General features: G+C 41.9%; 1 protein-coding gene across 4 annotated transcripts; it reads right to left on the reverse strand.

Annotated features, from left to right (window-relative positions):
• Window positions 1-259: 259 nt before the first annotated feature.
• On the reverse strand, window positions 260-113,231 carry neto1l (neuropilin (NRP) and tolloid (TLL)-like 1, like). 4 transcript variants are annotated; one of them, XM_049564791.1, is made up of 12 exons: window positions 112,344-113,230; window positions 110,589-110,645; window positions 110,343-110,477; window positions 109,699-109,947; window positions 40,221-40,262; window positions 39,834-39,961; window positions 28,134-28,216; window positions 25,819-25,964; window positions 10,016-10,129; window positions 3,677-4,304; window positions 2,725-2,799; window positions 1,717-1,787 (listed from the first exon to the last, which is right to left on the reverse strand). In XM_049564791.1, the coding sequence occupies exons 1-11, from the start codon at window positions 112,369-112,371 to the stop codon at window positions 2,739-2,741; spliced, it is 1,671 nt and encodes a 556-aa protein (XP_049420748.1). In that variant the 5' UTR covers window positions 112,372-113,230; the 3' UTR covers window positions 1,717-1,787; window positions 2,725-2,738. The 4 variants fall into 4 exon arrangements, with proteins under 4 accessions (XP_049420746.1, XP_049420747.1, XP_049420748.1 ...); XM_049564789.1 differs by lacking the exon at window positions 2,725-2,799 and having other exon boundaries at window positions 260-1,787; XM_049564790.1 differs by having other exon boundaries at window positions 1,680-2,799.
• Between the last annotated feature and the right edge of the window lie 30,948 nt (window positions 113,232-144,179).

Consider the following 144,179-nt stretch of genomic DNA (forward strand, 5'->3'; position numbering starts at 1 on the left):
CTGCTAAGCTTTGTCCATATCTATAAGTTTTCCGAAAACGCACTCAAATATGGATGAAATGAACGCAGAGTATGGACAGAAGGCTCCGTCTGCGTCCATTTATGTATCTAAATTTGCAATGAGTCATTAGCCATTATATCCACATTAGCGATGATTCATCAGAAATCCCATTGTGTAAATAGGCTATTGTTAAAAGCATCGATACTCAACCCAAAAATATCGTCGCAATATTGATATTGTGATATTTGATTTTCTCCATATCGCCCAGCCCTATGAGAGTCTGTGTGAATTGTTTATGTCACTGTGCTCACAGCTGATCTACTATTCTCACTCTCCTCATCCTGCAGGTTGTTTGTCTACAAGAGCAGCCTGCCAACAGTGAGTGTTATCAGAACATGAGGCTGATCCGTCCCTTCTGCAGTACGCATGGGGTTAATCTCATCAGGACAAACACAAAAAGTCAATCAACTTGTCTGTCAGATACCTGTGATTATTTGAACCGTCTAGGACTGGTTTTATTGTCCTGCTCGGTGAAACAAATCCCTTTGGTTTGGATCTGGTCTTCCTCTAAAGCAAATCAGCCACAACAAACAAACCAACATCTAAAAATGCATGAGTGTGAGACATGTGTGCTGACAGTCGGAGGACACACTGACGGGACAGAGGCAGTGCCGACCAAAAGGCAATAAAACAAAGAAAAAAAGGTGAAGCTTTATTGTTATTTATTTTACAAAGCATCAGTAAAATCAGCCCTGAAAGATAATTTGAGTAACTGTAAAAACTGTCATCCTTTCAATTTGCCCTGGTATAAAAGTCTGTTTTAATACAAAGACATTAAGCCCCTACAGTAGAAGAGAGTTAGAAGACAAACAGACTTGAAGTAAATATGTTTGCTAAAAAACAAAACAATCGTTGTTGAAAACAAAAGCCTGTCAAAAAGTTAGTCAGCATATTTAAAAGGGAGTTTGTGTTAAAATGAAAATGGTAACACTCATTTGCACAGTTCTCTTCACCTAATGACTCGGCTAAGCAGCAGCATGCAATGCTAATTCTGAAGATGCTTTTTTGCACTACTTTTAATTTCTGATGACTTATGTATTAGTAGATGGGGGCTTTTCATATTTTAATGTTAGTATGTTAATGTTTTGATGGGTACAAAAGAAGCATGCACAAGCCATACCACTCTGCCTCGAATTGTTATCCAAATTAAATTGCTTCTGGTTATTCCAACAGTATTCAGTTTAGTTAGGTTAGTAATTAATTCCAATTTTCACAAATAAAATAAACCTTTCTAGATTAGACAAACTGCAAGCATCTATAATTTGCTACAAAAAAAATCATATGTATGCGACTCAGTTGAAAAATGCATGCTTAAAAATTAACTTAAAGATGTTCGATCACATTAATTTTGTTATCAGCGAGGAATCTATGACAATGACAGATATGTTTCTGACTAACATCCCAAATTTAAAGTTTAATAATGAATAATCAGTAATCACGATCATTCTACAGGTCCATTTCTTTCCAGCGAGACAAAAAAAAATCTGGATTGACTACAGTACGTACAGAGCTGACGCCGTTCACAGCGTCGCAGCGTTGAGTATGTTTGTCTAGTCCCTTGTGTTCGTCTCTGCACATGAATACATATTCAGTATCCTTTCGTCAAAGTGTCCCTTCATCATCATCATCATCATCAGCATCATGCTGGTGTAAATCTCCGCTCCGCTTTGTCATATGTCAGTGACGCCCGTTCGTACTGATCCAGGATTGCACTATTCTCAAGAAGTCTACATGATGGAGACAATGCAACATAATGTAGAACATAAGCAGACACACACACACAACAGGACAGCACATTTTTTTCACACTAAGAGACAAAACAACGGGTAGCACTTTATGTGACTGCTCCATTATATGCGCACATAAAGCTGCAAGCGTCTAACGCTGTATCAAATGTAACTTTTTCAATAACGAAGTTGCTCTCGTCAGTTATTAACATCTCAGATTTATTCGTCTAAATTCTCAGAGTGCTTATGGCAACCTCATGGAAGCACAGTCTTGGAGCATACACATGAATTGTTACACACAGGCATAAATACTATGCTTCACATTTAACCAAACACAAAATCAAATACTACAAGTGACGTAAATCATGCAAAACTCCAGAGGAATTCTGTATAAGTGTGTCATCAGTAAAGATTTGTAAATGACAGAGATATTTAAATGATCTTCGTGTGCTTTTTTTAAGTGTGTGCAAAAGAAATCCCACCGATTTAATTTAATGAAAACACATGGGATTGTGTCGGCTTTCAAATTTGTGCTTTTATGTTGATTTGTGTCTTTACATGATTGATCTGCTGTGGGCCTACTGGGAGAAAAAGTGCAGAGGTTAGACATATTACTTGATAACAGCTTCAACTAAAGATGATTGAAAAAGTCCATGCTAATGAATATCCACCGAGTGATACAATATGTCCTCGGGAGGACATACAGTAAACTTGGGCATCACAAACACTTCAAACAAACTCACTAAGAGAGCAAGATGGCTGCAAGCAAGAAAACCATCTTGGTGAAAATGAACAAATTAAAAAAAAAAACCAAAATATAAACCCGCGCAAAAATCACAGAAAAGAAAAAAAAATACATAAAAGTATATACTGACGGGGCAAATGATGACTACACAACAACATGTAAAGATTTGGATTGTTGGATAAGGGTGCTTACCTTGAGATTGTCTCTTAGACCCTAGTTGTGTTGTACTCTGATTCATGTTTGCTCAAAGAGCCAATGAGGCAGAACCTGAAATGTCACGGCTCTTTCATTTAATATCAAACTGCTTTTGCATAGAGGTCAGAATGCATAATGTGCTACATAACAGCAATGAAACTTCATTAGTGCGTTGCTAGTCTCTGGGAGCCTCGCATGCAGACTTGTAGAAAATAAACAGTCAAGAAAGAGCACATAGAAAGTGCATGCAGGAACGTATTCTTTCCAAAAAATGTACTCTGATACCTTCACATTGTGTTTTTGTAAACATATACAGTTACTTTTCAAGCAGTCAAGGTGCAAGTACACAGTAAAATACTCTTTTTCTTTTTTAGAAAAATCTTCATGCCAAAATGTTCTATAGAGAATATAAGTCATATATTTTTAGTATCACAGTTAGAAATAGAAATGCATATTTTGTAGTAATCATGTCAATGAAGTTAGTCGACTCTATGAGGCACCGGTTCAAGCCCTTGTGTTAACAGTCAAAACTGGACTGATCACAGAATTAATATCGTCTAAAATGAGGTCTGTGTTAGCTTAAAGAGCTCCAATTAACCTTAAAGTACAGTAGAGTTAATAGTTTACGCTATAAATCACCATTTGGGGGTGAACTAGCAGGGGGCGCTTGACATGTTCAAGGATGAGCATGCAAGAGGGGGCAAATTTGTCTACAATAATTTAGCCCTTTGTGAAAATAAGTGATAGAAAGGGGAGAAAGAACAAGGGTCAATGCAAAAAAACGAAGCTTATTATAACCTTAAAAAAATAATGAGAGGAAGAGGAAGAACAAAGTAAGAGGGAAACAAAAATAAATGTAGGCCTAAGTATCCCACACACATTTCAAACATCCCCATAGTTAACTCTACGGTTGCTGTTCTTTCCTCATCAGAAATCTATGGATACTGACCGCTGTACTGCCTTTTCGTGGCGTGAAAGCCGGTGGCTGGTGGTGGGAACTTCTTCCAGGTCGTCGTCCAGGTCGCATCCATTGTCCGCTGCCTCTTGCGAGTAGCTGTGCTTCATGACCAAGATGCTCCTGCGGTTTCCGGTGGACGGTAACAAGGGCCGCACTGCCATGGGCGGCTGCGGAAGGTCTGTGAGCAGAGCGGCAGCCGCTGTGTCTCGGGCGCTCAAGTTCCCGCGGCTTCCTCGTCCGCTGAGCGACAGCTGGGATATGTGGGCGGAGCCGGGGTTGGAGGAGGAGCCACAGTGGTGATCGTGGACGCAGCGTGAGGAGGCACGGCGTAGGGCGTGGTAGTTCTCAAAGTCTTCCGCCAGGTCGACTAAGTCTGCTGAGGCCGCCGCGGCTGTGGTGGCGCTCCGTAAAGTACACAGCTCGTAGTGAGGCGGCTCAAAGACCTCTTGGAACATGGTGGGGTCAAAGTCCTCACGCCGCAGGATGTACTTTTTACGTGGCTGCTTGATCTGGACGATGACGGAGACGATGAGGAGGATGAGGACGATGCAACAGGTGACACCGATTATGGTCCCGTTTGTGTTGTTCAGGTTGTCCAGGATGTTGGCTTTCCTCTTCTCTGTACAGCAGTGGAGAGACAGCACAACAGAAAGAGAACTTTAATGAGCATACGAACCATTTGTCCCCGCAACACATTCTCATTCCCAGCTCATCAAATACCGATGCTTGATTAGTGGTCCTACACGTCAGACCATGACAGTCTAGGTACCCTTCTAGCATCAGTTTTGGAAGCTCAGGGACAGTTTACACCCATCACCAGGCCCCCAGCATGTTTGCCAGGCTTTGAAGCCAATTTCTGTCATGGCCAAACCATAGAATTACTCCCTGGAATAACTTCCAGGTCCATCACGTGATGCCATGTGGCACAAAAAGACATTTTCCCATTGACTTACATTGTGAAAGAGACATCTGTAAATCAGTGGATACATACTACTGAGTGTCACAACTCTGCAAAAAGACTTGTTTCACTATCAGGATTTGATCTGTTCAGTCTGACAACATTTTGAATCTCTAAAAGAGCCACATGATTAAATCATTTGATCCCCATTCAAATTAGCAGAGGGCTAAATTGGAAGTTAGCCCCTCAGTTGGCTAAAGTGAGCTGCTTGGCTCATGAAAGTCTTTACCGCACTCTGTGGTCCCTTTGACAAGGACGATCCAGGTAATGTTATACCTGAGAACTTTTTTGGCTTCATGCCACTGAGCAATTCTCATAGGAATGATGAGGGCACCCCCTCCACCCAAAATAAACTTCCAATTTAGGTTAACTTCTTTATAGGCTGACTTTGTTTAAAGAATATATGATTTTAACAAAATCCCTTGGTTAGGTTTAGAAAAAAAGATCATAGTTTGGGTTAACCCTTTGGGGTCAAGGGTGCAACTGGACGTTTTTGACTACTTTTGATTGTACCTTTAAATTTCACATTAAAAACTGTTTACCTGGCTTGCTTGGTGTCATTTTTTAGCACAACCTCACCTGTGTGACTTTACAGTTATGTTTTCATTTTGACATACTGTATTCACACATTGGACCTAAAATCACACAAAAAACACCACCAATAGGAAAGGGGGTGTCGTGTTTTTTTTCTGCTTGCCAGCATTTCTGTTAGAATAGCTCATGTTTACCATTTCTTCCTGCACCAAACGTGACGACAATATTCAGGAAAAAGCATGACGTAAATTGCTTACCATAAGTCTGGTTTTACATGGCCTGTCAACACAATTTTAAACTGGTATATAGTCTGAAGTTCGCACTTTTGACGCAAGTTGAAACGGAGACTCACCGAGGCTACACTACATCATCTTAAATCAGTCATGTGATTTGGATGCACTGGCACATACGTGGACTCCAGAGGGTTAAGATAAGTAAGTTTGTTACTAACATATGTTACACACATGTGTTGACTTTTGTTTTCATGCAGGACATGAACAGTGGTCTCCTGGGTCAAAGTCCTTCTTTAAGATGAGTCAGCTTGAAACGTTAAAAAGTCAGTCGCAGACAGGGGTTTTTTTTATCGTGGATTGTATAAAATAAGGGACGTAGCTATCGTGACATCACCCATTGGTTTACGAACTACCCTTTTGTTTGGCATTTTGGCTGTCATCATCTTGGTTTTTTGGAGTCAGGAGTGGCCATGTATGGATGAGAGGTTCTGGCTGTGGAGGAGCGAGGATCTGACTCATAGATTGTAACAACTCCTCGCAGAAAGCCTGTTGCTTAAAGGGATAGTGCACCCAAAAATGAAAATTCAGCCATTATCTACTCACCCATATGCCGAGGGAGGCTCAGGTGAATTTTTAGAGTCCTCACAACACTTCCGGTAATCCAAGGGGCCTAATGCAGGCTGATGGCGCCCCAGATTCAGACTTCCGATCAGCTTTTTATGTTGGGGCTTCAGGACACTTGGTCACTACGGACGAGCAGTATGGAGATATTTTGTGGTTTCAATTTTTGGACGTTTGAATCTGGAGCGCCGTCAGCCTGCATTAGGTGGAGTTGTGTTGTAACCCCCTCCCCCCTGAGATCTCTGCAAGTGATGTGAGGACTCTAAAACTTCACCTGAGCCTCCCTCAGCATATGGGTGAGTAGATGATGGCTGAATTTTCATTTTTGGGTGCACTATCCCTTTAAAGCGGCCCCACCCTTGACTTTAAGCCTTGATAAATTGTTAAAAGGTGAGTTATATAAACGTACAGTTGTCATGAACGTTAAAATTAACTAGAGACCAAAACTGTTTTTTGTACCAGACTTTAAACTTGTTCATTCCTGCCGTAAAGTTGGGCATTTTAACACGGGGCTCTACAGGGACTGACTGGATCCAGCCTCAAGAAACAGTTTTGGCACTTCAGTGTCAGAGGTTGTAACTTGTTTTTACCTAACTTATAAAGCTATTGTTAGCATACTTAGCCCGCTAGCTACAGATAATAAAATCTGCCAGTGACAGACAAAATCTAAAGTCACCAGAAAAAAATAAAAAAAAGTCTTCCAGGGGCCGTTGATTTAAAAATATTACTGAGAATTTCGAGAGGTTATCCGCCATTATTATCACTGTCAACTGCATATGCCATGTGAGAGATGGACAGGCAGAGCAACAGTAACTAAGGGCGGTGAGGCTTAGCAAATGGCCATTAAGATTCCCTTAGCAACAGCTCAGAGATGGAGATACCATAGCTCACATGTAAAGAAATCTCTAACAAACAGACCTTATCATGTACAAGACTGAGGCCTTGACTTTCATGAGCTATGAATAAAAAGTACAAAAGATCACACGGTGTCATAGCTATAGTCTATTTATCACGAGCGAAAACAAAGAGACGCACTGACTAACAATGTGTCGGGAGGCAATGGGTGGGGAGATCTGTGACATTTAAATGCTGGATGAACATGTAGCACAGCACACCGAGTTTCAATGACAGTTAATGGTTACATTCAGAAGTGTAAAGGAGAAAGGAATAAAACTTGACATTTTACCACTAATGAGGACAAATGTGGACACTGCAGCGGCCCTGTGCGTTACTAGAGCGCAGAGAAGGCGGGAAGACAGAGTTAACAGGCTGAGAAACATGGCCTCTTCTTGCTGAGTGCTGCACAATTTCAAACTCTGTAGGGTGGAAAGGTATCTTAGTCTGCATGAGGAATAGGCTGTGCAGAGTTTAATTAATTGATGCAATTTGTCATTTGCTCTGCTTAAGAGAGACTTACAGTGCTGTCCATGTAGAATACACAGGCATCTCTGTGTGAAGCTTTTCTATCTTATCTAAATGTAACATGTGCGGCTGGAAGTTTCCTGAAGAGAAAGTGTACAGGTGGAGAGAGTTATGTGTGTACAGTATGTGTTTGAAGGAAAAACAAACTAGAAGACATCTTAACTGCAAGCCAAGCACAACAGCCTAATGAACATCAAAAACACATTGTATTTATTGACGTGGGAGTTTCAGTCCTAGAGGGCTCGGCTCAGGGGAGCTACAGTATAGATCTCATCTTATGTGCTCGGAATACAGTGATGGGCGATGAAAGGTCGAGGAAGAGAAGACTAATTAATTGGCAATATAATGCAGAGAAAAACTGGCTCATCCCCAGAGTCCCCTTCACACATCTCAGCTAATTATTGGAATGGCATCACACACTGTACGGAGAGGCCGCAATAAGAAAATCTCAGTTAGAGGTGTAGATAAATTATGGAGCTGTCAGTAGTGAGACACTGGGGATCAATGTATAGATCGAGTGGCTTTAAAATTCAGAGTGCAGTCAGGGATCAAACTACAGAGGAAATGAAGAAATTGATGGAAAACACAGGACCTGGCTTGAGGCATGGAAACAGGGAAAAATAAGGGCACCTTCTAAGAATGAAAACAAGACCTGGACAAAGACCAGGATCAGTTGAGGATGAATTCTGGCCTTTTAAATCTGGTATTGTAAACGTATATCAATATTATATAAATATCGTGATATGAGACTAGATACCGTTTTAGATTATGGATATCCTAATATCATAAGTGTCACCTTTTTCTGGTTTTAAAGGCTGCGTTACAGTAAAGTGATGTAATTCTCTTAACTTACCAGACTGTTCTAGCTGTTCTATTATTTGCCTTTACCTGCTTAGTCATTATATCCACATTATTGATGGTCATATATTTGAAAAGAATCTCACTGTGTAAATATAATGTGAAATATATAGTCGAGCCCTGTCATAATATCGATATTGAGGTATTTGGGCAAAAAAATACTGTGATGTTTAGATTTTCTCCCTGTATCGCCCAGCCCTAAATACAATATTATTATTAATCTGTAAAAACACATCAACAGGTGGCGCCCACTAGCTTACCTGATGAAGCAGGTGCCCCATGTACAAATGCTGTGTGCTTGCCACAGCGATTGTGGGTTCAATGCCAACCCTGGGCCCTTTGCTGTATGCAACCCCCCTAAGCCGTAAGCTGTCCTATACACTTACACTTACAAAATGTCTTTTTATAAACTTGACACGATTTCAAGTCACTTGCGGTCCATTCAGAATGGATCCGCGACCCACTTTTGGACCATGACCCACCAGTTGGGAACCACTGTTTCTAATATTCGTGCCCCCTGTTACAGAGGTATTTCACTGCTGGAACGATGGACACAAAGACTTTTGAAATTGGTGCTACATGACCACAGAAAACTGAGAACGTAATGCAAGCTTGTCCGATTTGACACAGTAAGCAATATGACCGCCGGCTGGTGGCAAACAATCATACATTACAGCAAAACAGGGAGCTACAATATTTTTTTTAGAACATTTTAGGTTGGAAATCAGCAACGCAGTAACAGAATCTTGGTTCATATTTTATCCAATTCCTGTTCATAAGTTCTCAAATAACATCCAAACATTGCACTAAAGTTTGTTTCTGAAGACATTTTATGAGAGAAATAGGCAATACAGTTACAGAATCTTATTTTTTATATGATCAGCACTGCCTGCCAGTTTGATCGGCGTATGGAGGTGGCTGTCTCCCTCAATCCATTTCTATACTCTGTGTGTCCCTGGTGGCAGGTGTACAAAAATGAGGAAGTACAGTATGTAGTTTGAGCAACAGCCCCAGAGCCAGCAAAAAATCGACTGGACATGCAAAACTTTGAGCTGGGAGATGAGCAGGGAGATCTGCGGGCAAGATGGAAGTACAGTGGGTCATCCACTAATCGGAAGATCAATGATTGGATCCCCAGCTACTCCAGTCCACATCTTGAAGTATCCTTGAGCAAGATACTGAACCCCAAATTGCTCCCGATGGCTTTTCCATCAGTGTGTGAGTGTGTGTGAATGGTTACTGAGTAGCAGGTGGCATCTTGTATGGTAGCCTCGGCCACCAGTGTGTGACTGTGTGAATGTGACATGTAGTGTAAAAGCACTTTGAGTGGTCGGAAGGCTAGAAAGCTTTATACAAGCGCAGTCCATTTACCATTTACACATATTCCCAACATTTATATGGTACAAAGACGGTTAAAAATCAGCAAATTGTCCCTTTAATGCCACGACTACTGGTGTTACAGAGGCAACACTAATAAAACCTCTATTAGCAGACCTCGTAGTGACAGGAAATACTAGAAGTGCCACTGTGCCATATCTATTGCTATCTATTACTACTAATAGCAGTAGCAGCAGTGACAAGTAGTAGGAGTGTATCAGGCTCATAATGAAAGTGCAGTTAAACTCAAACCCACTCTGTTTTCCTGAAACACTCAAACGAAGTCTCTACTAGTGTCACTTAACGTGCTAAAAAGCAACGTCTCACCTTTGCATTGGTTCTCGTCCCAGGGGTAGACACAGTTCTGCATGCCATTACACACCAGCGAGTTGTTTATGCACATGTTACTGTGACAGAAGAAGGCATCTGCATCGCATGGAGCTAGAAAGAGAGAGAGCACATTCACACAGGAGTTATTAAAGTCATCTGTCGCACTGTCTTCACTTCACTAAAGTCCTTATCTCGTGCTTACTCATTTGCAGTCTAATCAGAAACCATAGAAACAGTGAGTTCCCGCTCATTAACAATAGTAAATGTGTAGGACACTTTAGAGGTGCTGAAGCACAAATCAGTATTTGAAGTAGAGCTGAAGAAATGTTCCAGTGCGCCAGATTTTGAGGAAATAAATTTTGGATGGGCATTACTCAAATCAGACCTGTCCCCCCCCCTGCACCCATCTGTTCTTCATGAATTTTCATCCTCATCCTCCTCTTCAAACATTTGCAGAGACAACTTGTGGATATGAATGCATTTCTTGGAATGTGTGCGTGTGGTGTCCAGAAAGATGGCCGTGACATTTTACAATCGTCCGCACACATACCAAACCTCAAACAAAACCTTCCTACGTATGCAAGACGTTGTTTATTCCTCCTCCGTGCACAGCCACTGTCAATGCAAATTTAAACCAGGCCATAAACATGAGCACATGATCCATCACGGCACCTGCACCTACCAGTGCGGCCCAAGACGCAACACTGCCTTCACGCCACAGGAAGAAGAGCCACCCATCAGCAAGACATGATCATAAAGTCGGTGAGATAATGTTACAGGCCCCATTGTATATAAATATGGAACGGTGTGTCGTAATTTAAAGCCAAGGTGCCCTTGCTCTCAACAACCAATTATACTAATGCACAGGACAGCTGATTGGCCAATTCATTGCTTCTCACATTGCAGTTACAATGAGGAGGAGTGCCACGACAAGCTAACCACAGGCTATTAGTTTGTCCTATTTCATCTACAGTGTATAGGGGTAGAGACTTTACTATAGGCTTTATATAGGCTTTATAACAGCATACATCTCTCAGATATCACTAGTTGTATCATACAAGGCCACTGCAGACAATAGCAACAGTATGGTAGCTTGGATATAGAGGAATTTTGCATCAATGTGATGTGATAGCAAAATACACATTTTCCCATCTGGTTAAAGAGTTTCCAGAATTTTATTTGATTGATTGTGTGTTTTACAGTGTATAAAAAGTAAAATAACGTGTGAAATGTAGTGGGGTAGAACTATAAAGTAGCGTAAACTGGAAATACAAAAAGTAAACTAAAGGGATAGTTTGCCCTAAAATCAAAAACACATATTTTCCCTCTTGCCTGTAGAGCCATTTATCAGTGTGTGAGTTGCCAAGTTTTGGAGATATCGGCCGTAGAGATGTCTGCCTTCTCTCAAATATAATTGAAATAGATGGCACTAGGCTTGTGGTGCCATCTATTTTTTTTGCAGTGCCAAAAAATAAAATATAAAAAAACTGAAAAACTCAACAACAATGTCTCTCTCCAGAAATCATGACCCAGTTACCCAAGATCATCCACAGACCTTGTTGTGAGCAGTTTCATGTTGGAACTATTTTCTTTCTACTGAACTACACCCACTAACCGTATCATTGTGCAGAAGGACGCTTGCATCTACACAATGACAAGTAGTGTGACCAGCCTCCCTTGCTTCGGAATGGGAGTCTGGGGACATTCGTCTTTCATTTTGTAATAGAAATGGGCGGGGTTATCCAGACCACGTGACGGCGTTGCCATAGGTACGGCACGCTGTAAATCCTTAATTTCTCCAATCTTGTGGACGTTGCAGCTCTGCAATATAGCTGAATCAAATGAAATCATATCCATTTTAATCTCTTCTTGCAATGCACTGAACAGCAATTCCAGTGTAGGCGGGTGTAAGGCAAAGCTAATCAGCCGTTGGTCGAGGAAGTATGAAAGTACACGGATTTGGATCCAATCACATCACTGCCGCTGGGAGCCAGCGCTAGTTCTATTACAACTTTCCTTTGGAAATGTCCACAGATGACGTCTGCATCTGTGTATGAGACTAAATGACAATAGGCATGACAGAACGAGATGTAAACAGCAACAACTTCAACAACTACTACAGAAACCACCCAGCTCCCAGGCCGTCCATCTCCAGGAGCCAACTGCAGCACACCAACTGGATCAGGGCACCATCACACACATGAGCAACATTAACACCTGTGAATACACAGGTGTTAATGTTGCTCATGTGTGTGATGGTGCAACATTAACACCTGTGAATACACACCTCCCGATCACTGTGAGCAAAAGGGCGAGTAAAACATCCATTTCCAATGGCAACGCAATATCGCATCGCGTGGACTTAAACTTTGTTGAACTCCAATAACAACAATAACTTCTTTGAACAACAACCAATAACAAATAAGCATGACGACTAATTTTTCATGTGTCTAACCAGTGGTTATTTTATGATACTGAAAAAATCAAATCATTCTCCTCCCAACTTGTCAAATTCTGATGCTGTGTCTGCGGACCGACATGTCAAAATATGGTGCACTAGGTACCATCCTGAATCAGTTTAGGACGTTCAGGGACGACGTGTCAATTTACGCTTGTTACATGCTGCACTGCTTCTTTTTAAAATATACTTTAGCTCTCAAATGATATGTACAGTTTTTGCTGATTAAACGCGTACAGTCTTTTGAAAAATAAACTTAAATCAAACTTCGTTTTAGGTGTACTTCTTTTGCGGTTTAAGCAACTGTCTCTCCTCTTGTCTGTTTGCCAGTGTAGCGTCATTAATACGTTTAAGTAAGCAGAGCAGCATCAAAACACAAACGAACACAAAATACTCTCTTAATTTGGGGAAAGTACGCTCAGTATATTTTCATGTTTTTATCACAAATATACACGTCAATATTTGTTACAGATGTTTCACCAGCCGATGTGGATATGACATGTTTCAACTGTGTGACAGCAATGATGTCAATAACAGCGCAGAGAAAAGTCTGAAAGTGTTTTTTCATGTTGCAGATGGGCTTACTGTGTTGTAAGCAGGGAGGAGTGAATAGGTGAATGATTTCAGACACAGCATATGACATCACAAGGCTGAGACTTCCTTCAGGCGGACATCTCTACAGCCAATATCTCCAACACTGCAACTCACACCAAAACAACTAGGCTAATAAATAGTCCCACAGATAAGAGGAAAAACATGTGTTGATTTTAGGGTTAACTGTCCCTTTAAGCGCAATACTTGAGTAAATGTACCTAGTTACATACCACATTAAAGAATCCCCATTGCAAGCATCCATTCATACGCACACTATCCGTTATGCACATGGTCTTGTGGAAAGGTATGTGAAGGGTGAAAGTATTTTTAGACCTCTTTAAATTTCTGGACACTCCAAAAGTTACTTATTTGCCACTGATGTGTGAAAATAATGAATGACTCTATTTAGGTGCGCCCTCTTTCTCCCTCCTTCTCTCTGTGCGTCTCTCATTCCCTCTCTTTATCTCAGTCTCTCTCCTCTCTCACACAACATTGGCACTGGGTACTAAAGCAGCTTGCCAGTGGTATGGCAGAGCTGGGGACTATTTGACAGCGTTACCACTGTGATATATGGCTGTTTTCATCCCAGCACTCATCCCAAGTGAATAATAACACACCAAATTAGAGTGACTTATCTCTATCTCTCTCTGTATCCCGTCCTGCCTGCGCCTTTGCCAGCGTTTCCTGAGTCATACTGGCTCTGTGTGTGTGTGTTCTGATTCTCCTCTTCCCATTTTCCCCCTTTCCCTCTTTCTCATCCTTTTTCTTTTATACGCTGTATGCCAAAGATGTAACAGGTTCTTTTTATACTAACAACCAGCAGAGGGAGCCCACTCCTTCTGTTTTTTTGGCTCCTCCACAGGGTGAGACCAGACGATACAAAGAGTGAGATCCACACTAATCTCCTGCGAAATTAATTTGAAGACATTCTGTAATAAAAGTGGCCTTTTGCCCACACAGAAACATCCCCAAGTCACTGCTGGAAGCATAAATTAACTCCTAAATGAGTGGCTGATGAAAATAGTCTGGGTGTCTCTGCAGAGGAGGGCACAGAGTGCGAGGAAGGCTTCTACAGCGGAGAGCAAGAAGCAACACCTGGTTATCATAAAGTTTTCTAATCAAATAACCATCATAGAGATGTGTTTTGTTTCATAAGTGTGTGGTTAGGCTATGTCTAGGAGATGAGGATGGTGTGTCTTCATTTTGTCTCATGTTGTAATGATCTTTTTCCAGCGCTCACACCTGCAATGATATAATCTCTAATCTGGACCATTACCATCAGTTACTGGTTATGCACTAATCATTTTTGGTTTTAAACTATAATTTCACTTCTGACAATACATTTCTAACTTCCTGACAACTTTTTCTGAATTAATTCCCATGAATATGCTTAATAATAAATAATTTGGGAGTCAGTCAGTCATCTCCAGTCTTGCCTGCAGCAAGGTTCCCAACTCATCCAGCCACAGGGTCCAGATTCCTCCTCAGTCATTAGTTCAGGGTCCACATTTTATTTATTCAGTGCCATACTTGTGTTTGGCCATGTTGTCAAGTTAGTTTGCTGGCTCTGTAAGTAGCTGTCTGTTAGTCACTCACTCCACAGCAGGAAACCGCACTTCAAAGTAAAATCTTTGTACCAAAAATTCACCGTACTTAAAAATAAAGTGTGTTTTTTACAGAGTTGACACGTTTGCGAGTCACTTGCGGTCAGTGTTCATTTTGACAGCTATATTAGATTTAGTCTTCAGCGGGATTTATACTTGTGTGATGGTGTGTCTGTGTCACTCTGCAGTTACACCTCCAAAACACAAATCGGCGACGGGGTTTCTGTGAAGGGCTGTAAAGTTTAGTTGATTCAAAACACACATTAAACACACAAACATGGCCTTAGTAGAGACAATTTCAAACACAAGCACACAAATCAGCTTCACTATAACTCGCAGCATTCACAGACAAACACTTGTCTTTATCTGGACACATTTTCTCCACAAATACAACATGCTAACGTTATTAGCACAAGCCTATGGCATTTTACTTACTAGCCTAGCTAGCAGACTTTTCATATACTTTTCGTAACAACAGCAACATTTAACAAGGTAAAGTTACAAAATTCAGCTCCTTTACAACTCACAACATTCACCGACAAAACAACTGTCTTATACTAAACACGTTTTCCAAACAAATACAACATGCTAACGTTATTAGCACAAGCCTATGACATTTTACACTGTATACATTAGCCTAGCAACGAGCAGAGATTTCCTCTGCTCATTTGAAGCCAGGATAAATCACACACTAAATTTAAAATGCTATTTTTGCGGAGGCTTTTTTGTCTTCATAATTCATTGTTTATTATCTGTGAAATCAAAGTAAATACAAGCTTCGTTTCCACTGACACTGAGCTTACCAAATTAGACAGGAGGTGTGCGTCGCCGTGTCGTGTAGTTACATTACTGGGAAGGTGCACATCAGGCTATGACATAGCTACGGTGTTGATTCAACGCAGAAGTAAAAATTCCACCTTAGTCTCGAAACGAAAATGCTTATTAGTTTTAGTCACATTTTAGTCATTTTTATCCTACATTAGTTTTTGTCTACTTTTAGTCAACGAAAATTCATGACTTATAGTCACTATGTTTTCTATATGTTTATTAATCTTTAAACTAACCCAGTGAGGCTAATTCATGTGTCAGAAATTAGAATCAAGGTGATAGGTTGTATAAAAACTCCAGTGTGAGTGTTTTTGCTGACTAGCAAAACATCCTGGTACAGACTATTGACTGGAGTTTATCAGCCTGTAGCCTGTAATTTGGAGATAACTGTAAGCACGGCCGTTCTTGGCTTTCAATGCCCGATAGTCCACCACTAACATTTTCGTCACGTCTCGTCAACGAAAAAGACGCACAGATTTCATCTTAGTTTTTGTTATCAAGTTCTATGTTTAGCTTGTTATCATCTGGTTTACAATACGGAAAAAAGGTTGTTGAGGAAAGATTTTCGGGTCCATGTCATTGGTTCAACAGCCCATTGGTTCGACATCCCATTAGTCTGACTGTCCGCGGTGCTGAACGGCTCGCGGCGGGCGTATGGTGCGCCGCGACAGGCTTGAGGCGGAGCAGGCTCATGGTTTATGTGTTTGTCACTTTCTTTTTTATTTTAACCCACACCATGATCTTTTCCTGACCCTAACCAAGTGGTTTTTGTGCCTAAACCTAACCAGACCTTAACCACAGGGCATCATGATGATTTCAGAACGGACTTCGGAACAATGAGTTTAATATGGTCGGAACAATGGGATGTCGAACCAATGGGCTGTCGGACCAATGGGCAGTTCCCAGATTTTTGTCATAGTTTTTGTCAACGTAATTAACACTACTTGTGGTCCATTCAGACTGGACCCGCGACCCACCAGTTGAGATCCACTGACATAGACAGACTACATTTACCTGGCACTGGCCTCCCTTCACTAGTTACCAGTGAAATACTGTCAAACAGATTTTTAAATCATCTTATTTGTTTTTAAATCAGGGCATCGACTGGCACCACCTCACATCATCAATCTCCTCCATCGCTAGTTTGCTACTTTTCCTCCCCCATTTATTCATCTCAGTGGCCAGAATCAAATATTGGCATTGTACGTTTCTGCAAACCATGGATACGTTACATTTGTACGTTTCATATGCATCACATCACCGTTTCTAAAGTGATGCAGTTCTGATTACATGTATATGATCTGACCTTGTCATCTGAATTTGAAGGGGATGGTGGATGGCGTGACATCTAGGCAAAACAGCTGCAGAACACTGTTTGAGACCAACAAACAACAACATTGATTGTTCTTTATTGAGACATCGTTGTATATCCAACAACAATTCTGCCACCAAAGCCAGGTATCTTTAGCCAAAACATGAACGTATTAAACATGATCCTTTCCTAACACAACTAAATTTTTTTGTGCCCAAACATAACCACAAGTTAACCAGAGCTTTGTTGAAACGCAACGAGACATAAGTTTCATCAAATCTGTTTCTTGCAATTGGTTTGATTTATGAGAGCCACCTTTTTGCAGAGGTCCCTTAATTATTACTATAACTGTAAAAGTGTTGGTCCCTCTGTTTTTGACCTACTTATTTTCATCTGAATTATTTAACTGTATTTTACATTTCCTGCTCAGTACTTTGGTCAGCATTTGTAAAATCTAATAAATTGACTTGACTAATACTACTTAATCAAAATCCTAGTAGCCCTCGTGAGAAATTTAATATACAGACATTGCAATAGATTATACTGTACGTAGTGGAAGTACACTGGGAAAAAACAGTGGGCTTTGTAAGATGATTAAGTGGATTACATTTACTACTTCTGTTATGTAACTAAATCCCAGTGCATGAAATTTCTCAAAACCCAGGATATTGCACAATCCATCCATCCATCCTTCCTTCCTTCCAGTCTTACTGCACGTTGCTGTACACTGCTACAATCTAATAGCCCCACACAACTCTTTTTAATCCCAAAGTAACACAGATAAAAAGCTAGCTCTAAGACCTAGCAAAGATCCATATGTTAACAGACAGTAGCATACCGTGTTGTTCTCAAACGCTTTCATGCATTCAGCAAAGAAGCTTTGCAAGAAACGAGAATTGATGTGTGTAGTGAAGCCAGAGCAAATTTCCATCTGCAACCCCAGAGACGGGTATCTGTTGATGAGGCGTAACAATGATGACAGCTGAGATGTCACACGAGCACATTTATCACCTAAGACATAATTGCTTCTTGGTAAAAGATAGGCTTCACTTTCTTATACCTCACATTGGTAATCTTACACTGTAGTTCTGCAAAGCAGGTGTGTGTGTGTGTATTTGTGTGTGAGCCTGAAAACAGAGCGAGATCAGTGGTATCAGCAGGTGTGAACCCCAGCACAGACGATAAAGGTGGATGTTTGCGTTTGGGAACATCGCTCTCCCCATCGGAGCATCTCGCCGGGAGTCAGCAGCTGTGAGTAGTTCTCTAAAAGCTGCTGGTCCCATTGGGAACCAGCAGCTGTGAACAAACATATAAAGTCTTGGGATCTGCTGTGCCAAGGGAACACTTATTGTTAAACTGCCCTATAAGCTGTAAATCCTGATAGTGCACCTGTAACAGAGTACACACACTGACTCAAAGTAGTTACACACTGCCTTCCTTTCACCTGAGGAGCTGAATTAATTAACTTTTTACTGTATTTCAGTAACACACTGTGCACAAGGCACTTCACCTTACATTGTCCCTGCTGTCAGCTGTGTTTTCCTGCTCTCCATCTTTTACAATGTGTATGTTTGTATTCACCGAAACAGCACCAGCCTTCTGTTCATCTCATGCACACACCACTCTCCAGCTGGCCGGTCACCACACTGAAACCTTGCTTTGAACAATATCTGCATTACATACTCTTGGATGATCACAAAACAGTGTCTTTTTCAAGGTTTCCAAATTTGTTCTGGTACAAGTGAACAAAGGGTATCTCCACTTAGACTTCAAATAAATGTCCACTGACAAAGTCCAGTGCTTGGTGTTAAATGGACCTGATAATATGTACTGTAAAATTACATAGAATTTTTTTGGGGTTTTTTTGGTTATGACAAGAGAAACTTTGATGGAAACATACAACAAACACTGCCTACTACTCACTACAGACGCCCAAAACTGGTTCATTGTACAGATAATGGTGGCTGTCAGGTATAAAGGTTGTTTGAAGTCAAATTTTCCTTTAAAAGTTTAATCCTCATCATCTTGTTCACTTAAAACTACATTTGGTAACTTTTACAAAAATAAGTGTGCTCCGCTCTCCGAGTGCCCTTCTACCTTCTAATGTGATGCCTCTTTAAACATGCACTTCTTTTATATTATGAAATCAACATTTTTTTTAAATCATAAATACTAGTCCATACCCATTGAGTGCACAGTTGCCCACGTACAGTTTCACATGGTGTGTGTTTGGGATACAGGTCATAGGAAATTGCAGATTAAATGTCAACTGAACCCATTAAGAACAGCAATGTATTCAGACACAGTTTTTGTGAATTTGATAGTACAATTGCTTTATTGAAAGTACAGTAGTACTAGTAGTAGTAGTAAGTTTGCAATTTCAATCGGTTGCTATAGCGCCCCCTTTGGCCAATTGATGTAATATTGCTTCATTTGCATCCTCCCATGACCCTCTACCACTGTGCCAAATTTCACATGGATTGACCAAGTCAGTGAGGAGAAAAACGTGGAACAGACACACAGACAGCGTTTTCGTCATTATATAGTAAGTGTTTCATGCATATAAGTAAAAGAGTGCAAACAATTCAACAGTCAAAGCCATGAACATGAGATTTACGTCATTACATCTTGAACACAGTCTTACTCTGTCATGATGACGATGCATATTGAAATAAGCTGCCTTACTGGACTCTTACTAATGTACTATGGTGTGTTTTGCTTTAAGAAAATACTTATAACAAGTTGCTCTGCACTAGCAGTAAGTTCCGGCAGCAACACTACACTGCATTACTTGTTGTACTGCTTGTGTTTCCCACTTCTCTGGTACACCTGTTCATTCACTGTGTTGACGGAGTTGGTGCAGTGCTGCTGAGCTGTGGTGGATGCTGCTCTAAAAGCTGAGGTCTGGCTGGGGATCGCCTGAGTGACTTAGGCAGAAGCGTTGCCCCGGCAACAGGACATCCTGGCACTGCTTGGTGAAAAGGCCTTACAAAAGGGGACACTGACTTCACAACACAAACAACTCCACTGTTATTGCTGTCGCCTGTTCTGTGGGAGCTAGTCACTATCTTAGCACCACAATGAACGCAAACAAACAATGCAGGCATGTCGTGGATATGTAACGGAGGACGGCTGATTGTCCTTCAGGGTCTGATGCTTCTTTAAGTGTGTGGGTTAGTTTGTGACATTCAATAAATCCATTTACCACGCAGCATGACGGAAAAGTGAATTCAATTTTAAATAAACACTGACTTTTACGCACATGCCTTTATCCATGATACCTTAGTTCTTCTTTTAAAAAGGCATAATCCCAATATAACACACTGTGGCATTAATAGAGCTATCTGGAAGGAAGCATCTGGCATGGCATTTGCCTTTGCCATTTTAAAGTAAAAGTGAAGAGCAAAGCACCAAATTTCAGCAAACTGCAAACAAACTGCACACAAGCCTGGTTCTACAGGGGTACAAAAGCATGCATTACACCCTCAGTTGAAATTTAAATAATAAATGCCAAGTGCGAGGCTGTAAGTTGGGCGCACAGACCATGTGGGCGTCTCCATGTGAACCTTCTAATTTGGTTCATGTATGTGCAGGAGCGCAACACGCAAAAGGCCCGAAGGTGAATATAGATCAGCAGGTGTGGTGATTATCTATCTCAGTCGGTCACATCACTGGTCTCAGAGCTCTGTAACAGCTGTGCCAATCACAGCTAATTGTGACAACGACAACTCAGCAACTGAAAGCTTTACCTCCGGAAATGTCTGGATGGTTCAGAGCGTCACAACATGAACACGCATCAGCACAAACCTGTACCCAAAACCAGATGGAGTTTGATTTTCCATCAGGTAGTTACTATAAAAACCACAGAAATAAAAAAATAAAGATTGATTTAGTGAAATCATTTGTATGATATTACAGGACCAAAGCTATTTTAGTAATACTAGTAATTAGTTTATGAGTCAGGAGGTTGGCTGTGCCAATTTGGAGGGACCATGTGATTTTTTAAAGGTCTCTGTCATTAGTGATGGAAAATGCATAATAGCATTGCAACAATTGGAGCTTGTTATGTGCTATTACTCCTTTTCATCCCTCCATTTTTCCATTTTACACATATAACCAGTATAAAAGAGGGTAACCTTCACACAATGCCCTAAGTTCATGTGTCATTGTAAAAATCTAGACTTTAATCTATCTACCAGTAGGGTAAATTCTAAATGCCTCTGTAAATGTCTTTATAACTGATGTCACGTTGATCTGATGTGCCTCTGGATACTTGAATCATAAAGGGCACAAAAAGAGCTTTAAAATAATATCTTATATAAATAACAACATTTCTTATCAGAATTAACTTATCTTACCTCGTACATGGTCACATAGTTTAGTAATGTTACACGGCAGAGTTTGCACTGCGATGTGTTTTAAGGATATAGACCCTTTCACTGTTAGTAAAAACTGTTTTTTGGTGGGCGGGGCTTAAATGGAGGCAAAACAGTTCTTCACAGACATTAGCCAGCGCTAGCTAGCAAGTTCTGTTGGCTTGTTTTAGACAATGGAGGAAGATGATGGGAGTGGTGCATTCGGAAATACTCACTCTGAGTGCACTTTGGCATCATATTGACCAGTTGTAAATTCGTAATGCTGTTGGAATGAACCATTCAGTTATACAGAGCACAGCAGTCTTGGAGCATAGTAAATGTGTGATTAACTTCACCTTCGTTAATTCATGTAAAAACATTACGTTCCGTTTCTTCAACCAGCAGGGCTCTCATTTTAATGTAGCGCGTAAGACTGAATTTATGAACGCACCATATCAGGTCACTCACTATCCGGGAGTGACACCACGAGTGTTACTTGAACAAGTAAACACTGACCAACGGGACCAGACTGGCCGACCCATATGCTCTCACTCAGTGGATGGATGATGTCACAGGAAGTTTTGTGGTTGATTACTGTGCCAATCTTACAAAGGAGGACGACACTTGAACGGTTTCCTCCAGTTTGTTTTGCTATCGAAGCTAACGTTAGCTAATGTGCTAAAAAGTTAGCGTTATGGAGAAATCCAATATTCCTCTTAATACCTTCTCAATTTCTAACTATGTGGACATGATAGCCCTTAAGACACATAACGTTATTCCTCCCTGCACCAGAAATACTTTTTCCCTAACCTGATATGAAGTGTGCGCTGCACATGTGAGCATTTTTGATAATCGCCTCCGTCCAGTCCTTTCGTCTTATCACATTTAACCATAGTCTTAAGCCCAATTCCAGTCCGGCCCCTAAAGACTCAAGCCCTGAACCCTCACTGACTTAACTGACGTCAGCTGTAAGTGATTGATTGTGAGAGTCTGAAAGGGCTCCGGATGCTACAAATAGGAATGGGACAGCACTTATCCCCCCTCTACAAAATGTTGTTAACATTGGCGGCTCTGGGCGTGATCGTTTATCAGTTATTGTCAGCATATATTTCACACACAAAGAATATATATCTATATATATCTATCTATCTATACATATATATATATATGTATAGATAGATAGATAGATAGATAGATATACAGTACAGGCCAAAAGTTTGGACACACCTTCTCATTCAATGCGTTTTCTTTATTTTCATGACTATTTACATTGTAGATTCTCACTGAAGGCATCAAAACTATGAATGAACACATGTGGAGTTATGTACTTAACAAAAAAAGGTGAAATAACTGAAAACATGTTTTATATTCTAGTTTCTTCAAAATAGCCACCCTTTGCTCTGATTACTGCTTTGCACACTCTTGGCATTCTCTCCATGAGCTTCAAGAGGTAGTCACCTGAAATGGTTTTCCAACAGTCTTGAAGGAGTTCCCAGAGGTGTTTAGCACTTGTTGGCCCCTTTGCCTTCACTCTGCGGTCCAGCTCACCCCAAACCATCTCGATTGGGTTCAGGTCCGGTGACTGTGGAGGCCAGGTCATCTGCCGCAGCACTCCATCACTCTCCTTCTTGGTCAAATAGCCCTTACACAGCCTGGAGGTGTGTTTGGGGTCATTGTCCTGTTGAAAAATAAATGATCGTCCAACTAAACGCAAACCGGATGGGATGGCATGTCGCTGCAGGATGCTGTGGTAGCCATGCTGGTTCAGTGTGCCTTCAATTTTGAATAAATCCCCAACAGTGTCACCAGCAAAACACCCCCACACCATCACACCTCCTCCTCCATGCTTCACAGTGGGAACCAGGCATGTGGAATCCATCCGTTCACCTTTTCTGCGTCTCACAAAGACACGGAGGTTGGAACCAAAGATCTCAAATTTGGACTCATCAGACCAAAGCACAGATTTCCACTGGTCTAATGTCCATTCCTTGTGTTTCTTGGCCCAAACAAATCTCTTCTGCTTGTTGCCTCTCCTTAGCAGTGGTTTCCTAGCAGCTATTTGACCATGAAGGCCTGATTTGCGCAGTCTCCTCTTAACAGTTGTTCTAGAGATGGGTCTGCTGCTAGAACTCTGTGTGGCATTCATCTGGTCTCTGATCTGAGCTGCTGTTAACTTGCCATTTCTGAGGCTGGTGACTCGGATGAACTAGGGCTGTCTGCTGTGTATTAACCTGACTTCTGCACAACACAACTGATGGTCCCAACCCCATTGATAAAGCAAGAAATTCCACTAATTAACCCTGATAAGGCACACCTGTGAAGTGGAAACCATTTCAGGTGACTACCTCTTGAAGCTCATGGAGAGAATGCCAAGAGTGTGCAAAGCAGTAATCAGAGCAAAGGGTGGCTATTTTGAAGAAACTAGAATATAAAACATGTTTTCAGTTATTTCACCTTTTTTTGTTAAGTACATAACTCCACATGTGTTCATTCATAGTTTTGATGCCTTCAGTGAGAATCTACAATGTAAATAGTCATGAAAATAAAAAAAACGTATTGAATGAGAAGGTGTGTCCAAACTTTTGGCCTGTACTGTATATATATATTCTTTGTGTATGGAATATAACCACTGGTATTCCTCTGACTTCATGTGTGTTTATGTACCATCTTAAATCCTTGTTAATGTAATGTTTCAATGTTTATCCATCTGTTTTTTCGCTTTCCTTCCATAACGTTACCATTTGCATATCTGCAGACCATGTTTTCGGGGTTTTTTTTATAACACTGCCGGTGTTCCGAGGGCAACCCCTGTATTTGACGTCACAATGCTATGAACTGTGGGTAATTTCCTTACCGTAGGTCCGCATCGATGCTGACCTACGGTAAGGGGGCATAAAGGGCTCACTCACTGACTCACTGACTTGAAGATTTGACAATGGGACAGCCCTCACACACTCACGCACTTCACACGAACGCACCTCTAAGTCAGTGAGTCTGTAAGGGATCGGATTGGAATTGGGCCTTAGTTTTTGTTGATGGGCAGTGGCGGCTGGTATGTGATGAAATTTAAGTTTTGAGCCATTATTCCTTCTATTCTGGCTCCCAATAACACAAGACGATATTTTAAGACTCCTATGTAGCCTACAGCCCTGTGGTGGAGAGTCGTGTTTGGCCTCCTGCTAACAAACTGACGTCATTGTGATGTTGACCCTGTATGCTCTCCTTCATACAAAAAGCAGAATATGGAGTTTTAACTGACCAGTCATGTGTGTGTAGAGGTCTGTGTGGTTAGACTGCAGCCGCCTGGTGTCATTACAGGCGCTTTGATGAGGGCAAACACAGTGAAAGGCCGTGCGAAACGGCACTGCGCTCAGGTGTGGCATTTCTCAGAGGCTGTGGATTTATGAACATATCAGTCCTGTTGTCTTCAGACACTGCAGGAACTTCATGAACTAAGGGAGCTTTTCATACAGTATGAAGCAGCTGTAGACAACTGGTCCTGTAAGAATCACCCACATTCATTTATAGATTAATGCAGATTGATTCACTGACTTCCCTGCTCCTACCACATTAAATATTATTTTCTGTGCCAATTTTGGTTGCAGAGAGTTAATTGAAATAAATTATTTATATTTTATATTCTACACTATTATTCAGCGCTGTTGCCGGCCTACACTAATTTCAGATGCACCCTAAGTCATTTTGTTCTGGAACAGGGCCTGACTGCAAACTCAGTGAATTAATTGAACACTTTTTTTTTGTATTTAAATCATTTTATATTATACGGTTTTTGGGCAGCCCTTTATTGTGTTCAATTTTTTTCTTATCTGGTTTGCTGCAAGACATTCCTCTTCAAGTACCAAGAACGCAGATGCAATATTCAGCTGTGCAGTGTGTGCGTGTGTGTATGTGTGTGTGTGTGTGTGTGTAGAGGGGGGCATTAAAAGGCGCTGAATGACACTGACATACTGTATACTCACAAGCCTTGGACCCTTTTCATTCACCTCACTAGTACAAAGAATGTCCTCTGCAACCCCTGTCAGACTGCAGGCTCCATCAAGCAGGAGCCAGTGAATGAGAAAGAGGAAGACGGTGTGTTTGTGTACTCTGTGTGTGTGTGTGTGTGTGTCTGAGTGTGTGTGTGAATATGAATCTCTCCCGGAGAAAGAAAATGGGTAGAACATACTGTTGCTCACCCAGATATTCCTTTGTCTCAGCCTCTCACTCTCTCCATTCTTCTATCTATCCATTGAGAGCAGAATTGGTAGTGCTGCAGCACCGAGCTAAAATCCACCAATACTGTCATATTCACAATAACCCACAGGCAATATTCCATATAATGGAAATCACAGTCCTTGGTTTCCTGCTTGCTGCTGTTTAAATGCTCATAAAACTAAATGGAAACCTCTGACAGCACGTTTTCTATTAACGGCATCTGATATAACTCGCCATAAACGTGGTCACTGTGCCTCCATCTTCCTTTAATGCCTCCCACTAAAGTCCAGGCCTGCTTTATTTTGACATCAGCGTCACTGTCATGGAGTTGCAGTCTGATTAATAAAACTAATCGCTCTCCCTCAGTGGGTTGGTCATACTGCAGTAAAACCTCTTTATGATGAACGGCACGTGGGCGAGTGAAGATATCTTACGCTCTTGGTAGGTTGTGAAGAGGATGCGGAAGCGGCTCCTGCGGCTGGCCTCGTCCGCCCACATGCGGATGACACCCAGCGTGGAAACCAGCATGATGTCGTTGGCCACCGTGGAGCAGAACTTGCTCTTCAGGTCTTCCACCGAACTGAGATGAGACAGGATGAGATAAGATATCCAGAGTTTATTATCAAGTGACATTCGCTGCAAATCTCAGTGTGAATCTCAATCACCCATAATGCACTTTTTTTTAAAGGCCCATTATCACATGATCACAATTTTTTATTCAGCTTATCTTAAGATTACTCATTTTATTTTTTGGGGGGAGCTCATATTTGTCATTAATGATTCAATGATATCCTTATCTCACAATATCAAATACGGTTTTCTTTGATCGTGATTTTAATAACTCATTATCTGGAGATAAAAATAAGTTATGGTTTTGCAACTGGTCCATTAAATTGTCTTCTGGCTCTCCTACTACAGAAACAGTTTGATACTCTGGAAAATACTTGCTTTCTTGCAGAGAGTTTGATGAAAAGATCAATAGCTTATTCATAACTGTCTGTTCAGTGTGAAGCCACTGCCAGCAGACGGTTGGCTTTGCTTAGCATTTACACCAGCGATAGAAGGAAAGTTCTCTCTTTGAAGGTAACTAAATCCACCTCACATCTTTAATAAAGCTCCCTAATTTAACACGTTATAGTTTGATTAATTGCACAAAAACAATAAGTCGTGGTTTTACAGGGGGTTGGCCAGGTGCAGCGACTTCCTGGAGGCTCCACTGATTGAGGCAGAGGTAGACAGACTGATTAGAGGTAATGATAAACACTCCTCTCAGCAGTGTTTTGGTAGTTGGGTGGGCACCAGAGAGCTTTTGTCATTTTGGTTAACTTGCTAATCTTCCTCAGAGAGCAGTTAAAGTGTTACGAAATGGGGTCCAGAAAAGTGGGCTTTGCTATGTAGTTATGTTGTTGTGGCCTTATGTAATATTTAAAAATAATAGTAGTAACAGCATTAGTAAAAATACTTAAAGATAAACATAGATTATTTTTCTTCCCCCATTTGTGGCGCCCCCTATGGAGGATGGTGCCCTTAGCATCTGCCTTAACTGCCTATAACACAGGCCAGCACTGGGTACTGATGTTAGATGTGTTGGGACGTAAGCTATACCATCTATGGGTGTACGTTGCATTTAATGTTTATAGATGCTGGGCTGCGATTCCCTGAGCAGAGGAAGAAAAGTTGTCAAATCTTGTCATTTCTGCTAAGTATGTGAGGAACTTGTTTGATTTGAGACAACACTACCCTGTCAAAATTTCCACACCACGCAAGTAAGTACATAGTGTACGCAGTGTACTACATGTGAGTGTACTAACGGATGTAACTAATTTGAGACACAAGCCCCTTTTACACTGCCAGATTTTCAGCAAATGTTGGGCCGTTTTGCCGGCAAGCTGTGAGCGTTTAGACACAAAGAGCCGGATTGGCGAGTTGATCCGAAGTGCCCAATTTTCCACCATGTAGGAGTAGACATATTGGCAGAACCTTTTTGGTTTATAAAGAACGAGGCGCCCTTCCGCCTGTTGAAGACTTGTGGGAGGAGCTGTTGATGACGCCACATGTGTGACCCACTGGCGGTGGATAAACAGGAAACAGCTGATAGCAGGAATTAGCAAGCAGCTAGTAGCAAGAGGGAAACGCAAACCTGACAGACACTGTAAAGATGAGCAACTGGGGAGACAAGGAATTGCGCGCCCTCCTTGTCCACACCAACGACGAGGCCATTAATCGGCAGATGACGGGGACGGTGAAGGACGGGCCAACTTATGAGAGAATCGCCGAAGGACTGACCAGCTCGGAGTACGTCACTGTTTATGTCACACGCTGAGCTACATGTTTTGTCACTTGCTCACGCCAAACATTGCCCTGAAAAAGGCGCATTGTGTTTGCTGCACTCCCCAATTTTGTTTTTATACTGCCAATGCGGAAAAAAGACTGATTGGGCTTTCCTGCAAATTTGCACAATTCCTATTTAAAAAGGGCTACAGCTTGGTGTTTTGTCCTCAGTGTGTTACCCAGTAAGTCATGTGAGGCTAACCTGACATGGATAGAGCAAATGAAGTGTAGCTTTTTGAAGCTTTTAATTCCCTGTCATGAGATAATTAAATATTAAAGCCTTCCCACACAAAAAAGCACATTTATAAGCTGTCATATCAAGGAGATGATTTAGTCATGATTACAAGCTAAAGAACCACTATGAGGCCCCTTTGAGCCTCTGTATAACTGATGAAAATGAGAGGTTAAAATATCCCACCTGCCGCCATCATACACCGCCACAAAGTTGCGCTTGCATTCGTTGGAATTGGCCATCTCATAGTCGAGAAAACGCAGGTAGATCTGTCCAATGCAGGGAGGCAGAGAGGAGGGGGAATACAAAGAGAAAAATCAGACATCAACTGAGGAAATTTAAAGATGTGGACATGACAGAAAGAAAAAGGTGAACAGAAGAGATTTCAGCTCCTTCCTATTATGGCCCGTGCATCTTACTCATTATCCCAGTGCCTGATATAGCAGCTCTGTAATGAAATAAGACTGACAGACTGCAGCTTGTACAAAGTCATTACATTCGCATATCAAATGAGGACTCAGAGACGGACAGAGTCTATTAGCTTTAGACTCATTATCCATATCTGTTGAGATAAAGCATTACACAAAACCTACAACCTTGTTACACTTTACAGAGACCTTGGAGATTTTGCCACAAGCTTTGAATGCTCAAGAGACAAAACGTCATCCACTTTGAGCTCATTTTACACAAAGACCTTTTCTTTCAAATTCACTCCAAGCACATAGACTAGATAACAAAGACTTTCATACCATGACAGATATATGGACTATTTTATTACCCTAACAATCCCCTGTTGAATGAAATATCCACCTTGCTATCCACCTTGACTCTTCGCAGCAGCTCTTCTACGTGAGACTAACACTTCCTTACTGCCTTCGCATCATTGTCTGTCACTCATTCATCAGGCTGCGATTGCCCAATCACAGCTATGGTTCCAGTCGGCTGGGCACAGCACTCACCATCATTACGGTTAATGAGTGGACCGCTCCCGAATTGTGACAGGGAAATGTGATGCTTCAAATGCCCAAAGACGAAAGCTGCACATGGAGCAGGATAATGGACCTTGCAATGTCAACTCGGCTTCAACAACACGACGAGTGAAATGGATCGGAGGGGAAAAACAAGCCGACCAACTCCTCTCCAAGACTTCATGTCGTCAATAATCTTCTATCTCATAAAGATTTGTCATATTCAGCCACTCTGTGGGCTTTGTTGCAAGAATAATGGCAGTTTCTATCTTCAATGCTGTGATACTGGAATGAAATACTGCTTAATGTCACTTCCAGCAGTGTGTACAGTATGTATATGTGCTGCACATGGGGATTTTGTGTCTTTGCTAACACTAATGTGTATGGACTTGTATTGATATTAATGTCTTGATCCCTGCAGTAAGGGCTGAAAGATGGACGAGGCTCTGGAGACAATTTTTTAGCAGACGTCAAAGGGGAATGCTTTTGAAGTCTATCCAGCACTGCATGAATTTCCAGCACAGTGCCTTTTAAATGGAATTAAAATGTTGAGATGGTGGACATAAAATTTGGTTTCTCAACAGGGTGGATGAACTCACAGACATAACGACTGAGTCAGTGATCTGAGAGGAGCGTCACTTGACATTCTAGGAAGTACAACTCAATAGCCAGAAAAATGTTGGCACTGTATGCTTTGGCAAACTGCACATACATTACATTTGTGTGCATTACAATTGCCACTGAGAAAGCAGCAATATCTCAAACAAACAAACAAACAGTTTTCATGGTACTAACCCAACAGGAAACATAGCGATGTCTTGGTGAAAAACAACTGCTTTTTGTTGCACTACCCCTGGTGGGAAAATGGCAACTGGTCACTAAAAAACACCCACATGTGGTGGCTAAATAGCTGCTGGAAAAACAGCAATGACTCGCTAAAACTGTCATTTGTTGGTCTCAAGCAGCGGTTTGCAGCTTAGCAGGCATCATGCCTTTCAAATGTGCGGGCGTCTCGCCTCAGTGTCACACCATTAACTATCCCCTCTACCTTCCAATGACAAAGTCAGCACATATACAACATCACTTTTCTTCCGGAGGCTTGAGGAAGTTAGATATAAAGTTGTTGCTACTTTTCAGAAATATGAGTGACTTGAAGAAAACTGTCAGCAATCACCTACACTAAGAACAAGTGCAGAACAAAGTGGTTGTTATGGATGGATGATGTTTAAAAATTACTTCATAACGCTACTTTATTAATACTGGTACTTAGGGTGCTTTCACATCTGCCCCGTTTGGTTCGGTTCAGTCGAACTCAAGTTCATTTGCCCCCTAAGTGTGATTTGTTTGGGCAGGTGTGAACACAGCAATGGCACTTGGGTGTGTACCAAAACAACCGGACCAGGACCTTCTTGAAGAGGTGGTCTCGGTCCGATTACAAACGAACTCTGGTGCGGTTTGTTTGTGGTGAGAACGTGTTCCAAACAACTGCAGTCACATGACACATTGTTTGGGTTAAACATGAGCATGTTACAGTCCTGGAGGATTATTAATGTGCACCTCCTCCTGTACTGCCTTAATATGCACATTCAGCACATCCAATGCATCAAAACATTGTTTTCTAGTTGGAGCCGCGCCTCGTTTTCAAACTGTATGGTTTGACTAAAATGAACAATGACAGCAATATAGTCCACGATGAGCAGCGCTAAAATCAACCTGCGTAGTTGTCCCTCCATTGTGACATTAGAAAGTGTCACATTCATCTTGCAAGTGTACTCTTCTTCAACGTTTTGTTTACTTCCTGGATTTTTCCCGCATGGAAATTCTGACCAATCAAGAGCAGCTTTCTCACACAAGGCATTTTATCTGCTCCACTTGTAAATGCTGCCGTGAGAACACGAACCAACTCTTGGCAATTATACAAAGTTGTAACAAAATTAGACCTTGATTTGGATCAAAGTAAGACAACTCTAGGTCTGAAAGCAGCCTGAGTTACCTCAGGATGAGACCATTTTTGGTGCCCATGGAGGAAGCTATAATCCATTCAACACAAAACAAATATTGTATATTATCTATATCTTTCAATAACTTTCTGAGCTATAACAAACAAAATATAGATAAAATGGTGGAACGATGGGAGAAGGCTCTGCAAACTGTTTATGAAAAGGCAATCTGGGAAGAATGTATCCGAGCCTCCCACTCCCTTTTTCTGTTCCTACACCGACAACACCAAACACCTGAAATTTTAAATTAAATTGACCCCAGCAGGTCTCCTCTTTGTACCAAATGTAAAGTGGCAGATGGAACTTATTTACAATATTTTTGGGACTGTTCTGAAATCGCAAAGAATCTGCAATTAGCAAAGGGGTTGAGAACAATTCTGAAATGTAGTATTTGTAAAGATCCTGGACAATTTTTATTGGTACTTCCGTCCAAAGCAGGAGTTATGAGTAACTTGCATGTCAACAATAGTGCATTGGGTACAGAGTGTCCAACCTCTGGCCTGTTACAAAAATGTTGAATAAAATGGCTTCATTCCTCATGGCATGTTGCCAGAGAAGACTGATTTTAAGTGTTATTGTAAAGGTTATAACCAAGGTTAAGGTTCCAGAGGCCAGTAATGAGAAAATACAAATGATGTTAATTAGGTCACTTGTCCTGGTCGTTCTATCGTCAGCCAGTAGCAGCCAAATTAGACACAAAGTTTTCCACCCACAGCACAAAGAATGCAGTTACTGCAGCGGTCCGTAACCAATAAAAGCTAATTTAATCAGGGGAGACTAATTACAAATATAAAACATTGTCGATCAAGTGTACATTCGACTTTCTGAATGGACTTCATCCGGTGGTAATGGCTGTTTAAAGCGATGAACCCAAGGTTGTTAAAAAGCATAATCCCCCATCTTGACCATCATACAATAACTAGTTCTGGATGGAGTCATGAGAATACTGCTGCTGATGGTGGAGAAGTTGGTACCTGGATTTTTGATTGAATCCAGTGATGGATTGCTGTAACACAGCGGTTCTCAAATGATGTGCCACAGCAAACTGGTGACGTGATGCCGTTTATATCTAGATATGAAGCGGATCCTCTCCCACAGCCATGTTGTTCTACAGTAGCTCAGAAGGGACAAACCAAACACAAGCTCTAGATAGGGCCATTCACATTTTCATGTTGACCATCGAAGTTCTCCTACACGCTTGGCACATGGGAGAATTTTACAACACATTGTCACTCCGACCTCATCACATACGTTTGGTAATGGACTTTCCACCTCCACATAAAACGTGCAAGGTACCCTGGGTGCGTTGCTTGTTGACATTCTGGGACACCATGTCAAGTTCTGCCTGTTACATACATTGTCTTCTTTCAAAATACACTTCGGTTTTCACGGGAAATTTAACGTTTACATACAGTCTCTTTCAAAATAAATGCACTATGTCAGTACAACACCGTGAATTGGAATTTTCTGTGTTTTTTGGGGGTTTAGGCAACAAAGAAATGTGGTTAGGTTTAGGAAAAAAGAACAGGGTTTGGCGTTAGAATCTTACGGGACGCAAACACTGCTGTCTTGGGTGAAAGTTGATGTTTGCTGGACCCATCTACCAGCCCCACTCGGACTTTCAGTGCCGTAACTTTCGTCCTTGCCCTGCTGTGTTTCCTCCTGACGCCGCCTGGCACTATTCAGCTATAATGGCAACCAGCCGCGTATCATGGCGACATTGAAGGACGCCTTTTTTCACTGGCAAGTCACTGGCAAAGCGCCGGATTTCGACAACTTCAGAGTGAGACCAGGCTCGAATTTTCAGTTCTACAACCTCATCATTGGATGCCACTAAATCCAACACACTGGACCTTTAAATCTGCAGGAATCAATAATCATAGATAGGCCTATAGTTTTTGTGCAGTTGTCATTTGTTCAGTATTTTGGTTTGGGACTAAATACAAAAAAGCATAACAAAACACAACCCCAAAAATCTAATGACATTCCCATCAGCCTCAGCTTTACCTGGTGTTCAGAGCTAACTAGCGAAAGTTATCCAGCCAACAAGATAAACCAAGATAGAAAGCATGGTAAACATCATACATGCTTAACATCAGCATGTTGTCATTGTTATTTTGAGCATCTCACAACATTAACATTAGCATTTAACTCCCTGCTGTTTCTTAGTACAGCGTTACAGAGCGGCTCACGTGGCTCTTGACACTTGGTCCTGTTATTATCTGTGACATATTTCAGAGCTGCACTAATGCACCAGCACATTAGGTTACTTGCTACGTGAGGTGAGGCCAAACATGATCTATCTGACTAAACTCAAGGTCTTTTCACAGCTTATAAGAGCTCCGCATTAACGTCAGTGAGGAGCTGCAGTTGTTGGTGACTCCTTGTGCAGCTTCACAAGAAATAATGGGTAATAACTGTTCTCAAAAAAAAAAAAAGATGAGAATAATTAGGACTCTCTTCTTGTTGTATCCCTCACGTTACAGCTAATGGGTTTTGTCCTTCACGGGTGTATTTTCCGAGATGATTTTAGTAAAATAGGTGCAGTGGTGCAATCAGAGCAGTGTGACAGAGATGGTAATCCTTGATGTATAGATGCAAAGTAAATCTAGAATCTAGAGAAACAGCACAGCTCACTGAATCTATTTACTTGGCCCTTTATCTAGAAGATAAGCACCACAGATGTACTACTGTATCTAAAAATCCCACTACAGTGCTGTTTTCCTGCTGCCAGTGTAAACTGTAAAACCTGAAACACTAGCGCAGGACAGACAGAAATGCAGCTTCTGGACACAGCTCCTGTTTTAAGTGCTGATATAGTTGCAGGCTAAACTTGAAAGAACCAAGAAACAAAAGCATTTTCAATTATTGTTACTTGGCAGAGGGGGGCAAACACAGTGATAAAAGAAAAAAGGCCCTACCTCCATACTGCCACATACACCCTTTTTATGCTGTAAATGATGACAGCCAAATGGTCTTGGATCAGAATGTATGGTTTTTATGACATGAAATGGTGGAAACGGTTCCACAGACTGCACTCGTTCACATTTACTTCATGTGCATCCTGCTGAGTTTAAGCGGGGGGAAAATAATAACTGCCATCCTTCATGCCTGTGATATCATAGCTCAACCTTTGCATTCACTAAAGCGATGTCTGATGGATGCCTAGCTTTGACTGGAAATGCCATCAAGAGGGCATCATTATGTGAGGGAGACATGCACAAAACAAACAGGCTACATAAATAAAAGCTGTTCGCTCTCATTGCTGCACTCTTCTAACTGACCGATGATGAAGAAAAATCAGCCTGCAGATGGCATCACAAAGCCAAATGACGGCAATGGATCAGATAGATACAATCACCAATTTGTAAGGCGAGAGATTGGCTCCAGCAGGAAAATAGGCTGCCTCTTCATTGATTCTGCAGCGCCCAATAATGACGCAGAATCCATCACTGACTGGGGGGAAGAATATGTTCTCACTGTTGCTAAAAGGTGCCCGTAACGGTGTACGTGCTGTTCATTACAGTCAGAATGAATGTCCATATTTTGGCCATTATCTTCATGAAAAGATGCGGGGAGGTGTCAGACGGTGCAGGCAGGTGTGGTGGAGAAAAATCCAGACAGTGTAAAACAGACAAGACACAAATGATGTCTGTGGGAAATGCAGTAAGTGTTACGAGTCAAAACGAGGCGAGTGAAAATATTCCTCGACAACTAACAGCTGTCAGCTGAATTCAGACGGATGTCCAAACAGAAACGCCAAGAAGACGAAATGATACTAGAATAACACAATGTTTTGACGAGAGCTGTAATTCAGTTAAAATGTGTATGTAAAGCTTAGATTACAAGCACGCCTACTACATGTCGTTGTTTTTTACCTTACTTTGGATACCAGTAAAAGCTATTAATTTGTTTTTGTTTGTTTGTTGTGAAATCCATTTATAGGAAAACATTAAAATGACACGTGTTGGTGTAAAGCAATCACATTATGGCATTAAAACTGGTGCAGTGCTGTCACTTCTGGCAACAACACATGGTCATTATTGCTTACTTGCAGGTACATCTTTCAGCCGGTCTCCCCTTTCCTTACCTTTCACGCCATCCCTCTCTCTGCCATCTGCTATCTCACCCCTAAACTTCCTCACCATACATTTAGATATTTGATAAAAATGCATTATTAAGTATATCTTTCCCTTATCCCCTCCTTTCCAATTTTTCCTCCTCCTCTGTCCCCCCTCTTCTCCCTTCTCTCTGGAGCGCTCCGGTGCAGTCTAATTAGAGCCTCCGGTATAGGATGTCATTATCTCTCTGCTGTTTCTGGCACACTGGGTACAGTGCAGTACTGTATCAGCATAAGGAAATGAAAGCACGCAGCACATGCACGGTGATGCGGTGGGTGGCATCCTCTGCACCTCCTTAGCTGCAGTAACATGCGAGCATGTGTGTTTGGAAAGACAGGACAGTAAGTTTTATGTGTGATATATAACTGAGTGTGAACAGTGGTGGTGGAGGTGGGAGCATCAGGACTGTGTGTGGGCCTGAAGATAGATTTGTGCAAAAAAATTTATTTGCTGCCTTGTCCATCAGTGCCAATGACTGTCAGCTTTTGGCCCATGACTTGCCTTGTGAGACACCACTGCAGGGCGAAATATGACACTGATTCAGACCAAGGAAAATACATCATACTGCCAGGCTCAATCGCTCTGTCGCTCTTTCATGATCATGCCCAGCTTTAGCTTCACACACACACACACACACACACACACACACATACAGGGGTGCATGTATGCCACACACGCAAAATTGACTTATGGTTCTCTTTTAGTGCTGTAGCCGCGAGGCTGACTTACGCGCTCCACTTAGAGGGACTGAGGAATCAATGCTGCTTTTTGCATCGACCGTAACATTTAACCGAGGCCAGGGTCCCTCCTAATACCAAAGTTGCATTTATTGTATGGCTCCACATGAGTGCTGATGATGGAGAGAATGTGGATGACGCAGTCTTATAGTTCTTGCGGCCTTGTGGCTGAAAGTATCTGAATCCGAAGGACACATCAGAAGAGAATCAAGGGCGTTAGCTGGAAATGTGCGACCCGAAGAATATGTCAGATAAGAGCTAAGCAACTGCTGTGGCCATGAATCACAATCACACCAATATTATCAGCGGGGCATATCACAAGTCAGTGTGTGTGTGTGTGTGTGTGTGTGTGTGTGTGTGTGTACAGTACAAGAGCCTGCGGCACAGTATGAAAAACCTGCATGAAAAAGTACCATTACCCAAATCAGAGTTTCCATCAGGGGTGGAACAAAGTTTAATAGCTTCCCTAATGTGGACTGTATGACTTTAAAAAGATCTCTCCACGGTGGCCTAGGATAACATCTTGTAACATTAACAAGTGCTGAATTAGTGAAACAAATAGTGACACGGTTGAGCTGACATTGCAGCTGGCTTATCTCACCCCTGGGAGAATGCACACACTCTGAGAACTGAACTCCACTAATAAAATCCTATATACAAAGGCACAGTCCCATTTCATATTCGTACCCCTACCCCTCGTTTTCAAGTGCTACTTTGGCTCTCAGAAAGAGGAGCAAGGGGCAGTCTAGTGGTTGAAATCTTCCCCTATGAAAAGGGGCAACCCTTCAAGACCCTGGCAAATCATCGGTATGCTGGCATTTACGGAAACAGTTGCTGCTAGACCTTGCGAATATGCCGTCTTCTGCTGTGGTGATTTCTCCTGCATTGGCTACAGGCAGCCTTTTTACAGTTGTGAATTGTTCACAACTTAAGTTTCACTCTATCGATGAATCAGACAAGTCTAAAATAAAAAAGGACACTGCTTCATTACCAGGCCACTGGTGAGCCCTGTAGACTAATGTCAGCAACATGCGCCTCTAACCTGCCTATCTGCACTGATATTAGAGGTGCAATAATGAATGCAGCAACTTGACTGATAAACTTAAGTTAAATTTGGGGTGTTGTATGTCATAAACAGGGGGTGTGGGGGTGGGGACACGGGTGGGTACAAGATGGAAACATGCCAAAATATGGGAAGGTCATGCACAAATCATCATTAACACTGTAATGCAGGCTAGCTAGCTACTGAGATATCGAAACGATAATACACTGAAACCACATTAAACTAAGATATTATGATGGTAATCACTTTTTAAAAGATTTATTAACCATTGGAAGCATGGTGGTGCAGTGGTTAGCATTGTTGCCTCACAGCAAGAGGGTTCCAGGTGCAAACTTGGGGTGGGGGGGCCCCTCTGTGTGGACTTTGCATGTTCTCCCCTTGTCAGCGTGGGTTTTCTCCAGGTACTCCAGCTTCCTCCCACAGTCCAAAGACATGCAGGTTAATTGGTGACTCTAAATTGCCCATAGGTGTAAATGTGAGTGCGAATGGTTGTCTGTCTCTATGTGTCAACCCTGTGATAGTCTGGTGACCTGTCCAGGGTGTACCCTGCCTCTCGCCCAGTTTCACCTTGGATAGGTTCCAGCCCCCACACGATCCCTAACAGGATAAGTGGTTACGGAAAATGAATGAATGAATGATAACCAAAAAAATACATTTGCTGGTGTCTGTTGTTAGCCAAGCGGACATCTCATTGATGCTTTCTCATGACACTTGGTTTGGAGTCTCTGAAAAACCTTTGTTTAAAGAGCCATGTGGCCCTTCACTTGGCCCTACCCCGCTACCATGTCAGTGAAGATTCTCAGTAATCCAGGTCATGCTAATCATAAATGCTATAGCATGGACAACTGGACTTGTTTGTGTTTCTTGAAGACGTTTCACCTCTCATCCAATAAGCTTCTTCAGTTCTAAAGGACTGGTTTGGAGTCGCAGGCTTGAAAGTCTGTGTGGGTGTGAACCCTTACAGATTTGTTGAGGTCACATGGTAGCTCTGAGTTTCAGAGTCGTCAAGGTCACATGTGAGTCGTTGACCCATCCGGCCATCTTGTGTGTCGTTAGGGTTAGATGGGTCCAGGTGAGAATGGGTGCTAAGTCGTCTTGGAAAGGAGGAAAGGATCCCAAGACTGCATTGTAAGTGGGTGATAAATGGTGTCGTAGGCCACCTCCTCTGTTTAAGGATGGTCGTTCCAGTTTGACCTAGATGGCTTTCTTTTACACCTCTTTCAAACCATCTGTCTTCTCTGGCCAAGATGCGAACACGGCTGTCCTTGAAAGAATGTCCCTTCTCCTTTAGATGTAAATGGACAGCTGAGTCTTTGCCTGATGAGCTGGTTCTCCTATGCTGTGCCATGCGCAAGAAACAATGCGACAAAACAACGGCTCCCCAAGTGCATGGCACTTCCCAGATGACCTAACACCCATTCTCACCTGGACCCATCTAACCCGAACAACACATGTGATGGCCAGGTGGGTCAACAACTCACATGTGACCTCAATGACTCTGAAAGGGGTCACACCCACACAGTGGTAAAAGCCTGCGACTCCAGCCCTGCACCAGTTGTTTTAAAACTAAAGAAGCTTCTTGGATGAGAGGTGAAACGTCTTCAAGAAATGTGAGCAAGTCCAGTCGCCTACGATATAGCACTTAAGATTACCCCTCTGTCCCAACAAGGATCAAGACACCCTACCTCTCGATGTGAACTTGCAAAACGAAGGGATAAAGGATTACTGGTATGGGCAAGGGGTGTATTGGGATTGGACCTAAGTCACTGTTTCATGTGTATTGATTTTATTTCTTGCAATAACCTTTTTTATGGTTCAAGGAGGTTTTTCTATACATTTTGATATTTTGTGCCGACATATGCTAAAATGTCAGAAAAAAATGTTAAGCACGTTTAAGCCATTATAACATAAATTGCAGATCTATTTTACATCACAATTTATAGTGTAATAAATGTGACCAAACCCTTTAAATCCTCAAAATGCAGGCTTCATAATACCCTCTGTCCTTGACTGAATTGTTCTAACCATAAAAGTCAATGTAAAAATGTGGCCTTATTCCATTAAATCAAACCCTGCAAATTCACCCAGAAGAGGGCCAACACTATTTCAGGAGCAGGTTTACTGCAGTCATGGACTAGACTGTGCTTGCGTATATGATCAGACCATATAGACTCACAGGAGAAGTTATAGCGTTTATAAAGTTTGGCCTTTTGCTGCACTGCTGCACCGCCCTCGGGAAAGTTTTAATCCTGTAGCATTAATGCAGCACTGGTACCTCTGGTAGATAAGGAAGCATGTCTAGTGTGTGTTAGGGGATGTTAAAGGTGTGGATGTTTGTCAGTATTTGTCTATGCATGCAGGGTGGCGACTGGCAGAGAAAACAAATAGAGGCTGTAGCAGGCCTCAGGGTCAAACTGCATGGCAACACTATTTCATCAGCAGTAACGCTGCCTCCCTCTCTGTCTGTCCAGTCTGCCCTCACTCATCTCCCTCCCTCTTTCTTCTTCCATCCCTCTATTCCTCTTGGCAACAGCTTGCTGATTAAAAAAATGGGCCTGACCCCAAGTAAACCCTTCTGCCTATCTGTCTGACCCTAGCTGAGGAACAAGTCCCCCGCAGCCACGAACACTCACATTGGGATACTGCTGACAGCTGCAGACAAACCCACATGCAATATCAAAGCTTCCTGATGAAACCCCCTGATCTTACTGCGTGTGTGAAGGAACGCTGAATGGAAACAGCAAATTAATAGGAAAATATACTCAATATCTCAACACAGTCTTGAAGCTGAAGCTTTAAATTTAGCACAGAATGAAGACAAACAATCTTCCGACATCTATTTTTCTTGATTTGCTGTCTGACGTAACTGCGCTCTGCTGTCATCAACCCAGCTGATGGAAACACAATTTCATTTCCACTTTATTCTGTATGACATTTCAAAATTTGGCAGTAAATCTAATTCACAGTTGGATGGGAGCGTAGCTTAGCGTCACTAACCTTGGAGCGCGGCGGAGCATGGATGTACCATTTACAGTCGACGGCCTCTGCGGCGCCAGCCTTCCCGTCTCTGGTGATCTGATGGGACTCAACGATACCTTCTGGACCAACCATGTCATACTGACAGGCTGAAACACACACATATGCATAAACACACACAAACACACGTATATACAGGCATGCGGTTCAAGCAAACACTTGGACTCACGAATACCAGACAGGTAGACAAACATACATACTTTACATAATGTATATGACTGGAGGAAGCAGAGTATAAATAAGCTTTACTGAGATAAAAAGAGTGGGCATGAAAACAAGTGAGACAAAGACAGAAAGAGATAAAGGAAGAAACAGAGGCAGAAAGATAGAGAGAGGGAGTATACCTACAGGGCAGAGGTGGGGGGACTCCCAAGTCTGCAAAGTCCGGATCTGAGGAGAGAGCAGAAGAGGGGTGGAGGCATTCATTTTTAATACATGATTACAAAATCAGGATCTTCACAGAGGCAAAAACAACCAGGTGTAACAATGTACTGAGGAACTTCCTGTAGTGAAAACTACAAATTGCTGCCCTCATTCCTAAATTATTTTGGCACCCTTAGGTGCTTTGCTATTCTCTCTTTTTTGCAGTTGCTTAGAAGAAAAACTGTTGGCATATTGGCTGCTCGCCATGTCATCTTTCAAACCCACAACAGCAATCTTGTGGTCAAAGGTCATGAGCTCCAGAGTGTGAAATTTTTTTGTTGAAACCTCCAATAATGCATGATCATTGCACTTTTTTGAACAGTGCCATGCCATTATTTTGATGGCTGATAATTTGAAAGGCCCAATACTTCGAAAAATGTCCCACTGGACCGACATGACATTTGGCCCACAGCACATTATCCCAAAAACAAAAATGCACTGCTCAGAAGTGCTATTTTTCTATGACATTCTCCAAAACATAAGCACATAGCTAATAATTATGCAGAATGTCATCATTGGACCCTCCTACTATACTGAATGCATGACCCCTCTACTTTGCCTCTGATTGGCTTACCCAGATATAATTACCCTACCTCTAACCAATCTTACTCCTCATGCCTAAACCTAACCAATCCAATCAATGAAGGCAACGAGTACTAGCCAATCCGAGAGTCTGTTGACATCCTTCTGCATAATTATTAGCTGTGTGCTTTGGCGTGGAGAGTAGGGTTTGGTACCGAAGTTGGTACTATTGGGTTAAATCCACCAGTGCCAAATTCTGTTACCTCAGAGCGCATCTGGGTGAGAACATTGAGTTAAGCTAAGACGTGGAAGAGCTGCAAAAGTGCCCTAAAGCCAGGAAGCCAGTTACGGAGCTCTGAGACTGGCAATGGAGCTCCATGGAGCCGCTGGATTCAACTTTGGACCGGAGACAAAGCACCCTGTAAACGGCCCCCAGAGCTCTGCTGCTCTGTTTACTTTCAAGCAAGCCAAAACTATTGCTGTACCAGCGATCTGCCATGATAGTTTTGATGTCTGGTTAATTCTGTTTTTTATTTTTTACATTATTTTAGTAAAAGCCTAGCATCGCTGCTAGACGGGCAGACACACACGCAGGCAGACAGACAGAGACATAAGGTTAGCTCCATGTGTGATGAGAAAAGAGCACAGGAACAGGACTGCTTTACAATCTACTGTGTCACCCCTGCAGCTTGTTCAAAAATGAAACTTTTGTTTAATACAGAGAAAGTAAAGTACTGAAAAAAAAGGTACTGTTGGGTACTGTTACCTAATTACTGGTGCGAAATTCCAGGTACTCAAACCCTTACCCTACCCAGTATTGGTTCAAATGTGAACGGTAATCAAACCCACTGGAGAGTGCCATTGGGCAAATAGACCCTTTGAGCAATGCACATCTGCTTTCCAAACTGTTGGATGTATAGGCTTCTGGCCTAGTGGTACATTTTTCAGACTACTGGGTCTTCGAAATTACCAACTATTGGAACAATGGGCAGTTGGATGTTTGAACACATCTTTGCACTACACATTTCCCGAAACCCTTCTCTTCTCAAAACTCCTATTGATCACCCAAACCATAGCACAGAGGTCACATTTTAAAGAATAACCTCAGCACAATGACAATGCTAACACACTGATGTAAAACAGGTATAATGTTTACTGTGTTCACATGCTGTCAACACAGCTAATTAGCAATATACACAACATGCAGCTGAGGCTGATGGGAATGTCATTGTATGTGGGCATAAACCAAAGTATTGGACAAGTTCAGATTTTACCCTGATGATGGAACGAGATGAAAAGTCAGGGGATCACTACAGTTATTAAAGGTGGTCACGAGGGAGGCACTGATGTCTGTAAATTTATTGGCAATCCCTCTGGTAGTTGTTGAGATATTTCAGTTTGAACTAAAGTGGTGATGCTGGCATGAATGGCTACAATTTTACCACCATGTGACATGTTGCATGTGTAGTCAGTGCATTTAATAAAGTAATTAAACCCTAAATTAAGGAATATACATGCAAACATCCACTCCAGCCACATGTTTAGTCTGTGGAAGTACAGCTCATTCAATAAAAATATATTTTTTTGACAGAAAAACATAAAATGACATCTCTAATTTGCTCTTAGGCTAACTGAATGAAGAGAATAATCTCACCACAGTATCCCCACTCAACTGAAATTATGTAAAACACCCTCATTAGAGCTATATTAGTCAAAATCTGGAATCAACCAAATTTACTGGCAATTAAGTCTTTGCAAGCAAATTTAGAGGATCGCGGTCAAACTCTTGTGCATTAGATGTTCTCGTGGGGTTTCATTCAACATGCTAATCACTAGAATATGCAGCTGTATTTTACAGCAACTGAGTAATTTGGTTTAATTAGGTTTAGTATAATAAGAACTGATACATTTTCTAAGACAAAGTAGCTGTGCAAAGCATTGGTATGTTGTTTACTTGGGGGTACAACAGCCATCTCAGGTAAAGACTTATGACAATAACGTCACTGTCACAACAGCAATGACTTACAGTACCAGTAAGTCTCAATAAGCACACACTCGGGATACTATTTTTTGGACTGGCATACTGAATATGAGTAAAACTCCTCTGAGCTCGCCAAATAAGTGTACGTCTTATCTTTGTTCCCTTTTGCAGTGTCAGAACAAAACAGAACTGAAGCTTAACAGAGATAAATGGAAAAGCAAAAGCATTTGAAATATCTATAAGAAAGGTTTCAGAAATTTTAGCAGACCGTTGGGGACTACGGATCTAATCCTTAACCAAACTTGAACACACTAAGAATATAACAGAAACTTTAACAAAGCGGAGGCCATAGCCTACATTTTGTCAGCTAAATACGATAAGGGAAGTGTCTGGTGAAGTTTTGAAAGTCAGCTTGAACCCCTTTTTTTTCTGTATAATGTTGCATTAAATTACATCAACAGGCCCGGCCTCGCTGAGGTGTGTTACCTTGCCTTGCCAGTGAAACATCACAGTCTTGTCTCTTATCCCCATAGATTCAATATCGCTCCTCAGATGACTTCACACAAGACAGAAATCGACTCCTGAACAATCTCTACTGTTCTTTTCACGTCATCATTTCTGTGTGTGCACTGTGCAGGGACTTTGGTGTGTTTTATTCTCCAAGCTCTGGCACTATTTCAGATATATCAGCGTCTAAAGCATAAATGACTTTGAAGTAAAGGTGAATTGTAATTTTACAAAGACAAAAGAATTGATTTTATTGTTATGAGCCTTTGTGTCACTTATTTAAAACTTCTTAATAGATCTGTCTGAGTTCTCGATGTGAGCAAAGTATGATGAAAGCTATTAAAGAGGACCTATTGTGCTCATTCTCAGATTTATACTTGTATTTAAGGTTTCTACTAGAACATGTTAATAAGCTTATAGTTAAAACTACTTTACTATCCTCGTACTGTCTGTGCTTTAACACCTGTGTTCACCCTCTGTCTGAGACGCTTCCCTTTAGCGGCTGTCTCTTTAGGCCCCCCTCCTGAAAAAGTCCTGTCAGCTGTGACTGGTCCACGTTTCTGGGTCTTCCATATCTCGGAGTCTCTGCACCGCCATTACAGTCAAGTAATGACTGTAGCTGAGAATAAAGTGGTTTAGCCAGGGATGACATTAATTTTTAGGCCAATATGGAAGTTATCATTACTCTGTGTCCTTCAACAAAAAAACAATCAGATTATTCCCTTGGATTTTAGGTTATTGCTGAAAATAAGCTCTGTGCCAAACAAATGTTTATGATACTTACGCATTTTGTTCAGCGAGATAATCTTCAAAATTGAACACCACTTTCATGATTACTGAAACCTAAATGCAATCACCACAAGTTAAACATTAGGCTGTAAACGAACTACAGTTGCATGACCAAGCGTCACCACCATAACAAGACTGGGAAGCTATGTTCGTCGTGGCTCGGCATGATGACGTTCTGTGGCTTCATCTAGCCACCCGCTAGCAAACGCCTTTTTGAAGACACACAGAAGCCTCAGAGTTCATGAGTGTGGTATTTACTGACATACCGTATGTCGTAGAATAAAACGTGAAAGTCCCTTAAGAGTTTGAGCTCCACATACCTTACTTCAGGCATCTAACAAGAAACCAACTCAACAAACCACTGACTTTGAGACGAGGGAACCACGAGCGCTAAAATGTTAACTCACACCACGTTTGAGGACTGATTACTGCATAGCGGCACCTTTTAACGTGCACAATCACCATTTAAAGCTTTTAAACACAACCTGACATGTTCCAGCAGAAATATGATCCAGAATTAGGGAGAAAACATCAATAACCAAGATTACATGTTTCCCTGACGTTAGCATGTAGCTAAATTAACGTTAGCTGTGTGCAGCTGGGAATGACAATAGCTAATGGAGAATAGCAGCAATTTTTACCATAAAAAACTTGCCGATAACAGCTTCTAAACAAAGCCAAACATGTTCCAGCAGGAATATGACCTGAAATCGGGGGGAAATTAACAACATCAGCAACCAAGTTCACATGTTTCCTTGATGTTAGCATGTAGCCACATGTATGTTGTGTACTTACAGCTGGGAAATGACCATAACAAAGAATAGCAGCACTTTCTCCCGTAAAAAAAATATGTGCAATAAAAGCGTACAAACATAACCAGACATGTTCCAGCAGGAATATGACCTAAAATCAGGGAGAAATTCACAACATCAGCAACCAAGTTTACATGTTTCCCTGACACATAGCTACATGTAGTATGTCAGCTGCATACTTGCAGATGGGGAGTGACCATACCAAAGAATAGCAGTAGCCTACTTTCTCCCTTTAAAGAAATCACCAATGAAAGGTTCTAAACACAACTAGAAATGTTCCAGCAGGGAGAAATGATCAACATCAGTAACCAAGATTACATGCTTCCCTGACGTTAGCATATAGCTCAATGAACGTTAGCTGTGTACTTGCAGCTGGAGAATGACAGTGATGGAGAAAAGCAGCACTTTACCGTGAAAAACTTGCTAATAATAGCATTTAAACACAGCCAAACATCTTCCGGCAGGAATATGACCTGAAATCCAGGAGAAATTAACAACACTGGCAACTGAGTTTACATGTTGCCCTGATGTTATGTAGCTTTATTTGGGCTATGCCTTGTAAGCACTTCCAGTAGTGTGACAAGAAATCTGCCACATTATAATGTAATACTGTAGCCAGAGTAAGAAAAAATGTTAGTGTTCAGAGACCTGAGAGATTATTCTATGTACATTTACTTCAATATTTGAAACTTTGACTTCTTTAAATCTGACCTTCCTTCAATATAATACTACAAGACCAGCGTTGCCAGGTAGGAAATATAGGATCGTACCAGAGACTCAAAATTATCATATTTTGAGGGAAATTATCGTACATCCGTCATAACCAAAATAACAATCCTACTGATGCGCTATAGGCAATTATACAACAGTTAGTTTTGACCAAGTAATTTGATTGGACGAGAGGCATTCCATCCGTGAGTGCTGATATAGCCTAGAGTATAACATCACTGGGACATGTAACAGTAACATCACTCCGCTCACAGGTGTTATAAATATAAATACAACCGTTAATTAACCAGCTGTCACACTCGCTACATTGACACAAACTGACACTATAGCGTTACACCAAGAAGATGGATATTTTCCCCAAAATTACATTTGAATTAAATTATGAGTGGTCGTCAGGAGAAGACGAGGAAAAGGAAAGCCAGGACTCTTCTGTGCAGACCTCCAGGTGTGTTTGTGTAACATCAGCCGACCTCGACAAACTGGAGAGGAGCAAAAATTAAGCAAACACAGTCAGGAATTATCAATGATCATCTGATGAGGTACTGATGAGGATGAGGGAGAGTGGAAGCTGAATCCGGCCATGCCAACATCCAGGTTTGCCAATGTTTCATCAGCCGAACTGGACGGAGTTACAAAGTAGCTTGAGTTCCTGGCGTGTGTGCTGCGTTGCCTGGCAACGGATTGGGGGAAATGTTTGTTTTCGCGGAGCTACATAACATACAGTACTTAAATAATTTATTTCATCACCTTTTGTTAACATTTCCTTACTCAGCATTGCTGTTTAACCTGTTGTTGAACTGTTGTATAAAAGCAATATCACATGAGAGTGAATGATGTTGTAATGTATCGTCACGGCTGTAATTGTCTTCGGCACGAGGCCAAATCACAGCCATGACGATATACATTACAACATCACTCCCTCTCGTGTGATATTGCTTAAATATAGTCACTCTAGTGTTTACTTTATCTTCCATTTTCCTTGCTTCTGTTTTTCCTCTTCTTCTGTTTTGAATCTCATTCTCGCTCGACTTCCTGATGGGTCCTAGCGCCTCGTGGGGCGGGTACAGCTGATCATTCAGCCAATTGTGTTCATTGTTCAGAGACAAACGTCACCCGTATCACATACTAAGCAAAGTGCGACTGGCTGGAAACATGTCACATGGGAACAGATGCCTTCAGGGCTCACAAAAAAACGGCATACTGATTACAACCACACATTCATGAAATGGTCAAATTATCTACATTTGGCCTTTTTTGGGATTATTGATCGTACATCGTACAGAGGGCCAAATTATCGTACAAATACGATAATTATCATACACCTGGCAACGCTGTACAAGACGCAAAAAGAAAACTGTATAGGTCCCCTTCAATGTGGTAACAGGATAATTGTCTTTAGACCAATTCCTGAGCTAATATCCCACCATAATGTCACGGCATGTCACCTTGTCGCTATGCTATGACATGGAGCATTGTCTTTGAAATGAAAGAAACCCCCCTCCTCAACATTCAATACATCCCTGCTGATACCACTTTATTCCAGCCTGGTGACAGAGCAGTTGTGCTTTCAAAGATATGCCGTTAGCTGTGAGCTCTGGGCTGCATTCATTTGAGGACAGAGCCTGCGGAAATAGGAAACACAAAAAAGGCTTCACATTAAATCTGATTGTTCCTTGCCAAATCGAGACATGGCTACCACTGACTGAGCTCAGTGTGGAAAATGAGGTCTGATTGCACAGCGTGAACACCTTGCCTAAATGTCACAGTCTTTTTTGTCTGTATGTATGCCCTAATTTTTCTGTCTAGACATGAGTCAGAGCTTCAGTGTGTGTACGCTGGCCATAAGGAGCAAGTCCTGTATACCTGGCAGTGCTGAGAGATCACCAGATGAAAAATAAAAAAATAAAATAAAAAAAAGTCAGTGAAATGGTGGGTGAGAGAGGATGAGCATTCAGCGTGTTTGATGATGACACTTGCTGCATAAAACCTATAATCAAAGGAGAGAGATTCTTGGCCCGATTTCAGCCGTGCTCCAGAGGGGATTCAGAGGAGGTGAAACTCCCCTTATGGTGGAAAGACGGAGAGCCCGATGAATACCTGTGACAAATCTAGCATGGCTGCAGAAAACCCTCTCTCCTTGGCACTTTCAAACCGGGACAAAGTAAAACATTCACGTGCACACAAAAGCAGTCATGAGAGGTGCGCAGAATCTACTCAAAAGCTTCTCCTGAGGCTTTCACCACAATTCCCTCATGATTAATTGTTGCTTTCAACTAAGGCTCGAATGATAAAATTATAAAAAGCTGAATGGGGAATACCGTATAATTTAAAAATACACGTGGCTCCTCTGGCCTTGGATAGTTAACTTGTAGTGAACAACTTTTTATTTGTCTCCGGGGAAGGCAATTTTTTGCTTGTACAGTTCAAACATGTTCACCCACATAGCCACGCTCCATCTGGAGAGGTGGTGAGCTGTGCAGATGAAGTGATTTTGTCTTCTTTCAAGAGCAAAACACAGACATCTACTGTGATTTCTTGTCTATTAGTTCACATAGAAGTGGATCAAAGCTATCCAGCCTCTTCCCTCATTCAGACAAATGAACAGAGAGGATCTCACACACTAATTATAGCTGCTGCGCAGCGATGGGTCGGATCCGGGCATTTTTAGGCAATTCTGAGCAACAAGCAGAAGAATTGGAAGACACTTAGGAATTTAGCAACACAATCTGCCTTTCGCATCAGCTGAGGCTTGAACTCACAACCTCTGAGACTAAAAATTAATTTCTATCTCACTGAGCTAATTAGTCAGTGACAAGTCATGTGTAGCTTCACAAATTGACTAAACCAGACGTGCAAGTTTAGCAGCCATCCATGCATGGAAAAGCAGATTTCAAACCTCTGTAAAAAAAAATTCAGTTATCGAAACAAAAATCTGAAAATACACATATTGCATCTAGACAGCATGGAGATGTTGGTAATTTATTTTAACAATGACTGATTTGCTTCATAAGTGAAAAACTGATGTTTAACTAGTTGAGCTATGTGCAAAGTGAGAAGCCTCAGATGGTTTCACACTGAAGTATTGACACTGGATCTTTGTGCAAAGTTTGGTTTATTTTCAAGCATGAGAAGGCAGATTTTCTAGCAGAAAAAAGTGATCAGTCATGCTCAGGCAATTTTAAGCAATAAGCTGGAGCACAAGAAGATGTTTACATTACAATGTGGATTCTGCACTAGTTAAGGCTCGAATCCGCAACCTCTGGAACCTAAGACGGTCATCTACTGCTCTGAGCTAATTGGCAAGTAGCAACTTGTGTAGGAAAGCAGCCATCCGTGCATGGAAAGGCAGATTTGAAACCACTGTAAAAAAAAAAAATCAGTTATTAGGACAAAAATCTGAAAATACACATATTGCATCTAGACAGTTTTTGAAAAAAACAGTGATGAACTTCATAATTCTTAATAGGTTTAAGTATACAAAAGTTTCTTCAGTATTGGGGCTACAGTTTGATGAACGTTGTGAAGTTGTAGCACGTATGGTTGATTTGTTATGAATTTTCAAACTTTTGAAGTTTAGACACTTGCTGTAGCGCCACCATCAGGACTATTGGCTTGAGTTTACAGCTGAGGATATCTGGCATGAGACTGGACCTTTGTGCAAAGTTTGGTGAGTTTTCACCAATGGGAAGTATGATTTCCTCGGAAGAATAAGAATAAGAAGAAGAAGAAGAAGAAAGAAGAAGAAGAATATGACTCATGAGTGTAACTGTATGCACACAGACTGTGCATTTGAGTGAGACAGCACATAAGCCACTGTTAGGGCTGCTTATCAATTAATTTTTGGATTATGTTCTCCACTAGTGATTAATATTTTGGTCTAGAAATTGTCAAAAAATTGTGAAAAATGCTAAATCATAATTTCTCAAAGCCCAAGTTGGCATATTTAGTTTGATGGCTTTGTCCAACCAACAGTCCAAAACCTTAGAATCTTTAATTTATCACAATAAAACATCAAAAAACAACAAATATTCACATCACTCTATAACCTTAAAAAATGTGACTTTCTAGCTTCAAAAATGACTTGACTTATGATTACATGACTATTGAAAGAGTTGCAAATTAAATTTCTGTTGCCGGACCAATCATTTTAACTGTAAACCTTTTCAAGCCCAAATCTAATGTCTTTTCAACTGAGAGTTAAATGAAGAGACTGATTCCACTCTATATACAGCCTATGCTCTTGCCTCATATTTACCATACAGATATTAAAGATGGACAACACATCTCCATTTACTCCCATTGTTAGAAATTAAGGCAAAATATCCTGAATGCAGGCGCTGCCATCTTGCACTGGTGGCATCATTTGGAGCCAGAGTCTGCACAGTAGTGATCTCCATGGTCAATTACTCCTGTGCAACCAATGACAAGCGGCGCCATTGATCAGGAGCACACCAACTGGCACACACAGCTGTCAATTTTGACACCAGACCCCCTTATTACAGCATCAAATAACTAATTAAAACGAAACTTTTCAGAGAAATGAACACTTGAACTTACACCAGGGTGATAAGAACTACCTAAAATGACAGAAATCATCTTTGGGGAAAATTTATTTGACATGTACTTTGATCTTTTAGTTTGGCCCATGTCTCATCTGCTAACATGGAGGGGGCCGAGTTTATGACGTGCTGCAGCCAGCCACCATGAGGCAATCAAGATGTCATGTTGTCCATAGTCTGTGGGCTAGAGCATGGAGATGATTAGCTTTGCATTAAGAGTGGAAAGGAAGGAAAAGAACTCAGCAGCTTTAAGCTCATTAACTGAACTGTTGTGTCTTGTTTGTTTAATATGTCTGGCCAATAAACACAGCCAACATTTGCATGTGGAGCTCATGTGGGAAGTAAATAGGGTGAAAAAGGGGCCCTATATGGGACTGTCCATGGGTGGTTTTACCCAAATGGGCCCCAGATAGGATGTCCATTTTGGACCCATACCCACTTTGTACACAGGTAGCCCTTGGGTAAACTTGGGCTTGGGCAAACCCTCCCATGTGAGCGATTGTAAAGGACCAATATGGACCACATGAACGATCCAATATAGGGCCAATTTTTCAGACCATTTACTACCCACATGGGTCCCACAATCAAATGTTGGTGGGGAAATAGTCCGCCGTAAAACAACTTGTCATTTTATACTTCCTGAACAGATTAAGCAAACAAGATACCATGTGTTATTTTCTGAGCTTTAGAGTTGCTGGTAGATGGCTCTTACCTTTGGGCAGATCCAGGCTACCTGTTTCCAGTCTTAATGCTAAGCTAAGCTAAAGTTCGTCTGTCTGTCGCTTCATATTGAAGATACAGATATGAGAGTGGTATCAACCATCTCGTCTAACTCCCAGCAAGAAAGGGAACTGTTTTCCTAAACATGTTGAACTATTCCTGTCAGCATGTTAATTCATACCTTATACACAAGTCACCTTCCTCTGTCTATCCATGTTGCCCTCCACGGGATGCTTACTGTAGGTGTGTGTAGCGAGCAGGTAGCGGGGCAGGGAAGCAGACAGGAACGCGGGATGAGAAAATCAAAGTGGAAGACAGTTAATGAAACAGTGACCTTCAGGTCATCTCTGCTGGTTGTGCCAGAGATTTATTATTGGGCTTTGGCATCACTTAACCCACCACGATCGCAAGGCCAAGTAACCTCCGAGGAATAGATGCGTGATGTATGCACACACACACACACACACACACACACACACAAACACTTTTGATAAAGGCTTTTCTTAACATGGCAACAAAGGTACTGGTAAGAGGCTGCTGTGCCTATAAATGCCTCTCGTGCGACCCTTGACCTTTATAAGACTCCAGCTCCTGAATTTCAATCAGGTGAGTTCCATCCCCTCCACCATCAATCACCTCCTCTCCTTCGCTGCCGTCCTTGATTAATCGATCCAATCAATTACATTGATTGATAAAATGATTGATGAACTATAAAGTACGTGTGCTCTTTCCACAGCATGTGATTTCACCTTGTTGGTTTGTACGCCGGTTGCCTCACCTCCGTCACGCTGTGAAATATTTGATTACAGGGTAAACATGAAACTTCAAAAGCATCTCTGTATGTTACTATGATGAATAATAAATATCAAGGTAGCACACCAAAGTGAGCACGGAGAGAAATTTCACCAGAGTATGTGCTGACATGAGCTGCCATTGTATTCACACTGCAGCCTCTCTATAGCTGCTCACTCTCTCCACTGCATTGTAGAAGCGGCTTTGCCTGACTGAGCTGAATTCAGAGCACATCCACACACGGCCACACCCTCTCCTCTCTTCATGGAGCTCGACGAAGAGTGTAATCTTCTGGGGCTTACTGTATTTACCCTTTGCAACACTGAAAATGCTCACTTTAAAGCCGCGGGACACAGACTTTAAGTTGCCCTACAGCGCTGTTCACGCACACATCGAGCCCCTCAAAGAGCAAAACGCCGTCATCATCCGACAACACAGAACAATGTTCACACCAATGTACAGCAGGTGTACGCCTGCGAATGAAAGCCATAGAGATGCACAGGCAGAGTGGAATTTACAGAAGTTATGTGCAAATGCCTCTGGAAACAAACACCAGCAGCTTGCAAATGCCAGCTTAAATTTGCTCATCACATTGCTCCAAAAACATGTTTATAGTGCTCGCAGTGCGGCAACGGTAATTCAGTTTGGCAGCCAGACACAAAAATAATCATTAGGAATTTGTTCTAGTAAAAAATTCTGAAACAAATGATGAGTAGGCCCTGATTAGCTCTGTTTGGCTGTGTAGTGGGAAATGTCCTTTATTGAGACAGTGCGCACACACACACAGAGATGAAACAGAGCATTGCAGAACTGTCAGGAGATGTAAATTTCTAGTAACTGTACAGTCCCTGAAGTACTGTATTGCTCTTCATAATACAGGCACAACACTATGTTTTATTAATGAGACACACTACGTCTCATTTGGAACTGAGCATTAGGCTCCGCCACCTCCCTTCAGTATTAGCTGCCGAGCCCAATGTATGTTAAACAGCATATGAATGAGGCTCATGGTTATCAGTGTGTGGCAATATTCCAGGAACCAAAGGACACAAACATGCAGAGCACACACACACACACACACACACAAGCAGCCCACACACAAAAACTCAATTTCCCAGTGGCCTCATTTCCTCTCAGCTGCTCGGCGGTGACATTTAAATAAGCATCTGATTAATAATCTCTGCTAAAGTGGTTGATCAAGCTAATGAATGGCTGCCATTAATCACACCAGGCACAGCTGTGGATGGAGTTGGGGACACAGACAGAGGAAGAGGTAGAGAGATGGGAAAGTAAAAAGGAAGCATTCTCCACAGTTTGATTACCTGCAGCCCTTTCAATCACAGCTAAAACACAATTTTGGCAGAGGTGATTGTCTCTGTCATATTTTCACAGCTCCCTGTATCGAGCGCGCGTCTGCGGTTTTCAATCTACCACGTCGAAAAGCTTTTCGATTTCCAAAACAAACATACATGACTATTCAAAAACGCGGCCTGAGCAAACAAAAGGCTGTTGTGAAAAGCTCTTTGCGATCAAACGGCGCTGTAAAGATTAGCTATATAGCTTATACCCACTCGACGGGGCTTTGTTGACCCCGCGGATGACAGCCCAACTACACAGAACTGTAGCTGTGAAACGAGGAGGCCACAGGATCTGCCGGGGACTGATAGGATTCACCACACCCTGGGTGTCATGGCTAGTGAGCTGGGTCCATGCCCCGAACAGCGATTAGCAGAGATGTGTACCCCCAACGCCACGCCACAAGCAACACCAGCTACACACCAGCGATCCCGCTAAGAACTGCCTTGAACTAGTCTGCAGAGGAAAACAGAGAAAGAGAAGGAGTGTGTCTCGTGCTTAAAATTGCAATATTTCTGTTGTTTATCCCAGGAAGCTTAACTTACATCACCTCACACACACACAGGGAGTAACACAGCCTGCCCTTGACTCGTATTTATCACCATAATACACTGAATGCAAAATACGGTGTGGGACACAGAGCGGGGGGCTTGCAGCTGGAAAATCTCAGTGGAAACAAAGCTGCTGAGTAATTTCAACCTCTATCTCACCCATCAATGGTTCAAGTGCCCTTGAGCAAGGCACTTAACCCCAATACTGTATGTCCCAGTAGAGGTGTTCAGTATCCAGAAATAACAGTTTAAAAAAAAAAAGGGCTCATCTGTCGGAGCTTGGAGGACGGACTGTCACAGCATTTCAGATAGATTACAAGAACGGTCCGATCTCTGCCCTTGTGTGTGAACTAATGATTCATGTGATACATTATTGATTTCCATAAGGGAAGCAGCTATAGCGCCGATCTTGAAGCAGATAGGTATACAGTGTCTCGCTCAAGGACAACTCAGCCGGGCAAACATGTGACATTCAGGGTCATCTGGTCCATCTCTAACCTCTAAAGCATTGGTTCGCAACCTTTTATAGTTTGATGTACCCCCGTGGCCTTGTTAATAACCCCCTCATCAACACTACATGTATTTATCATGTGAGAGTGGACACAGTAACATCATTTATATATAAATAACTGAACTGTTCACTCATGTTTGCATTTGTACGACCACTCAGAGCAGGCTGTTCTCATGACATATCCCACATAATCATGAGCCATCAATCTGTGCATTAGCTATGTATTTTGGCAGACCACAATCACGTGGCCAATGTGCTGACGCAACACATTCCCACACCGACCTCGCCACATATTGACGTTTGGTCATGGACTTTCCACGTCCACATACGATGTGAAAGGTACCCTGGGTGTGTTGGTTGTTGACCTTTTGGGACGTCGTGTCAAGTTCTGTCTGTTACAAACATTGTCTTCTTTCAAAGTACGCTTCCGTTTTTTATACAGGAAATTTACCGTTTATATACAGTCTCTTTCAAAATAAACGCACTGCATCAGTAAACGTGACATTTTTTGTTGAGACAGCAAAAGCACGTGGTTAGATTTAGGAAAAAAGAACAGGGTCTGGCTTTGTAATCTTACGGGATGCAAACACCGCTCTCCCGGGTGAAAGTCTTTGTTTGTTGGACCCATCCACCACCTCTCCTGCACCACTTGGAGTTTGCCGTGTTAACTTTTGTTCATGTCCCGCCGTGTTTCCCCCTAACGCTGTGGAGCACCGTTAAAATATATGCCGACATTAAAGAACGGCCTTTTTCATCAGTGTCTGATGCCGCAAGTCACTGCTGTAGCACCAGATTTCGACAACTTTGGATTGAGACCAGGTTGGCTATTGGGAGGAAAGAAGGAAGCAGTCCCAAGTCCAGCTTGGAGGCAGGTTGGGGTGGTCAATGGGTGTCAAAGCACAGGACTTTCCCCTGGAGGTTGGTGTTTGGAACAATGTAAATTTTGACATAACTTTGAGTCGTTTCATGTTAAGTCAGCACCATTCTTTTCTTTCCCTGAACCGAACCACAGTAACTTTAATTGCCTAAACCTAACCTCCATAACTTTATGTTGATTACGCAGGTTTATGTTGAGGATATAACATCGTCCATGGAGCGCTAATTTGTAGGGTATCATATGAACTGTTGTATGAGGATGCATCTCTTGGAGTGACAGAAGCAAGATATCATTTCTTGAACTTCTTAACTTCTTTACAATTGATCTGTTGCCTTTGGAGTGTATACATGAGTGTGTGTGGTCTTGAGAATTGTGGCTAAAGCTTTTTTCATACGTTATAAATCTTGCAACTGATTGGTTGTTTTATTCACATGCGGTAAGGCCATTAGAAGCAATTGGAGAGGGCAGAAGAATACAGTTTTGTCACAGGTCATCTGTCTCATGTACTTCTTTGTGGCTGTTAGGTCAGTAATATGACAAGATGCTACTTTTAAAAAAGTTACCAACTACAGCTTTAATATTAGATGTAAGAACAGAGTTGTTGCCATTTAGAGTTTGGTCCGAAAATACCGACATTCGTCTTGTAACAGCCTAACACAATTTGCGCTCCTTAAGTTAATGAGTGTCGTCTGAATTTCTCACCTGTGAGAATCAAAGTAAAATAGCCTTCACAGATGAATCAGTGTGATCATAATTGTAATGGGCAGGCAAACTTGGGCGATAACACTGGAGTCAATCACGGGTGTTTTTTTCCCTCCTGGTCAGCACTCTCTTTTCTCTCCCCCTCTGTATGTGCGTCAGGTGTTGCTATGGTTACACACAAGCCGGAGACAGAGCTGAAAGGTTTTAGAAACATATCATCTGTCAAAACAAGTTCTGTTTTTCACAGAAGTTCATGATCTCATAGTAAAAATATACATCATTTGTTGAACTGTCAGATTATTGAGACATTGGCAAAACGCGGAAAAATGGCAAATCATTTTACACCTCTCAAATAAATGTACTTTGATGTCACTGTCATACAGTATATATTAATACATATGAAATAAATGACCGTATAAAAGTGTAGTTCATTAAATATATGCAAAATAAAACTGACACATGAAACTGAGGCTACAATTCACACAGGCTCACCAAAACTGGACAATAGAAGATTGGAAAAACGTTGCCTGGTCTGATGAGTCTGGATTTCTGCTGCCACATTCACATGGTAGGGTCAGAATTTGGTGTAAACAACATGAAAGCATTGATCCATCCCGCCTTGTGTCAACGGTTCAGGCTGCTGCTGGTGTAATGGTGTGGGGGATATTTTCTTGGCACACTTTGGGCCCCTTAGTACCAACTGAGCATGGTTTAAACACCACAGCCTACCTGAGTATTGTTGCTGACCGTGTCCATCCCTTTATGACCACAGTGTACCCATCTTCTGATGGCTACTTCCAGCAGGATAACGCACCATGTCACAAAGCTCAAATCATCTCAGACTGGTTTCTTGAACATGACAGTGAGTTCACTGTACTCCAATGGCCTCCACAGTCACCAGATCTCAGTCCAATAGAGCACCTTTGGGATGTGGTGGAACGGGAGATTCTCATCATGGATGTGCAGCCGACAAATCTGCAGTAACTGTGTGATGCTATCATGTCAATATGGACCAAAATCTCTGAGGAATGTTTCCAGCACCTTGTTGAATCTATGACACCAAGAATTAAAGCAGTCCTGAAGGCAAAAGGGGTCCAACCTGGTACTAGCAACATGAGTGTACATCCATATGTTGAACTGTTCCAATTTCCACATGGACACGCATGGTATCCCTCTGCATGCACAGACATTACAGATATGACTTATACACGCACGTATTCTGGTATTAGATTTTTGTAAGGGTACAATATTTTGCTTTCTAAAAATACACTGATGTGGTGCTGTGTCTCTAATTGTGTGTTTTGTTCATTTACTTCCTTAATTAGTTTTGATTTCATTGACTAAAACGCCACTCTTGTTTCCAGACCATTGAACATATTGGTGTTGCAGCAGAAAGCCTCTCATTCGTTAATTAATCTGCTCATTTGTCCATTAATCCATCTCCCTGTCCACACATTTGTCTAGAGTTTGTTCCTGTAACATTTCTGTTTCAGGAATATGGTGCATACTGCAGTTACCGATGCACTCACAGTTTTTATGTCACATCAAATAAAAGTGTCCATCAAGATTTTTGCTTTGCGAGGACAGCAGGGAATTTGGTGGCTGGGATGGAGTTTCACTTCATTTTGCTCCTTTATTCACAGTGATGGATTTGAGAAATCTGTTTATGGCTGTGTGTGTGAGAGAGAGCTCTTCCATCTCTTCCACTGGTAAAACTTATAACTGCTCTCCTCCTTCTCTCCTTCTTCCTTCCTCCCAGAATGCCTCTGGGAAACAATGACAATGGCACAAAGCAACGCTACTCTAGCACTTTGCAAACAATATACCCCATCATATGTGAATGTGTGTGTTTGTGTGGTTGAGCATTGGTATAAAGCAGTGGTGTAGTGGTGTCTTGGTAGGTGGTTATACTGCGGAGCTACTGTTGAGTAGTTTTATTTGTAAATGTGTATTAATAATACAATCAATCAATATATATAATATGTTGTTGTATTATAGTTGTCACTGTAGATGTGCAGGATTAGCTTGGCACTAGTTCTTGTATGGCCCACTATACTATGGGTCGACACTCAAGGGAAGGGACTTGTGTTTCTTAAGTTTATTCAGAAGATAGCGTTTCTTTGCACACACAGAGGTACAAACGTTGCCTGAAAGCCTAAACTCAAGGGACAAAGGTCATCCATGCTTGGCTTACGAGGAACTCCACTGATTTTACTCATTAAAGTCAAGGGGTCATCTACGGGTTTGAAAAGTGAAGCAAATGTGACAGGGCTTTAAACCTGCATTCTTTCTGTTGGCCAGCAGGGGAGGACTCCAGTGCTTACAAAAAGCCCCATTTCCATCAAGCAGTTCTGTTCGGTACGCTTTTTTCCCCCATTTCCACTGAGAAAAGTTGTGGATGGTACCAATGGAACTGTTCTGGTAACGTCCCCATTTTTGGTCCCCCCTCTGTTGGGGTACCCAGCACACAGATCTGGTGCTAAAAGGTGGAGCTGTGAACACTGCAGTCTGTTGATTGGTCAGTAGAGGACGGTCACTCTGCTCAGGGCTGAGCTGTGGCTGGTTTTGAGGCTCATGTCACCACTGTTCATACTGTGGAGAGTTTTTATTTGTAAACTGTAACTGTAAAATAAAGAATGATTTGCTGATCTCACAGCAGCTGGAGTCTGAGAAGAAATAACTTAATTCACTGGGCCGACTGCCGGTGACTTTTAAGGTGGAACGTTAACTTGTAATGTTACTCAATGCACGAGTTGACTACATGAATCCATCAACACACCTTAAATTTCACTGTGACGACTTTGACCATTACTTTAGTTTTTATATGACACACATGTTTAGTAATGAGTGGATCTTCAAGAGTTTCAAATTATATATTAATTTCGACTGGATTATGGAACTGCATGTATTCTAATCCTCACCTGGGGAAAAAAAATGCGTCATGGAGCGTTGTTCCTGTGGGCTCCGGCAACACTAAACCCATGCACTTGCCTTCGAAGGACTAAATGCACAAATCTGCTATTCTAAATATCCCATGGAAAGAGACTCTCACTGCAGCCTGTTTTATTTTGTTCAGTAAATATCGGCGTGCAACTCTGTTCTGTGGACGATAAACAAAATGTAGACTGATAAAGGAGGGAACACAGTGCGTGCTGGACGGAGCAGTGAGTGACAACAACCCTGCCCACATGAAAGAGTACTGTTTGCAGTGGAAACACTAAACAGACCTAGGGTCTAGGTACCATGTCTGAAGGGTTACTTTTGGTTCCAAAGGTACCAGACTGAAAATGTTTGGTGGAAACGGGGCTAAAGATGTCTGATTGTATAGAAGTCTGTGTAAAAATGACCCTACTTCTCACTTGGTTTATTTCCTCAGTTAACATTATCCTAATGAGTTTACAGTCTCCATTGCTAGTTTCAAGTCTTCTTTAATACACCATGATGTTCACTTTGTTAATTATGTTCCCATTTAAAGTAAAATAGACGATAAAGCAGGGTGTGCTTTAGGGCATGGCTACCTTGTGATTTACAAGTTGCTGCCACTGCGGTGTCCTTGGGTTCTCAATCAGATCCAACTCTTCCTCTTCCACAGCTCCACCCTTTAATCCAAATATGGTCACTTCTCTGACTCCAAAAAAACCCAACAAAAAAACAAGATGGCGACGACTAAAATGCCAAACTTGAGGCTGTAAAACAGCAGTCCACAAACCAATGGGTGATGTCATCGTGGCTACGTCCACTTCTGTCATACAGTCTATGATCAGTCTGTATTTGAATGTTGAATAAAGCTCAAAATCTGATAGATTGCCTCAAGTAATGTCCCTTGAGTCGGCATCAGGTGGGGCTGAAGAACACAAGTTTGATACGTGGGGGTGTGGAGTTTGAAATAAGTCTGTTTACAAGACCTCTGTAGCTTGCCTGCTAATCTGTGCTTGAGGTCTGAGGCTAAATTAGCTATACATCCAAATGTCCTACTAAACTGTCAGCAGTCCAGCTGCATTTTGAGTAATGGGGGCTCCAGGTTTTGACGAGGATGAAGAATGTGTAGCAGAAAATTGCTGCATCAATTTTGATGGTTATTTTTAAACAGTCTATTGTGAGTGCGACGACACTGTGTGAGGAAAGTGCTAATTCGCAGAAATATTGTTTCAATGCTGTAGATTATATATCTGCATATACACACACTGCTGCACCCCTGGCATACTGTAAAAACAGCTACATCTAATTGCAAACCAATTTGTGCAAATTACTCTGATGCAGATTAGTGCACGTTTTGTTTTGAGTGCTTGTGCGTTCAAATGTGTATCTGTATAAACTCTTGTGTGTGTAGGATGCAATGACGACTCAGATGGGAACCCATTCCTGATGGAGCAGTTAGTTGTCCCTAGGCATCACAGGTGTTTCTATCTAAGTGACGCCCCAATGACAGACACATTCCATCCAGGTTCCATTTGGGCAACCATGCAATAAATCAACACAACACTGCCACTCTGCCACTCATTACTGCATACAGAGTGTCTGAGAGGCAGAGAGAGAGGAAGATACAATGACATAAAGGGACAGAGCGAGGACAGATCTGCTGATCTGCAAACAATGCACCCCCAAGAAAGGTAATTTGAGAGTCTGATTGCTTTCTTGAGATAGTGTTTCATTTCGCTGTCATGGAATTATGAGAGGTAGCAGGCTCCTGTTTCAATTTTCACTGCCGCTCTGCATCTGTTCCAGAGGGCTCAGGGGGGAATCAATGGCTCACAGACTTTTCTATGCCAGCAACAGACTACAATTTGACCCAGTGGGGTGATAAACTGCAGCCAAACACACTTTAGCTACTGGCCAATACAAACACAAGTGGATTTAAGGGAGGGATGCAGAACAAATTGTTTGCCATGTTCGTGCGGTAACAGTTATGGTCATATGGTTTAAGATTGGAAATAATGTGATATTAAGGTGTTTAATGTCAGCCTTTAAATAGACTGAATGGCTGAGCAGAGGAAAAATAAAGTGTGTGTGAGGAGAAACATTTAAATCTGTGGTCGTGGAGAGCGATGGAGGGACTGACTGAGGCACAGAGAGGGATTATGAGTGAGAGATTAAGGAACAGGGAGAAAGATGCAGATTGAGACACTGGCCTCAGAGCGCCCCGGTTTCTTTCACTCTCCATCACTAAAGTGACTGACAAATTGTTGAAAAGAACCGTAAAAGGATTTACAGCTGCATTAAGAATATTACACCAGCAGTGCAGCTGTGTAGCACAACAAGAGCTCTACAGGGAACCGGTCATTAGACCAGAGGCTGAGCAAGCTATAAAACCTACAGTTCTGGTAACAATCACAACTGTCAGCTGCACTGGATACATTTCCAACATTCATGTTCCCTTTGAGAACATAATCCCAACAACACATGGACTACAGCAACTGCTACTTCTAATGTCTGTTTCTGGAAACAAGGCTGGCAGTATGGAGTGCAGTTTACTGCTGAAGTGCACAAGTGGGGCGTTTTAAGAGTGACACATTTCCTTTGAGGGGTAATCTAAGAGATTTTAAACACGGAGCACTTGAGGAAACAGCAGATGTTAACCAAACTGAAACTGACATTCCTGTATATTAAAGAATGAGATAATTTAATTAGTCAGTGGCTTTGTAGAGTGGCTGTTAAATACGCTTTCTTAATTACTGTATTACTGAAAGTATTTTGCACCAGTGGAGAATAAAATAATGAGTGTTCTACAGTAATCAGTGAGACCAGCAGCAGATGATTTAACTTTGATATACATACCAAATCTTTACAGTCAATTTTAACATTTTAAGGGGAAATAAAGTGTTTCAGACTCAGTTCACTCGTCATAGAAAGTTACAGTTGACGTATTATGCTCATTATCAGGATCACACTTATATTTTTGGTTTCTACAAGAACCTGTCTACATGCTTAAGTGTTCAAAAAACACTTTATTTTCCACATACTGTCTGTTCTCAAACACCTGTATTTACCCTCTGTCTGAAACACTTCTTTTTTGCACTTTTCTTTAATCCCTCTCCTAAAAAAAGCCCAGTCTGCTCTGACTGTTCAGCGTTTTTGGGTTTTCTAAATCTCCGTGTCTCTGCACCGTCAGTCCAGCAGGGAATGACTGTAACAGAGTATAGTGGCACTTTCTACTCTAAAAAAACACCAATAAAAGCTTCTAAACCAACATCTTCACAGCCCCATATATTCCATCAGGAATATGATCAGAAAATGGGGAGAAACTAATAACATCTGCAACCAAGATTACATGCTTCCCTGACACTAGCATGTAGCAACATGTAGCAGTGTATAATGTAAACACTTGCAATAGTGTGCCTGGAGCAGAAGACCATATAAAGAAATCTATGATGAGCTGATGTCAGTTTGTCTGAAGCCTGAGGTTTTTGCTCACAGGGACTACCCTTACATATGTTTACCTGATTGAAACTTTGGCCACGTTTAATATAAACATCCGGCACTCTAACATTATGAATGGAAAAGATGATAGGTCTCTTTTAATGTCTTCTGTGGGTCTGAAAGGAGCGTAATCACACCTGAGTAAATAACCCTTGTTATGTCACCAGACAGACGTTGATGTTGACCAGGCAGGAAAGGTCTATTAAAAAGATGCTATCAAGTTTCATTATGGGAAGTGTAGGATCCAGTGATTTTGAAGGGTTGCTCACTATCAGGACTAACATACAGTTTACCTCGGCCTATACTGCTGTAATTATTTTCCGTGAGTGCTTCTCACCTTTGCAATGCTAAATAACTAATGTAGTACTCTTTTAAACCTGCAGTTTTTGTCACTTTAGGGCAGCAGAAAGAAACACCACTGATATATTTAAGTCCAGTTTTCACTCTCCTTCAGCTCTATTTTACTCTCCAACAACTCTCTTTGTTGGTGCTAACATTCTGACTTTGTCTCTCTGCTGTATGGTGCTGTGCAGGTAGCATAAAGAATGTTTATAGAGCTTTTTGCAAAAAAACAACAACTGTCTGCTGTGACCAGAAATGATGTTATGAGACTAAAACAGTAAATTTGTGGTCCAGAAATCCAAAACAAGACCTGGAAGAGGTTAAAATGCTTTGTAGAATTAAAGAGAACTGCAGAATATGTGGGAAACAATAAATAAAAGAAACAATAAATTGTGAAGTCAATTAAGCCTCCACAAAATAGCATCTTTAAATTGTGTGTGTGATTTATCCTGGCTTCATATGAGAGAAAAAGTCTGCTAGCTGCTAGGCTAATTTATGCTAGGGTAATGTCACTGGCTTATGCTAATAACATTAACATCTTGTATATGTGGGGAGAGCATGTTTAGGAGCCTATAAGACAATTTTGTCTGTGAACCTTGTAAGTTAAAATGTAGCTGAAATTTGGAACGTTACCTTTGTAAATTTTGCTGCTGTTCCTGGTTTTATATGAGTAGAGGAAAACTCTGCTAGCTGCAAGGCTAATTGTACTGTTGTTGATTATTGCTGCTATTAAGCCATGTTTTATAGGCTATGTGTTTTAGGTGTGTCTTAGTCAGTTAAACATGACTGTGTTTCACAGAAACCCAACACAGTGGCACAGAAACCCCAACACCAACTAGTGTTTTGGAGATGTAATTGCAAGGTGGAGGCTGGAGCATATCCCCGGTGACACTGGGTGAGAGGCGGGGTACACCTGCTCAGCAGACAACCATTCACACTCACATTCACACCTACGGACAATTTAGAGTCACCAGTTAACCTGCATGTCTTTGGACTGTGGGAGGAAGCTGGAGTACCTGGAGAAAACCCATGCTGACACGGGGAGGAGATGCAGGCCCTGCACGGAGGGACTTCCCCACCCTGGGTAAGAACCAGGAACCCTCATGCTGTGAGGGGACAATGCGAACCACTGTAGTACCATGCTGCCCTCCGACTGGACCTAATAGTGTATATCACACAACATCAAAAGGGGGCTGGTCGAGGTGTATTGATTGGTTGGAAAACTAGTGTCACCTGAGATCAAGATCAGCTCAAAAGCCCTGCAAGCTATAATGTCAGACCCACCTCTCAATATTGCTTCTTCCCACCTAATTAGATATTAAGCTGCTGCAAGACTTCTGAGGGACTTTTCCCCTCAACAACACCTGTAATGACTCACAGCTAATAAGCACCACACTTTCTTCATATGTGTCAGCAAGCCGCTGCTTTCAGTCATCGCCAAGGAGGTGCAGCTTTTCTTAATGCCCCAACACTGGCCTAGCAAACACGTCATGAGGAAAGATGAGGTGAAGCTGGCCGCTGGACCCTGACGTGCACAAACCCACAAGCTTCGATCTCCTGTCTTCTTTACTTTGACCCCCGTCTGTTGGGATACACCAGGTGTTAAATTGGCTGAATCAGAATGGAAATATTCACTGTGGTGGGCTACCTGTGTTAGGTCTGACTGAGTCTCTCTCCATTGAGCCCAGAGGATAATCCATGCAGGGCTGGTGTCTCTTCAACTAGCATTGGAAACAGCAGCTGGGGACACATAAGGCCATTTTTGACCCTCTTGTTAATTCTTTCCACATTCGACCAGACTGGACGGGATTATTTTCCTCTTTTACGTACAATATTTTTTACATAATCGTAACATAAAAGTAGGTTTGATCAGTTTGCACTGGATTTGTCGGATTCATTTCCTCCCTACAAAATCATAAGCTCATAATAAAAGTAATATACTGTACTCATTGTTCTCTGTGCCATTGTCTTTCTCCTACTCTCTCGCTCTTACCCTCCCTGACTCTCTCTCTCTCTGCAGTCTATTTCCAAAACACTCTCCCTGCTAAATTTAGCCAACCAATCCTGATTGTGCATTAAGGCCATAACAGGCAGAAAAAATATTTATGCCAGTCAGCAAATTATTCCTGGAGAGACTGCTCGACAGAGTGACTGGCAGCGAACTGCCAAATCTGGCTTCACACCAACCGGAACACTCATTTCATTGGACGTTATTTGGAGAAAAAGAAAATTCACTTTGTGTACATTAAAGATTGTGTCAACTCTCCCAAAATGTCACATTAAGTATGAAATCCCATGAAATTGCCAGGTAAGTAATCACCCAGAGTGGTTAAACATAATGACAGCGAGAACCCAGACTGGGCGCTTTCCTTGCAGCGTAGCATATTTTCAAGCCGTGGCCATTACATCCACATAAGTAAATGCAATCAACAGAGAAGGAGAGGGAGGGAGGGATGCTGGAGGAGAGCAGGGTACTGTAGTCACATACTAATAGAAATTAAATTTCTATCTGCACACTGAAAGCTGCATTTACACTTGCAACCTCAGGTTTTACCGTTCCAAACAACTCCCAGCAGAGCAGACTAGAGGGTAATGGAGGGTGACCGCAATGTTGGACTTCATTTCGCCAACGATTTGGGAACAATGAAACAGCTGAAATGCCTTAACACTGAAATGAAATGGGGGTGGCTTTAGAAATCCACACCCTTAAGTATTTCAATAATTCGAGCCCCTCTATTATTTGTATTTTATATGTTTTAATGGGCAGTACTTGAGAGTTTGACAAAAGAATTGGTCATCAAAGTTTTGTGCAAGAAAATGTTTTATTCCACCTTGCTTATACCCCTCTGTGGGTTCAGAGCAACAGCAAGCACTCAAGCATGCGTTCACCATATCATAAATTCACTTGAGATAAATACTGCATGTGCTAAATGCCCGCTGACAGCCAATCCATGCAACAGAGAAACTATAAAACGAAGAAGCAACTGCAGAAGTCCCACATTTTACACGCTGTCTTAACTGTTGCTTCAGCCCCAAGAGGACCTGAAAATCCTGCAGGTGTTTCTCAAGGAAGAAAAAGCTCAGAGGGAAAATTCCTCTACCGCAGCTGCTACCTTGTGTAAAAAAAAAAAAAAAAAGCTGAGTGAAGCACTTCCCACCTGGACTCACAGCGGAACAGAGCAGGTCAGGATGTATCTGTCAATTTCTCCATCACACTGATCCAGGTCTAAAAGCTAAGGCTTCTGCACTTTAACAGTCACTGCTTTCATCTTAGACTGCAATCTCACTTATTGATGGCACTCGGAGCCAATAATCAATAATACAGCACTGATATATCAGCACTTCAAAGTCAGTGCATGCACGAATGCACACGTGTATGTACACGTATGTGTCACTGCAATATAAATGGCTGGGGTTTTAAGCAAGGTGTGAATGTGTGTTTAATTCCTTTGTAAGCTATAGAATGCATAACTGTAAATGATTTTTTTAGAAAGGTAGGTAGCAAGTTAGAAGGTAGGTAGCAAATTAAAATTACATTGACACAACTAGCATTCTGGGCATAGCACAGGCATTGGATAATGAACTGGATGACCTCTGTGCCAGCATCACTTTGCTGCAGATATCAGGAGCTGTAACATCCTGATTCCCCAAAACTTGGTTAATTTCTGGAATACTGAACGGCCCTAGCAAAGTAGAGGACTCTGGCAGACTCTCCTCCAGAACAGGAGGAGGTGTGTGCTTTATGGTGACTGGTGTGACAGTGGAAATGTGAGGTGTTGTCCTGTTCCTGCTCGCTTTGTGTCACAAGGGGAATAAACACTCAGGATCAATGCTATGCACTGTTCAGAGGTTGCTACAGAGTGGTGCTGCCCTTGTTTGGGAAGAGCAACCATGCGACTACAGAATGGTGCTGCCTTTGTTTGGGAAGAGCGACCATACGGCTACAGAGTGGTGCTGCCCTTGTTTTCAAAGAGCGATCATGTGGCTACAGAGTGCTGCTGTCCTTGTTTGGGAGGAGGGACCATGCAGCTACAGAGTAGTGGGGCTCTTGCTCGGGAAGAGTGACCATGTACTGGCAGAGCTGCACTGCCCACATTTGGAAGGGTCCACCATGCAGCCATCTTGTTGAGGTCAAGATACGTAAATAAAATATGATGCATACCCCCAGTGAAGCACGAGCTGGAGCCAATCAGAGTCTGGAGCATGTTCAGGAACAATGTCGACTTTACCAATGACATCAATGAGTTCACTGAGTCTGTGGTGGATTTAATTTGTAAAACAACAGAAGCAAGTGTACCCAAATCTATTGTTTAGTCATTCCACAATCAAAAACCAACCAGGATCTCATATACACACACACTGCAGCCAGCCTGGAAACATGGACAATTATAAAGCAGCAGCCTAAAATGTAAGAAGAGGCAAAAAAGGACTAAATTATGATGCACATGTTGTAAGAGCTGATAGATCACATTTTACTGCAGCTGTACCTTATGATTCCAAGTGACAAATAAATGATTGATTACCTTATACCTTTGGGAAAAGTGCCTTTTCGCTTACTTACTTGAGATAGACAAGAAGACTGATACCACTGTCATTTATGTCTGTTAAATATGAAGCTACAGCCAGCAACCTGTTAGCTTAGCATAGCAGAGCGTAGCAAAAAAGGTAGCATGAAAACCCAGGGAAACAGCTGGGCTGGTTTTGTCTAAAGGTATCACATCCGCCAAGTAGAACCACCAGAAGTCTCCAAACTTGACTGCTGGCTGTAACTTCATACTCACAGGAAAACGGATAAGTGTGTTTCCCCAAATTTCCCACTGTTCCTTTAAATCGACACTCTTTTGTTATTGCAAGATGTATTTACGGCAACAAAACAAGATGTTAAATCCCTCCACTTTCTCTCACAGACACAAATAGGTGTGGGTTCATAAATATACCTCCACCTACTACAGTGACACTTGATTAAGTTCTCGTTGGCAAAGCAACAAATATCAGCATGCACACCGAACCACTGATGAACTATCAACTGTAACCAATCTGCACTGCTGTGTCCGTCCCCTGCAGTCTCACCCTCATCATGCTATAAGGGAGAGCTGCTTCAGTGTCACACTATAAATTTCAGCACACTCTCATCCCAGCACATGACTGATCACTGCCTGCACAGACAGATTTCATTGAGGAGGGTGAGAAATGAGGTTGTGATGTTGTTGTGGTCGATCATACTGTGTCCTAGAGATCCTAGACGCAAGTTCATGAAGGACCCTGTGCTTATCTGTACGTGTGGTGTGTGTACGTGTGAAAAGTCTGTGTGCATATATTAGTACCCACGCTGCATGTGTATTTTCAAGATTTCCATGCATAAACCTCCAGATGTTAATTTTGTCATACTGCGTGCTGTTACTGCATTCATACATGCTCCCGTATGGACACATCTTTGATGACAGGCTCATCATTTCAGCCAGGGAAGGCCACTCAAGTGTCTTCTAATAAGACTGGACTGCTGCCAGAGTCCGCACTGCAACCACTGGGGGACAACCACATCCAGCTCTGGTCAGTGCTGCCAGTCTGACAATCTGAAAAGCACTCATACAAAGAAATATGAAAGAGTTTCTCCTTTGATTTCTAAAGTAGTTAGCATATTGCTGGTGCTGCGCAGAAAATTCACAGTGGATAATGAGGAGGTACAAGGCAGGGGTTGAAAGTCGTGTGTCTGGTCAAGGCGTTGAATCAAGCTTCTTAACATGCACAGTTGTGTTGCTGACCCTACGGTCTGAACTCTGTGTAGTGGAAGATAAAGAACAAAAGAATAAAACCTTTTGGAATAAGTAAGCGAGTAATAAATTGAACTCAGAGTGCTTGATGCAGAAATAACAACTTCACCACACGCCATGGATTTCTCTGGCTAATACAGTTTGCTTGTGTTACTGTTTGAAGTTAACAATTGTTGCCGTTCTAGAGGTTTTGATTGAAATGTGTGAACCACTTTTGGATGGACTGTCTTGAAAGAGCACAGTCATGTTCCCCTCATGATTAAGTAAAAATAATAATCAAGCCAGGAACACTTTAGTCAAAGAAAACTTTATTTCCATTTGCAGTAATATATATGGCTGTATGGCTCTGTTCTGCGGCCTCTCTGCCTTTCCTTGGGCCTATGCAGAAAGCCTCCTCCATGTGCTTATGTAGAAAGCCTAAGGCGGAGAGAGCACACCTCTCTGCCCTTCCATGCACCTACATGGAAAACCTCAGGCAGGGAGAGCAACGGCAAAGACCCCCCAGGGAACAGAACAGAGCAGCATCAATGACAAACAGAAACAACACTGATAAGTCAGAAAAAGGAGCAGCTGGAGTGGAGGCAGGTTACATAGCAGCTTGCAGAGGAAGCAGCAACAGTAGGCAGGCCAGAGCAGTTTAAACAGGGTACCCTGAATGAGATTTGCCAACTGGTTGCATAGAAAGGAATCATGTGATCTATCAACTGACTCCCTTCCATCAATCAGCCGCTCCATCAGTTGGTTGGGCTGTTTGAGATCAGGTGATGTAGCTACAGTAGGATGTGAGCTGAGCTTGACATTGTGTCCTGCATGAACTAACTATGTACTCTGGAAATCCAGAGTTCTCGCGAGAGCACAATTTGAATTTGCTCAGCGAGTCACTCTGGCAATCAGTAATGATGCTCATTACCCATGCCCTTGGAGCCGAGCTGCACCAATCACATCGGTGTATCTGATAAAGGCGGGCCAAAGGCGAGCTAAACAGATGATGACAGCGCTGCGACGACAAAGTCCGGAATCAGTCATTAAACATTGCAAGATGGCTACGGATCAACACCAGTTATTTGAAACGGCTTTGGTCGCTACAATGAACGAGTTAGACTTGGATTTTTCTCTAAAAGAGGAACAGAAGACGGCACTGGAATCTTTCCTTTGCAAGAAGGATGTTTTTGCTGTTTTGCCAACCGGATACGGCAAGAGTCTAATCTACCAGTTAGCTCCGTTGGTAGCGCTCTGGATACGTCACCCCGTGTATTGTTCTGATTGGTCGTAGTGTTATCCAATTGCATGCAGTGATATTTTCAAATGCATGCTTGGTGCCGCCCCACGAGTTGGGCCATTTTCATTACTCATAGCCAGACCCTAAATCTTCCTAGATTTGGGTCTGGATTTCCAGGCTACTAACTATGCTGAATTTTTGAGACTCCTGAACTTAACATCTACAATAGTGCCATCTTGTGGTCAAAATATTTATTTCTTTAGTATTTTAATGTTGTACTTGGTTTCTGTTTGGCTATATGTGTTATCACATGATCTGTTGGGCAACCACCATTGGTTGTATACATAGAGGTGTCTCCTTATCTTGTTCATGTCTGATGAGGTGCTGGTGTCCAAAACGTCACATGTGGTGATACGATTAAAATTCCCAAAAGGAGCAGTTCCTGGTGTGTGGACCTGTTTATGTATTTTAGTTTTGTTGCCTAAACCTAACTGAGATAATTTCACAACATTTCACATGTTACATTGTGTTTCAACTGTACATCGCATAGATGTGCTGAAGGCTACCCTGTGCATCACCATGAGACGCTAAAGGGTACGAGCCTCAGTTTTGTCATCATACACATTCTATCATCCCAACACGCTCAACTATGGTGACCGTGGTAAACATTAGCATGTTAGCATTTTTTGTGTGAACATGTTAGCATGCCGATATTAGCATTAGCTCAAAGTACTGCAGTAAGCCTTGGAGATGTTACCATGCATGTTACTTAGTCTTGTTTCTACATGGGAAGCAATAAGACACAGTAGAGGACCTGTTGTGAGCATTATCAGTGAGGAAACCTGTATAGCTATGTATTCAGGTAAAATAGGATGGTACTGAAAAGAAAATAAACTCCGTAAAAAAAAGTGGGTGGGTAGTAAATTCAAGTTTCTGTGGGACACCGGTGATAGCATTCGGTGAAAAATCCCCTACATTCTTGACTATGACTTTAGGAAGTATCCAGTCCCACTGTCCCCTTCCGCTGATATCCTTAGTCGATGCAGGGGCAGAACAGTCAGGCTGAATCTATAATCAGTCGGTACCAATGGGCTCAGTGTGAAACTGCCCTTGAGGGCTAATCTATATGTGTCCCCAGTGCTTAGGATGTCCATGAAACATCGAGCCTGGACGCTCAGAGGACTCAAAAGGGAAAGGTCTAATAACTGAATTGTTGCTCTGTCTCTTTTGGACCTTATTCATATCCTGTGTCGTCCCCCCCCCCAGTATCCATCTATTTTCAATTCTATTGTAAGCCACTGCACTCAACCCCCCCAGCACCTCGCTGAAATATCTGCTTCTTTTGTGGATAAAAGGAGAGAAACTGTTGCAGTGCCTATCGATAGAGTAATCTGTTTGTGTACATATATCAAGATTGCAGATTTTGTTTTTCTATAGCCTTTACCATGACGGCAGATTATAACAGGTTAGCACAATTGTATAAAACAGATGGTCTCTAGGCTGTTTGTTTTTTCCTCTACACTTTTTTGGATTTCTTTTAAACCCATATCAGCAACAAGCAGCACAAACTACCTATTTATCATCCACACTTTGCAGAAAAGTTTTGGTTGATTTTAATCAGCAAAACAATGAAAAAAAAGCTAATAATCCTTGCCAGATCCTCTCAACTGCCTCTGTGTACTTTTAGTTTTTGATGGCTTTGCCCTCTATCAGCTCCTGCGGTACACTTTTAATATTATCCTGTTACAATATTTTAACAAAGCTCTTCAGGGAGCTCCTCGCATACTTTGCATCCTAAAAGCTAACTTTATAGTTCACTTGTCAAGGTGATATTGTTGACAGGGCACCTACTGTTTTTTTCCAAATTATGATGAAAAGAGTTGTACAGCTGACCTCTGACAGGAGTTAGACAGTGCAGATTTTTGTATTAAAATCAGGCCTTTTTCTGTTTATGTATAGCTTATATGCATACTGTGTGTGTGTGAGGGAGGAAGAAGGGCTGTCAACATGCCACCCTCCCTCCCTCCTGTCCTGTCAAGCTCCCCCGGCTTGTGCTTTCTATCCCATGGTGCAGAACAGAGAGGGGTTAGGAAAGCCTCTCTTCCCCTCTCTGCCCTTCATCTTCCAGCCTTTGCCCATCATTCTTGAGTAAGAAATGTCAAACAGGCCATCACTGAACCACCGTGTGACACACTGTCAACGTTTCCACCCACCAAATCCAGTGTCCGACACAAGCATTGTGTTGGTGAATGTTTAACATCCTGGAGTCCCTGTGTTAGACACAAACAGTCTCTGGGTCTCTGCGTGTGTGGTCTCTGTGCTCCGCTGTCACTGCGAAGGTCGGGGGTCACTAGCCTTGGACTCATCAGAGTGATGGCAGCCCAGGAACAAAGACGCCACACTCAGACCCAGAGGTTTGCATCATTTTGCCGTGTCACACAGATGCCTGGGATCACTTTGTATCAGGGATGTTGTCTTGTTAATAACGTGTCATCTGTGTCAAGAAAACCAACTTAATGAGCAGCAATGTCAGTGTGATGCACGAGGCTGCAATGGCTGTTTCTTTTTTTAAAGTTGAGTCATACACACATTAACACACTCACTCAAACATCAGATGTTTTAGACACTTGGGGCTGTACATACGGTATATGTACACACACCAAATACAACTGCAAACATAAAGTTTCAAAAGTTATTAATCTCTTTGTTTTTAATTTTAGTATTGAAGCTCTGCATTGTGTTTATCTCTGGATAGCTAAACTACTCCTCTTCAACTTTTAATACAGAGTTAGTTTTCTGTCACTATCAAATACACAACACCAGGGTGTTTAGTAGTGGTAGGTATTGTATGTTATTGAAATATGACTTAACGAACCTATACAACGTTCTGAGTCTGAGTCGGGATTTCCTGCACATGGCTCTCATCTCTTATGACAAAAGCAAACACGGGCTGAATCCAAATGTCCAGACATCACCGACTTTGCGGGCATGTTCCTGGGATTCTGGCAGTGCTTAGGGCTGTCCAAAGCTACAGTTGCTCCAGTCCACAAGAGGCCTACAGCGGACTTTCTGCAGACTTCCAGAGAGTCCGCTCGAGGTGTAGACTTCAGCAGATTTAATTAGTCATTACCCAATCCTTATTTACAACCATCTCTGTATGTGAATGTCTGCAGTCTGTGTGTTATACAGAAATGTATTTTGTTCACTCACAACACAACCCTATACATGGGATTTATATCTTGTTATCTGCAGGAACAGATGAGCAGACAGAATATGACAGCAGTTACAGTGATTGTAATCGTTGCGCAAATGTTTCCATGGCAATGAGTAAAACAGTCTAGAGGGCTGTTTATGAACGGCTTGCAGTCCCTGCCCTCGCAGACTTTACGTGATGACGGTGAACTCGTACAAATGAAGTCCGCGAGGGCTCAGTCCACAAGTCCAGAGGGTGGACATTCAGATTTAGCCATGGAGGTTGCTTAGCTGAAATGGTGGCAGCTAGCAATGCTAGCCATGCTAATTTTGCTAAAAACTGCAACAGTGCTGACAGAGCTAACAGTGTTAGCTGGGGAAGAACCTGAGTGTGGGCATTATGCTTCAGCAACAACGCTGTCCTGCCATAATAGGTCAGGACCGTGTTATCAGTGGTAACTGCCATTTGAGCTCAGCACAGAGCGGGGTCTGCCCATTATTCCGACAGCCCATTGGTCCGACATCCCATTGTTCCGACCATATTAAACTCATTGTTCTGAAGTCCCGTTGTTCCGAAATCATCATGATGCCCTGTGGTTAAGGTCTGGTTAGGTTTAGGCACAAAAACCACTTGGTTAGGGTTAGGAAAAGATCATGGTGTGGGTTAAAATAAAAAAGAAAGTGACAAACACATAAGCCGTGAGCCTGCTCCGCCTCAAGCCTTTCCCAGCTGACCCAGAGCTGGTCGCAGCGCACCATTAAGGCAGAAATATGCCCGCCGGGATCCGTTCAGCACTGCGGAGAGCTCCCCACACAACCCTGACCCCAGAGTTAATAACAGGAGGTTATGGTGTTTCACTCTCTCCTCTCTATGACACTTGTATCTCGACCAGTAGCCTACTTTTGTTGCATTGCTGATCCTCTATGGTACACAAATACAGTAATAATCACATATCGGAACAACGGGACGTCGGACTAATGAGAGGTGGGAGCAATGAGAGGTCGGAACAATGCTACGGCACCCACAGAGCAGCAGCGATTAGCTAGCCAGTGAGATAGAAACACAGGGACTCACATGCACAAACGTACATGCGTGGCTGAACCGTCTAGCACAATAACACTCTGTATTGTCTTTATCTCTGGATAGATGAATGATGAGATGCTGATCCCTGGCGGTAGATTTGATGGTAGAAAACAAGTGTCACATACTCTGGCTGCATATGCATTTCATCTTATTTTGATGATGTTTCGGCTTTTTGACCTTCTTCAAGATCTTGTATGATTGTTGATCTGGAAGAAACATCATCAAAATAAAGGAATGCACATGGAACCAGAGTGTGTGACACTCGTTTACTACAATTAAAAGTTATGTTTACATTTAGTGTTAGCCACCGTAATAAATTATGTGTATCGTTAAGGTCTAACAAGTGTGTCAAATACATTTCTGTCCTCGTAAAACGTTTGCAGATCCGATGTATATACGTTTAATATTCAAAATTGTTAATTTGATCAGTGAAAATAGCCTGAAATCAACAAGAGGATGCTAGTCCTCCACATGTGTGTCCTCAAATGTGTGCACGATACAAACAAAATGTAACCCACTCATGAAAACACTCCTACTGCTTCTAGTGGTCAAAAACTCCACAGGGCACCTTTAATCAAATAATGTCAATTAGCAGAAATCATCTCCTGCAAATGGCTGACTTGCAGCCCATGATAATTAGCTTGTTTGCACTCTATTTGCAATTATGAAACTAAATTAGAGCCTTTCTCCACATAGTAAATGTCCTCTTCACTGTGTTCCTCCTGCGGCTTCACAGGCTCTAAATCTGTGTGAGAATATCGTACAGCTCAAATATTTTACATCTTATTGTCTGCAGGGAGAATAGGTTAAATGTCAGTTTCATTTATATAAAAAATAACATTTGCAATGATTGAGGTCTTTCTGATTTTAGTCTACTCCCTGCTTCGATTCAGATGACAATCAATAAAGCTGAATCAAAGCTGGCGAGTAGATTACGTAAATGACAAGGTTTCCAAACGACCTCCAAAAGCACTTAGACTCCTCCACATTGCCTTCGGGTCTGTGTTTCCTCAGCGAGTGTAGACATGGTCTTTATCACATCATGTTTTTCATTGCAAACTACAGTGTAGCGCCATCACCCGCTCCTGTCAAAACCAGATGGCAGCTTAATACTACACTACAACACAATGATGTGCTGAACCTGCATGTTTTCTGCACAAGGTTTCACAGAGGATAGATATAAACTCTGAAATCAAATTAAGAAACACATAGCGGTGCCTCACGTGCCTTGCGTTTCCTGCTATGGCAAATTATAGATCCAACAGATGTGCATTATTGCTCCACGTGTGTCTCACAGACCAATAAAGTCCACAGAGATGTACAGATATTAGTCTTTCATTTCATAAAATTTTCATCACAAAGTCAGCGTTTGTTTGGGAGAGTTTCATGAGGGTGCGTTTGAAAGCGCTGTTGTGTGGCATTAGTGTGAGCATCTGTGGGTATTTAACAGCATACGGTACGCACACGCTCAGCTGTATAGATAAAGATGGTTAGTTTAGGACATGAATATACTGAGCTATCAGTGTGTGTGTGTGTGTGTGAGAGCATTTAAATGCACCCCTAGCTCCCGCCACCACATCAACAGTAGCTTGAAAGTTTCCCTCTCTGAGCTCTTGCTGAAAACACACAGGAGCACCTTGTGCACATCGCTGGACCTCCACTGGAGAAATCCCGGGGATAACCATTTGAAGTTTAAGAACATTTATAACCTCCTCCACTGAGAGAGACATTTTATCAATACCAACGCAAGATCTGCAAATATCTGGCTTCTGTCAGCGCAGATTCTGACGCGCTTCCTGTGACAGACTCTCCTCCCTGTGTGTGCTTTACTGCAGGTGTGTGAGGCGAGTGGTAGGGTGTGCAACGTAGCTCAGAAAAGCTACTGTGCAAGTACAATTGAAGTGTTTTCCCTCCTTAGACTTTCTTGAACGTTTGGCTAACAACATTCATAAATTCAAATTAGGCTTATTTTCCTCTCACTGTCAATAGAAATTCAAATTTCTTAAAGTTCTTGAAGTTCTTGAAGTCATCGGAGCTTGGAGAACACACACGAGTAAAACTTGCCTTAACAAGTGAATCATTTGTAAAGAGAATTTGATTTTATACTCATCTAAAGAAGAAACTAGCAACAATTTGAGTTTGAAGGAGTTAAAATGTTCTCATTTATAAGCAGTGATGGTGCTTTTTTTCCCAGATAATACTCGCAGCTTTAAGGAAGGATAAGGCCTACTTGGCAGTGGGATTCTCGCCTGCCACCAGCACAATAAGAAGGCAACAGGAAGCTAGCCAAGCACTAGCTCTCAGCACTAGCTGTAGGGGTCTAAGCAGCAGGGAAGCTGTACCGCAACATAGCTTTTGCTACATGTCTGCCAGATTCGAGCATGAATAAATAAACACAGCAAGATCTGTCCAATTTTCCCCTCAGCCCAGAGGCTTTAAACCAGAATACTTCTGACACCTGCTATGATCATTCATTATCCTTTCCTCACATGCATTATTTCACAGGTGCCAAGTTAAAAATAGTTCTATCTGTGACGGGTGCCAACGAATAAGTGAAATAAAGCCCACTTCTGCTTGACACAGTGCATACTGCCAGATGAGAAGATTACTGCTTGTTAAGCTGTTCGGACTCTGGTTCTCACTACCAAATTACTCAACAGGTCACAGTTCACTTGTTAGAAAACAAGGAAGCCTTCTGGGAACGAGACGAGCGCCGAAAACATCATCTACTGCTCCATCAGTGGTCAAGATTAACAGAGACTTTTTAATAAAGAGTTTCATCCCTGCCGAACGGTTCAGGAGCGACATCATTTTGCTGTGTGTTTGTGACTTCATTAAAATCTCACTTACGCTGCATTAGGGAGCGTGAATTCTCAAACAACTTTCTGGTGTTAAATGCAATTTTTAAAGAACAGCGTTCCATATTCATTTGAATTCATTACAAAGCTCCATTTCCTCCACTGCTTATTCCTCCAAAAGCAGCCTAATGTAAAAAAAGATGCTGTTTTCACTCCTGCAGCCAAACAGACTCCTTTGCTAGAAACATGTCTGTGTGCTGTCTAAAAAGAAATCTACATTTTCCATATTAGTCATAAATCAGAGGGCTGCTTTAGTTGAGCCAGTGTGATGTCATCCCTACTCATCCAGGTTTGACGCTGGGGCAGTGACATTACGGGCTGCCTTTTCTGTTGTAACTTTACACAGGGAGTTGTGCTTAGACTGAGGAGACAAAACAACACATTGTCACTTCGACCTCGTCACATATCGATGTTTAGTCATGGACTTTTCATGTCCACATACAACTTGCAAGGTCCCTTGGATGTGTTGGTTGTTGTTGTTCTGGGACTATGTTAAGTTCTGTCTGTTACATGCATCGTCTTCTTTCAAAATACACTTTTGTTTTCACAGGAAATGTAACGTTTACATACAGTCTCTTTCAAAATAAAAGCAACCCCGCGAATTGATGATTTTTTTTCCTTCAACAAGAAAATCACGTGGATAGGTTTAGGAAAAAATAACAGGGTTTGGCTTTAGAATCTTACGGGACGTGAACACTTTAATTTTCGTCCTTGTCCCGCCGCGTTTCCCCCTGGTGCCGCCAGGTGCCATTAAGTTAGAACGGCAACCTGACGCGTATCATGCAACCATTAAAGGACACCTTTTCTGTTGGTTACTTACGCCGCAAATCACTGCCCAAGTGTTGGATTTCAACGACGTCAGGGTGAGACCAGGCTCAACAAAACTACTTGGTTAGATTTAGGAAGATGTCATGGTTGACATTACTCACGAGTCGACTCACGTGACCAACGACATTAACAATTTAACTGAATATCTTTTATAGTATATTTACAGATTCTACAACTTATATAGAAAAAGCGTATAATTTTGTTTTAGATAGCTACTTACTATTAAAAAAAAAGAAAAAGAAAAACAACACAGATGGGTTTGCCTTTTTGAAGACAAATATAGAAAATGGCACAATTTTTAAATTAACTTAATTCACTTGCAAGGGCCCGCTCTCTCCACGGGCCCTTCTACCCCAGGGGCCCCAGTGCAATTGCACTGTCTATATTTATGCCCCTGGACTGACTGATGACTGACGTGGGGCTGCTGTGGCTCAAAGGTAGAGCGGGTCGTCCACCAATCAAAAGAGCAGCAGTTCAATCTCCGGCTCCTCCAGTCTGCATGTCAAAGTATCCTTGAGCAAGATACTGAATCCCAATTTGCTCCCCATGGCTGTTCCATCAGTGTGTGAGTGTGTTAAAAACTGAGTAGCAGCTGGCACCTTGTATGGTAGCCTCGGTCACCAGTGTGTGAATGAGTGAATGCTACTCGTAGTGTAAGGAGCGCTTTGAGTGGTGGGATGACTAGAAAGGCACAATGTAAGTGTAGGTCCAACCATTACCATTTATGTAACTAACAACTGATGTGACAAAATGACCCAGTGTTGACTTTTAGTTCTACAAGAGATGTGAACACCTGTCTCCTCAACACAATCTCGCTTCCAGTCACTCAAATACCACCGCTTGGTCAGTGGCCCTACACATCAATTTATGATGCTCCAGGTAACACTCAAGCGTCAGTTTTGCATGCTCAGGGGTGGTGTTACATGGATTGTGTCTTTTTTAAATAAACTTTCACAGGAAGTGTATCGTGTTAAACACGTGATTTGATGCATTCTAGTAAAGTTTTATGCACCAAATTATGGTGGAAATGTCTTTTATGTAAATAGAAACATAAAATTAAGGCCATAGGTGACAATTCAAAACATAAAAATGGTCTATTAAAGAATATAATGCAGTGAGGCTCTCAGACATTCTGTATTGCTTTCAGATATTTTTCTCTCCTGCAGATCAACTTTTCTCATTCAATGTTATCTCTGCAGTCAACATACATTCAGGCATAGTTTACTTGTCCAACCTGCTTTGTGTCTTTTGTTTGGGGAATAACATCTTCAAATATGCATGCAGCACCTATATACATCAATGATTTTTTTTTTCATTTTAATTGATTCATATACCCCTGGACTTGAATATCTATAGCCTGTGGGTTTTAGCGAGATTTCTGCTCATGTTCGAAACTTTCAGCACATTCAAAACACATCCCACATAACCCTGCAACTCTATACTAATACTTCTGTACTGCTCCATTACCTGACAGAGACATGTTGCAGATTCAGATTTTTTTTTTTTCACAAAATGTAAACAGTTAAAATACGTTAACTATTATTTGATAAACTATCCAGCATTATATAAGAACTAAAAGCTTCACCTTGAACAGACTTTAAGTTGATTTAAATACATTGTGCTAATAAAACCTCTCCCGAATGCAGGACTTTAAATTTAGCTGTGCACTATTTATCTTTTTAATTAGGAAAGAAGATTTGGCTACTTCTTCTACAGCTGTCAACAGCCTACCAACATTCACAGTTAGAGAATGGGTCAAAACAGAGCAGGACAATTTGCCCCAGGCCCCCAGATCACTAAATTTGTTAATAATAATAAAAGTGCAGGAAAAAGTGTCTGGATGAAAGGAGAGACACGGAGCGATGTGTCCTTGTATTGACAAAGAATCCAAAGTCTGACGGACACTGAGACGAAAAACAAAGCTCTCTGTCGAACTCTAAATAAATCAGTCTAAATATGTCTGCCCTGATCGATCAATCAGCTGTCATCAGCGATTACGTGGTCCACAATGTAGTTGTGTTTTTTTGGGTTTGTTTCTGGGGGTTTTTTTAGGCCTGCTTGTTTTGTCGGTTCCTGAAATAGTCTCTCTGGAGACTCTCTGAGGCAAAGTTTAAACGGCTGGCAGAGGTGGAAAACTAAATGAAAACACTTCTGAGGTGTTGTACAGCATCGTCCCTTATTAAAAAGCTAAATGCACGGCCCCTTACTGAATCAATATAAGACACAGTTTGTCCTATATTTTCATGCACAGAACTGAATGATTATGCAAACACATTTGCTCTAATACTGGTAGGGTCAGTTTTGTCCTCCCAAAATATAGGTGGGGCCATGTCTCTACCATCCTTACCCTACACCACTGGTTCTCAAACCATGGTACGTGTATCACTGATGATACGCAAGCTTCCTCTGGCAGTATGTCTCAATGTAGCACCCACATACGAAGTTAGTAAATCAAGGTGGCACGCATTTCTACACACTTAAGAACCACTGCCCTACACCCTTGGCCTATGTCATTTATGCTGCAGGTCAAAGTGCCCCGAAGCATAAATGACACTCTTGCTAGCTGCTTGCTAGCATGTTTGCAAATCACGTCAGCGGTTGTGTCAGTACAGCTGGAGATATCACTATCAGCAGCATCTCCTTCCATAGGGCAAAATGATGGACGGTCAACCCTTTGTCGAAGTCATCATAAAATGGGCAAGTTATAGAGCGCACTGTCACCAAAACAACTGCCACATCCTGCATTGACGGCGAAGTCCTGGTCAGGGATGCATTAGGACACATCAGTGTTTACACTACAAAGATATGTGGTCAGATGTGTCACACACCACCTTAGCATGTGGTTTAATTGATTGGATCACTATGTGTCTTGATGGTTGTTGGTACTATCTGATCACCCAGCATGCATGTCAACACCCATCAGGTATAGACAGCACCACAAAGACACAAAGAGGTGCATTGTGCTTTCATATCTGATGTTGAATGCCACTGACCAGGTGGTGTTATTCGACGCCTTGGGAGTGAGACCAGGCTGGGTGAGCACAACAAAAAATGTCACAGACACAGCAGTTACACCTCGCTGAAGTGAAAGCTACACCTAAATCTATGAGTGTTTGCCCTAAACAAACACAGATTTACAAGTAAATAATCTTGGTGGGATATCTATCAGGATCACTGAGACATACAATAAATGTGGAGCTGCTAAGTTCAACTTGTACCATAAGAGCAGGACAGCAATCCAATCAGACAGTTTATTACAGAGTTAAATTGGGGTGCTGTGCTCGTCTTTCTTTGTCTGATTATCTAGCACTAAGTCTTATAAGTCTAATAGTGAGTTAAGCACTTTGTAACTTATTTTCTACCCTTTAATCTGCACACGTTATTTTACAGACACATGAAATATAGAAATGAAATCGCGAGATGATGTTGGTGACCCTGTGTCATCATCGCTTTTTCCTCTTTCCTTCTTCCACCATGGAACATCCCCTTGTGTCTCGCTATGACTCATATTAACATGTTGTATTGTAGAATAAGGGTATGAATACTTGTCACAAATGTGAAAGATATTCACAATTTCACACCTCCTTTAGATACTTAATACAGGTAAGTATTGAGTTAATCAGTCGATGAATTGATGAGATCAGTGGTTCTCAATGGGTGTGCCACGGCAATGCCATCCAAGTATGCCGTGGGATTTTGTGATAACCACACATTATTATTGCAATATTCAACTGGGCCTGGACAAAAAGTTCTGAATGGATTTTTAATTGGCTGTATCAGTATGTTGTGTGCACCCATTTCCTAATAAAGAGGCAAACTCTGGCAACAAAAATGGAATTTAATTGAATTTAATTAAAAAAAAACTCTATGGGGAACCTACTTGTCACTTTTTGTGCATGGGAATTATAAGTGTGTGACACATCAGAGGCCCTGATTGGCAGCCAGTGTGAGGGATGATAACAGTTAAAAGGAGAAGAAGAGTGAGACAATGGATCGCTTTGTTGTATGGCACAAATTACAACTAGGCACCAGCGAAGACATCCTACCACTGTCTGTAGATCGTCTGTAGACAGTATCACGAAAGCTACCCGTCTTATTTCTATTGTCTTATATTGTGATAAGAGTGATAACACACGTAATAGAAGCTGTTGTTATATATAAACAAACGTGCCTTTAGATTTTGGCTCGCCCTTTGGGGAACCACTGGATTAGATGATGAGAGCTAAATGGTAAACAAACATGGCAGCACACCGGTAAGGTAAGACAACACGTTTACATGTCCTTTTCTATATGTTCTCTGACATTTATCCTAACGATATGAGGCGGTCTTTGAGGAAAAAAGCTTGTTTAGTGGACTAACTTTGCACTTGAAGGTTGCCCGTTCACTTACGTTTTAACAGGTCTGACGCTACTATGTGGCCCGGCTGTATCTAGGCTAACGGCTAACATGCTAACTATTATTTTTATGTCACTAGTCACTTGAAACAAATTTAGGACGATAGGAGACAGGTTGAAATAAACTGAAATTTCCCTTTAATTAGTTTCAAAACATGGACTCCAATAATATTGCAAAAAATCCTGAGTGAATATTGTAGTTCTCAAACCAGACAATGTGACTGTAAAACAACATGTAAGCTATATCTTCTATAAACATAACATTTTAATACATTCAACACATATTGTAAGCATTTAAACAGTGCAAATTCTTATGTCAGTACAGAGCGTTTCTCCATACTGCAATGCCATTAGCGCATTTGATGACGTGTTGGATGGCGTTTCAAATGATGATGCATGCGCGTCGACTTCCAGGTGGCGGGAAAATGCAAAAAAACGCGGAACAATTGCAGGACTTTTGAAAAATTGCAAGCCCCCGCAAATATCGCGGACTTTCGTTGTATTTGCGTTAATTATTGCAAACGCAAGATCGCGATTTTCTGGAGGGACTGACAGATGTCTCAAAGTGGAGATTTGCTGCTGTTTTTCTGATTATATAATGTAAACTGAAATCTTTTGAGGTCTGTTATTGGGACATAACGAGGAACTGAAGGTGTCCCTTTGGAATATAGAGAATTTTGCAGGTTTTCAAAATTTCCTGTCACTGTATAGCAATTAATGGCTTCATTTAAAAAATAATCAACAGTTTAATCAATGATGAAAATAATCGTGAGTTGCATCCGTAGTTTTGGCAATAATCATCCCAAACAGTTTGATTTGTAGCGCATTATTTGTCCAAGTGCTCTAAACTATAATGAAGTTTGGCAATGAAGCGGTAAAAAGGAAGACAAACAGTGCAGCAGCTCTGTAAATCATCCAGTATGACACAGATAGTATCCACAGAGGGTGAGCTGTAAGTCAGCGAGATGCCCAGCATGGTGCTAAGAGACGGGGGCAGGGTACAACCTGTCCGCTGCAAAATGGCAGGAATAACAGGCTGACACACAAAGACTGACACGGGCGAGAAAAATTGGTCCTGGCTGTCGAGAAAGTGAGACAAGGAGAGAGACAGAGTTTTTGGAGTAGAAAGAGAATAAGGAAACAGCAGATGGTGGAGAAATGGCAGGGGCTGGAGAGAAGCGGGAAAGTGAAAGAATACATGCTATTAAATAGTATCGAGGAATGGGAAGAGCAAGTGATGGGGAGCGGGCAAAACAGAGGCTGACAGAGGCAGAGAGAGAATGGAAGAAAGACAAATGTAAAAGACTGCAAGCTGTCTGAATTCAAGCAAGAGAGGCAGGTGATTAGTAGTGATGTGATGACTCGAGGTGAGTGTGAGCATGTGTGTGTGTGTGTGTGTGTGTGTGTGTGTGTGCATGTGGCTGCTGATGAAGGATAGCTATCTAGCAAGAGGAGAGGAAGAGAAGAGGGAGGGAGAGGAAGGCCACCAGCCAAGTGGTCTAGTACCATCCTGGGAGAAACAGCATCTGTCTCAGCAAAATAGAGAGCAGCAATCAATAACTATACAGTTAAGGTGTGTGTGCATGTGTATGTGTGTCACTGGTGCATTGGCCTTTGCAGTTTGCTTACACTGCATCTACACTGCTGCATTTTGATAGAAACATATGGTATGTGAATGATATGTAAATGTGTGCACAAGAATGATTGTCCTCCTGACCGACACTGGAGTCTTTTTTGGCCGATACAGAAAGATATACTATGCAGGAGCAGTATTGCCAGTGAAAGTAAAAGTCAAAGCTAACCCCAGATTCACTATATTTGCTTTCCCGGGTGCTGTGTCGGTGTATTTTGTAGCTTCTTGGATGCATCCTGCTTAGGGTCTGACACTTGGTTGCTACCGTTTTACTATAAAATCCCAACCTCACCTTCATGCTGTGCCCAGGAGCATCCTGAACACAGCAGAAAAATGAGAAGAAAATAAGAATATACAGGCAGAGGGCAGAGTCTCTGCAGATAAATACACCGCCACACACCTCTAGTGGGTCATAAGTGATGTTTGAGAGGGATTCCTTTTGTATGAGTCTATATAACATACAACATAACCATATATCGACGAATAGTAACAATTCGCTACTTCAGAAGATGTCGGCCAAGGGCGTTTACTCTTTATTTATCCATCCATCCATCCATTTTCAACCATTTATCAAGGGGCCAGCAGGCCAAGCAAAGCACCCCAGATGTAGCTCTCCCCAGCAACTCTTCCCAGCTCCTCCTGGGGGACCCCAAGGCGTTCCCAGGCCAGATGAGATATAAAATCTCTCCAGCATGTTCTGGGTCTGCCCCGGGCCCCCTACCAGTGGGACGTGCCCAGAACAGCTCTAACTGGAGGCGCCCAGGAGGCGTCCTGATCAGATGCCCAAACCACCTCAACTGACCCCTTTCGACATGAAGGAGCAGCAGAATGTCTGAGCTCCTTACCCTATCTCTAAGGCTGAGTCCAGCCACCCCATGGAGGAAACTCTTTTCGGCCGCTTGTATCTGCAATCTCATTCTTTTGGTCACTACCCAGAGCTCATGACCATAGGTGAGGGTTGGGACGTAGATGGGCCAGTAAATCGAAAGCTTTGCCTTGTGGCTCAGCTTCCTCTTCACCACGACAGACCAGGGCAGCACCCACATCACTGTCGAAGTAGCACCAAACTACCGATCCATCTCACGCTCCATTCTACTCTCACTCATGAACAAGAGCCTGAGATACCTTGCTTGAGGCAGTAACTCTCTCCCAACCCTGATGGGGCAATCCACCAGTTTCAGAAAACAATGGCCTCAGATGTGGAGGTGCTAACTCATCCCGACCGCTTCACACTCGGCTGCAAACCGCCCCAGTGCATGCTGGAGGTCATGGTGCGATGAAGCCAACAGAACCACATCATCACCACATTCCATTCTGCAGTTGTCTGCTGGTGGTTTGTTGCTCCAGTTGGAGCCTTATATCCTCAGCAACCAATATTTCTGCACCAAGGGACATTCAGGGTCCCCAACACATGAATCTCACAGATTTTGTTGCTCTCTTTGCTTTTACTTTAACGCCATTTCTTGACTCTTTGGTGAAAAAGCTTGACAATCAGTAGTGAAATGTCATGAAATTTTAACAGGTATTCATGGTGCCCAGAGGATGGATCCTAATGACTTTGGTGATCCTCTGACTTATTATCTAAGGCCAACATCAGGTCAAAGTTTTCACTTTTATCCTGTGAAAATGTTGTGCATACATTCATACTCCAATCAGGATAAATTGTAGCTCCTGATACAGCATCACCATCAGGTCAGAATCTGTCCATGTCCTTTGGTTTACAACCACATAGCTGCATAACTAATGCCATTCCCGTCAGCCTCGGCTGCACTCTGTGTTTGAGGCTAAACAGCAAATGTTAGCACGCTACCATGCTAAATCAAGACGAGGAACATGATGAGGAATATATTAGCTAAACATCAATATATTAGCATTGTCACTGTGGGCTTATTAGCATGATGATGTTAGCATTTAGCTTAAATCACCGCTGAGTGCAGCCTCACAGAGCTGTAGCCTCCTGTTGTGCACACAGGTTAAATTAACTGTAATTCCTTTTTCATGATGAAGCATCATTGCCATGCCTATTCTTTGACATTGATTTGTAAGCACGTTTAGGAAATCCTTTTTAACGATTAGGACATGTTACATTGCTTCACGTCAACACTGTGCAGTTTCCTGCTCCACTCTGCTACAAACCGATGGTCAATACGGTCCCTTTATCTCATCTGTAACTTCTTCTCTCACAATATTACAGCCATAAATACACCCGAGAAGAGGGGCTGTAATCTCACAGCACAGCAGCATAATACCAAAATCCATTTCTATGTGGTGCGCGGTCCTAACTAGAAAGCTCCATTTAAGAGTGGCAACATATGGCTGAAGATGATATGTAACCACGCAATTCAAAGGGAAGCATGATCAGCTTTATGCAAATATCTGTTTCTGTGACCACTGGAGAATGTAAAGTGCAATTCACATAATGGAGTTTCATCCCTGACATGAAATTACTATGCAGAGCATCAATGCAGTTTTTATTATGAGGAATATACTTTGATTTATAACTGCCAGGATAGTATGCAAACATCACTGTATATCCAAATGGACACAGTATCACACGCACAACACACAGATTTATGATGGATTAAAGTGTGTCCACAGCTATCAAAAAGATGAGTATATATACTGTATATGCACTGCATTTACTTCTGTATGTAACCTTTGAAGTCTAATAAAAAATGGGGAGAAACACTCTGATCTCCCAGAGAGAATAACCCTGTTGGTCAGATTCACTGCAATCAAAAGGACCGTCTGTTTCTCAATGCGTGTCAGGGGGAATTAAGACCCCTGAATGAGAAATCAAATCACACAGCATTTCCTTTCATCTTCTCTTGAATCGATAGCATGTCATAAAGTATGTTGGAGCAGACCTTGCAGCATTCTGGCATAATTTACCGACGAGGACGACTGCTTCTTCATTCTTTCGCTCAGTTTCAAACAGAAAGGAGCTTCTTGCGACACCGTCGAGCTAACTCCCTCCGAAATTTCAGGTTTTATCACAGTCACACTGACACGCTGGGATTAGACCATCAGAGTATTTGTCCTTACAATGCAAACATTTCCGTCGTCCAATTTAGTCAATTTAGACCTTCCCCTGCCCGGGTGTTTGATGGATGTCCAGAGTAGTTGGCAGCGGAGTGGAGACTAGGCTTTGATGTTCAGGCCCAGACTGTTAGAGTATTCAGGTTGACTTTGATAAACCCCATTAGAGTGACGCTATCTCTCCCTCTCACGCTCGCTCCCTTCTCTCGCACACACTTACAAGCTATGAGCCTCAGAGGAACGGGTGTGAGGGCAAAATACAAGGTTGCTCCAGCACTGCATAAAACCTGTTTAAGTGAATGAAGATGTGGATGGCGGAGAAGATAAATAACCGGCATCTGCTTACAGAAAGGGAAGGCAAATTGATTGAGATGACTCAGAATGAGTGAAAAAAAAATCAGATAGTGGCACAGGGCGGTGTTGGAGAAGATTTACATACGCAATTTTAGGCTTTAGTCACCATAAAAGATTGAGAGATGTGTATCTACGCGTCACCAGAGACAGCTGGTTCTTTGAATCTGCCGGCAGAGCTGCAGCGGGTGAACGCGGGCTTGATCATAAAAGAATGAATGATTCGTCAAGAAGTCTCGCGGAGGTCGGTACTCTACATGCACGGCAACGCGACACCCCATTCACCGCTCGCCACTATCTAAATTGAAAAGAGTATTTATACCAACTCAGGGATCAGAAGTTAATGGAAGCAGTCATGCATCAATTGAGTTACATAAAAATGTCCGTTGGAAAAGGGTGAGATAACTACATCCTTTTAAAAGATTTTTAATTTTCTCAAATTGGCTTTTTGTGTCTGATAGAGGGAGTGTGTGAGTGCGTGTGTGTGTGTGTGTGTGTGTGTGTGTGTGTGTGTGTGGGTGGGTGGGTGGGTGGGTGAGGGTTGTAGGCACATTACTGTGAGAGTTTTAATCAGACATCAGAAGGGGTATTAACAGGGAAATGTGCTAAAAGAGTAGGATCAAATAAAGATCTCACTCCAATGTAATGAAACGCTGCTCTTTGGTGAGCTGGCTAATCATGTCGGCCGAGCTGCAGCACAGATTGCTCAAAGCAGAAAAAAAACGGGTGCAGTGACAAGAGGTGGGAAAGTGATTAAGATGGATGCACTGTCCCTCCGTTATGAAACATGTAATGAAACCTTTGGCACAAAGGACAGACTCGTCGGTGGACATGCCCTGCCCTCGTGTAAAGTCTTTTGTCACTTCATATCTAATGCCTCTTTTATAATCCCATCTGTTAGTTTATGGGCGGGAAATACTATAATTTCTGTTGCTTCACACATCTGAACCGCAGGCAAGCTGTTGCCTCTAGCTGATGAAATCCCTCTCACATTTAATGAAATGAAAAACCCCAATCCCAATCAGGACTGTACCGAGAACACCCAAAAGAGATTGTGAGACGTGTTGACAAAACACAAGCTGTGCCAAAAAATTAACACGTTTACTGATTAAGAACCCAAAACAAAACAATGTAGATTAGCACAGTTAAGAAGCAGAGGTGTGCTTCTTAACTTTTGCTTGAGAGCCATTATTGCTGTAGATCCTACCATCATATCACTGCAACTGTCAGTGGTGTCCTTAAATGCACTTTTGATAGGATTTAGGGGGGTATACATGTAAGTATGTTTTCTTTAGTGTATAATCATCTGAAAAAAAACATGTTTTCGTCACCTCAGAATGGGCTGTTGATATCTACACTGGGAGTCCTAAGCACAGATACAGTAAGACCAAAGATTTGAGACAAGATAAAAACGTTTTAGAACGTTGCAGAGAAAAGTTGCAGCGGTGTGAACTGGCCATCTGAGCTCGACTCAAACTGGCTGATGATGTCACCTGCAACTCAGCTGGTGAAATCACCAGCAGCTGGTTTTAGAACATAAAGCTTGTCACCTGTTTCTACAGCAAATCAGCTTGCAGTGAAGTCCGCTTGTCAAGTCAAAATGACCGCAGACAGTGTGTTCGCTTGCTGTGGCAGGTGCTCCGCCCCCACTGAGCCCTCTGTTTCCACCCTTGTGGTGTGCCAGTGTTGGATGGTGGGTCACTGCTGCTGCTCACTGTATGTGCTTATGCCACCTCATATTTACCTTATTCCTATTTTAAGAAGCTACAAATTATATTCAGCCACAAAATAAGCCTGAAAGCTGGAAATCAGAATAGAAGTACAGAGAGTTGTTGCATAGAGATGATACACCATCTCATCTAGTTGCATTGGTGTGAACCAGCAGGTTTGTAGACCATTGCAGAACGTAGCATTGCAAGTAGTTGCCTGTTTCAACTCGTTTTGTCACGAATCTTTGGTCTGACCTGGGCTTTAGAGCCATTTCTAGCAAGTCGTAGTTTCCTATTATATTCACCCATTTAATGTGCCACCTGACCCGGCATCTTGGGAACCTTTAATTAAAGACAGGTGTGCTGAAGTGTGTGGAGTGTGGAAGATGCCATGGGGTTACAGTCTTTAACAGCTGTGTATTTGGTTAATCTTAGTTTTATAGTTTGATGAAGTAATTTAATACCCCATTGATTTGAACTTTGTCTGTGGAAAGGATTCTTCATTTGTTTCCATTTCAACGCAGCAGTCAAGACAACCAATTTATAGCATCATCCTGCAACTTACCATTCATCCTGCAAATCAATCAACTCTTAACCCAACCTAAGCACCCAGGATCAGCAAACAGTGAGTACAATTAAACCAAAGACAGCCAGTTGATCATAACTGCCATTATGTCGTCTGTGGGCAGCTATTTTTTTTTTTCCAACTTATTTTGGCAACTGCAAGAAGACTGTGTCCTCGTCTACAGTCCTTTTTTCAGATGACATTAAGTACATAACTAATGATGTTTTGTGAGGAAATAAGTTTTGCTATGATGGTTGTTTCTTAAGGTAGTTTATTCTTGGGCTCCTCGGTGATCTCAGTGGGTACATGTAGTTCTTTTCTCAAAGATAAAGGCGGGATGAGGATTAAAGACAAAATCAGGGGGGTTGCAGTGAAGAAGACGAGGAGAAAGCACATCTGAAGTAAAGATGATAGCCATTTTCGTAACAGTTTTTATACCAGTTCTTTCCTTGTGCAGGGTTTTAATTGAAAAGACTGATCCTCTCATGCTGCTGCTGTGCTCACAGGCCTTCTCAGCTGGCGTATTGTCTGATGGGGTTAATATTCTGTTTACTAATTAGGCGGGCACTCCATTTGCTGTTTGCCACTGATGGGGAAGTGATGAAATAATATTGCTGTGGCACATTGTGATGGACGTAATATTAAATACAGTAATAATAAAGCGCCTATGGAAACTGCCCTGGCTGCTGGAGAGGGCATCAATGTTTGTGGATTTAACCTTCAAATAAAGCTTTACGAGGGGCACATGGAAGGCACAGTTCCTGGCAGCAGCTCTCAGCCTTGGCTGCACATTACAGCAAACACAACTCATTGTGATCACATGTTGGGAAGCCAGTGAGGGATTGTGTACTTGGCACTGCACTGGCGACTCCTCTTGGTTAGTTGAGGTGCCTCCTTGTATGAGAGGGTGGTTGGTGTCAACTTTCTACACACGGCCTCAAATACTAGAGGCAAGACAGGCTGTCAGTCATTGTGAATGGAGCCTCGAAATAATCTCAAAAGCGTGGGAGTGACAACCGATCACGCATGTTTTCTTGGGGAACAGAAGCACGGCTGTTTTTTTTTACTCCAACTCAACTCTGTAAAAGAACTTTAAACAGTGGTTTCACAATTCAACATGATAAACTGAGCTACAACTCCTCATCCAGGAAATTTACTATTTCACTGTGTGCAGCAGCAACAGGAGGAAACAGCTGTCCAATCAGAGCCGACTACAACTTACACGCCCGCAAGCCTCAGGCTCATGAGAGGCCGTTTTCATTCTTAACAGGAAAACAATAAATGCTTTGCAACCCAGCACCAAAATGCCAGATTTTTTTTTTAAATCACCTTCGTGTCAGCCGAAAACCACACATGTCTGACAAGTAGCGTGTCAAGAGATCCACCGCTAGAAGCTAAAACCTCACTCCAGAGCTAGTGCCACCAGCAAATGAATATTTAAGCCACACCAAAGCCCTCCTCTCCACACACTCAATTTAAGCATTTTCACTGAGCTCTTTCTAGCACAATCTAAGTTTCCACAAAGCCTCGCCTCTTCAGAGGCAGAGCACGATAAAATCAATGACTCAGACTTCCCTCCTGATCAGTCAATCTCTTCTATAAACTACAAACACACAATGAGGGTTTTTTAGGGGGATTTAAAGCTAATCCCACCACCATCTCCTACCCCCCACTTTTCTTTATTTCTCTGTCTGATGTATGACCCTTGGATTCTGTTTCAGGCCTTACCTTCTTTGTGCTATGGGAGAATAAATGCTGTGGCGGTGGAGATTTGTCCACGGATGTGTGATTACACACACAATAAAATATGCTCAGTGTGCAGGTGGAATGGCCTTTTGCATGTGGTTTTAAATTAATAAAACAGCATTTTATTCAGTGTCAAAGCCCGCAGTTGAGCATGTCAGGGGTCTTTGAAATGGTAAGTGAAGTTCTTTTGCACACAGACAAATTATTTCTCTGTGGTATGAATCACCAGCACACACAGCACACATATTTTCACCTCCTATAACAAAGAGACAGAGCCGGAGAGGGAGTGCGTAATATCAACTGTATCAGAAGGTGAAGTTGGCAGACTTTTGAGATACTAGGAAATAAAGTGTTGCCCAGAGGGCGACAAAATTCTCAGCCGAGCCCCACGATTCAACCTAATCTTTTCTAATTTAAGAAAAAGAAAATTATGTCCTTGTGGCACACGGCTATCTGGGGAGGGGATGGTGATTTCAATCTCACTTGAATTCTACATCTTGCCAGAAGAGCCCCAAAAGGATTATGCCTGAATATTTAAGATTGCTGTACATGGCGAGGTTGGTTATGAATAAGTATCTGAAGGGAAACGGACATTATTTTCTGTACCTCACAAACATGCCCTTTTTTTAACAGCCAGCATACAAACCAAAACGCAACGTCAAGTCAACAAACAAACTGGAGTACAGAATGAAAAGGATTTTTTGATCTGAGGGCTCAGATGTAGCCGCTCAGCGGAGGTCCAGTGTGTACGTCTGTGTTTGTGCGCGGGGATTAGGGGTAGCATACAGATTTGAGTAGTTTCCCGCAGCTAGAATTCAGCTCGACTTGGATGAGATACGTCCTCTCTGCACGAGGACGCAGCAATAAGAGCGGCCTTGACTCCATACGTGTGCGCAGTGAGCATGTGCCAAAAAATGACTTCTTTCATGAATGAACTGTTACTCTTGTGTAAACAGACAGACTCACCATGGGTGATCATTGCAGGATGTAGTATCTGCAGACTTTCCAGAACATAAATTCAGTGCTGTCAGCAAAGAATACATCTGCCCTGTGCAATATTACAATCTTATAAAAGTTGCCTTACTGTAAACCTGACTATTCGGCATCATAACTGAATAAAAAATTATATAAATGTGCTGAATGGATGAATAATCTAAATTTTTGACACAACAAAACAATTTGATCCCCCTGCAGCAGATGAGATATTTCATTATACAGAAAGAATAAAACAATCACAGCGCATGCATGAAAGTCAGCATGTCTCGACTTCAATCCTGGAGATATAAAGCAACTGTCACAGCAAAACGGTTATCTAGTAATGCGTTTTTCGTGCACTGCAATCTCAACATACAGAGAGCAAACTGTTAGGGCAATAAGCTGTTTCAAGGCTGTTTATGAGGGAGTGCAGAAATCACTATGCGTCTGTGTATCACGAAGAGTCGTTTGTATGCATGTTAGGCACAGAGGCTTATTAGTGGCCACAAGGTAAAAGCCAATTGGCATCCTTTTATAGACGGTGGCGAGAAAAGCCAGTGTCAGCTCAATGAATATTCAGATAGAAGCTGAGCCTTGAGGGGACATGGAGCAGACCCAATCTTTTATCTGTCTTCCTCGCAGCGTGGTCGTAACCTATTCACAGCAATCCAAATCTTTCCCTGTATCGCTGGATTCTTCTTTCCTTTCTTCCCTCTTTGTCCCTTTGCCTCGCTCCTATGTGCAGCACATGCAGCAGTGTACGGCGTTCCTTTCGTTCTTTCTCCACCAGCTTCCTCTAGCTGTACATTTTCCAGTGTAGGGGAATAATGAGAGCCAGCAGTGGTGGGTGGCCATGTGCGTCGCATTGTATAGGAGTGCTGTGATTAATCGAGCTTGCCAAATGGAAAATGAAATGCCAGCAAGGCCATGCTGTTCAGCAGGCTGTTAGTGTTTGTTTGAGAGGGAAGAGAGAGATGAACACACATGATCGACTTCTTGACTTTTCCAGGTCCTTGCTCTCGGCAATCTGCCAGTAAGGCTTTGGACGCCCAATGGAAGACGATGGTCTTAATTGACTTGCTGGACACTGGTGTACAGTCAGTGGTCTGAGGAGGAAATGAAACTGTTCTCTCGCACCCTCCTGCACCTCAATAATCACAGATGGATGAGCAATTTCAGCTTCTGACAAGGATGGAAGACAAAATGTGCGAGAAAGGCTGATGGAAACCAACACCTCGCTAAGAACGTGTTTACATTTGTGACGCTGCCTTCCTGACAGTTCTTTCAGCTTCCCCGACTCAGGGTCTGAGCACCAAGTTAACGCTTGACACTTTCAGCAAAGTGAACTAAAAACAACTGCATAGAACATCGCCCAATCTGTTTCACACCCTCAGGAAACCAAATGTCATGCGCACCTTTAGGACGACAAACAGTGAACATTCAAATTTAACCTGGTCTTTCCTGTAGGAGCCGTTTAGCAGCCCGTAAGCTCATATAATGGATCCCTTGGGTGCAATAGCAATCCTTCACACAGATGGGGGGAAACGGGGGGAGGAGGCAGGTGAACCGAGCAGGTCTTTCTGTGGCAAATTTAGCCTTGCCCTGCCTCGAAATTCTGCCATTATGGTTATGAATGAGCAGGCATCACTTCATCAACCTCTCCAAATCCAGCGCAGATACACACCGATAGAGACTCTCCTGTTCTGCTTTGTATAAAAATTTTATTCCATTATTATTGCATTGGAATATTTCTTCCTTGGCTGAACCCAGGGAACCCTAGCATAAATAAAACATGATGGACTGAGAGGAGTCGGAGAATTACAGTCAGTTTGTAAACCATAAACCACTTGTCATGGCTTTTCTATAAGCCTATCAAATGGTAATGATATGCATTAACCCTTCAACAGAGTCCCAACAGTATATGACCCAAGCTGCTCTTTAATTTCATGAACTGTGTACCATCAACTCATTTTGTCATCTCCTATAAGGGAGCCATATATGTTGTTGTGGGCGTCCCCTTTAATCTACAGCTGTTTTATCATTCTGAATTGTTGTGAGGATTACTCAAATTCCACATCTCATAATCCCATCACGGTCTTGCCCTCCTTTGTTGTTGAACGTTGACATCATTCTCCCAGCAGCAAAACAAAAGCTTGCCATTACCTATTAGATTACCCTGATGCCAAATGTGATTTAGGTCCCCCCAGAATCAGACATTTGCTCTTAGATGATAAGCTGGGAATGCAGCGTCCAATCCTCTGCCAAAAGGGATGTCAGAAAACGGGGGAGCAATGTGTCGATAATGGAAAGAGACCATTCGTCATTCATCTTCCTTTTGAACCACTTATTAGGCTTTTTTTCTTCCCCCTGTATGTTAATACAGGAACTCCCCAAGGAAGCATCCCACCGGTGAGAGGATGAAAACAAACTTGTCAAGCATGGAAAGCAATCTGCTCGGCAACGTCCTTCGAAAATCAGAGGTACAAATCAGGAGCGATGAGCAAACACAACTCATTCACCTTCCAAAAATGCACAGACCTTTTCAATCAGCTCTTGAGACAATAATTCTCCAAGATGTTTTCAATGGGTTGAGGCCTTAATGTGTGCGGAGATAAAACACACAGCTCAATCTCATTGCTGCCTAATACACCATAATGGAGAGAGTCAGGCTCGCAGCATGACAGCCAAGGATCCACCACGGTGATAGGCTAATGAAACAAAGAGCCCTAGGCGAGCTGTTATGCCTACAGAGCACGGGAGTGGGTGGGGAAACACGTTTACAACAACCCAGCTAATTTCCAATGCAGTTCAGAGAGCTAAAGCCATATGCATTATGTGTACGGTGTAGCAAACACTGTGTGAATACACAATAGGTCGCTCTATTGTGGATGTAGCACTGGAAAGACACAGGGTTTGAATAGGAAGGCAGCCATGACTCTGTTACTCATCGGAGAGATGTATAGTGTAGACAAACACACACAAAATGTTCTAGCGTACTGTACACATGGGTATTGATGCATACGGTGTGTGTATACAGTACACACACACAACCTCTTTACTCCAATCCCCAAACCAGGCCACAGATAAACCCCCACACCCAGCATGGTTTACATTACTGCAGTCTTCCAGCTACAACAGAGTGGTGCCCTGACCCCCGCAGCATCTGTAGCTGAACAGCAGGCCTGGCTAACAAACTGCCACAGAGGATGGAAGCAGGAGGCAGGCTGAGCTGCTGATTGATCTGCAGGGTAATTGGCTAGGAGCAGCTGAAACAGCCGAAGGACGTAAATATCAGCCATCCTGCTGGATAGTGAGTTAAGTTCCACGGAGCAATAATCTTTGACTGGTTGTCCCCGGAGTGAGGGCTTGTTGTCTGATAAGATGGTGAACATTTTGTGCTGGGACTTCTCTGCCGAGCAGGAGGGAGCGAGGTGTGATGTCAGAGGAGGGACAGGAGAGGAGTTCGGTGGGGTGAAAAGAGAGTAAAGGTGTACACACAACAGAAAGTGTCACAGCGAAAATCATCCATGGTTCAACCCAGGTTCACTATAAAGTCGTCGAATACCGGCGCTTGGTCAGTGACTTCCAGCATCAGACACCAACAAAAAAAGCCATCCTTTCATGTCTGCATGATACAGTGGGCCGCCATTGTTATTTAACGGCACCTGGCGGCATCAGAAGGGGACATGACTGGACAACAATCTAAGTTAAGAGGACGGAAGTCCGAGTTTGTGGTGGATGGGACCAACAGCCACCAAATTTCGGAAGGCTGTTCACTTCCTGTAAGATTGTAAAGCCAAACCCTGTTCTTTTTTCCAAAACCCAACCATGTGTGTGTGTGTGTGTGTGTGTGTGTTGGCTCAACGTAACCATGTGTGTTTGTTGTTGAAGGAAAAAAAACATCAGTTTGCCGTGTTGTACCGACGTAGTGCTTTTATTTTGAAGGAGACTGTATGCAAACTATACATTTCCTGTAGAAACTCAAGGTCTTTTTGAAAACAGATGATGCATATAACAAACTGAAGCTGACACACCATCCCAGAACGTCAACAACTGATGTACCCAGGGTAACCTACACGTGGAAGGTCGATGACCAAATGTCAACATGTGACAAGGTTGGAGTGAGAATGTGTTGCATTCAGGACCAGCTGATAAACCACTGTAGCCGGCTAGTAAATTGCTAACATGCTAGCCAGCTGTAAACAAGCTAGTCCTAGTCAGACACAACGTCTCTCCAAGCTAGCCAGCTTGTTAAACTTTTATGTCAGTCGTCACAAATTTTCAGTTAGCAAGCTAGTTTGCTCGGTCGCTAAATAAATTCAAAAGATGTAGCTCATCTGTATCATTGACTCTACGGCCCCTCATATGTAGAGATTGCATTTTGGCCAACACGTTCCAGCGCTTTTGCTCTCCACATGGACTGTTTAACTGCAGAAAACCAAACAGGAAGAAACCAGCACCCTCCTAAAACCAAAAACCTTTATTGTTGCCCACAGATTCTGCATACATGAGAGATGAGAAAGTTTGTAGAAAGGACCACATTTAAGGTCATTACTGTATCTAGGGCTGCCCCCTAATAGTTGACCAAACGTTAGTCGACCAGAAAGGTCATTAGTCAGCAAGATTTCATTGGTCGCTTAGTTGCAAACAACACTATGTGAATCTATATTAGGAACTGCACCTTGTCAAAATAAATCAAAACCTATATGACTGGGCCATGTGAGACTTTAATTTGAAAGAACAGACACAGAAAGTGGCAGACAGGAGTCACGTTACAAACCAATCACAGTCCACAGATATTTTTCCCTTCTTCTGGAAATATTCAGTCTGATAAATACAGAAAAGTTGGTCATGTTAGTGCAGGGCTACCCAGAGCTGTACATCTGTCCCACGGATGATAGGCCTACACACTTATAAACAGCGCCTGGAAGAAGATCAGCTCTGCACTCAGGATTTCAGGTAAATAGGCTATACGATGCTTGTTAAGGTTGCTTAGCAACCTCAGACGCAACCTGCCGCAGCGCTCTTGAAAGCATGTCGGGCAGGAAATCCAAAGTGTGGGATCATTTTGAGAAGGTGAAGGACGAACCCAAGGTGATATGTAAACTCATCTTCATTGGTCGACTACAAACATGACGTATCATCTGAAACATGGAAGTAGCTACATGCCCATTAGCCCACAGCGTCATTAACAGGCGGCTCGCTCAGTGTGTGACGTGCACTTGTAGATAAAATATAGGCCTATATTAATGAAGGTTCATTAGTACGGTTTTGTATTTCTCTGTAATGTAGCACAGTGTTAACAATGTTACTGATACTATTCTTTCTCACACCTTCAACTCAAACCATTGTGTTGCCCCGCCCAAAATATATCATTTAATAATTAGATTAATATCATAAACATGTGGGTGGCTAGTCGACTAATGGCCCTAAATGACGACTATTGGTCAACTGGGAAAATTCTTAGTCAGGGGCAGCTCTAATTGAGTTAAAAGTGGGCACAGCTGAATAGGCACGGGAATGGTCTATGCACATACATCTATGGTAGGTACGGTTTGTGAAAAGCTGAAATGGGAAGTTGGTCTGTAAGCTGTGACAGATCTTCATAACAGAACGTATTTAACTACATTATTATAGCAGATAGAGATGATGGGCAAACCAATAAAAAATACAATCAAGGTTGTAATGAACTGTAATTATCCTTTAAAGTGGACACTGGAGGTTGCATGGCTGCATTTCCTGGAGCACGACAGAAAGCCTATAAAACGTGTATGCCAAGGTGAGTGAATGGGACATCTCGCTTCACACAGACCTGGTGCATAACACATAAAGAGCATGAGCCTGGCATGTCAGGGAGAGAGGCAAGGAGAGAAGAAAAGAGTCAGTGTTAGCTGAAGAGAGGAGAGACAGAGGGATGAGTGAGGAGCGCGAGGATGAGACCGCCCTCTTCCACAGCTGCGAGAGGTGTGCCTGCAATGCTAACTCGCTCCATCCATCTCGTTTTGCTAAAAACGGAGGCAGTGTCGAGGGAAGGGTGCCTTCAGCTGAGCTCAAACGTTGCAACTGTCATTCTTCCTCACCCACATGTGAGCACAGGAGGTTCTTTTGGAAATGAGATTGATGTGAGCAGCCAGGGCTCAGAAACACAAAGCCAGATGAGGGGCTCCACGGGAGCCCCTCATCTGAGAGCCTGCTCTCCAAACACAGGTCTGTTTCCTTGTCGAGATCACTATCAGCTTTTTTCTTTTACATTAAAATGAGTCATCTAAAGAATAAACACAAACAGAGCTGATTTGCTCCTTGCCAAAGCCCCCTCGGCTATTACTTTGGAGAAATTGCATTACACATGAGGAGCATACCTACGCTGTGAGTAATGTACACCTACACATTTTCCCAGTAGGGAAACGACAGACCCATAACAATCAGAGAAACAGTAGGTAGCAGTGAACAATCAGGAGGGAAACTCACTGAGAATGTGACTTGCACTGTAGGGAGCACTGACGACAATAAGCATTAGAGCAAAACATTGGGACGGTTTTTATTTGGGGCTCTATTTTTTTTTGGTTTTGTGATTCATAGAGGAGTGACTATATGCAAGCAGCTCATTCAGGCAAACACGCTCTTCACCGAGATCTCGGGAGAACAGCAGAAAATGCACCACAGGAGATTTCTTTCTCATGAATTACATCTACCTATCCTCTGTGCTGCTCTCTGAATCGGAATCCTTACCAGCGTCAGGCCATGGAAAATGAAATTTTACTCCCAGTGCCTTAGGTGCTATGGCAGTGTGGGACAAAGCTTTGACAGTGTCTTTATTGGATTTAGTTTGAGAAGTATCACAATAGAAAAAGCCAGAGCACAAATCACAGGAGAGATAGTGGTGCAGAGGTGGAGAGGGGGATGACGGTGGCTTCTGAGGCTCCACCCGGCACTCAATTTTCATTCTTTTAATTATATACCGTGTTTCCCTGTTTTATCAAATACAGGCTGAGTCTTTATGTATGGTCAGGGGCGCGGTCACCACAAACAAATAAAGGCCCCAAATACAGGTCAGGGTAAAAACAAGGATGGATAAACTCCAGGTGTCTGCTAATTAAGAATTATGCACATTTCCATCACTTTAATTTAATAAATTCAACAACATATTCATTCACCTTGTTGTTCTGGATTACTCATCTAAAGTTTTATCGTCCTATTTTAGTCACTCCTCCAACCAGTTTTACTTCATGTTTAACGGTTAATGTTCTTTCTTAAACAGAAAACTGGAGTGTGGTTAAGTCATACATAACTTCAATATATAACCATAGCAACGAGATTGCAGCTACAGTAGTTTGGAAAACTGCAATATGGAACTTAATTTGATTTGTTTGCTGTTGACCAGAGCACAAATGAGAAAACAATTAGCACAACACAGCGACTATGCTGCAGCTTTCGGTTGCATAGTCACGAGGCGCCAACTCGCTGCTGCTGCATCAGGGAGCCGCTCAGCCACACGCCGGCCACAGCCCGTCGAAGCAAAGAAAATACTTGTTGTGTAAAGTTCAAGATCAAGATCAAGAATAACTTTGTTGTCGCACAGAGTGGGAAATATGTCTTGGGTCCTACACCCATACTGCAGCCACAGAAATACAACATACAACATAGTAAGTAGACAAATCAACATTTTACCCAACATAGCAGTAAGAAACACAAAAAGATAAATAAATAAATAACATAATATGCTAAAAACATGTTTATAAAAATGCAAATTGTCATAATCTGATGCCAGATCTGGCTTTATCTGCCATTATTTAAAAGCTTTATAGACAGAGGTATGAAGGAATTTTCTCTGCAACGAGGCGCTCTAAATCTCCTACCAGAGGGCAGCAGCTTGTACTCTGTATGCAGAACATGAGGAGTTATTGATGATCTTATTGTCTTGACTTAGAGTCGCCTGTCCAAACATAGACCGCATGGAAATGTGCTCTTTGACACCTATTAATTTTCACGAAGTGTGGATCAATCGGAACAGTTACGGGACGTTTTGGAGGTGCTCGTGGACAGTGGAGACTTTCAATACCTGCCTTATTGAGCTGAAAAGTGAAGCTGATGTGGAAGTGCCAAAAACTGCAGTTCTTCAAATGGCTGCTTGAGGCTGGCTCCAAAAGTGAGTCAATCCCCATGGGCCCTCATGTTGCAGTGCCCGACTGTACAGCAGAAATTAACATGTTTACAGCCTGGTACAAAAAAACCCAGCTTTGGCCTCTTCAGCTAATTTCCCCTTCATGTCACCTGCTTAGGGGGTGAACTTCCATATCACTCTCCATTTCTATGTTATTAAGGCTCAAAGTTACACATAATAAAGAGTCTGGCTGCTTTGAGTCACAAGTGGATGCTATCCACTGACAGTCACTACCACAGCAACAACATTGGTTAGTTAACATCACCATGGTGTAATCCCAGATTCATTTTTTATCAGTTTAGGTGTACCTGTAATTGTTGCTATTTCAGTGTGTTTTCAGTTCATTGAAGATATTTGTAACATTTTGGTCGCCTAAAAAGGTCTGATCAAGTTACCAGCTAGCATCAGGGTTCACTCAACCCTCTCCAACTACTTCTGGCTCCAGAATCCAAGATGACAATGGCCAAAATGCCAAACGGGAGTCCACAAACCAATGGGTGATGTCACAATGGCTAAGTGTATACTTTTATACAGTCTATGGTATCTGCTTGACTTCTTCTGTTGCTCATTTACCCAAATCTTGACTATTCAGAAAACATCTTCAAAATCAAAGCCCCAGATCTTAATTCCATGATCTCATTGGCTAATTTAACCTTGTGGTCTATAATTTGGCCTACTTACCTAAAGCCACTTCAGTTTCATCATGTTAAATTGGAGAGCATGTTCAGTTCTATCTTAAAACACAGGAAATGATAACCATCATAAATTACAATCCACGTCCTGCCAATCTGGTGAATGTCAGTATTTTTGGAAACTTCACTCTGTGAGTTCAGTGGATGCAACTCAACAAAAAAAAAGACTCAACTCAACTCACTCAAACTTTCAAATGTCGCTTGTTGCCACCGGCAAATGACTTTGGAGGCAGATGTGAAGCTGAGGTCTGCTGAACTTTCTTTCCAGTCCCAGCCGCGGCGCTGCCAAAGTCAGTTCCGTCCAAGAGCAAAGAGTCGATCTCTACGGTTCAATTTTCAATTTTCCAGTTTAAGCCCATCTAGGTTCAATCTCATGGCCCTGCCTCCTTTATGATAGGCCCATATATCCTATTCCAGCGATAATCTTAAATGCCGTTTGACTCATTTTATTCCAAAATGATTCCAGTTCGAGCTTGGTTGGAGCGATAAGGTGCTTAGATCAATCAGTGTCATCCTGATATTAGATACATTAGTCATGGCCTGAATTCTTAATGGCAGAAAACATAGAGTAGCAGGGCAACTAAAGGTGACATATGGCATAACATATGAGGATGAAAGGCATGCTGACCAGCTGCCAGTTGACTGAAACAGACACTTTTTGTCCACTATAGTAAATATGAGTTTGGCACAAATTCACAAATGTTGAGTAATGATCCAAGCAACTTTAACAAGCATTTCCCATAGTCCTCGCCTGATAAACACTAATATGATTACAAAAAACATTATTAAAATACACTTCATATACTCAAAACTGCACAAATCCAATTTAGAATTTAATTTTTCTCAAAGCAACACAGGAAAGTCTTCATATTTCATCTCGAAATGTATTCCCACACCCACAGCAGCAGAAAACCTAATGGGCCACATGAGTACGCTGTATAGATATTCTTTACACATCCCCCAGTATTTACGATAAAGAAACAGTACATCACCAGTCCTTGGGTCAAGGAAATGCACAAATACTCCTTGAAGCAGCCTCCACAGAGCAGCATCTGCCTCAGCACCAGGTCTTGGCTCTGCACACAGCCCGTGATCAGAGAGCAGGGAGCAAGAGGGGGAGAACTTGCAGCTTTTATTTGCTCTGGCTTTGGCTTAAGGTGCTGAAACACCACTTAATCTACCAGTCCACGGGGCTCTAAGGTCACAGCGCCCTAGGACGACCTGAAAAGCAGAATGATGCTCAAATCCCCCAACAGCCTAGCACACACACAGAAATATACACACCATGCTTCCTCCACTCAGTAATTTTCCCTGCTGCACATGCTATATTCAACTATTCCACCTGCAATTTTATATCATGTGTGAATTATAGGTCTCTCTGTCACGATATAACACCTTGGCTTTGCTGCTGACCCCTGACAATGATGGGAATTTACAGGAGGTAACTTGATAGGTGCTATGAACAATAAGAAACTGCTCCGGATCTAATGACTGACAGCTGGATTTGACTCATTATACTTTGGTTCTTTTTTGTATCACCACATGACATTCGCACGTACACAGCGGCATTATATCAAGCTTTCACTCTAAAGTGGCCACTATTTCAAAACTAAATTATGTGTTCCACCATAAATATATCTGAATGAATGAAACAATGAAAATCGAAATCATTCCAGGATTTATTGACCAAATTTGAACACGGCCATGGCCAGAGGCTTCCAGCCCTTTTCCTACACCAATCCTCTCGTGGATGGTGTAGAAATAAATGGATGCTCTCTCCCTGGCTTCCCCCACTTAATTGATTGAACTGCCTTTTATATGTGGACTTGATTGTGGAGTAATGGTACATGATGACTACTACGTTACACTTACAGTACAGGCTCTGCATGATGCCTCAAAGTGGCATTAGGATAATATGTTAAGGTTAAGTGTACTGTATCTTGGCATTTTTGAGAGTATCACTAATATCTGGTGCACACTAGAGGATGTAAACTGATTTCAAAAACGTGGGAGACCACAGACATGACGACAGAATTCACTGATTTTTAATATTTAAATTCTAAGTATCTACACATCAGACTATTCAGTCATGATGCAGGACCACATAGCTGGCGTTTATAACAAAAAAATTCAGAGTAGTGATTCCAGCAGCTTGAGATCTCACAGAAACTCGCGTGATCAAAGTGACTTCAGAAAACACAAATGGAGGTGGTCTGTTTCTGTCAGCCCGTTGCACTTGTGTGAGCTATGTTTTGCACTGGAAGACAAAAACAAGAAAAAAGAAATTTGTGTATGAAACAAGCACTCTTATTTTGCCATGATTCCACAATCGTATCCTCCTTTTCTACTGTCCACACAGCGCGAGAGACAAAAGTCCTATTCATGTTGTTGGCAGCCATGTTTCTGTTCTACACTGGTATGCAACATCTGGTTCGTGAAGCTTCCCAGTCAGCTCATTCTCATTGGCTAATGCAGTTTTCTGCTAAATATTCCATTAATGTTTCCTTCACATTACAAGATGTCATAAATAAAACATTACAAAATTCTATTTACGATTGGATTTGAAACTGGAGAGACTTCAATCCAGTTGGTAACATTACAATTACGTCCATAAACCCAGCACACTACAGGATGATTTGGGCAGATAATCTGTTCAGACCAGTTGGTTGGACGGGCAAACTGGACCCAAAATCTGCCCAATTATCCCCTAATGTGGGGCCAACACAATGGTACATCTGAAAGGAACAGTTTGACGTCTTTTAAATATGGCTATTCATTTTTTGTCAGTTAGCTTAGCAGACCACCACGCCTGGAGGAGTGCAGACAGCAGCTCCAGAGACAGACCCCCATTCATCCAGCCAGATCCAGCCAGTGAAAACCCCAGCTCTGAGGGACTTAATAGCCCAGTCTTCCTGCTGCACCAGCAAAATTTCTGTTGCTGCTGTGACACAGGTAAAACCTGGGGCTGCCGCTGGCCACCAGCATACTGTGACAACAGGCACTGGGGTTTGCGCTGGCTACTCGCTTTCTTCCCGGTGAACAGCCTGTTCTCACTCCCAAATACGCAACTTGGGCAGTGGACCCTTTGGTATCTATACTGTATGAGATGCACCAGACATGCAACAAACCCCAGTGTAAATTCATCTGCGTCATTATCAAAAGTTAAGAGCAGTGGGTGTAGTATTAAGAGCGCAAAAGTCCTTCTGGGCTGGGCAGGAGGGGAGGTGATTAAGTCCAAAAAGCCCAGGACTTTGACCCAGGACACCAGAGTATGCCTCCTGTGTGAAACTAAAAATAACATTGAATTATTTTGTCCCATCAGCTGTTAATCATGTGATTCGACTCAAGTGTCTGGTGTCTTTGTCTTTCCCTAACCACGTAGTTTTGTCATCTAAACTTAACCGCCGACCCCTTCCTAGTTGCGTGAGTCAACTCACATGATGTAAAACTGATCCCTCCTGTGTCAAGATACAAAAAAAGTATTTTGAGTAGAGACAAGATTACATTGCAGTGAAGCAGCCCACAGTGGCGTGGAGTGAGGCAGAGGGTACGCGAATATGTTTTTTGTAGGCGGAATCCTGGAAAATCATGAATATTAATGAGGGGATAGCCGGAGATTATCCAATCATGTTGGTTAAGTCCCTAATCCAATCCAAAAAGGCCAAAATCCATCACATGACTGCATCGCTCGCTCGCGCTTCCCTGCCGGCTTGCGCTTCATCGTAGGGAAGGAGGAGGAAGAATAACCATATTGTAATGTATAATTATTATTAAACTAACGTTAGTCAAACGGATTTCTCTGATTCGCGTGTGTGTGTTATTCATTATGTTGACAAATTTATGATGTTTAGTCTTGGAGCTGCCATATAAATAATTTCTACATAATTAAATTAGAGTAATGCAAGTAATTATTCAATATATAAATAATTTCTACATAATGGAATAATAGTAATGTCGTAATTAAGAAGAACGATGAACTATTTACAATGTAGACCTATTAACACAGCCTAATGATCAAACAAAAGAGCAAACAAATGAATCAACATTTCTCTTTTATAGAAATATCCAAGATTACAAAGGCAAACAAATCAACATTTCTAATCTAGCCTCGCAATTTCGTTACAGCTGTTTGGTGCGTGAAGGCAAAGTTGACATACATTTTCATTTCTAAGTAACAGCGGCAGACTGGCTGTAGAGAAGATATGAATGAAGGCATGATGACGTAGCTCTGGCTGGGGTGCGAGTTTGACTGACAGGCTGCCTGTCCAATCCTAGCACTTGAGGGTGGGACTTTTGCGAATTTTTCCCGGATTCCGACTACGAAAAGTGTATTTGCGGAGGGTACGTGTGGTGGCTAGCTAGCTAATTCTTGTCTTATTTGTGGTCTGATAAACAGAAAGAGGAAACGACAGTGCGGTAAGTGAATGTGGTGCACACCGCTCCACAATAAAATAAAAAAGAAATCAGTGTACTGGGAAACACTGGGTTACTATATGAAGCACATGCACATGCCTGTGCTTATCTGGTGGGAGGGTGCATTTTTCAATTCTGCAATTTTTTTCCCCCTGCCTTTTCAGTAAACTACCGACCCCATTTAATTTTGACCCTAATGTCAAGATGTGGGCTTGCTGAGTCAGTCCTGTTCTGATCCCAATGTGTACATTTACACCTACATTAATATGCATTTTTTCTTATCTTGTTCAAATATTCGGATACAAATTGTATGCTAATGCAAGGTGTCAATGGGGTATGTTTTGTTGAATCTGTACAAAAACTACTTGTCTTTCAGAGACAATTAAAACATGAAAGTTAAACTGAAAGTGAAAGTGTAAAACAGAGAAAACATGTTCATTAGCTTTAGAGATGCTAGTAGGCAGATTTGGTTACCATTTGATAGAACCAGTTTGCCTTCTATATGCTGTGCTACGCTAACTGCCTGCTGACTTTATATTTACCGTTCAGATGTGAAGTGGTATCGATCTTCTCATCTAACTCCCAGCTAAAAAGTAAATAAGAATAAATAAACCTAATTTCTGAACTGTTCTCTAAGGAGTACACTAGTGTGAGTACCAAGACTGCATCACTCTAATGAGCTGCTTGAGCTGTAACTATGATTCATCGGGGAGCTGGGGTGTTTGGTGGGCAGAGGTATTTCCTCACTGCAGTGTGCGCTCATTCACTGAGGTAACTAAAGTGAGTCACACATGCAGCTTGCCAGATGGACTCCATGGCCTGGTAAGCTTTCATGTACTGATACTTAAACAGGTGCTACACAGTCATCGTTGGAAGTGTGTCTTTGTGGCTGAGTTACATCAATAGGAGATACAGTAGTTGTGTGTATGATTATCAAATATATATTACGAAGGCTTCAAACCCCTGAAGACACAAGCTGCAATGTAGTTTGCAGAAGTAAAAAAAAAAGACTGCAGTGAAGGTTCTATGACGCAAGTAAAGACCAATCATGAGGCATCTGGGTGTAATTTGTTTGACAAATAAATTGCGCATCACATCACTGAGACAGCTGAAATCATTTAGTGACTGTTCCGAGTGAATCTCTGGTGTCTGTTACACTGGCATCTCTTGCTTCCTCTGATGCCACACACAAAGTGAATACACAGCATCTGCAGACTTCAAGTGCCTCACTGAAGTACTTCAACATTTAATATGACTCTGGATATTGTGAGACTCCAGTCGCTGCTTTCTTCATCCACTAGCTGCTGTACTAAACCGCATTAGTCACCAGGAGCACGAGCCTCCGAGAGGACACCGGCAGAATGTGAAGGAGAGGCATGAGAGTTTTTATCTCTGCGCTCCGAAAATGACTAAGGAAAGAGAGGAGCTGATTCATGTCACCTTTGTTGCGTCTGTTTTTTCCTCTCCCATTCATCAGAGGAGGGCTGTGTGAATTAGCATGGTTAGAAGAGCAGCTGCAGATGTGAGCCACTATTCACATTGCCAGATTTCAGAGAATCAAGTCGAGTGAATTCGGGACTTTTATCTTCTTTAATTATGTAAATCATATGCCACAGATATTTCCTATCAAGTCAAGAGGCAGGGCTTTTTTCTTTCCTCTCAGCAAATTTTCAATGAGACTCCCAAGAGAAGCAGGCAGAGGAAACAATACTTCAACTGCACATTACAGAAAATGGGGTCTGGGCTCTTTATCTCTGACTATCAAGGGCTGGTGATAACAAATTATCCTTTCTGTGTATCTTTTGAAGTATTTTTTGTAGCGATGTTTCTTGCATTAAAATACTGTACTTGAATGTTTTATTGGCATCCTCTAGGGAAGACAGTTTTGCATGCTATCTCTCACTACATCAGAAAAACCAGACTAGCATGTTAGATGTCAACATAAAAATACAGTTATATTGAACGCTCATGGTAATTTAATAAGTAGGTCAACATTTTGGAAAATGTGCTTTCTTGGTAAGTGTAAGATAAAAATACTGATTTGCACAGCGACGCTACACCACTTGCCACTAGTTAGCTTAGCAAGATAGCACATGCACACAGTACTATGGGCTACACTACGCACATTTCAAGCTAACGTCAATACAGCTGGTAAATGGGTTCTTTAAGGGAAATCAACGGACTGCCCAAAAGGTGAAGTTTCTGTCTGGTAAGCAGATTTTGTTACCACTTGTTACCTGACAAAGTTCGGCTAGCTCCAGTTTCCACCTGTTCTCAGTCTTTGTGCTAAGCTAAGCTAACTAGCTGCTGTCAGTAGCTTCAGACATGAGAGTTAAGGTGCTTTCACACCTGCACTGTTTGGTTCGGTTCAATCAAACTCAAGTTTGTTTGCCCCCTAAGTGCAGTTCATTTGGGCAGGTGTGAACACAGCAATCGCACTCAGGTACGCACCAAAACAACCAGACCGAGACCTCCTTGAAGAGGTGGTCTCGGTCTGGTTACAAACGAACTCTGGTGCGGTTCATTTGTGGTGAGAACGTGTTCCGACCTGGATGTGAACCAACTGCAGTCACATGACACATTGTTTGGGTTAAACATGAGCATGTTACAGTCCTGGAGGATTATTAATGTGCACCTCCTCCTGTACTGCCTTAATATGCACATTCAGCACATCCAGTGCATCAAAACATTGTTTTCTAGTTGGAGCCGCGCCTCGTTTTCAAACTGTATGGTTTGACTAAAATGAACAATGACAGCAATATAGTCCACGATGAGCAGCGCTAAAATCCGCCACTCAGCTCATCGTACCACCGTGCAGAACAAAGCGTTAATCTTCTGCTTGCTCACTTGGCACCCCTGAGCTAGCTCACATTACGCGTACAAGCCTCTCATCCATGGGTCGATGCACACTTCCTCAGTAGGTGGGTGTAGTTCAGTAGAAAGAAAATAGTTCCAACATGAAACTGCTCACAACAAGGCCTGTGGATTATCTTGAGCAACTGGGTCGTGATTTCTGGAAAGAGACATTGCTGTTGAGTTTTTCAAACTTATTTTTTTGCTGTTTTGAGCACCACAAGCTGAGTGCCATCTAGTTCCACTATATTTGAGAGAAAGCAGACATCTCTACGGTTGATATCTCCAACACTCGGCAACTCACATTAAAACAATCTAGACTGATGAATAGCACTACTGGTAAGAGGAAAAATATGTATTTTTGATTTTATGGTGACCTGTCCCTTTAACATGAGCTAAAACGCCATCCATCCAATTACATTAATATCTGGTAAATGTTCAGCTACTCAGCTAGCCTAGTAACATGTACCGCATGCAGTATATTTCTAAATGGTACATCCTAATCGAAGTTGATAGAGCTGATGTGTGTAACAGCTGCAGGATAAGAGATTGGTGCCTCAGCAGACAGCAGTCTCTATAACACAGGACATATCCCTGCCTGACACTCTCTCGAAATTCGTGTCGATTCATGTTTTACTTTTCTTTCGTCCCCCCTCTAACTCCTTTCTGAATTGCATGAAAAATATTGTATCTGACAGTGTAACACTCTGAAGCTGCTATGCTGAATACACTGAGCTGCAGCAGTTTTACCTTAAGTGTAGTTTTACATAAGCAATTTAACTTCTACTTGCAGATGTCAGAGAGGTAGCAGCATTTCTGCCTAACAGTCCATGGTACGAAGTCCTTCACTTGATTCCTCAGTAGATTTTACTCCTATTGACTGCACCTCTTCACTGTAATTTCCACTGAAGGGCTTTGCCGTCCTGATTTCTTGATAACAACGCACAAACAAAGCCTTTGGAGATATATCTGTGGTCCCTCTTCACCTCGATAGCTTTCCTTTCAATAGCCTGTAGCTAGTAGCATGTTATTCGGATGAAAGGTCAATGTACTGCATAAGTGTTCATCATATAAACAATGACACACTCAAACCTCCAATGGTAAAATGCCCCTGAAGGTGCAGTGGATGTGGAGACAAATTGGCATACCGCTCGTGCTTCCTGGCGCTGTGCCTTTCAAGGCTCAAACACACTAAAAAAGTTGACAGTGTTATTAAACCCAGTCGAGTGTAGGTGAAGGAATATTAAATCGTGGTTATGCCCTGATTCCTTGTCATCAATCCTCACGCTGCCTCAGTAATGGGATCTCAACCAAAGATGAGGCAAATTAAGAAAGCCAAGGTTTTACACACAACCGTAATTGCCACGATTGTGTTCGACAATACCGATTAGTTTGCTACGCTCTCTCGGCTTCTCCAAGCCCTGTAAGCTGAGGAGTGGTGCTGCTGAGCTGAATTAAAATCTGACACTGCTCCACGTCGTTCCAGATATAGAGAGAGAAGAAATAACAGCCGAGCCCAGTCACAAGAGTGTCCCAGCCAATGACAGTATATTGCCAATGGAAATACTGAGTGTGTGCAGACAGACAATCAATAAAAACTGCAAGAGGCTCCCACAAGGGCGAGTTCCCTGGATGATGTTTGTTATTCATTTGGAGCCTTGCTGTTAGAGCTATAAAGCACAGGAGTGCTCACAAACAAAGAAGTGAACTGACAAGAGCAGTAAGGCAAAACAACCAGTAAAAAAATTGTACCTGCAGTGAAGTTGTAACTTGCTGAAAATCCCACTCCTTCCAGTTCGCCGTCTGTAACAAATTTTATCCACAGATATCGGCCACTACTCCTGATATCCGGCGGGCTTTGCTGACCGCAGTACCGTCCGAGTATTGGGGAGAAGCCAAACGGTCCATCCCGGACCTCGATGTTGTCAAATTTACATTCCCAAGAGGACTCGATTGAATAATTCTCCTCAAAGTGTAGATCAATACACTGCCTCGGGGGTGCTGGAAGACACAATGGAAATAATTACCACCTAGCACACAGCAGGGAGTGAAATATTAGTCATGCTTTCATTGATGAACATTCAACCTGTTTCATTATCAGCACACCCACACGCTCAATACCTCCAATCCTGGCTGTGAGTCAATTCATCTCTAAAACACCAGAGCAGTGATAGATATTAGCCTCTGCGCTCACTTTGGTGATTTTATTAACCCGATTATCTGCACTGATCAATCAAATACCACCTCCTAATGTGAAAAATACCAGCCTGTCTAATGAAACCACACATCTCATCACTCTGAGAAGATACTATGATTCGCCCCCTGAGGAAAGCCCAGGGATGCTTTAGAGAACAAATAGCTGAATCATGTGGCTTTTTAAAAAACAGAATATTCACCTTCAAGGATGTAAACACACTCTGTGTTTGGGGGGTATTTGTTTGGGTAATTGGGAGAAGTGAAGAGACCTCCTTCTGGTTCTTTCACCCACGTTCCACATTGACCTGCAGGCTTCACTCCAGAGTTGTTCTTCACTGGAAACACACACACACAGCAAAGAGAGAAGAGAAAAAAGTGTGAGATTAAAGCTTTGAAGGGAGGATATTTAGGGAGTGAAGACATGCGGCTGTGGTGATGGAGATTACCTGCTGTATCCTTCCTTGTTGCCCCAGACAACCCAAGTATGAGAAGACTTGCAACAACTGTGAGAAGAGAAAGACAAATACATTTTGGATTGAACACTGTGACGTGCACATATTGTTTATTTTCTCTTAGTCCCTCTGTTTTGTGTACAGCTTGATTTCAGCTGAGGGAGGGTTGAGTCAGCAAGGAACACATTTCAGGTTTTGGATTTCATGTCCTGTACATCAGCAGTATGCTAATGCTAAACCTGAGCCTGACTCAACCAGACTGTAACCTTAAAGACAACAGCATACAATACCTAAAACAATCAGAACAACATGCAAGTCTTGGTATATTATCAGTTATAACGATTTTATATTTTGTTACGTAAATTAAAGGAAGCCTTTCTAATAATAGCTCTGACTATAACTTCTACAGGCCTGTACTTTTACTATGGGCAGCCACTTAATCTGAATGACTCCTATTTTAACTCTTAATCAGCCATAAGCCTTCACCAAAGTCCTTATAAATATCAGGGTATGTCAAAATAACTAAAAATTGTCCATAAAACTACTAAAAATATTACTGAAAATGACTCAAAAATGATCAAAGTAACTGAAGATACTACTAAAAATGACAAAATAATCACTCAAATTATAACAAAAAAACTACAAATGACCACAAAATGGTTTAAAAAATAAATAAATATCAAATAAACAGAATTTGATTTCAGGAAAATAAAAAATAAAAATAAAAAATACTACAAATTACCCCAAAAATGATCAAAGTAACTTAAAAAGAAATGACAAAAAAATACAAAAAAAAAAAAAAATACAAATGGCCAAAAGGTGATTCAAATAATTAAAATAAATGACAACAAATACAGAGAAAAGATTACACATGATAAAAAACACTAAAAAATAAAAATAAAAAAATACGGATCAAATCTGTTAAATTTAAAAAATGACCAAAAATAACTGTAAAAAAAAAAATAGCCAAAAAATACTCCAAATGACTCAGAAAATGATCAAGGTAACTTAAAAAATAACAAAAATTTACTAGAAAATTACAACAAAAGGCAAAATAATTATAGTCATTACAAAGACAGAAAAAATAAATTAAAATAACCAAAAAAGACTACGAATGATCCAAAAAATATTCCAAGTAACTTAAAAAAAGACCAAAATTACTAAAAAAAGGACTACAAATGATACAATTATCATAAAGTCACAACAAATGACCAAAAAATGACTAAAAATAACAAAAATGAGAAAAACATAGCTTAAAATGACTGTGAATGACCAAAAAGTGATTGAAATAATTAAAATAACTTACAACAAATACAGAAAAAACATTACAAATGATAAAAAATAACTAAAAATTACAGTAAAATGACTGCAACTGATGACAATACCTAAAAACTAATAAAAGTAATTATGAGTCACTACCACAACATCTGCATCATGACTTGTCACTAATCATATTTCTTAAAATGATGAAAATAAAAATATATTTATAAAAAAGAAAAACCTGCAAGAAGTTACAGTGTGACCTTCAACAGTGAGTTTACAGGTTGTGAGATGCGGTATGTCAGTATCACCTCCTCATATTTGTTTTTTCACCACTCTGCTCCTATTCACACTTTAATCTGTTGCTCTGATATTTAGCGTCTTTAAACGCCGATTAAAGGATTACTATACTTCTCTTTGGTGAGGGTGCCAGCGAGCAATAAGAGCTTTGAGCAAGTGTGCTTCAGCTGCTGAACACGGGTGTCTTACCGTGATGGAAGCTGTGCCCATGTACCATGTCTGTTCCTTTCACAAACGGCTTCAGACTCAACTAATTCCATTTAGATTTAGGAATACTTGGAGAGGAAAAAAAGATTGAGACGAGAGTTTCTGGAAATTCACACCAGGAAACCGCTCATACCGGCGAAACAACAACAACATCAACAACAACAACAACAACAAGGTAAAAAGCAAATTTACTCCTCAGTATCACTGGGAAAGCAAAAATCCTTGCAGATGAACTAATCACCAGTTTCATATAAAACCAAAAACAGTTCTAAACACTCGCCCGATTTCCATCCAAGCGTTTCTAATACCCTTTGGTGCTTTTGATGCACTGAAAGGATTAATAGTCCCGTCATCAGCCCTTCTCTAATCGCTCCACCTTTGCAATCTTCTTTGGGAAAATATCATGGACAGCCTTGTTTTGTCCTCTTTGGTCCCTTTATCAGGAGAGGGGATCCTTCAGGAGCAAGGAAAACCACGCAACACTCATCTCTGCAGCGTTTGCTCCACTCTTTTTGCGGTGCGTAAAATCCCCTGGAAAACACCGGGTGGCCAAATAAAACGCGCAATTAAGTGGCTTTTCGTTTGGGAGTCATTTGTCGCGTCTGCCCCAAAAGCTGAGAGTGTTGTTCTGAGAGCATCCCATCCCCGTGTTGGCTTCTATCAAGTGGAGAGTCCCCGCAGCCAGCAGGAGTTAATGTACGATCTCCCTCCTCCTTCCTTCCGCTCGGTCCACACTACAGCCGTCCAATGCGCCACAATCCTGAAGCACGCATTGAAAACTTCTCCAGGACACGACTTCCTCCGCACACACACACATACACAAACAAAGAAGGAGTAGAGCAAGAAGCGCTTGTTACGTGTGTGTGAATGAGTGTGTGCTGGAACAATAAGCACGCGCCGCAGAATTCATTCCAGCTCGTGGAGATCTGCCGCGCAATGGAGAAATGGAGAGGTAAGCAGAAACAGGCAATGAGATATGAAATGAAATGGAATAGACAAGCGCAAACGCGTACATGTGAGAGTTCTGATCAAACATGGATAAAGCTGCAGGATGAAATAGACTGCAGGAACACAGCACTGTTATGTATGGTAAACAACAGGCATCAAAGCACGTCTTTGATCCTGCTTTAGCTCATCTACAGTCACCACTTTAAACTCCTGCTCTTGACATCATCATAATGTCTTTGCTGTATTTGGGATACGCACTGAAATACAGCAAAAAGTGCCAGACACTTAAAGGTGGATGATCTTGAGATTAACACTGTCTCCACTGGCATTTTTTTCTGTTATTTGTCTATTATTTTCCTCAGAAATGTGACAAAGAGCCATTACTTCCTGAGGTGTGGGTGCCAGGATGTATGTATGGTGTAGCCACTCTCACACCTGATGACAAAGCTGATCAGAGGGAGCCCAGGGACAAGTCAGGGGCTCAGACTCCCAAAATAGTCTTGGCACCAAGCAGACAATATCCATCTTCAGATACTCCTGCTGCAGAGGCAATCTTGGACTCAGTCCCCCTTCTGCGTGTATGTTAATGCTACTGGTTAGCATCCGCTGGACAATTCGGATCAGCTCGAAATATACTGTTAATGACTTAATGAACCCCCCACCTCCCTCCCCAATCCTCGTTTTGCTCATGACAGACTGGAGCACAATTCTCTCTTCCTCTGTGTGTTTTCCTTAAACCCTCTTGAGATGTCTCAGATAAAGACGCGCTATCGTCTCCAACGTCCTCCTCTTAATTGCATCCTGTCCCAGAGATTGGCCTGTTACTCACTGCTCTCAAAGTGTTTTTACAGCAGGTAATGCAGACACTGCAGGAGCCACGCTGACTTTGAGAATATGTGTGGGAGTGGGGAAATCTCAGAACTCTTTTCAACTAATAGGCTCCTGCTAATCTGTTATATAGAGTGATTTAATGGACTTGGGATTTAGACCCCCCCTCCCCGTCCAACACAAGAACTGAAGCTTAGCCAGTGGACTTTCTCGCTACTGTACAATCGACTCCCATGAAGACTGAGACCCAAATTTCACGAACCAGCATGACTGAAAAGAATTTAAAATGTCAATTTCTCTGCAAAGCCTATTATAGATCGTAAAGTCCAAGGGGACGTCAATGATATCTGCGCCAAAATACAATGCAGTGCCCGGAGGTTTTTATTGATTAACAGTGGTGCTGTGGTGTCGGACAACTTTATAAGCACAACGCCACACATTTCTGACGGGTAAACTCCAAGATAAAGCAGCACAGCTATATGGGAATTATTCAAATGAGGCTTATCTGGCCCACTGTATGCAACAGTAGCCCCAACAGCAGCCTCTAGTCGAGCTCTCCGGCATGTATAAACTGTCTGTTTGACTGAACGGCACCGAGGCGGCGGGAGCATCTCAGGGAAATAATTCATTCAACAGCACCCTCAAAGTCTGCCATTTTTAATTAAGGAAGTCTATCATTTAGCCGGAGATAACTATTGTGCTGTGTCGGCCTAACCTAAATTTGTAATTGTAATCAGTTTGGGGAAATGGGGCATCCAAGCCTGGAACCATACGTTTCACATACAGCACACACACACACACACACACACAGGTAAACGCAGCAGTACGCTACACTTCTTCTGTCCAGCTTCAATTTAATTACCCCAGGCTTGTTTCCCCGAACATCAAGGCTCTCAAGCTTCACTTAAAACATGCAAATAACAGTCACAACCAGTATATTATCCCGCAGCATATACAAAACAGCAACTAATTCGTGATTGCATCCTGTTCATTTGGCTCAGACCTGATGAACAAATTGGGCATTCACCTTCTACTTTGTGTCACTCTAATGACACTGCCAGCACTGCTTCTTTTGTCAGTCCAACAGGGGACAGCGCTAAGGCGGATAAACACTTAGGCTAATGCCTCCAGCCCGGTGGGACTCAAATTAACCTTATTAGTGATGCATTGAGCAGTTTGTTGGCCCAAAAAAACACACAATTTATTTGTCATTCAAGGCGCCTTGTAGTTCATTAAGCAGGCCCCAGTTACAAGAAAGGTTCGCTCCGACCACGGGCGAATTTTGAGCTGCTCTTTATGCTACATTAGCTGTCTGGGTCTCTGGTGATAGACTGCCTTTATCCCAGCCCTGCACCTGGAGCCAGCGGGAAAATAATTCCATCAGATGATAGCCCATAAACTACCTGTGGCTTCGTTTTTGTTGAGATGCCTTTGTTAGTTTGCAATGCAGCATGCCACTATAAGCCCTGTGCTCTCTCACTATATCATCTTATACTGTGCAACATGACACAAACTGTATTTGACACAGAAACTTATTAGAATATAAAATTATAATGTATAATGCAAGCTGTGCAACTACATGTAGAATAAAAATCATGATATAGTGGATTTTAGACATTATAGTTCTGCACTGTCCCCACCCCCTCTGTTGGGGTACCTAGCACACAGCTGTGGTACTAAAAGGTGGAGCTGTGAACACTGCAGATTGTTGATTGGTCAATAGCGGACGGTCACTCTACTCTACGCTGGTTTTGAGGCTCATGTAACCAATGTTCATACTGTAGAGAGTTTTATATATATTAGTAAGCTAGTACTCTTAAATGTGGGGGGGGGGGTGTATTTCCTCATCACCAGTGACACAGATGGAAGTCTGCACCTCGATTATCATCTACAGAACAGAGTTGAACACCAACATTTTCAGAACAAAATCAAACAGGCTGCAGTGAGAGTCTCTCTCCATGGGATATTTAAAAATAGTGGATTTGTGCATTAGTCCTTCTCAGGCAAGCTCAGGAGTTTAATGTGTAACGCTTTTTTTTCTCATAGTGAGGATTAGAATATATGCAGTTCACATGGATCCACTCATTACTAATAGTGCATGTCATATAAAAACTAGAGTAATGGTCAGAGTTGTCATATGGAATATTTAAGGTGTGATGATTGATTCATGTCTTCATTTCATGCATTGAGTAACATTACAAGTTAACGTTCCACCTTAAAAGTCGCTGGCAGTCGGCCCAGTGAATTAAGTTAAGGCAGCAAAACATCCTTTCATTTTATAGTTACAGTTTACTAATAAAACTCTCCACAGTATGAACAGTGGTGACATGAGCCTCAAAACCAGCCACAACTCAGCCCTGAGCAGAGTGACCGTCCTCTACTGACCAATCAACAGACTGCAGTGTTCACAGCTCCACCTTTTAGTATCAGATCTGTGTGCCATCCACAACTTTTCACAGTGGAAACGGAAAAAAAGCCTACCGAACTGTACTGTGCTGTACTGCTTGGTGGAAACGCGGCTTAAGCAGACCTAGGGTCTAGGTACCATGTCTGAAGGGTTACTTTTGGTTCCAAAGGTACCATACCCAAAGTGTTTAGTAGAAATGGGGCTTAAGTGGCATCTAGTGGTGAGGTTGTAGATTGCAACCAACTGAAGCTTCTCCCATGTGCCAAGCATGTAGGAGAACTACGGAGGCCGATGCAAAAATTTAAAAATGCAAATGGCTTTCTCTCGAGACAGTGTTTGATTTGTCCGTTCTGGGCTACTGTAGAAACAACATGGTGGACTCTGTGGAAGAGGGTCTGCTTCATATATGTAGATATAAACATAAACATCTCATTCTAAGGTAACAAAAACACAATGATTCTTAGTTTCAGGTACAGCATGTTTGTTTACTGTGGTAGGTGCTCCATCCCTGCCGAGCCCCCTGTTTCCATCTTCACGGTGTGCCAGAGGCAGATGGTGACGACTTGGCACTGATTACTTATATTGTTGTGGTGTATTTATGATGAATACAGTTCATCTGATGCTCAATTTGTTTCTGTTTTTTCACCGTTTCATCACTACTCCAAATGCAACTATAGCCAGTAGCTCACTATGTTCACGTTTTCAGTACAGAGAAGTACAGACAGTTGTTGCATAGAGATGATACACAGTCTCATCTACTTGCATTGGTGTGAACTGGCAGGTTTTTAGAATGTTGTAGAACGAATCTTTGGTCTGAACTGGGCTTAAATAGTCAGAAAATAGAGAAAAATGCCCATCAAAATTTCCCAAAGTCCAAGTATATGTTATCGAAACACTTGCTTTGTCTGGTCAACAGTAGAAAACCTAAATATATTCACATGAAGCTCAGCGTAAGTTCAATCGGGAAGACTTTCTTTGTGCTCATCCAGTCACAATTATCTCCCTCCCACTTCCACTGCTTCCTCTAATCAGCTGACTATGGGTGTTCACGCCTCTAGTTATCCAATCAAACTTCGTCACGATCTCTATCAGCCAATCAAAATGCTCTGCTCTCTCCTCTGCTGCTGTCAGCTGTAATTTTAGGCAGAATTGTCGCGCCCTCCTCCACCTCGTTCACCTCTGGCCATCGTATCCAGAGTTCAGGACGAGCTCAACAAAGGCTCATTCCTCTATTCATCCAGATCATCAGCACTTCTCCATCTTCTTCTCATCTCATCTCCACCTCCTCTACCAACATCAGCGTCGACCTTTCACATTTTCATTCTTATGTGCGCATGTTAATAATTGTTCTTTTACTATAAAAACGAGTCTCTCCTGATTGAACGTACTATCATACAGGGCTCAAAACACTTGTAGTGAGTCATACATGATAATTGAGAGAGATTACTTGTATGAGTCTATACTTTTTTTTTGTTGAGGAAAATCCTTTATAGATTACCTTCTATGTTACAGTATAAAGAGGCTGTAATTACAGTGACTGTAACCCTGTGATGGAGGGTCAGGAGATTTAAGTAGTTGCTGCTTTATGTCTCTCTTTTCTTAAACACATTGACTTCACTGTTTGTTGAAAACACTTTATGTATGTTGTCGAACATCCTGAAGGTCAGCTGTGCTTTGTTACCTGTGCACAGTATCATATTTACAGATGGTAGAAACACAAGCTCCATGACCTTTGGGTGAAGAATTTAAAATGCAAGGCCACAACAGAAAACACTCTCCAAGTTATGTCATCAGAAGCGTCGCTGTCAACAGAATTCTTAATGCACGGATTTCCAATGTTTGAAAATCTTTGTGAATGAACGCACAAGTCTGATCAAAACACCTGTGACATCTGTGAGTTGACTAAAATCACATTTTGCAAGATAAACTCCAAATGTTTGATTCCAGCATACTTTCTTTTGAGGAATTCAAAGTGTTCGATGCTAATTTCACTTTGAACTGCTCCACATTCATCTCTCTCATGTCTCCTCAACGCTGCAACTCATCTGTCAATCACTGTGGCTTTATCCATCCAGCAATTAATCTCAGCCCAAGAGGGGCAGCTGCACTGTCTATGAACCTAAACGTCTGCTGAATTGCTACGCCTGGTCTGCAGATTTCTGCTCTAGTTACAGTATGGAGAACAGTTATACGAGAGGGCACATTTTTAGCACTTTCAGCAGATCTTTTGTCCTTGTGTTTCCTCCGCATGTCTTCCACTCCGCCCTCCTGTCCATATGATGGGGCATGAAGGAAACAGTGAGTTGCTGCTTCACAGGTGTCCTGGTTTTTGGGCTAACAAACACACTGCAATCTGTTCCGTGCATGAAGCCCCAAGTCCCTGGGTTAAACTGACTGTGTAATTCGTCATTTGACCTCATTAGCCACTTGGTAGGGGAGTGGTGGGGGTGCCACGGACACTGTGGAGTGACACTCTGTGGGCCGTAACACCCCTGATGGGGGAGTTTGAGTCACCAATGTCATACCAACACAAAAACACAGATTTTGTTTTTGGATTGAGGTTGAGTGAGTCAAGCCAGAATCACAGCTGACACTGATTCAGCCCTCTGTTTATTTACAGCATCCAATAAACCATGGTTCAGATCAAGTGCATTTCAGCACAGCAGAGTGTTTTGCATGGACTGAATTTAATTGGCATTTATTAGAAAAGTCATCGCAACATTAGCAACTATAAGTCGGCACAGCAAGGGCACACTGAATCTCAAAATGGTGTGCACTGTTTTGCTACGGTTTCCAGGCTGGGTGGCTCTAATAACCCCAATACTTCACATTTAAACAGTTTGGGGTTTTAAACTGTAGTTAAAGTGTAAGCAATGGATTAACTTTGTTCATCTGCTGTTACATAAGCTGCAAATATTAGCAAACACAGCTGACCAGCTTACGACCCACACTAACTTGTGTTATTTCCAAACACAAATGGCATGTCTTTAGCTAACTACAGTTGGTGGAGTTACAACTTACGCCAGAATAATAGCAGCTTGGGCTGGAACGTTCTGCTTGTGTGATCAAAGATGCAACTACATCAGAGTTCAGAGCAACTGTGATTGTAAATTATCCAAATGTTAAGTAGTCGATGTGTTAAATTTGCAGTTGTAATGTGTTTGTTGCCTTTATTTTGTTATTTCTGGTGAACCAGGAAGTGCTTTTATTTTGGAGAGACTGTAGACACAGAGGCTGCAGGCGGACATTGACTAAAGGGAAACAGTGCAGCAACGCTAGTAAGACAGTAATAAACATAGAAAATAAATAAGTAATAAGGATGAACGGGGAGCGTTTAATAGTGTTTAGTGCCAGTCGAGAGGGCAACAAGGTAATATCTGCATTTCTTTGTGTGTAACTGTCTAATAAATTTGAGCTTTTGGTATAATTGTTAACTTCATGAGCTAAGTTTAATGCATTGTTTGTCTTCTGTTTTACTTAATTTCTGTTCAGCTCTTATGTTGGTTGATGGAGTTAATTGAGAACAGAATAAACTGTATTATTTCAACTGGGACGCTACAGTGGCAAGGCAAGGCAAGTTTATTTGTAGAGCACAATTCGTACACAAAGTAATTCAAAGTGCTTTACAGAACAAGAAAATGCATTAAAATCACAATACAAAATAAATAATCATTATAAAATGAACTTTAAAAGAGAAGAGTGCAGATAAGATAAGATAAGTGATGCTCACTCCAGCTGCTGCTCAGCTGATTCACCTTAGTTTCCTTTAGTTTACTCTTGTTTCATACTTAATACATAATGTGCACACACTTAGTTAACTTCTGTACAGTCACCCTTTATTTTGTCTTTAGATAAGTTTGTATGTTGTTCCAGTTTCTATTTCTGCGAGTTACCAGTATTGAAGGTGTCACTGCTGGTTGCTGCTGCTTGAGGGATATCATGGGAAGCCGGAGGAAAAGATGGCTGCCTAAAGCAGAGCTCTTACAGTAAATACAGGAAGTGGCAAATCAGAATGTACCTGCCCACCACATCATAGGGGGATGGGGATTAGCAGTTTAGAGATATTTTTTAATTTCTTGATAGACTCATTGTGCTTTAAAAAAAACAAAAAAAAAAAAAACAACAAAAAACATAGTTTAGGTAGTGGTGCTAGTTTATGTGAAGGTTGAGTTCAGCTGAGCTTAGTTGACCTCCTTTATTGGCCCTTTGTTACATATTCTGTAAACTGATTGTTTCACTTTGGGGTAAATAAAACTCTCTTTTTTGGAAATCTGCCTGTGACTCCTCACAGCTGCCAGCTGAGCTCAGTCCCTCGCAGTAACAATATCAGCGTTGTCATGTTCTTTATTTGGTTTGACGTTTACACTCCAGCGACTCCAGACAAACTTGTACAGATAGTGGGGAGGACATGACGTCCGTGATTTCCAAAAACAATTTGAAATGTGGACTCGTCGGACTGCAGCACACTTTTCCACTTTGCGTTAATCAGAATCAGAAATACTTTATTGATCCCCGAGGGGAAATTATTTATGTTACATGTTATATGTTATTTATGTTAGTCCATCTCAGATGAGCTCAGGCTCAGAGAAGTTGTTGATATATGGCTTTCACTTTGCCTGATAGAGTCTTAACCTGCATTTGTAGGTGCATTGACGAACTGTGTTTACTGTCAGTGGTTTTTCAAAGTGTTCCTGAGCCCATGTAGTAATTACCTTTATACAATAAAGTTATGGTTGTATGCAGTGGTGTCTGAGGGGTCGAGGGTCATGGCAATTCAGTGTTGGTTCTCAGCCTTGCCCCTGACGTGCAGAGATTTCTGTGGATTCTCTGAATCTTTTGATGATGTAATGGATTGTAGAAGGTGAAATCCTTACGTTCCTTGCAACTGTGTGATAAGAAATGTTGATCTTGAACTGTTTGACAGTTTTTTACAAAGTGACCGTCCTTGCTTGTGAATGACTGAGCCTTTTGAAGATGCCTCTTTCAAATCCAGTAATGATACTTTTATCTGTCACCATACCAACACCAGATTTTTATTTGTTTGACCTGGGACCTGTTAGCTTTAGCCACAAGCAGCCATACTTGGACCAGCTGTGGCTCAGAGGTAAACACATTCTCATTCCGACCTTGACACATATTGACATTTGGTCATGGACTTTCCACGTCCAGATACAATGTGAAAGGTACCCTGGGTGCGTTGGTTGTTGACGTTCTGGGATACCGTGTCAAGTTCTTCCTGCTACATGCATTGTTTTCTTTCAAAATAAAAGCAGTATGTCAGTACAACAATGCAAATTGATGTTTTTTTCCTTCAACAACACACACACATGGTTGGGTTCAGGCAAAAAAAGAACAGGTTTGGCTTTAGAATCTTACGGGACGCAAACACTGCTCTCTCTGGTGAAAATCGGTGTTTGTTGGACCCATCCACCATCCATCCCGCACGCCCCAGTCGGACTTTCGCTGCCTTTACTTTCATCTTTGTCCTTGCCATGTTCCCCCCGATGCCGTTGGGCACCATTAAACAATAACAGCCATGTATCATGCCGAGATTAAAGGACGACTTTTTCGTTGGTTTCTGACGCCGCAAGTCACTGCTCAAGCACCGGATTTCGACGGCTTTGGAGTGAGACCGGGCTCCAGAGGACTGAACCACCAATATTCCAATTGGTGGATGTCCAACCAATTGTAATAATGGCAGTTTGATCCCCGGGTCTTCCAGTCCACAAGTATCCTTGGGCAAGATACTGAACCTCAAACTGCTCCCGATAGCTGCTCCACTGGTATGTGGAAGCGTGTGAATGGTTACTGAGTAGCAGGTGGCATCTTGTATGGTAGCCTCGGCCACCAGTGTGGGTGAATGTGTGTGAGCTCAGTAGTGTTAGAGTGCCTCGAGTTGTCCAAAGACTAGAAAGGTGCTATACAAGTGCAGTCCATTTACAGTATTTTATCATTAGATCATTTTAGCTGGTGACATAGTTTGTGAAGTTTCAGCTTTAACCTTGGCTTATGATATGCCAGAGATATTAGTCATTTCAGCTGACAAAATGCACTGTTATTGGCTAGAATTAATAAGTCTTTTTGGTAACTTCTGTGTGAAATAAAACCTCCTCTTTTTTTCAAATCATGTAAAATTTTGGGTGGTAAATTTTCCAACTTTATGTTGAGGTCACTCTGTTAATAAAAATGACAGCTGTGTTGTTGTTTTTTAAATTCACACTCCCTCCCTCTATCTCTGTGGAAGTGTAAAAATGTTATTTGTCCTGTGTTCAAGGAGCCCCGCTGCCCACTGGCATGAAGAGAGATTGTTTCCGCTGAAATGCCAGGTGGGCTCTGTGTAGTGGTGAGAGATGACCTTTTATATTGGCCTCAGTGTTTGAAGACACAGCCTGGCTGCTGAGATCCTCTCACCCTTAAACATCCCCGCTCCATTTTCACATTGTTGTCAGGTACCTCAGTGTTTGTAGCCTACACGGTACATTTCATTCAGTTGCACTGGAGTCAAAGATGTTGCTCTTTAAAATGTCACAGTGAGAAGTACATTCACTTTGAGGGAGTAAATCAGGATTATAAAGGCTTTATTGGTCGTGAAGACTGAAAGTCAGTGGGATTCATTTCTCTCAGCACTATAACATACAAACTACATTCTGTAATATTTCAGTTACGTAACATAACTTGACTTCCAACAAGAGCTTTCTCATCTTTCTTACAGGCACAGCTGGAGTGGAAGCTGTGTGATGTGAAAGAGCCGAACCTACTCATTGATATGTGAAGTCAAGTCAGTGGTGTGTGACCAATTCAGTTTTCTGGGGCACAGGGCAGCAGTTAACGTCTGTAATGGAAGAAATTATTTTGTCTAAGTGAAAGAGGAAAGTTTTATACAAACTTTGAAGTTGAATCGCAGAAGTTTGATTTTGTAGTGAAGAATATCTGAGGCAGATGGCGCTGAGTTAAAGAGCCATTTAGCTATCATTGTTGCAGATATTATGTTAATCTGTTGTGTTACCTGCGTTTATAAAAGCTGCTTTCTTTCAAAAGTGTCCAACACTGATAGAAAGGCAATTTCTCAGCTTGCGTCCTGAAGTGTTCATGCATTATGAATCATAACAAACACATCTGGGGCACAAGAATGAGAGGAATCTAAAATGTGCAGTCAGTTTCTCTGACAGTCTTGTTGATGTCTTTTACTGTAATTTGTCATTAAATAGTGTATTCAACTCCCTGTTGTCATACACCAACCCTGTCTCCTGAAAATGTCTTCATACACTGATATGCTTTGCCAAATTCATTTGAGACAAATGTGATTGCCTTGATTATGTTTAATGGAAATGATTCTTTGAGTGAAAGAAGTACAGCAAACTAAACACACCTCACTTAAAGCGACAGTTTTAGTATGAGTTGCCAAGCGTTGGAGACATCAGCCGTAGAGATGTCTGCTGTCTCTCAAATATAATGGAACTAGATGGCACTCAACTTGTGGTGCTCAAAGTGCCAAAAAATACATTTGAAAAACTCTACAGTGATGTCTCTCCCCAGGAATCATGACCCAATTACCCTACATAATCCACAGACCTTGTTGTGAGGGGTATCACGCTGGAACTATTTTCTCTCTACAAAAAGAACAACCACAAACTGTTTCACTGCGCAGAAGGAAACGTGTATCTACTGCTAGCTCACCTAGCACCACTGACCTAGCTAACATTAGCTCAGCCGAGGAGGACACCATTAATGTTTTCGAAGTAGAAGAAGATATAGGGTGTTTCTCAACGAATTTCAAGGATGCTACGTCATCGAACCCCACTGAAGGACTATTCCAATGTCAAGGATCCTTCTGAATTTCACCAAGGGCTGAGTCCTTCTTTCAGAGAAATTCCAAGGATGCATGTGTGGATCCTCAGTGAGTATCAAATCCCTACAATGCTTTGCACACCACTTGCTTGAACCACAGTGCCACAGTGAAGACTTTAGAATATCATCTAGGTTGAAGCATCACTCATTTGTTTTGAGGTTAACATATTTCAGAAGATTACACAACAGTATCATGTACAGGCAGCGGGTCAGCTGTTTCAGAGCAGCGCAGCTCATCAGATCCGCTATTCATATTACTGTAGCAGAGAGTGTGGTGATACACACATAAAATATAGAACACTTTGGTGAATACGCTTTTTCGTCTGGAGCCTCCCGTCTACAATGAGCTTGAGACATGCCCTCGTTGAGGACTTGGCTCAGATTAATCTGATCCTGTTCGATTCGACCTTGGGAACCACCTGCGACCACATGCCTTTGCTGACGTCGACCCCAGCAGGATTCAAATCCTGGACCTTCCACATAGAAGACGAGTGCTCTAACCACTACACTATATATATATATATATATATATATATATATGTATATACTGTAAACGATCACTTAGAACTTTTTTCAGCTGTTGTCTTTACTTCATTACTCCACTTACTCTTACGTATGATCCAGAAGTATATTCTTCCTAAAAGTTACGTGACTCTAGAATACTGATACATTTCTTCAAATTGTACAACATCAGAAAGTGCGAAAATGATCACAGTACCCTGAAACCCCCTCAGTCTGCGGAGGGTCAGTGATGTAAACCTGGGGACACTTGTTAGCCTGTTCCAATGTGTGTTCACCGAATGTGAGGAAGGACTCTTGCCTTGCCTCTGTAGGATCCTTCATCGGAAGGACTTATCCTACCAAGGAAGGATCCCTGACTTTGAAAAACACCCATACTTTATTAATTCATGTGGGGAAATTCATTTTTTTTTCACTCTGTTGTCATACACTCACAGGCCCGAAATACACTCATACACACTTGAATACACTCACATGCACAAACAGGACCTATACATGCATTAAATGGACAGATGTTAGAGTGAGAGGGCTGCCCCAAGCAGTTGGGGGTTCGGTGCCTTGCTCAGGGGCACCTCTGCAGTGCCCAGGAAGCAAACTGGCACCCCTCTAGCAACCAGTCCACGCTTCATATTTGGTCTGTACAGGGACTTGAATTGCACAGTTCCCAAGCCATGTCCCGACAGACCGAGCTACTGCTGGCCATCTTGTGCTGTCACAAGCACAATTCCATAATACAACAATTCATAAATGGGCCTAATACACCAAAAAAGTGCACTTTGGAGTGGATACAAGATGTCTGTTAATATTTGCCTGGTTACAACTCTGACAAAATGCTGGATTTAACAATACCTGTTAAATACTATTTCATTTAAATGGTGCCTTGAATACCCAGTGTCATCTTACAGAGCATAAAATAACATACAGAACAAGAACTGAGCACACACATAATGTTGCTGTGATAACATCAGTAAGACTGTTAAAGGGAGGGCAGAGGTTACCATCGCTGTTAGAGAGCATAAGCCAGTTTGAATAGGTGGGTATTGAGATGGGATTTAAAGGATGTTATGTTGTCAGACTATTGAATGTGTGGGGGTAAAGATAAACTATGCAGGACAGTCCTAAAAAACATGTACAGACTCATACAAAAGGAATACCTCTCAATCATTACTTATGACCCACTAGAAGTGTATTTTTGTGCAGAGACTCTGCCCTCTACCTGTGTTTGTTTCATTCTCTTCTTATTTTCTGTGTTCAGGACATTATAAAACTTTATAAAATGGTCACAATCAGGTGCAAGACGGTAAGCAGCAAGCATGCAAGAGACACAGCACTGAAAAAATGCACATATAACGAGGCAAAATGTCAAACAAGTGAATCTAGGGTTGGCTTTGACTTTCACTTTTGGTGGTAAGTGTGTTTACAAACAGTATTCGACAATCCTGCATCTATTTCTATGAGTATGCTGTTAAACTGCAATGAAACGGTGTCCATAGAGGTTGCTGCTGCATGGCAACAAAATGTCCGAAATAAATTAAAAAATAAATGGATAAAAAATTAGGTTATTAGGTCATTATTAAATTAGTATCATATTCACATAATTTTGAGGAGACACGGTTGCACAAACAGCTGCTACCCTGGATGCCTACACCTTCACCTTGGCTGGTAGCATCTGATGTAATTATAGTAAATACATACTATAAATAGTTGACACTAAATGTTTCTGATGAGCTGAACACTGGATCTGTGTCAATGCATTCATTTCTAACTAAAAAAAAAAGGACATGGTAGCATATGGATTCATGAGTGAATCATAGGTTTGCCCAAATGTTGCAATATGGCAGCTGAATAATTCATCTGCGAGGCGGCTCTTGCCATATTGCCCTAATCTCATACCATGTTACACTTGATGAAATTGAAGAAGAATTATTTTCCTGTGATCCCTCATCTCATCTGAGTTTTTGCATTTCATGTTCTGCGGCACATCGTTGTTTTTTTTTCATGAGTAATAGCTGTGATTATCTTTTTATAAAAAAAGATTCTTCTCACGAGACCAAATGGACGATATAACGTCATAATGGGTGAGGGCAAATTGTTTTTAATGTCTTGTTCAAGGTCTCTTCTCTAATGCAGGAGCTGACCTCTGTAACATATCAAGAACATTATAATAAGAGAAGAGTGGATGCTGTCATTAATTATGATAAGTAAGAAAGCTTCACATTGACTCTGTGTGTACTGGTCACCATTTTAGCCTGATGGATTTTTTTGCATCATAAAAATGTAGTGTAAAATATATAAATGTTATATTCTTGGTGTAGAGGTTTATAGCACCTTCTGGTTAACAGAGTTCCACAACAGTGTAGCAGGACATTATCTGTATAATTTGCATGTACGAGGTTCTTTGTCAACTTTATTGCATTCTTGCCATTAGGCCTGCCAGTGTTATCTCATCGCTGCAGCTCCGACACAAACGCTGGAGCACCAGGCAGCAGAAGAGAGGAGAGAAGATAGTGTAGAGGAGGAGGAAAATAAAGGAGAGGATGTGGGGGAAGGGTGGAGAGCAGAGGAGAGAAGAGGAGAGGAAAGGGAAGGAGAAGAGAGAGATGATTAATGACGACTGTAGAGAAGATGGCCAAGGTGGTTAGTGAAATTAACAGAGGCTTAGCCAGCAGCAGACCACAGGGAGTAGAAGGCGGTTCGCACACGCGTAGATCCAACTTGTGTGTGTGCAGTGAGATGCAAATGTAAAATACATATGCAGCTTACAATGATAACAATGTCAGATTTACCACCAGAGGTTTGAAGTAATCTTTGAAACAAGGGGTCCTTGATTTTAGACAGAGGTAGACGGAAGCAGGATTCTCAATACTAGAAAGCGACTGTCGATTATGACTGAAATGACAACAGGCAGCTATTTTATTATAGACCCTTTTACTGGTGGTAAACAGTATGACATTTTTGGGTGGGCGGGGCTTAGCTGGAGGCAAAACAGTCCTCCACAGACGTTAGCCAGTGCTAGCTAGTGAGTTCTGTTGGCTTGTTTTAGACTTATTCTAAGTGCTGGAGTGCACTCTGACACAAATTGGACTGTCTGTAAACTCGTAACGCTGTCTGAATGTACCGTTTCAGACCATGGCTAATTTCACTGAGGAGTGTCAGACTGAATTTACGAACAGGTCACTCACTCTCAGGGACCGTGAGTGTATAATAAGTAAACACTGACCAAGGGGACCAGACTTGCCGACCTGTACACTCTTGTGGCTGATGACTTTGCCAATATTACAAGGGATGTGGACACTTGATCAGTTTCCTCCAGTTTGATTTGCTATCAACGTTAGCTAATGCGCTAAAAGGTTAGCGTCACAGACACCAATATTTCTCTTGATACTTCCCCAATTTCTGATGAGGTGGACATGATAACCCTTAACACACATAATGTTATTCATCCCTACAACAGGAAATACCTTTTCCCTAACCTGATATGAAGTGTGCGCTGCACATTTTTGATGATCGCCTCCATCCAGTCCTTTCGTCGTATCACATTTAACCATAGTCTTTGTTTTTTGTTGATGGGCAGTGGTGGCTGGTGTGTGATAAAATTTAAGTTTTGAGCCACGACTCTTTCTATTCTGGCTCCCAATAACACAACAAGATGACATTTTAAGACTCCTGTGCAGCCTACAGCCCTGTGGTGGAGAGTCATGTTTTGCCTCCAGCTAACAAACTGACGTCATTGTGAAGTCGGCCCTAAAAGGATCTATAGCTAACTACCTAATTATCGTTAGCTCCATGAGTTTATTGAAAACTCTGTGTTGGGTTGACTTGTTTTGAAACAAGAACAAAATGGCCTCCTACATATGCTGAAAGAGTGAAGCTAAAGCACAAGGCAAAGAATTGGCATCTTCACCAGATGATAAAGCTGATGACTAAAAGCGCAGCACTGGTTTTGTCCTGGCGGGTAGAGCCAGTTAGCCCAGGAACACACTTCATTTTTCACCTCACGCCTGTAGGTTCCTGAAGACGTCTCAGTACCGTTAGCTAGCTGACTTAAGGAGTCAAAGCATGAGTGAGGATAAGCTCATCAACAAAGTCCAAAAATGACCTGTGATACATGACTGCAAACTAGAAATTATAGAAGATAAAGACAAGGGAGGCAAAGCATGGTTTGAAACTTTCACCCGCCTACATATAAATAGCGACCTTTTCCCAAAATACTGCTGGTTCTGTGGGGTTGGCATTTCAAATCTGATGCCTGCAGTGCGTCGTTGGAGCATTAAGTGACAGGCTTCAATGAGGCACTTCAATGATCATTTTCACAGCATTTACCCTTTTGAGAAGGAACATTGGAATTGGGCCAGAAGTTGCATTAGTCACAACTCAGGAAATACAGGATTGTTTTTTTTTATTTACTGCCATTTTGAAGCCTGGAGTTTGGCATTTTGGTTGTTGCCATCTTGGTTTTTTGGAGGCAGAAGTGACCATATTTGTGCGTAAGGGTGGATCTAACTCATAGACTGTCATGACGCTTTGCAGACAGTCTGTCACTCAAAGTGGCCCCGCCCTTAAACATGTGTAACTAGATTGAAATTTGAAAGTATTTTATCTAAACCTAAGTGTTTGTGTCTTGTAGTCTATTGAAACGTAAGTGTTGATACTTGTCTACTTGTCACTTTAAGAGGTAGCAATTTTTGACATCACAGCAGCTAACTGAGAGGAGGTATGCATGATTTTTTCTGGTCTTAGTAACGGTATACAATTGCAGCAAGTGTGTCATTCCAGTATAACCTTGGTAAATGCACTTTTGCAGGTTTTATAGTAGACACGTGTTTCCTAGTGCTGCTGTGTTTTCTGTGTGTTAATCTGCTAACAGGACTGATGACCTGTATCTGTGGAGGAGACTGCATGTTACAGAGCTCTTCTGTTTTTTATTATCGACTTGTACAGAGATACAACCACAATACAGAGACCATTAAAAGAGCAACCAGTAGCTGTTTGTAATCTGGGTCCTTCCTTCAATTAGCACAGCCACAGAACACAACACAGATCACAGAGAAGTTAACGGGTGTGCATCCAGCCAGCTATGAGACTGCCAAAGGACAGGTGCACCCGTTACAGGTACTTAATTTTAAGGCTTAATAAAATGTAAACAGGTGAGTTATAAAAAATTCACCCCCCGTATAGTTGTCATGACAGCGGCAATTAGCTACAGAGACCAAAACAGTGTTTTGTACCAGACTGTAAAAATGTTTTTTCTGCTGTTATGTTGGGTATTTTAACATGAGAGTCTATGTGGATTACCTTCTGGAGCCAGCCTCAAGTGGCCATCAGAGGAACTGCAGCTTTTGATGCCTCTGCATTGTCTTCATTTTTCAGCCCCAGAGGTTGCAGCTTGATGCCGACACCAGGTCAGTGACCCTTGGCATCTAAAGCCGACTTGAATAAGTCAGGGGCGTAAATATAGACAGTGTAGGCAGTGCAGCTGTACTGTGGCCTGTGGGTTGGGGGGACCTGACTGCCACCTGGAAATACGCCCTTGTTTCAAAGACAAACTCGCATTAAATAAGAAATACATGCCCTCAAACAGGCAAGCCTCCATCATGGTTTTCTGTTTTTGTCAAGTTGTATCAATCTATAATAAAACTATATACTTATACGAGATAAACTATAAAAAAGTCCTGTCCATGTTGCCAGCCGAAACCATTTTCCTCAATAGAATGAAGCTTTGATTTACTTTTATTTCACAGATTAGAAATAATAAATTGTGAAGACAATAAAGTGTGTGTCTTGTGTGTGATTTATCCTTCGGGAATTTATACTTCGGGATTTATCCTGGCTTCATATGAACAGAGCAAAAGTCTGCTAGCCACTAGGCTAAAATATACAATGTAAAATACTATAGGCTTGTGCTAATAAACCCTTCAAAGAAACCCAGACGCCAACTAGTGTTTTGGAGGTGTAACTACAGAGTGACACAGACACACTACTGCACATGTATAAATGCTCACAGCGATGTAGACTGTGGGGCAGGCTCTGCATAGAGCTGACACACAAGTATAAGCCCCATAGATGCAAAATTTCTCAAGACTGGCGAGCTGAGCAGGAAAACGGCAGTAAGATACACAGTTGTTATATATATATACACACCTAAAACTCTGTGTGTGTGTGTGTGTGTGTGTGTGTGTGTGTGTGTATGTGTGTGTGTGCTTAATAACTAGTACCCAGGGCGCGTCATAATGGAAAGCACTGGGGTTCATCATAACTACCTTATGTCACTGGATGAAGCACCCTTTAGTGTCCGTATGAGACGCACCAGGACATGTCATTATTAGAGTCTTCGAGCAACTGATATCATATAAAGAGCAAGAAAGTCAGCAAAGGGTTATGAGGGAGGGGTGCTGGATGGGTCAAACAAACACAGGACTTTCACTCAGCAGACTACCGTTCATGTCCCAGGTGAAAACAACAGTTATTATTTTAGCGATGTAAGGTAGTGCGTCATGATACGTTAGTAACAAACATTCTTATTTTGACCCTGAAAAATGTAGTTAGCTGATACTGTGGTGCTTAATTTTGGAAGCAATGCTACATTAGTGTTACTACTGCAGATTGCAGCTGACAATAGAGCAGACAAATACTGTTCAGTCTGTTCTTTACACTTCAGTTTCTGTATTTTCTTCTATTATGGAGAGGCTAAAAGACAAGGTACTACCATAAACCTAAATCTTTTTTTTTTTTTTTTTTTTTCATGTGAATAGTTTAATGAGCCTAATGTACAAACTGCCATTACCTCTGCAAGATGTCATCAGAGCAAAGCTTCAGATCAATTGAAATAATCAACAAATTGAAAAAGACAAAGAATCAATGGGGACAGAACTCTCTTTTAGCCACCCTCTAGAAAATCAATGATTTTAATTGTACTGCCAGACACATAATTCTGCTGTTTTAATCAATCTTTTCAGCATTCAACAAGAGCTCATCATGAAAGCAGCCGAGCCCCCTCAGACTGGAGGGGGGATAGTGCTGTGTCAGTAACAGATAAGATTTTTGCTCGCTAATAGAAGACATTAATTGCTCGGAGGTTACTCTGATGTTAGTACAAAACGTTTATGTTGTAAAACCCACACATCAGACAACTAATGAATATCTGGGCAGTCAAGTGGAAAACATTTGTAATTATGTTTTTAATATAAGAAGGAAATCCTATTATCCTCTCTGTAAACAGCAGCCCAACCATCTGATGAACGAGCAATAAATGCTTATAAAAAGTACATTTTTATTTAGATTTTAATGGATGAAAAGTGACTTTAAACAAATCCCATCATCACTGATTATCAGTAAGTTCCCCTGGTTTGTATTGTCTAAGTAGAATTCATTAACCCAATGCCCCAGTACTGCAAGTAAAAGTAAATTTCACACTCATGAGAGCAATTCAGTGTAATGCATTTACCATTCCAGTTTGATTTAAGAGTTGGCCCTAAATTAATGTAAAAGGTTATTTGTTAATTGCTTATTTGGGCTGACTGTTGCTGTTTCTCTGTCCTTCATATTGACAGCTCAGAGCCCAGGAGACAGCAGCAGCGGCCCTGGTGGTCCCCCTGCGCCGCCTGCCTGTAATGAATTGGTGTCACTTAAGACTGAATGTTTCCAGTAGTTGAATGCTGATAGATAGGTCAGGCCACAGGCCGGCACAGACCATTGGGGACTCTGTGTGATTATTTGGAGGCATGAAGTTTCTAATTAAATGTTTAGGCATAGACAAACAACCTGTTTACTGTTTAATTCATTGCATTCAGTGGTGCGGGGCGGGCAACAAGCACATAACACTGTCAGCTGCCACTCTTGGCCTGAGCTGTTCACACTCAGTGACTCCAGCTTTGGCAGCAGGTACACCAGGACACAATAGGACATGTGGAAGTACACACACAGACACACACACACACACACACACACACACACACACACACACACACACACAGGAATGCTCACACAATATCCAGCCGTGACCTTACAGAATACTGTGATTATTGTGGCCCAGTTGAGAATGGTTTTAGCTTTTCTGAAAATTTGTGATAGGTTTTGCAAGCTTTTTTTGTTGTTGTTGTTTTGCCGTCACAAAAATTAAGCAAGGTTTAAAATGTGAGGTCCTTTGAAAAAAGAGTCAGATAATCACAATATGCTGTTAGTACCAAAAGTAAAAATAAAGGTTTTCGTGCAGAATGATCAACTTAATCTCCAGAATCAAATGCTGACATTGTACATATCTGCAAACCATGGCTATGTCACATTTGTATATTTCATTTACAGCAGATATGTTTAAACTTTACATTTCAATTTAAAATTTTAGGATGTGACAACACTGGTTAAAGTTTGGTCTGATTTAGGCACATAAACCTTTTGGCTAAGGTTAGGAAAAGATCATGTTTTAGCTTAAAATACCCACTTTTTCCATGACAGAAAATATCCCTACCTATTGTTAAAAATACCCAATTTTACTGTTACGACTTTCCAGAATGAGGCTGTTAAATAACAATAGCTGTTGGAAATGTAAAACTGAAATAGGAATTTTCCTTCACGGCACATAGGACTGCAGTTTGGTCAGACCATTCTGGATTAGAGTATTCAGATTTTTAAGTTGTTGGTTTGGTTTAGAAATCCCTTTCAGTCCAAAGCTGTGTTTACTGGGGGATCAGTTGCAAATACCAAACCGAGTGTGCAATTTTCTGTTATTATTGTGGGACACTGGAAGACAACAAAGGCACCGGAATTGAGAGAATGGGTCATAGACCGCGGAACTGGGGGCATGGCCCGGATAACTTTTGTATTCTGACATAGAGGGCTGCATTGGGATTGGATCCCGCTGAGTCCTGCGGGTCCCCATTAAACAGTAGAAGAAGGAGAAAAAGAAGAAGAAGCCTAGCGACAGGATGTCAACACAGGAACTTGGTGCACATGCATGAGTGTTTCCACTCCATATTTATTCATAAATGGACAAATATGCCCTGAACCAGCTTTCATACCAATTTGCTGCTTGCTCCACCTGTCTGTCTGCCTGTCTGTCTGTCATGAAACAAACATGAAAGAAGACGTGCAGTTTATTGTTTCTCACCGGCGACGAGCTGTCATTACGCGTGACTATTACGCACGTCTGCATGCTCTTTACTCACTGTGTGAAACTATGTTGCATAATAAAGATTTGCCCCCTCGTAATGTTTAACTGCTCCCTCAGTAACTTCATCCTGGCGCCGGGCCTGCCTTAACCTCAATCACTGCGTGATTATATAAAGGTAGAAAAATAAATAAATACAGAGGAGGAGAATAGAATATGAAACAGCCTTTATTTCATTAAAAACTAAATGAAAACAACAAAATAGGAGTGGTATTCCTGACCAGTGTGTCAAAAGACATGCAGACCAGGGAAATGAAACAAACAGTCCCATGAATCTCTTTATTAATAGCCTATAAAATGACGTGTTTTCTCCTGTGGCACGGGAGAAGACACAAAATCAGTGCATCTCTATTATTGTGCGGGCTTAAATTCTGATATGAGTGCTGACTTGTGATGATAATAAATATGATGTTGATTTAGATTCAAGGCAGCAAGATGAGTTTTGGTTGTGGACTGGATGTACTTTGTTGTTTGTTATAGTTTCATCTGTGCGTTTATGTGTAAATAGGCTTGGCCTGTTGTGTGTGAATGTTAGAGTGGGATCAGATGGGTTAATCTGAGCAAGTTCGTGTTCATGCCTGTACTGTAGATTTGACTGTGTGGCGTCGGAATAAAAAAAGTGCTCCGCAACGTTATTTAATACATCAATAATATTGTCTGTTTCAATGCATATGCCCCCCACCCCCTCCACGTGACTTGAAATTGTGGCCCCCCCTTGTTCAGATGCGTTCCGCGGTCCATGGAATGGGTTAATAATCATAACGTAGCAGATCAGAATCCGACAACAACACAGCTGTGCTCCATAGACTCTAATGCAGTCATTTCAGATTTCTTTCATTTCAGGCTGGTTTTATGGATTTGGAGCTAAATGTTGTTACCGGGGGCATAGTCTCGTCACCAGACAATCAGAGATCTCCGCCTTCTGATAGTCTGGGGACACTCCTTTCTAAAGTGTGTTTAACACACTGGAGAAAACGGCTGGCAACAAAGCAACAAAGAGCTTGAAAATGGATGCCGAGAGATTTAACTCCATTTTATCAAACGTGTGCTCAGTCCACAAGATTGTGGAAATGAAGGACTGACAGCGACTTTGTTTAAAACTTTTAACGCAGTCGGACTATGTTTACGAGCACAAGAGTTCAGCGAGCCACCGAAGGACCACCCTGCGGATTTACTATTGGTTCTGCAATGCAGGGAGTTTTTTTTTAAACTCTGAAATTGTATCCGCCCATCTAAACACAATATCAGGGAGAAAGTCATCAGTCTTTAGTTAAGCAAAGCGTCTAAGACTGACTTGTGACTCTACCGGGGGCACATCGTGTATTAATGACACTCGTTACCTGGGGAGGTTGGAAAAAGATATATGTTTCTTCTCTGTTTCAAAACCAAAATCAAACCCTGAAAAGTGTAGGGTTAGCTAGCTAGCTACTGAAGATATAGCCTACTGAATGTATACACATGCTGCTTTTGCTTTTTAATGGTTATAACAGTGAAACAAAGACCGACCCTGCTGTACAGGAACCAGTGAAGGGAAGCAGGGAAACTTTGCTGATATTCAACCAGCTGTGTGTCATCGTAGTGTGCGCAGATGAACGTTAACTTTCCCTGGACATCCCTGCCTGTCCAGCGGTGGAGGTCCGGGCACTGGCAGCAGCACAGAGGGGAATCTAAACACTGTTCATCTGCACACACTGTGATGCCACACAGCTGGTTCAATGTCAGCAAAGTTTCCCTTTATAGTCATTGTCTTGTGTGGCGATCAGCAGTGATGTGGTGGTTCACTTTTACACTGTGATCTGTAGTCTATAGTTCAGCTTTAGCTCCTAACTATCTTTATCTTTTTAACCTGTTGTTGCTGCTGAGTCAGTTTGACATCCTGGATATATCCTTCAAACACATTTTTTTTATTTGTTTAGGTCACAGTTGATTTAATTTAACTTGTGCTTATAGTAGTGGTTGTAATTTGGGTAATTTAAGGCAGAAATTGAAGACAATGGGTAGATTTTTTTTTAACAATTTGACATTACAAACTTCTTGCAAATAATGCACACGTTCTAAGAACTGGAGATGGCATGGTAACAGATTCCTGGAGGTGCCGTAATGTGGCTCCTAAAAAGAGAGAACAGCCACTTTTTGAGCACTTTTTATATTAGAGTTTATTTTAAGATTTTATGGATTACTTTAAAAGCACGGTAAGCTCGAGTCTTGAGAGAGATTCCTGACATTTTTACCTCCCACATGTCAGACCATCTCTCTCCACATGCAGGTTAAACTACCGACCAAAGGAGACCAGACCTTATTTAGCTACAGAAGGAGCCTGGGTCCATTTCCGGCTTGAATATGTTTATTCACTTCTGGAGACTCTTTGGCTGTAATCAGCTTGCATAAATCTCTTTGATGATAGCCACTAGAACATCTGCTGGAGCAATAAAAAAAAAATCCAGGGAGGCAATAAAATGTCTGGCTGAACATATGCTAATGGAAATGTGAGTTGTTCTGAAAAGTTTGTCCCAAAGTAATTGCCACAGTGTGACTATGTTATTTATCATCGCAAAGCTGATGCTGTTATTCCTGTTTTTGCAGTGTGATGATCACCCCAAAGCGTGATGAGGTTACCTAGTTGAGGTTGTTTCAGAGCGCTGAGCCAGCTTTGTCCTTCACCAAGTCTTTTTCTCTCTTTGTGTCTTTCCCTCTCCGCCAGTACCTCCCGTTCCTTTCACTGCAAACACACAGGCACAAGCACACACACACACGTTACTGTGCACTGCATGACTGATGACTGCACGCTCTTTACCTTTACCTGCAAAATCAGGGTTGAAAGGCACAACGATTCATCAGAGGTGTGTTGGGGGGGTTAGATTGTGTGTATCTCAGTGTTGGGCAAGTTACTTGGAAGATAATAATCAACGGATAATTAAATGTTACTCAACATTAACCTTACTTTTGTACTGAAACACAGCTCCATGAAAGGCATCATATATTTTGAATTTAACACGTATGAATAGAAAACAAGACAAACAAGCTAACCCTCAAACTATCAAAGCATGACTGTGATTAGCTGTAATGTAACTACTCCATTTTAAATTGTTACCTCACACGTCTTATTCAGAGTGCCAGCCCAGGTCTGTTTTGGGCATATCCATATTTTATCCAGTCTGGACAGCAAAGAAACCACAGAAAATGTGTTTTTTTATGGCAACTGGATCCAAACTACATTTGGAGGTTGGTTTGAATTGCAACTGACCCCTCGCTAAGCCCCGCCCCTTTATGATGGTCCCGCAACCTGTTGGAGTAAGCATGGTGTCCACATTGTGACTAACTGCACTCCCTGAAGAAATATTATCATATTTTTGGACAAATGAAACAGTGATTCCAGAGAGAAGCAGACAGAGGGGTCTACAGTCTGTGTTTGAAGGATATATCCAGGATGTCAAACTGACTCAGCAGCAACAACAGGTTAAAAAGACAAAGATAGTTAGAAGCTAAAGCCGAACTATAGACTACAGATCACAGTGTAAAAGTGAACCACCACATCACTGCTGATCGCCACACAAGACAATGAATATAAAGGGAAACTTTGCTGATACTGAACCAGCTGTGTGGCATTGCAGTGTGTGCAGATGAACAATATTTGGCTTCCCCTTTGTGCCTATGCCAGAGCTGGGACCTCCACCGCCAGAGCTCCGCCGCTAGACGGGCAGGGATCTCCAGGGGAAGTCAAACAATGTTAATCTGCACACAATGTGATGACACACAGCTGGTTGAATATCAGCAAAGTTTCCCTGCTTCCCTTCACTGGTTCCTGTACAGCAGGGTCGGTCTTTGTTTCACTGTTATAACCATTAAAAAGCAAAAGCAGCATGTGTATACATTCAGTAGGCTATATCTTCAGTAGCTAGCTAGCTAACCCTACACTTTTCAGGGTTTGATTTTGGTTTTGGAACAGGGAAGAAACGTATATCTTTTTCCAGCCTCTCCAGGTAACGAGTATCATTAATACACGACGTGCCCCAGGCACAACATTTAGCTCCAAATCCACAAAACCAGCCTGAAAATGAGGGAAATCTGAAACGACTGCATTAGAGTCAATGGAGCACAGCTGTGTTGTTGTCGGACCCTGGTCTGAGCCGACTCTATGCAAAGTTATGATTGGCCAGTCTGCGTCTGGGGGCGGGACTCAGCAACAGCTCAATTCCACTCAGATTTCTACAGATGCATCTCAGTCTGGACACTCTGGCCACTTAAATTTCAAAGAATCTTTTGCATCACTGCAACACAATACACAATGACAATGTCAAATCTAATGTGATGGAAGTGCTGGGCAGAATCCATGCTACTACTTGTTCTGCAAGTTCTGCAATATTGCTCAACAGCGCAACTGTTTGGAGGGAAACATTTTGGCCCTCCATTTCTCATGCTTCCTGGTTGTAAAGCAGCATCATCAGCATAGCTACATACCCACAGACTCGTATGTCAATACCACAGCAAGCGATGCACACAAGTGATGTCTGGACACACAAATCCAGTCTGACTACCTCCGAATAACAGTGTGAACAGTCTGTCTTAAGATCTGTCTAAGTCTAAATGTAACCTTAAGCCTGGGTCACAATACCTACTTCTACCTGTGTGAGATGGCTACCTCGCTGAACTGCTGTGGCGTGCAAGGGTGTGGTGTCCACACAGAACTTTGTGTGGTCCACATAAGCAGTAAAGGGCTTTTAAATTGAAATAGAAACAGGCAGAGTTGAGTTAAAAATTCTATATTTTTTCACGTGTGTTAACTGTCCTGCAGATAGAAACATTGAAACTGCAGCTAAAGGTGTAATGTCGCTGGTATGATGTCAATATGACTCTCAAAAGATCATCTTCATGGTCTATTTTTACTGGAAATCGCACACATAAAAAGGCGAGACTCTGAATCTCCAGATGAGACACAGTCATGCTGCACCTGAGCCACGCTGCTCAGCCCGGCTGTGTGGCTGCCCTAACCTGTTAACAGGGGCACTGAAATAAAAGCAAAAGGTTACACGATCAAGGGCGTAGGTCCTGTTTTCTCCTTAAGGAGGACACATATGAAACCAGGAGTTTAGGGTCCTCCATCACGAAATTCTGAGTGCCAGACACTTCATTTCCTGCATCCTGGTACATTTTATGCATCAAATTTGCTTTTTATGCATCAATTTATGCCAGAAATGTTTGATATATGTCTGATACTTTAATGGGAGGGGGGGCAAATTCACACATCTATATTTGCAATGCACATGTGCTGCTCATGCCAGCAGTGATGCTTTGATAAAATGATAAGTAAGAGGCATTTCTTCGCATTTCTTTTTCTGTCTTTTCACTTTGTTGAAGAAAGTAAACCTCATGTCATTACAGTTTAATTTAGGCCAACTAGAACAAGTTAAGTCAAATATTATGACACCATCTGAGCTAAGGGTCTCTGAAATGTCTCCCTGTCTGCCTCACTGCGTCCTCACAAAACAGCAATTAAAGCAACATCATGTTCTCGGCCAACCTCATGAGAAGAACCATGGGGGGCGTTCACATTCAGAGCATATCGCTTTGTTATGAATATGACTTTGCCAATTGGGTCAGTGCTGGAGACTGTGCAAACAACTGCACAACTCAGTCTGGGAGCTTTACTCGTGTCTAATTAAGTCCAAACTGTTTGGAAGTCACATTTCTACATGTACCAGAGTTAAGGCGGTGTTGCGTCTGCTGTTACAACATGAGGCAGATGGGCTCTGCTGTGATTGAAAGAGAGCTGGAGTAAAACTGAAAAAAAAAGATAGATTTGTTATTTTTGGAGAAGGTTGAGAGGGTATGCATTTAGATTGATTTTACAACTGAGGAAGCTGTTCCCAAATCATCCAGTCCCTCTTGTCATGTGTCAGGCCGAGTTAATTGTGTGAGAGCGGTGTGGATGGGTGTCTGTGACTGGATAATTGATCTATTTTGTGGGTGTGAAAACCACCTGCTGAGTGGGGCGAAGATACAGCTTCAAAAAGGCATACACAATGCTGTAATCTCCCCCTGTGTGAGGCACGGTGCGGCACGGAGCTGTGGAATTTCTGCCGTGTAGCAGCAGCAGAAGCCCTGCTGAGGGCTGAGGAACAATTTGGATGCCTTGCTTTCAATTTCAGCCTGAACACTCTCAAGGGAATTGCCAGTGCATCTTTGTACAAGACCCCTAAAAAAACATATATAAATAACTTCCTCTGTCCTTAACTAATCCAGCACAATTCATGGAAATGCAAACGCGGCATGTAAATATGTCTCTGTGAATTCTTAATTCACTTTGTATTTCACAAACACAATGCAATCACCTCCCGCGACACGGGGGCAGCCTCTGAATGTGCAGTCTTTCCTTTTCTTTTTTTTTTTTTTTGCTGAAATGTATTTTCTAAATTTCAGCTGGGCGTTCATCAAAGAGTGTCGCTGCAGTGTTGTGTCAGTGTGCCCTGGCTCCAAACAGGATATTTTGCTTCCATGTGTTTAATGTCTCCGCCACAGCAAGCTCCCACAGTGCCTTTGGAGAGTGCTAGAGAGAGAGTGTGTGTTTATTTCTGTGTGAGACAGCCACAGAAACAAAAATACTGAGGGGGTGTGTGGCTTTTGTGCTTGTGTGTGAATGAAAATGTGTCGGAGAAAGAGAGAGAGACAGGGGCAGATAAATAATTGTGTGTGTGTGTGCAGAGAGTGTGTGGTGTGCATGTGGCAGTGTTTTCCTGTAGGGCTGCAGACAGCGGTGTAATAGATGGTTGATTAGGGAGGCAGGAGGGGAGACTTCAGATTACTCACTGACACTCGGTGACAGTGTGCTAGGCAGCCTCCCAGATCCACGTCCTGGTGCCAGCTTTGGAGGAGTAACAGAATGAGAACCTCATGTACCGAAAACCAAAATTACCCATTTGATCTGCCAATTGACACCACAATTTTCTCTGGGCATGTTCATCTCTTTTGTATTTCGGTAATTTTAGCTCATTGAGCTGTAAATCTGCCCTATCTGCACGGATCTCGCTCCTGTTGTGCTAACATCTCCACAGGTGCACACAAACCTGACTGTTTATGCCATTAAATGCTTATTTTTCGCATTCTTGTTTATGGGCTGCTGTTATTTTTTATCTGTTACGGCACATGTGCTGCGCCAACCTACGCAACCACCATCTCAATTTTCCACAAACGTGCTGATGTGCTCGAGGGGATTGATTCAAAGTTATCCAGCCTGGGTGTTGTGTGTTTTAGTGTGTGTGTGTGTGTGTGTGTGTGTGCATGCATGCATGCATATTTGAGCCCATTCCTCTGCATGCCAGTCTCAAGGCCACATCATTAGAGTAAGAGGGCTGTAATTAGTGAGTCCATGCATATTAAACAGCACCCCGCATCTCCAGACCCGGCAGCCTTGAAAAACAGCGCTCTGCTGTCACTTGCAGCCAATAAGCCACTGTTAATGTCCAGAAGGTTGCACATATCACCCACAGAGCACTGGGGGTGATTAGCTACCAAAAGCAGTAGTCTGGGATTCTTCTTTCAGCCCTTCACCTTTTTTATCGCTCCATCTGATTATGCTGCAGTGAGATTAAGAGGGAAAAGAACAAAGGGGAAGAAAGTGCTCTGATGGAGGGTTTGTGTGAATGAAAGCGGAGATACGACAGCTCAAACAGCGATCAGAAGGTGCTGTCAGTGTGTCAAGTTATGACAGAGGTGCGTCCATCTGTGCTGTGTTTGTCTGTCTCCAGCTGCACTCAACAGAACAGAGAGGAAATAAAGAAGCTCTGGTTTTGACTTGACTCGTGTCAAACAACAAGGTGACACACCAGCGTCCATTTAACGGTGCTTGTTTATAGGAGACAACAGATAAAAAAAAACGCCTGTGCTCTATAGTTAAAGCCACACAGGAGACAAATTAATGCTGAAATTGAGTAGTTGAGTGCGTGCTCTTTCAGACACTCGTGTTCGAGTGTCCCCATCCACATTTCCGTTCTGTAGCTATTTATTGCCTCGGCAGACCTTCGTGTTGAGCGAAACAGCCACGCAATCAAACTCAAATTATTGGGGCCAAAGGATCTGGAGCTGGGGCCACTTGTCATTTACAAGCACGTTGGCACATATAACATGTGCATGCACGCACATACTAACCACTTGAGGCTTATTTTAAATGTAGAAATTGACACGTACACACCAGCGAGCAGTGGCAATCAGCACAGCAGCTATATCGCAGTAGGACTTCACAGCATTCATTTCTTTTGCAGTGGCATCTCTCTGTGAGAGCAAGGTCTTACCGTTTCCACTACAGTTATGCTTCATTGTCCCTGCAGCATGTGTACTGCACAAGTAATCATTTCTATAACAGATATAGGGGGAATAGCTATAAAGAGGTTTTCACAGATGTCACATATGCAGTTATATCCACTGTGACAGAAAAATGATTTGTGTTTCTTGTCAATGACTGTTATACTGACTCATCTACACTACCATACAAGCACATAAATACATACAATAAGAAAGCATTATGTAATTCTACTGACATTTGGCTACAGAGTAGCTCTATTTAAATGAAAAGAGCTATTAAATACCAATAATCATCTTCACTATGTCCGTGTTAGCTTATTGCATATTGTCCTCTAGGTTTTACCACCAACGTGAATGCAAAGACATTTCAGCAGCAAATGAGTGCACCAGAAATGATCAGCAGACATTCACTAAAATGAAATGATTAATATTCACTGTAATGTGCTGCTGCAGCCCGACTTGTCAGCATGTTAGTTTTTATACTGTCCTGAATGGAAACCAGTGGCTGACTGGAGCAGAAAATGCACATCAAACGTGTGTTGGTGATATAAAGAAGAAGTGATTTATGAAGTAAAACATGTAAACTGAGGCCTGTACTACGAAGCAGGATTTGGAGTTAGTGAGGTAACTTCAAGGTTAACTCTGGGTTTTCAGTACCACGAAGCTGCTTCTCTTTTTACCAGGATAAATCACCGTGGTCAACAGCTCGGAATCTCAGGTAAAAAAGAGGAGCCGAATAGTAGAATCATTTCACTGTTCCAGGGATCTATTTCCACTGGTTTTAAAACAGAGCCTCTAACAAACGGAGAGATCGTTTACAACACTTAACACATGATTTTAGCAGGATTTGAACTTGCACAAAGTTTATTTTAGTCCACAGTGATGGTGTTGCTATTTTACACTCTGATCCCATCACTGTAGCTCAAAACAACATACTAGGAATAAATAAAATAAAATGACTCAGAAAAAAAAAATCCACACACTGTTAATTGGCTCCTGTTATTACAAATGCAACATTTCGGTCAGACAGACTACATCAGTCATTAACTGGGCTACTTTTCCACTCTTTAATTTGGTAGCAGAAACAGTCTGGCAACACTTTATGTGATGTATTTTCATCATCATCTGACTAAACAGCAAAAAATACTTGATACTAATGTCCTGCGCCTCCTTCATATGACCTTGCTCGTGGCTGGATAGGAAGACCCAGAGTTGACTGAACTAGTTTTGTAGTACCGGTTATCCAGACGGACAATGTTAGGGTTAGTCAAACCAGATAATGAAAAGATACCCTGGGTAAGTTGAAATGGCTTCATAATACAGGCCTCTGGTTATGTAGGCAAAGTTATCTTTAGTAGATGATTGCATCATTTGGAAAGAACGATTCCTCCCTGTGACCAAAATTAATACGGAGAAAATGTGCACAATAATAATCTGCATAAAGGGTATTATGTGTGTTTTTTATGGGTGTACAGTATGTGTGTGCTGAACAAGCTGCTTTGGTTTCTGTTTCACTTCTGAAAAAACGCACTGGTCCAACTATTGCTGAGGTACTCAATCACACCAAGTTATCACCAAAGTTACATTTACATTTAATTTTGTTTCTAATATTACTTTAAAAAAACTATGTACACATTTGATCTAATATATAATTTGTTTGAATTTAGTTAAAATTAACCCATGTTGCCAAATGCTAGCCTACTGTGTGGAATTGATATGATTCTGTTCACCACACTAAGTGACAAGATAATGTTATTTTAAGGCAGTGGTATTTTATAAAATCAGCTTTACAGCTTTATCTTAAGCTATG

The sequence above is a fragment of the Epinephelus fuscoguttatus genome, linkage group LG21, assembly GCF_011397635.1.
Source record: "Epinephelus fuscoguttatus linkage group LG21, E.fuscoguttatus.final_Chr_v1".
Classification (NCBI taxonomy): Eukaryota; Metazoa; Chordata; class Actinopteri; order Perciformes; family Serranidae; genus Epinephelus; species Epinephelus fuscoguttatus.

What these genes read in the sequence shown, in the direction of transcription:
- neto1l (XM_049564789.1), bottom strand. Translation starts at nt 112,371, where the DNA reads ATGGTACATGGGCACAGCTTCCATCACG. An exon ending in AACAAGGAAGGATACAGCAG is followed by an intron (nt 110,478 to 110,588) that starts GTAATCTCCATC and finishes GTGTGTTTCCAG; the next exon opens with TGAAGAACAACTCTGGAGTG. An exon ending in GTGTGTTTACATCCTTGAAG is followed by an intron (nt 109,948 to 110,342) that starts GTGAATATTCTG and finishes TGTGTCTTCCAG; the next exon opens with CACCCCCGAGGCAGTGTATT.